Source organism: Pipistrellus hanaki (assembly GCF_964339955.1).
Source record: "Pipistrellus hanaki genome assembly, chromosome: 17".
Taxonomy (NCBI): Eukaryota; Metazoa; Chordata; class Mammalia; order Chiroptera; family Vespertilionidae; genus Pipistrellus; species Pipistrellus hanaki.
The window spans coordinates 9,037,049-9,181,227 of record NC_140519.1 but is presented as its reverse complement, the minus strand read 5'-3'; the positions used below and the strand labels follow the sequence as shown (position 1 = coordinate 9,181,227).

The 144,179-nt window shown below is 41.4% G+C and overlaps 1 long non-coding RNA gene across 1 annotated transcript; it reads right to left on the bottom strand.

Annotated features, from left to right (window-relative positions):
- Positions 1-52,421: 52,421 nt before the first annotated feature.
- On the bottom strand, positions 52,422-113,671 carry LOC311612115. The gene is made up of 4 exons (XR_014793229.1): positions 113,534-113,671; positions 107,243-107,430; positions 63,326-63,409; positions 52,422-52,461 (listed from the first exon to the last, which is right to left on the bottom strand). It is a non-coding gene; the product is annotated as an uncharacterized lncRNA (long non-coding RNA).
- Between the last annotated feature and the right edge of the window lie 30,508 nt (positions 113,672-144,179).

The following is a 144,179-nucleotide window of genomic DNA, read 5'->3' as shown; positions in this document are numbered from 1 at the left end:
TTCAGGCTTTGTGGAAGGACCAGCGAGGTGGCCAAGGTGTGGCTTTGGTTCTATGCCCAGATGCTCAGAGCTTTATCTGAATCCCATCCCCTTTACTGGCTCTGTGTTCTTGGCCGAGGGACTGGCTAATTTCAATAAGCCCCCGTCTCCTCAGCTGTAAAATAGGCAAAACAGTCATATCTACTCATTGGGAAGTTCTGAGAATGAAATAAGTTAATCCACAGAACTTTCTCAGCACAGTGCCTGGCAGTCAATAATAGTGCCATGAATCTTATCTTGTTGAACTGAGCGTTGAATGGTGACTAAACAAAACCTACCTCACTGTGGTGGTCATAAGGATTAAATGAGACCATTTGAGTCTGAGGTCCAGCAGAATGCCTGGATCTTACCCCTAAGGTAAGGGCAATGCCTTATATTTCTTGTACCTTCCATCGTCCCTAGCACAATGTCTGGCCGAAGGTTAGTTTGAACATGAAGACGTCCGATGGGTAGTTGACAAAAGGTTAAGAGGCAAAGGAAGGGAGGCTGGGGGTGGGAGAGGGGCATTCTAAGTAGGGCAATAGCCTGAGTGAAAGAAAGCAGTAGGAAAGAGCCCAAATCCTCCAGGAATTGAAGAATGCCTTTCAGTAGTTGGTGAGAATGCGGACTGGTGCAGCCATTGTGAAAACCAGTATGGAAGTTTCTCAAAAAATAATTAAAAATTGAACTGCCTTATGACCCAGCAATTCTACTTCTGGGTACGTATACAAAACCAAATCACTAATTCAAAAGAATATATGCACTCCTATGTTCCTTGCAGTGTTATTTATGATAGCCAAGATATGAAAACACCCCACGTGCCCATCAATAGAGAAATGGATAAAAACGTGGTGTACATATATACAATGGAGTATCACTCTGCCAGAAAAAGGAACAAAATCTTACAAGTTGTGACAGCATGGATGGACCTAGAGGGTATTATTACTTGGTGAAACAAGTCAGAGAAACACAAATACCATGTGAGTTCACTTATATATGAAATCTAAAGCACAATACAAACGAACAAACAAACAGAAATAGACTCACAGACACAGAGAACAGACCGATGACTGCCAAAGGGGAGGAAGGCTGGGGGCGGGGGAGAGCTGGGTGAAAAAGGTGAAGGGAATGAAAAGTACAGATTGGTAATTACAAATTAGTTATGAGGATGTAAAATACAGCACAATGTATAGTCAATAATATTATAACTATGTATGGTGCCAGTTGGGTACTGGACAAATCAAGGGGATACTTTATAAAGTATATGATTATCTAATCATTGTGCTGTACACCCGAAACTAATGCAAAGTAATATTAAATGTAAATTGTAATTTGAAAAAAAACAAACAAACAAAAAAAAAGAGACTACTTTTCACACTTGATAATTTGGTCCTCCTTGTCTCCCCCTGGCGGTCATCAGGAGCATGCACCGCTCACTTGGCCGCTTAAAGAACCATCGCATCCCTCACCTGTAGATCCCGGAGAAGCTGGGCTTTGGCTGCGGAAGGATTCATGACCAGTCTTCACCGCAGTGACATTTCCTGAGGAATAACAAACAGTGGCATAAGAACCAGCCCCGAAACAAAAGAGCTGTTAAACTCTTCTGTCTTTATCCGTCCAAGTTCTTTGGAATTCTTTGCCCTTTTACCTCCTTCTTCGGGACCACAGTTTTAAGCATTCTCCTCTTTCCTGTGTCATTTGGGGCCATAACCATGTTACAATGACAACAGCACTTTGGATGCTTCCTATGTGACAGGCGGTGCTTTAAACTCTATACACATTTACTTCACTCGAGCCCCCAGCAACCCCATAGGGCTGTACTTTTTCAACCCCACGTTTTCAGACGAGGAAAGAGAGGTGCAGTGAGGTATGTGACCAGCCCAAAGCAACACAACAAATATTCAGCAAGACCAGGTTTCGAACCCAGGCACTCTGGCTCTGAGACCACGCTCTCTCCCGTTGTGCCATCGGCCTCTCGTGTCACGTGAACTTCTGGTGACAAACCCTGGCCCACTGGCTAAATGACTGGACCTTTGAGACATAAAGGCCTTGACTCCCCAACTTGGACTCTTCCCCCTGCTCCTTCTCTCTCTCCCCACCCCCCCAGTTAAAGTGGTTCCTCACACTTAACCAACCATAAAATCATGCAGAGAAATGGTTTTGAAAGCACATCGTCGGGCTCCACCCTCAGAGATTCTGATTTAGTTCATTCGTCTGGGGCTGGGCTCAGGAATCTGCATTGTTCACACGGGGATCTGAGCACAAAGAGCTCAGGGTTGGAACCGCATCTTCTAGGAACTGGTTCTTGGATCTTTAACAAATCACCTTTAGCTCCCCCGAGCCTCTGGTTCCTCGTTGGCAGAACGGTTATGATAATCCTGACCTCATGGTAGTTGTTGTCAAGATTAAAGAGCTGATTGATGCTCGGTAGGCACCTGATGCAGCGCCTGGCACAGCACAGGCATTCCCTTGAATGCCCTTGCCCTCAAGTGCAAGGTCAAGGTCTCATTTTCTTAGTATCTCCCATGGTCCCTAGCCCAGGGTGCTGTCAGCTGAGAGACTGGCAGTGTCTTCAGTCATGTGTGCGTGGCCGACATGGGACTTTCTGGGTCAGGAGTGGACACCTCCTTCTCAGAGACCAGAGTGACTCTGACTTGGTATGAGCCTTGGCACAATGAGGTCCAACCTCGATTCTTCATCTGAGCAGGTGGATGACCTGCCTTCCACAAGGGCTGCTGGGAGAATCCTCAAATAAGGCTATGAGTGAGGTAGTGAGGGTCCATTTTTCTTATTACCTGGACCTTTAACTACATGAGGGCCCCGCTGAGCTCCAGCCAGGCCTGCGTGAAGCATGTGAGCAGGTCTGAGAAGATGGGAGTTGTGTCCTGGATCCCTGGAAGGCAGACCCTGGGGCCGCAGGGCAGGGAATGACTCTAAGAGATTCCAAAGCTGTGTCTAGATAGTCTGTAGAAGGGGTGCTTCCTTTCTGATGTAGGACAGAGACTCCATGGACATTCACTTGATCTATGGGGTTGCTATATCTTTGGGATGGAGATCCTCCCTGCTTTGAGGGGGATAGGCAAGGAGGTAGGCGGCCTGGGATTGTGCTGTCTCCAAAAACGGAGTCAGGAACGCTCGCTTCTCTTTTGCTTGACCCACATCGCCCTCTTTGAGCACTCTGATATTTTCTCATTTCCGTCAGGAAAGCCTGTCTGTCTCATTACTCACCAGCAGTGACCGCAGAGGGGGCAGCTACTCTTGTGGAGAACCATGGGGACCCATCATTCTCTGAGCCACCCTTGGGTGCTGCCACCTTGGGGTGGCGGCTCTTTCCAGGTGCATTCCTGCGCTGGGTTCCCACCAGCGTCTTCTTGCCCCTGATGCATTCTCCACTCTTCTCTTCCTGGAAGCGGTCCATCTCTCCATTAGGACAAACTCAAATGCCTCTGCTAAGAAACCTGAGTCTCCCTTTGCTTTTTTTTTTTTTTTTTTTTAAATCACAATGCACATATCTCTCCTCTCTCACGTCCCCTTGGCCTCTCAGACATCTGTTTTAGCATAGACCCCACGGTGTTGTCATTATCTGTCCCCACCAGGCTGGGAGCTGCATCTTTGCTCCCTGGTAGCTTGAACATCTGGCCCGTGGCAGGTGCTTAGGGAATACACTTTGCACGAATTGCTCATGATGTGGTTGGATCCTACACCACACATTGGTCTGACCAAGTGTTAGCTATAAAATTCATAATAAATATTTTACAATAATTAGTGATGCCATGAGGATGGATATATTTAGCATAATAATGCATTATGTGATTAAATGGCATTTAAAATATTACTTTGAAATATAGTATTATGTTTATTTCTAGTAATTTTATTAGTAGTACGGTATGCCAAGCTGAAACAGTAGGAATCTCATTTTTAACCAGCAGATGGCGCTCGAGTTGTGTTTAAGCTAAAAAAAAAAAAAATACATATTCATATTTTCTATTTTTAACCAGAAAGAAAAAAAAAAATGTTTAAAAAGACCATTGCTGGTGCCACGGGGAGATAATTAGGGTATGTAAAACAGCTGATGCAGTAATTAATAAGAACAGTGACTTGAAAGTCTTGAAAAGCTTCCCTGCAAAACTGCGGGAGAGTAATTGACCTCTGGAACATGAGGAACAGAACCCGGGGCGCACACACAGTATTCACAGGCTGTGAGTTACCGCCTGCGTTTAGGACCAGACCGGCAATCCTGCAGCTGCGCTCCTGAGCCTCAAGGGAAGGCTGGAGGCGGGCTCTGCAGGTCTGTCTTCATCACACGATGGCCATGATGGACAGCTCAGCACTAGCCCAGTCTGGGAACCCAGGCCTGTTTCCCACCATCATCTGGAGAGACTTGGACATTCTGGGCTCCTGTCTCCATTGGCTGGGGTGGCCGTGGCGTGCCCTCCCTGGTCTGGGTGTCATTGCCTTCCATGGGAAGGAGGAGGTAGAGTGGAGACTGACCCCGTACAGAGTCTACAGGGGTTTGTTTTCCAGCGCAGGGGGAGGAGGTAAGCGCGAGCGCAGCAGCAGTTTCTGCCATTCGGTTGGAGAATCTGCCCAAGTCTCCTGGGAAGGAGGTGGTGGCTGTGCACATCTGCATTCTGCTTCTCCCTGAACTCTGGGCCCACCTGTACCCCCCACATAACCACCTAAGGTTCCTCCTCTAATGGAGCAGCAGCCCTTAATCCTGGGAGCCTGGGTGGTGGAATGACAGGAGCTCAGTGCTTCGTAGAAATGGAAGTATATTCTAGGTGCTGAGTCCATTACACATGTCAGATGGGGCCAGTAAAGGGATATGGGGAGGTGCTGTTCGGATTTCCTCTCTACCATAGCCCTCCCCTGATCCATTTTCTGTATCTACTGAGCTCACAGAGTGCAGGCCCTCTCTGCTAACCCTCCTCCTGCTCAGATCTCTGCGTGGAGAGCTGCCATGGGGAGCATACCTGACCGTGCACACTGAGGCCATGCTCCCTGAGGCCTTCCCAGGCAGTGATGGGCCTGGCGGGGGCGCCTGCTCCCCATGAGGGTCCTCTAATGAGCAGCTCTGGCTTGGGACTCCCTGTCATCCTGGAGGGTGCTTTCCTGGAACCGGAATTGAGCTGCCCTGTGAAGCTCTTCCTCCCTAATCCTTCCCGTGCCCTCTCCTTTCACAGGGGAGATGCTCCTCACTGAGTGAAAGCCATTCCAGCCTCCTCCAATCCTCCCCTTCCCTCTCTCCCTGGAGATGAATCTCTCCTACATCTGATCCCATCTTGGCATCTGCTTCCTGCAAGACTGAGCTGGCAGACCAGGCTGCCACAGGATTGGTCGATTTTTGACCCTTTCTCTGTTCTGCAGAGCATGGGGGAGAATTAGGTGCTCCTCATGACTGGCAGGTGGAAGAGGAGACACAGACCCAGCTGTGGGCTGAGTGGATGAGTTGGGACTTCCCTCTGTCCCTGCTATGTGCTGACGGCTGTTCTAGTCTCAGCCCTCACATTCAATCAAGGAAAGGGACATCCTGTTCTGGTGTCCTGCTGGGGAGGTGACCTCTGGACACCTTGATCCAAGATATTCTGGCTAATTTCTCCTTATGGGTCATTTTTTATGGACACTGCTTACCGAGGACTGTGAATAAAAGTGCTTTCTGCCCACTTATTCCCGGGAAGTCTGGCCCTGTGGTGGTCTGGTTCTCCCAATGGTTCACAGTTAGGCAGAGGGAAGCCAGGAGAGGGTTGCACCTTGGGCAACAGGAACAGCTGTGGTTGGCTGCTCCGTGGGCATTGCCTGCAGGCAGGGGACTGGGGCATGAAAATTGACAAGAATCATCCAAGGAGCAGGCAGTTCAAGGGGAACAATTTGTCTTTGTTCTTTATCTTTTGCTATGAGATCTTCCTGGTAGCTCTTTAAGGCTAAGCACTGAGGCTGTTTCCTTGGTTACAAAGGATCACTTACTAGGGCAAAGGGTGGGGGGATGCATGTGCCACCTGTAGGTATTCAACTGGCAAATTGCAAGTATAAGTACATTAATGTCTTAGGGTTGTCTTTACAAAGTATCACAAACTGAGTGGCTTAAAATAGCAGAAATGTATTCTCTCACAGTCCAGGAGCCTGGAAGTCCAAAATCCAGGTGTGGGCGGCACCATGCTCCCTGTGCAGGCTCTAGAGCAGGGGTGGGGAGTGTCTGGCCCTCAGGCCATATAAGGCCAGAGAAATCACTTGGTCTGGCCCTGCTAACGCAACTGCAGGTGAGACTCAAAATTCAATAAAACTAGGCGCTTTTTCATATCAACATAAATTTATATTAAGTGAATGATATTGTAAATATCCAAATGGCCCTTGGCAGAAAAAGGTTCCCCACCCCTGGTCTAGAGGGGGCTCCTTCCCCGCTTCTTCCAGTTCCGGGTGCTTTCCCAGTAGTCCTGGGCCTTCCTTGGCTTGTCAGTGGATCAGTTAGTCTTTGCACAGTCTTCTCTGTGTCTCTGTGTTCAAGTTTCCCTCTTCTTATAAATCCACCAATCATTGGGTTAGGGCTCACCGAATCCCCAATGACCTCATCGAACTTGATTCTGTCCACCTAGTGTGGGAAAAACTGGACTGAGATGCAAAGAGCTGCAACAGAGATGCAAACAGGTTCACAGATCAATAGATACCTGCAAGTTGTGTGGGTATTGGGGAAAATACAATGAGTTAGGGTTCTGGTTCATCTGGGATGGGGGTCGGTGAGAACTCTGGAAAGGTGCCTTGGGAATGGAGATCAGAAACTTAGGTGGGACTCAGCCAAATGAAGAGGGGATGAGGAATGTTCCAGGCAGGACAAACTGCCATGCTTGGAAGGAACTTGTTGGGTTTGAGGGAACGAGGGGAAGTTGGTATAGCTGTCAGGGCATGAAGAGAATCAGGAAATCAGGTGAAGAGGTGATTTTAGAAGTATGGCTGAGAGATGATGCGGGCTTGGGTTTTGACAACAGAGATCAAAAGAAGGGGTAGGTTTGAGATGAATTTAGAAGATGAAGGTGCCATCCTGGCTCCTTGCACACCTATGCTTTTCCTGGTCAAAAGGAAATATATAGCAGATAATTCCTCTCTCCTTTCTTCTGGCCTCAGATTCAGTAGCTTCATGAAACCTTGAAGTTATAAGTGGGAGAAAAAAAAATCAAGAGAACAGCCTTGGTGCTGGCCTTGACATCATCGAGTTATTGCGTGAATGCCAGCAGCCATTTACCTCCAGATTCCTTGGTATGTGAGCAAGATAAAGTCCTGGTTGTTTAATTCGGGAATACAAATGGGCTTTCTCATAAATGGAGAGAATGCATCCTGAAACTGCTTCAGGAAGGTCGTGACACCATCCCATCAGGACCTACAGAAAGGATAGGGCTGGAGATTAGGATTTGGAAGGAACCGGTGTTTAGATGGAAGTGGAAGTCATAGGTGGGGACGACTGTAGAGTGACAAGTGAGGAGAACCCAGGAATGGCTGACCTGTCAAGAGTCAGAAGACTGGGGACCAATAAGCAAAGGGGGCCAGGTGTACAGTCTATCTCAGATAACATGATAGATGCCATGAAGCTCTACTTTGGGACTTCAAACCGTTTGCTCATTCAACACTTGTTTATTGAGTGGCAACTCCTTGCTAGACACAGATCCTACTTAAGGTCATGAGCTAGTGGCCATTTACAAAAAAGTCCTCTTGAGAATGGAGTTCTCTGGTTTCTGGGGGTCCCCACTTAGCATTCCATAGGTCCAAGAGAGGACCTATCCCATTTCTAAATGAACCACTGGGCAGGGGTCTTTGTGAACCCCTGTGCTCGGACTAGTGTGGGAAAAATCAGATGCAGCCTCACCTTAAACAGTCCAGTCGTTTAACTCTGTGATCTGTAGGAGTCTTGGGAAATATCACGAAGCATAAACAAGTTCTATACTTGTCTCTGGAAACATCACGCGTTTTCTCCGCAGATTAGGGGCACGCCAGAGCTCTTTCTTGATGGACCACTCCCACACTCTTCCCCTTCTCCGTGCCGAACGGGTGTTTGATGATGTGCCTGGAGTGGAGGCAGCTGCAACAGAAATCTTCTAGGCTTTAGTTTTTGGTCCACCAGCAGGAATGGCAATGTTACAGCCAGAGAACCCAAATGGTGGCATTGGCACACTGGAATATGAATTCTAAGACATAAGCCCAGAAATGGGGGCTCCCTGTGAAGGGAACACCAGTGATCTATGTGAGCATGTTACTTGGCACAGTGATCGTGGCGGCATTAAGTCCCAACTCCCATGTCTTTATAACTAAAGAAACAAGTTTGCACCCCCACCGGTGTGGCTCAGTGGTTGAGTATTGACCATGAACCAGGAAGTCACAGTTAGGGCACATGCCTGGATTGCAGGTTCGATCCCCCATAGGAGTCATGTTGGAGGCAGCTGATTAATTATTCTCTCATCACTGATGTTTCTATCTCTCTCCTCTCTCCCTTCCTCGCTCTGAAATCAATAAAAACACATTTTTTTTTTTTTTTTTTTTTTTTTTTTTTTTTTTTAAAGAAACAAGTTTACATTCTACAGCTTTCTGTGGAACTTCTTCAATGACAAGCTTGGAGTCTCACATTTAATCTTTAGCCCTGTCACCAGAAATTTGTTTGATCCTGTAAAGTCTCTTATCCTCTCAGGGCCTCAGTATTCCCCTTTGTAAAATGCGACATTTGACCTAGAATATGACTTTTGAAGGTCCTTCTCCTTTGAACTGCTTGGTTGCTTCTATTACTTTTGGTTTCCTTCAGAGGCTTAAAGTTTTTCCTTCTTTTGCCAGAAGGTGATGCTATTGAGTTCCTTATGTTAGTACAAGGACCTCTCATTTGCTTCAAGGTTGGGAGATTCAAGTTGGTCTCCCTTACATGCTCCGAATGTGAACTTTTTGTTGCTTGAGGTCTCTGTAGGTCCTTTGCCCCTTTCCCAGCCCTGCTGACCCGGGACACAATCTGGTTCAGTTTTTGAGTCTCAAAGGGTCTGTACTGTCCCAGTTCCACTGGCCTCAATTCAGGGCCACAGAAGGGAGGCTGCGGGGCCTCTGAACTCTTCCAGGGAGTGGGAATGACAGAGACCTGACAGTTGGCCCCCAAGACTGTGGTGGTGCAGGTTATACCTGAGATTGGACTGGCCAAAGACCAGTGTTTGGTTTGACCAGGATTTGCCAGACCATTCCTTGCCCCTCATCTCAGATCTCCATGTCTCCAAGTCCTTACCTCTCCCTGCCTTCTGAAGCTACCCTTCATTGTTTGAACTCTCAGATCTGGCCCTCCTGATCCAACTGGAAGCATCTGTCTTCTGGCTGTGGCCAAGAGTTCTCACATCACCATGGCTTTTGGTGGGATTGCTGGTTTGGGTGTCATTGAGGGAACCACTGGGCTCTCTTAATTGTTCCTATCCAGGATCAAGATCCAAAAGTCAGTCTAGGTGTCCTGTCCCAATAGGCGGGATGGGCCCTGGATGGTGCAGACTGCCTGTAACCCATCAGCAACAATCAGTGTCACTTTCTCTCACACATATAACATTGATATGGATCTGTCCTGCAAAGACACAGGCATATAAACAACTGTGATCCAATCAGGATGTGCTTCTCACTCAGGGACCAGATCCCAGGTGTATCTGTCTTTCTCAGCACAGGTCCCAGAAACTTATCAGCCTTTGTCTCCTTCAGGAGCTGCCCTCATCCATCAGATCCTCTGCTCTGTGGGAACTTTCTCTCCTAAGTCCCATCTGAGAACCTGCCATGATCAAACTATGTGCTTCCTTCCCCCTACAAGCACAAACCAGGGCTTTCAGATTTCAGGGGTTTGCTGTGGGTCACTAAAAAGAACAAGATCACACACACACACACACACACACACACACACACACACGTTTGAGTGTTTGGCTTCTGGCCATGATGGTTTGCTGAATGTTTATCACTTCATGTCCTATACACTTTAAAAAATACAAGATAGCCGAAACCAGTTTGGCTCAGTGGATAGAGTGTTGGCCTTTGGACTGAAAGGTCCCAGGTTCGATTCCGGTCAAGGGAATGTACCTTGGTTGTGGGCACATCCCCAGTGGGGAGTGTGCAAGAGGCAGCTGATCCATGTTTCTCTCTCATCGATGTTTCTCTTTATCCCTCTCTCTTCCTCTCTGTAAAAAAATCAATAAAATATATTTTTAAAAAAGAAATACAAGATAATTATTAACATATTTATTGAAAGAACCCTCTTATGGTCAGTGATTTCCTAGGTCCTGGCAATATTTTCCTTGGGTTTAGTGTCCATGGACTTAATTTAGTAAATCGCCTTAAGAGACACCCAATATTTCCCCAATTTGGGGGCAATGATTTTCTTTTTATTCTGGAATATCTAAGTCAACCACTCAAGGGCATATTTGGGTCCCATAGTGAAGCAATAGTAAGAAAATATTCTCAGGTGTTAGGTCTCAGGTAATTCTGTAAATCCTTTCTCCTCTTTTCTCTTCATGGCCACGCAGGGAGATGCTATAGCTTGTTACCATGAGAATGGCCAGGGCAAAATGGTGGCCAAGAGGATGAGAAGAGGGGCTCAGAAATGTCTGACTTGCAGTTACTCCGTCTGAGTGGGAAGAGTTGCAGAGTAAGATATGAGTGTGACTATGGAGGGACTGAAAGAGATAATCCAGGTGCCTCTCCCACGTTAGGAAATGGCAATGGAGACACCCTGTCGAGACACCTGTATGTGGCTGCAAGGCAGCCAGTATTTGGATGCCAACCACTCAGAGCTCATAGGTGTCCGAAGGAGCACCTGACACGTAAAAAAGACTTCTTCCCTCTCTGACTAATTCCCTCTTCTCCCCCCGGAGGAGAGAGGGGTGGAGACAGACGAGGTAGGGGAAGAAAGAACTGAACATACCGCCCCAAATCCTTCAGGCCACAATGGGTGAATGCAAATTAAATATAACCCTATGTGTGCAATTGGATTGGACTGACTCTGTAGTGCCTAAAGGAGCTAAAAAGTTATGGGATGCCACTAGGGTGAAAAAGGAGATGTGACACAGCACTAGAGGAAGCGATTAGAGAGAAGAAAGGTTTCCTGTTTGTTCTTCACCATGTTTAGACTGTTCAAACACTGGCCGTGGTAGACTATATTAATGGCCTCAATTCTTTACTCCTCTCTGTCAGTAGCCCTCACTGTGGAGGACACTTTCTTGTCTCCGGGCTTATCTTATTTTTATTACTTGCTTTGGCCAGTGGTGTATTAGCAGATGAGATGCAAACAGAGACTTGGGATGCACTTGTGAGTGGGTTCCCCCATCACCATGAGGAGGGCTTGCTTCAACTGACTGCTCCTCTCAGGAGGGGAATGATCCCAGAAGAGAATGAGGTGCACAGATGAACCACACCAGCCAGACCACCATCAACCAGCTGACCCTCAGCTGACCTGCAGATTTTAAAACTTAATGATTGTTGTAAGTCTTTGGGCTTGGTGGTGGTTGGTTATGAAGTGTAGCCTTAGTTAAATGAATCCATCACGCAAGACACTGATAGCATGGTGCTATTTCCTGCTGAGCCTCTAGGTGGCCTGAGGTTCTTGGCCTACACCCACTATTACTCTCCATAGGAACAACAGACCAGGTGAACTCTTTGCCAGACTCCAGGAGGCAACGGGGAGCCTGGGAAGGCTGCCCTGGGTGTTTGGTGGGTTCCTGGTGCCACTGGAGGTCCCTTCTTCCTCTCCTTTGTACTGTTTGCACTTGTTCCCAGAGAGTTGGTGGCCCAGCTCTCCAGCTCTCACAGGGTGTCTGATTCAGTCTACTTGGTCCCTTTTCTTAGCATTTGGACTCTGGGCTTTTTACACTTCAAAGAGCTTCTCACCCATATTCACTAATTAATTCATTACTCCTGTGAGTAAAACCTGAAGTAGCAAGAGGAGAAAGTCATTAGCAAGGACACCAGAGGCTCATTATTTAGAAGAGGCTGCCCAGAGCCAGGCTCCTTCCACCAGAGCTGTTAACCCTTCCCCCATCGACAGGGAAATTCAACAAACCCTCAGCAGTCGGGAAACACTTATTGTGAGCTCAGCCCCACTAGGTGTCACAGGGGATATAAAAAATTACAAAACATGATTTCCGACCTCAAAGACCTTCTTTCTGTCTAGTGAGAACAAAGGCTCTGGAGCCTTGGAATCCTGGCAATTTATACACCTGAAACCCTGGGCTAAGTAGCCCCTCTGAGCCACAGACTCCTCATCTCTAAAATGGGATACCAAGTGGTATAGGGAAATGCATGGCCTTGGGAGATGGGCGTTGAAACACAGCTTTCCTACTCTCTTGCTGTGTGGTGGGTGAGCCTGTATTTCAGGTCTCCTGGGGACTGAAGGTCCATATTATGTAGACTCCTCAGCACAGGCCCTGAGATTTGGTACATGTTCAACAAATGCCCCTTTACTTATCTCACCTGGAGAGTCTGAAGGCCAGAACGTGAGTTGATTTGTCTTGGTACTCCTTTAAGCGTTCCTGGATATAATACATTCACAATAAAGATTTGTTGACTTGCCGAAACTGGTTTGGCTCAGTGGATAGAGCGTTGACCTGTGGACTGAAGGGTCCCAGGTTTGATTCCTGTCAAGGGCATGTACATTGGTTGTGGGCTCATCCCCGGTGGGGGGTGTGCAGGAGGCAGCTGATCGATGTTTTTCTCTCTCATTGATGTTTCTAGCTTTCTATCCCTCTCCTTTCCTCTCTGTAAAAAAAAAAAATCAATAAAATATATTAAAAAAAAAAAGATTTGTTGACTTGTTGTTAGTTGTCCCATGGTAGGAATATCTATTATTGAATAATGTCTATGTGCTAGGCAGACATCTCTGCATTGAAACTACTTATATTTACTTAATCCTCATGGCAATTCCAAGATATAGATATTACTAGAGGCCTAGTGCACAAAATTTGTACACTGGGGGGTGGGGTTTCCCTCAGTCCAGCCTGCACCCTCTCCAATCTGGGATCCCTCGGGGGATGTCCACTGCCAGTCCCTTTCTCAATCCAGGACTGCTGACTCCCAACAGCTTGCTTACCTGCCTGCCTGATTGCCCCTAACTGCTTCTACCTGCCAGCCTGATCACCCCTAACCTTATCTCTGGGCTTAGGGACTAAAAAGTTATGGAATGCCACTAAGGGATGAAAAAGGAGATGCGACAGCCTCTCCTAACTACTCCCCTGCCAGCCTGATCAATGCCTAATTGCTCTCTGCCGGCCCAGTCATCCCTAACTGCCCTCCCCTGCAGGCCTGGTCCCCCCAACTGCCCTCCTCTGCTGGCCTTGTTGCCCCTAGCTGCCCTCCCCTGCTGGCCTGATTGTCCACAACTGCCCTCCCCTGCCAGCCATCTTGTGACCACATGGGGATAGCCATCTTGTGCAAGGGTGTGATGGTCAATTTGCATATTACCTCTTTATTATGTAGGATTATTTTTGCTTTATACCCCACAGCAAGGAAACAAGAAAAAAGAGGTGCAGCTATGGTGGGATCAGACTTGATCCCTGGGTTTCCTATGCCATCCTGACCAAGAGGACCTTTAGTAAAGAGAGTGGACTCCATTTGCGTTCTTCCTGAGTCAGCCAGCCTGTCTTTCCTGTACCTTATGTCTGTGTTCCCTTGCTAAGCCCCCAAGCCAAACTCTGCCCTGGTTTTATTCCAGCTCTCTCGTCCAGTGTCTGTCTTTCTCTTTTTTTTTCCTGCAGTGGGTGTGGGGTTAAAGAAAGTATATTGCTAAACCTGGGCCTCTTAGTGATCTTTCCACAAAACATTTAATCGCTGGTAATGACCGGACCCCAGTGGTGCTTATCTAGTCAGCTTCAAGTTGGCATTTCAATTAGCTGTACTGATTGCTGGGTTGGGGCATTTCATGTATTTGTGAGAAACCTTCGCCTGGCAGCAGTCAACAAAGGGACTTATTACCACAGTGCTTCTTGGTGTTAATACCTATCTTTCTCAAACTACTCCAAGAAGTTGAAAAAGTAGGAATGCTTTCAAACTCATTCTATGAGGTCAACATTACCCCAATACCAAAACCAAAGACACTATGAAAAAAATTACAAGCCAACAACCCTGATGAATATAGATGCAAAACTTCTCAAAGAAATATTAGCAAACCAAATTTAGTACTAAATTAACAGGATCATACACCATGATCAGGAGGATTTATTTCAGGGATGCAAGGATGATTTTATATATGCAAATCAAACAACTTAGCCATTCACAAGTTGGATGACGCTCAACTTGTGAATGGCTAAGTGAGAACCACAGTCCAGCTCTGCTAACCTCCAGATGTTCTAGTTCACAGAGCTACACTTGAATTTGGATGACTTATTGTGTTTTTTTCCTAAAAAAACAAACAAACAAACAAACAAAAAAACCCAACACAAAACAAAACAAAGGAAGGGAGAGGAGTAGAGAGATAGGAACATCAAGAGAAACATTGATCAGTGCCTCCTGTACACCCCCTACTGGAGATTGAGCCCACAACCTGGGCATGTGCTCTGACCGGGAATCAAACCAGTGACCTCTTGCTTCATGAGTGCATGCTCAACCATTGAGACACACCAGCTGGGCTAAATGACTCATTGTTGAAAACATGGCCACTCAAGCTTCTCCATGCCTTTTTTTGATAAAGCTTGACTGGCCAGACATTATAACATTTACCAATGCTGAAGAGGAGAATGTAAAAGATCACTCACTTATTCTATTCCAGATTCCACATACATTTTGGACTATACAATAAAAGGCTAATATGAAAATAGACCAAAAGGCAGAACAATCAAACAACTGAACAATCAGTCGCTATGATGTACACTGACCAACAGGGGGTGTGCGTGGAATAAGGCAGGCATCGGCAGCAGGTGGCAGAGCCTGGGAAATGGCAGGTGTCGGCTGCGGCAGGATGGTGGAGCAGATGAGCGTGGACCTCAGACCAAGGTGGGGCACCAGTTGCTGTCACTGGGGCAAGCATCTGGTAGTTACTGAAAATTCTTTGCTCCTGTGCACCATGGCCCCACCAGCACTCACACCTGCTGCTGCACTGGCCCTGCTGGCACCCATTGCCAGTGATAGGCCCTGGCACTGATTGCTTGGTGCTGTCAGCTGGTGTGAGTGGTGGCTGCTGGCCTCAATCACTCCTCAGGGCTTCTCCACCTCCCCGTGCTCCTGAGGGGTGATAGGGGCCAGCAGCAGCTGCCTGCACCCTGTCGGTGCCTGCGCCAATCCTGATTGCTCAGTACTATCAGTGGGTGCAAGCGGTGGCTACCAGCCCTGATTACCTCTGAGGGCTTCTCCATCTCCTCCTGCTCCTGAGGGGCCAACAGGGCAGCAGCTGCCACTCATACCCACTAACAGCGCCAGCTCTCCTTACACCAGCTGCTGGCCCTGGCCCCAATCACTCCGTGTGGGTGTGAGCAGGACCAGTGCCATCAGCACACGGGAGTGGCAGTGGCGGTGGGAGCAGGGCTGTTGGCAGACAGGGAACCAGGGCCGTGGTGGGAGGGGCCAAGTGGGGGTGTGGAGGATGGGCTGAGACCCGCCCCTGTGTCCACTGCAGCCTCCCAGCCCACAGTTCCTTTCAAGGTGCACAAATTCATGCACTAGGCCCCTAGTGTGTGTGTGTGTGTGTGTGTATCTATATCTATCTATCTATCTATCTATCTATCTATCTATATATCTATATATCTGTCTATCTGTCTATATGTCTATATGTCTATATGTCTATATCTATATATCTCTATCTATATATCTCTATCTATATATCTCTATCTATATCTACATATATCTCTATCTATATCTATATATGTAAAATTTATATATAAATGATAGATACATATACATATATTGTTTAAAATATTTCTAAATCATTATGTAAGGTAATATCTTCATTTTATAGTGAGCAGCAATAGAGACTTATACTGGTCAAGTAACTTACTCATCTTGGACAAGGTAGCAAAGATCTTGGAGAGATTAAGGCACCAACCATGTCAGCATCATGAAAAATGTAGGGGTTAAGCTTGAATAAACTGAGCTGCTCTGTCCCTTCCCACTCATACCATACTATCTATTTTATTGTGTCTCTCGGCATGCCTCTGACAACGTCAGCTTCTCTCTCCATCCAACCTAATAACATTTGGGTAAAGCTTTCTCAGATATTTATCAGGCCCCTCAGGGCCATGAGGCAATCACAGAGGGTGGGGAGGGGGGTGTCTCTTTGCAGAGAGTGAGCCAGACTGGCCACTCGGGGGAGCCTGATGCATTACTTTTAGGGCACATTTTTCCCAGTGCTGATCTTCAGACGGACAAAAGCTGTGTGTGTGCTTCCTGCTGATGCTCAGTATGTCAGCCCCTGTGTGCTGAGTGATGGGTAGTCACTTCTTCCTGGCACCTGACAAGGCTCAACCATAGACATCATGAACTCTCACTACAGGTTCACTAAAAGGATGTTTTTATAAGGAAAAGGCATGGTTTCCAGGAGAAGGAGTTTGAGCCTTAAAGAATGAAAGTTTAATATTTTGCCACATCAACTGCTAAACAACACCTATACTTTCTTCAGGTCTCCAAAGCCTTTACAAAAAGGAGATATATGTAATACTATATGTAATACTCTAAAAATAAAGAATTTTTTAAAAAAGAAAACAATGCCATTTATGATTCACTGAAACTGACTTTTGGATGCCTCTGTGAGAAAATCAGAATGTTCTAGTACTTCTGTGTTCAATTTCATACATTCTTGACACCCAGTAGGTGTTCAAGAAATGTTGGTACTATATTTTGTTCTATGAAATTTGTACTGTGAAATTGTGTGTTACAGGTGTTGACAGGGAAGAAGACATTATATTGTAAACTAGAGACCCGATGCATGAAATTTGTGCAAGAGTAAGGTCTTCCTTCCCCCGGCTGCCACCACCAGCTTCCCTCTGGCACCCAGGACTGGGGTTTCCCTCTGGCCCTCAGCAGGCACCAGGGACCTGGGCTTCCCTTGCAGCTCTGACTTCCTCTGGAAGGTTGTCTGGAAGGACGTCTGGTTTAATTAGCATATCATGCTTTTATTATTATAGACTAGAGGCCAGGTGCACGGAATTCGTGCAAGGGGAGGGGTCCCTCAGCCTGGCCTGCACACTCTCGCAATTTGGACATCCCTCTTGCAATCCGGGACTGCTGGCTCCTAACCCCTCTGCCTGCCTGCCTGATCGCCCCTAACCACTTGCTTACCTACCTGATCATCCCCAACTACCTCTACCTCAGCCCCTGCTGCAGTGGCTTTATCCAGAAAGATGTCCAGAATGACATCCAGAAGAATTACTTTCTTGAATTTCTTAGCACATTTAACACCATGTCAGTCACTGGTGACTAAAATGGAAAGGAAGACAAAATAGGCTTGGCGCTTAACATGTTAAGCAGTTTTATGTCTTTTCCCATATCCCTAATTTTTAAAAAAATTGGTTTTAGAGAGAAAGGAAGGGAGAGAGAGAAACATTGATGTGAAAGAGATGCATTGATCAGTTGCCTCCTGTACCACGGATCGAACCCACAGCCTGAGTATATGCCCTGACCCTGGGAACCCAATCTTCGACCTTCTGGTGCGTGCATCAATGCTCCAACTAACTGAGCCACACTGGCCGGGACTCTAATTTTTTTTTTTTTTTTTTAAATGTAAGTCACTTTGGTCTCTTTTCCTTTGAGAAGAGAGTTTGCTTCTTTAGAGGACAGGAGGAGTGGGAAAACTCAAAGGACAAATATAAGATTTTTCTTCGTGGGACAAAGGGGACTTAAAGGCTATTAAGACTTAACATGAACGCTTTTATTCTCTATTTCATATGCTAATTACTAGAAATTGCTTCAGGAATGGGCACGAAATGCATTCTGGTCAAGGAGACCTGAAGATATCTGTTAGATACTTATGTCTGGAGGGGAAGCTTAGAGCCCCGGTGAGCATCTTATGACCACAAGGGACCCAGCTGCCTCGGATGGTGGAGAGGATGATGGGAGCGCCTGGGTACTTTTTTTGACGGCACCACCGACTTCATCACCTATCTCTGGATTTCTTGTTGTTATTATAACTTTCCTCATGGTTTAAGCCACTGTGGCGCTGGAGCTGGGATTTCAATTTCTTGAAGAATTCTAAGAATTGTTTGTGTGGTGGTGAATATTAAACAATTAGCCCATATATAACACTTCACAATCTGTGTGGCATTTAATAAAGAATCAATAAATGCTAGCTCTAATAAAACTGTGACTAAATCCATTATATCTGTTCCCAGGAGTAGCCGAAGGTGTAATTCATGTTTTACTCGGTTCTCCAGAAGTTCTTACAAAACAGAAAAATAAGGGATAAGGAGGCCAGCAATTATGTAGAGAAAAATTGACAGGCTTTTCTATATTTATGATAATTTCCTTAGGCTAGATTCCTAGAAGTGACATAACTGGGCACACGCATTTTAAATTCTCGTCACATATATTACAAAATTGCTGTCCCCAAGGCTGAACCTTTTTATGGGACAACCAGCAATCTCATTAAATGTCTCTTTCACTCATCTTGGTCAGTGTTTGGAATAATTATTTAAAACAGGTTTGTTTGTTTTTTTCTGTTAGGCAAAATGTGGACTCATCATTCAGATTTCATTTCTTTGGACTAGTGGTAACTTTTAAAATACTTAACTAGGGGTCAAACATCTCCTGGGGCTGGTGGAGGTTTAGGAGCAGTCACCAGTAACTTACAGTGATCTGCTGGTTTGAAGTAATTAAAGGGCTTGGAAGAATTTGCCTTTGTAGCATCCTGGGTCGTCTGAAATTTCCTGGCTATGTCTCTCCTGAACTTCTGGAGTCCTCTTTTTGAATGGGAACAGAAGAAGGGTAGCCAATGCTACAGAGAGCATTTTATTACCAGGGCCACCCCTAAGGTGTGTAGGGGCCCTTGGAAGATATTTTTAGAATCCTCCTGTTTATATCAACAATTTGAATCAGCCCAAATCAATGTCAGCACCTTTTGGATGGACAAATCTGGCATGATTCCCACAACAGAAATACCACACTGGCCACTGGGAGCAGTTCTCCTGTCAGGCCACTCTCCTAGAACCAGCGAATGCCTACTAGGCTCCTGGATAATGTACTGGGCAAGAGTGTTGGGGATCCATAGGGCATTTGGTCAACCCTACACATAGTAGAAGTGGGAATAGAGAGTTGGAGAACATCTCAAAAGAGAGAAATGGAACCCCTGGTTTATTCCCAGTCCAGGCCTGATGCATCCTACCTGGACTAACATTGCTTGCCCAAGACCCAAAAGTGTCTTTAGAAAATCAGGAGAACACTGATAATCTTGTAGGCCAGGCATGTAAAACTTGCGGCCCACGGACCGCATGCCTCATTTATTTGGCCTGTGTTAGCCTTTGAGTTTGACATGCTTGATGTAGGCCCCCTTGCCTGGGTCTAAGGGGCACTTACTGTTATCACTACACAAATAGCTAATTACAGTTGTGTTTTCTCACGTACAAGTTTTGCATTGAGCTAGATGTAACATGATTGCTTGGATGCTAACAGACTGGCTTGCTTAGGCAGTGTGATGTAAGCCGGGCTCAAAACAGCTTGGTCCAGTGCAGTAGCACCAGAGAAAGGCCCCTCTGGGCTGTCTGTCCTCCCTTTCCTCCAGGAGTTCCTCCTTCCACTTGCCTTTTAAATCTCTGACTTTCAGAGGATCTCACATCTGGTCTTTCCCATCAGGCATCTGCCTTGAGTCTGTATCTAATGACCCCCTTGCCAGCCCCTTTCTTCAACGACATTTCATATTACGGATGTCTTCTTACATTCAGTGAGACCTTTTCAAACAACATGGAATTATGGTTGTAGGCTGTTTCTTGGAGGTGAGCTGACTCTGAAAATAGTTCAGAACTGTAGGGTCACAGTCAGCCACAAAGGACCGCTCTCCCTATACACACTTCAGTTTTGGAATGGTTGCCCCAAGAGCTTAAAGAAATGCTTGTTTCCCACCCCATTATTTTCCAAGGGAAATGTCAAATGAACATACCACTTTCATAGAAGCATCTCTAAATTAAGACACTGTGCAACTGGCTATTGTGGGTCTTCTCTATGACTCCCAATCTTATTACAAGATATTCATTCACTCATTCACCTGCTGGGATATACAATAGCAGATAAATGGCAAAATGGAAATGTTTGAAGTCTGCAGTTATTTCTAAGTGGCTACATTTCCCCTGACAGTTTTAAAATAGTGTACAGGTAGACTATCTGATTGCCCTCCTTCACACCCCCATGGGACATGCTGGGGAAATACAGACAGACCGTGAACTTTGATGCCATATTATATATGGCATACTGTTTTCGTGTGAAATGTGCAAATATGTTGAAGTAACTGGACTATTAGTTCACCATCAGGGAGAGGAGTTTGCATTAAACAGTAAGAACTTCTCATCCTCTTGTGGAAGAGACCTCATTTTATTTGCTTTGTGTTGCTTAAGACACCAAGGAAGAGGACTGAAAGGTTGGTGTTCAGCCATTCAGCCGCAGAGTCCACAGTCTGAGTATTTTGCATGTCGATGGGACCCCTTTGGCATCATGTCGGAACATGAGTGTAATTCTGGAGAGGGGGGAGATCCTCTGCACCACTTTTCTCACCACAGAAGCATCGATTGTGTGAACCAATGAGCTGGTTTGAACACCTCTATTATAGTTCTGCTTTCAATTGCCAAACAGTTATACTTTCTCCAACTTTGACACTTCCATTGGATGTGATTCTATGAAAAGAAAATTATGCCACCTATGATTTAATTGCAAGCCTGTTTATTGCAACAGGCAGATACTGGAGACCCACTCGTCTGAACCTCTGAGTGCTGAGAGGGTTAATTTTGGAAAATAAATTAGCATTCCCCATCCCCCTTCCCCCCCGCTTTGGGTGAAGCGTAATAATAACGTTGCCAGGGTAGTGTAGCGTTATTAGACTTTTCACAAGATTCAAGAAAATCTTGTAAAATTTGTTGTCCGATGGGTTGCAAACACCAGCATAGCCCTGAGACAAAGCAGCCACTTCCCCTTCTATAAATGTCTTTAGCCTCTTATGCCATGAAAAACAAAGTGACTCCTAAGCAGAGGAGGTGTTTTAGAGAGGAGGAAGAAAGGCAATGTAGTAGGAAGTCATGGAAACCAAGGAGGGGAGAGGATGTTAGGAAGATGATATCAAAATTTACAAATGCAGCAGATTATCAAGGCAATTTATAAACGGGAGGAATAGCCAGCCGTCCATCAACACTTGGTAGGTTTCCCTCTTGAATATCTGGGTCCTCTCTTTAAATTCCTATTGGCAGTTATCAAGGTCTAGGTCTCCATTAAATCTTTCTAAATTACTGCAATCAGCTCCTAACTGGTTCCCCAGGCTCCCCCTCCTTCCTGGAACTTTGACCTAGAATCATATAGGGGTCAAAGTTCCCTCCTGATCTCTGCCATCCATCTCCCCATTCACTGTCCTTTTCATAGAAGATGGGCTTCTCCCATTCTTTTTATTGGACTGGGACCTCCCTTATATAAAGTGTAATATCAATGACATCAGGTCAACTACTGATTTCTTAAAGGAGCGAGACAAAGGAATTTAGAAAAATCTCTTTCTGGAAAAAACCCTTCATTTCAATACTATTGTCTGTTTTCAAAAGAGCTACAGTAATTCTTTCCTGTCCTCATTTTCTTACCTCTACCCCAGGCGTGGCAGATGGACCATTTGGATTGATGACACAGATTGTGTACACAGAAATGCAAAAGAGAAGATCCCGTTAATTGCTTTAAAATATTTTACCGATGATTATCCTTATTTTATGGAAGAGAATTCTGAGGCTCTGAGAAATTAAGTGACTTCCCCAAGCAATGGAGTCAGTGACAAGCAACACTGAAATCCAGGAACATGCCAATTTCAGGGGGACCCTAGTAGGGAGAGCGTTTGGAGAAAGGGGCAAGAAGATGGGTGAGACAGAGTGCAGGTGAGGAAAAGGCAGGGAACTCCCATCATCTATAACCTGTTCCCCATGGTTGATGAGCTGGGCAACAATTTCTATTTGCTGGCACGATTTCTATGCAAATATTCACTCGCTCTCCCTTTCCTGCCCCATAAATTCTGCAGTGAAATTCATGATGTATGCACATTTTCGGTGCTGCGTGAACTTTTTTCCTTCTTGGTGGGGAGAATAAGTCTCATAAAAGGGGTGGAGAGTCCCATCTGAGTGGTCCCCCTTGACCGAGTGTAGGCAGTACAGGAGGTAGAGAAAGTCATGATTCTGGAGTGAGACCTCGGGAGTAATTTTTAGAAATGTGGGGAGGATTTAAACATTGAGAGCCAATGGAAGTGAGGGTTTTGAACTCATCTTATCCAGCTCTCCTCAGAGCAGGCGAGCCCCCATTGATCTCTGTGTTTTATCTGTCCTACCCCTGGCACCACATATCCTCAAAGTACCTTATTCCCTTCCATCCTAGAACCTCACATGGTTCCTGTTTCCTAGCAACAGTAAATCAATGGTTTGTTTGACCGAGATTCTTAAGGAAACTGGCCCTGTAGGATCACAGGGGCAGAAGTCTCATTGAAGTGGATTCAGGAGAAAGTTTGACATGGAAGAGTAGGAATAAGAGGCATCAGCCACACATCCCCAAACTGGGGAGGGGTAGCTAAAGTAAGCTGCATGGTCGAATACATGTATTTTTTATTATTTCAAGACAAACAATACAGGCCTTAAGAATATTCGTAGGGATAGGAGGAGATGAGTCTCCTTTAAGAATAATTTGATTTTTTCCTCATCAATTACACATCCTATCTAATAAAGAGAGAATATGCTAATTGACCCTCACGCCATCGAAAAGATGGCAGTACCCACAGCCACTAAGGAGGGGATATGCTAACTGACTGCCACACCCTAAAAGATGGCAGTGCCCACAGCCACAAGATGGTGCCCAGTCCCCTCAGCCCCACTGGGGCGGCAGGCACATGGCAAGGCCAGGCCCACCTCTAGTTCCCCAGCTGCCCAGGGCTGGCCCTAGGCAAAGGCAAGCCTCAGATGTCAGCTGCCCAGCCGCCCAGGGCTGCCCGAGGTTTAGGTAACCAGAGCCAGCTGAGGCTTGTGCTGCCGGCAGTGGCAGAAGCAGAGGTGAGATGGAGCATCGCCTTTCCCTGATTGTTGGGTTGCCTCCCACCCCTGAGGGCTCCCTGACTATGAGAAGGGGTAGGCCAGGCTGAGGGACATCACCTCCAGTGAATGAATTTTCATGAACTGAGCCTCTAGTTTACTCTATAAAACAATTCATGTCAAATAATCACCTAAACATCATTAACTCATTATCTTGTCTGCAGCTAGTTGTCATTCAGTCAGTTTCCTTCTTCAAGTCTTTCAGGACTTTCCAGAACCTTCTGTTTACAGTTCACAGCTGACAAAGTGTCTGCCTTCTTTGATTTGGCTTATTTACCTCTCTTACCTTAACCTCTATCCACCCTCCAGAAAGGCACCATGCAGCTCTATGGAGCCACCTGCAGTTCCTGGAAGGCACCACATACCTTTGCATAAATTATCAGCCTTCCATTATTCTCTCAGCCTTTCTCTGCTTGAGAAAGTTCTCCTTTTAGGTCATGTGACACCTCCTCCAAAAACATCTTTTTCACCCCCAGTCATCTTGGTATTTTCAGAGCAATCCTTGCTTTCCTCTTTGCTAATAGAGCGATTTTGTGTTGAGCAGCTTTCTGGATGCTGAGATGGTCATGGCAGGGACCATTGTGTTTTGTCTCTGTGTGATGGTTCCTTAGTCTGCCACCAAATAGGACTACAATAATTTTCTATCAGCTGGATGAAATAAGGGCAAAGAACACTTAGCCATTTGTAGCACAAATCAAATCAAGATTCAACTGCCTATTTCTATCTTATGGTTTTAAAAGACAACATCCTCCCCTGCTCTCCCCTCCCCCCCCCCCACCGCCCCATGTATACAGTATTGGAGTAGGTTAGTCAGTCTCTGAGCAAGAGCTGCTTCTAGTTTCAATGAAAATATTTGGGGCAGCTATAAACATCCTTGCAGATCACAATTCCTTTAGAATTAATTTCTCAGTATAAATTTTCCAAATTGATATTCTTGTAAACATTTTTTTATGATTCCTGTCACCATTTGCGAAGTTGCCTTCTGCAAAGATGATGTCACTTCATAGGGCCACCATCAAGCATGTTTCCTCTGTTAGGCGATTTGTTCTTCATTACATAGCAAGTCCATGGGTTTCAGACCCAATTCTAATGTCTATGCCTTTAACTACTCTCCTGCACCTTAAAGCTGACTTCGGGGAGAGGAGATGAGTTTTCTGATTTGGTAAAAGAGAAGGGGGTATGATCTTCTGAGAAGTGCCATGGTGAGGACAGTGCCCCACAGATAACAGGTGACCCCAACAATGGTGGGCTGCCTTCTGGGATGAATATGCCAACTTGGTTTGCACATTTCTGTGGCATTTTTCAACAATAGTCTGGGCTTTGGGAACAAGAGTGAAGAAAGGGTGAAGGGGGATGTTCTGGGTTTGTGTGTTCTTGGGTTGCATTCAGAACCGAAGCAGGGGCTTCTGTGGTCTGGATTCAAGAGGATCCAGAGCCTTGGGGATGACCTGTATCTGAATGGCCAGGTTCACACAGCGGATTTCAGAGGCTGAGGTTCTGCACGCAGTCTCCTTGCTGTTTCCCGGCCAACTGGCTCCGATGACCTCAGGCATCAGCACTTCTCCAAAGCCCTGCCCCTCAGGGGCTGCTCTCTGGCCTTTCCCCGGGCTTTTGATCAGAGGGTGTGGGCACTGAAGGCACAGCTAGGAAGCCCTGTCTGTGGGCTGCCAGGAACTTCCTGGGATGGCTTCAAAGGTCGGAAAGCAATTTGCAGCTTTTGTGTGAAGGCCACGGGGTTTGGGGAGGGAGGGTTCCAGCTGGTGGGGGAGCTAATTAGGCCCAGAGACTGTTTGGCCACCTCACAAGCCACTTGAAAGCCCTCGGAGATCCCTGGGTGAGGAGGGCCAGGACCACTTTGTGCTCAGCAGGCAGCTGAGCTCTTGGCAGGGTCTGGAAATGAGGGCTGGGGAGACCAGTACTTAACAACCCTCAGGGGACTGCTGGGCCAAGGCCAGGAGCGGCTGCCCCACATTCACACCCTGCAGCAGGCTGCACAGGAGGCCGCAGTCCTAGGATGCCGTACATTGTTTCCAGGGTATCTCTCTAGGCAGAGCTAATAACGTCAGGTCTCATATGCTGTTGTATCCTTATTAATAAAAGATCTCCACTCTTATCAATGAATTGACTGTTTCCATAGTGATTAATGCACTTTGCAAGAGTGACATTAGAATATTCTAAAAGCAGAAACCCTAAAGAAATGCCAGAAAAGAAAGAGAGATGTTTCGATTATTTATAAACCACAACCACTGCCAGTCTTTTGGGAGGAGAGGAGCAAAAATATGCACGATCAGACCACATTGGGGGTGACGGGGATATGCCTTGAGCTATAGGGAATGGCTTCATTTTTAAGGTTGAGCAGACCTCACTTTAAACTTGCTATCTGCTCCCACTGTTTCAGCTCCTCATCTAAGTGAGGATAATTTCGGGTTCGCATAAGATTGCGAATAATAAATAGATAACCCAGGTAAGGCACATGGCACATGTTCAGTGAGCATGCGCTGTTATCATTATCACACAAACATCCCGCAGGGCTAGTCATCGAAGTTCAAAGTCAGCCTCCAGCCATCTAAGTCTTCAGTCCTTCCCTTCAGCCCCAGAGACAGCACACAGAGCTGGCACCATGCGCCTGTCTTGCCACCTGCAGGCCACACAGTCATTTCTACCGCCTTCTTCCTCCGTGTCCGCTGGCCTTTAGCAAGAATGACTGGATAAAGCATACAGACTTGCTGAAGAAGTTAGGCTAAACACTGCAGCGGCATGACAGCAGGGGCTGTTCCCTGTGGCCAGGCCGGTGGTCGAGTCCTTTCCTGTGTTGTCTGTGTTTTGATCTGCCCTCCACACCTGTCCTCTTTGTGTGTTCATGGTGCGGCCTCCTCGGGGCCCCTCCAGGTGTTCTCCCAAAGGGCTCTGAAGTCCTGGCTGCAGATCCTCACGAGCAGGCGGGATTCCTCTTCTCCAGGAGAGCCTCTCTGCCCCGTGTTCCTCGGGCGGCAACATTTCTAGCCTGAATTTGCTCGTAGTGAGCAGCGAGGCACAGCTGCTGGGGGGCCTTGCCTCCTGAGACATTACGTGTCGGAGTCATGGGCAAATGGAGTGTCAGATGATACGGACGGAGAGGATTTTTGAGGGTTCAGGCACTGTGCTCCCTGCTTTCTGGGTGTTAGCATTTATAATGAACACATTGGGAAAAGCAGGCGATGGTGGAGTCAGGCACCCTTAGATTTGAGTTGTGCTTCTAGTTTCTAGCTGTGTGACCTTGCACCGATTACTTACGGGCCTCAGTGAGCTCATCTGCGAAGTGGCAATCATGCTCACTGCCTTAGGGGGTTAATGGGAAGATAACTGAGCTATCATATGTAAAGTGTAATGCAGATAAAATAAATGTGCATTCTTTTTCCGTCTTTAAAATTCTGTTGAATACATTCTGCAGGTGTTTGACCCTCCAAAAACTTCTCATCTGTGGACTTCTTGCCTCACCTTTTCTCCCTTTACACCCTAAAAGCACTCCCACTTTTTCTCTTTCCCACTCTGCTGTGGGTTCATTTCTTTCAAGCTGCTTCAATATTTGCTAAGTCCTCATGCCTTCTGTGGTTTTGCTCCTCAAAAGTTTGCCTCTGTACTGTCTGTTTCCTTCAGGAAAGCCTCTTTGGGTGAAAAAGCATTGAATTCCTGCAAAATGTTCCCAGGAAGACTCAAGCCCACCCCCTCACCACCACTAATTTTATAATTCTAGTATTTAGGTCTAGCAATCCATTTTTTTTAAAAGTCAATTTTTGCTTATGCATAGATTTTCAAAGTTCTGTTATTTCTTATGGATATCCAATCATTTCGTGCACCATTTGTTAAAAAAGACTATTCTTTACCATTGAATTGCCTTGGGAATGTTGTTAAAAGTTATTTGGCCGAAACCGAAAACCGGTTTGGCTCAGTGGAGATAGCGTTGGTCTGTGAACTGAAAGGTCCCGGGTTCAATTCTGATCAAGGGCACGTACATTGGTTGCAGGCACATCCCCAGTGGGGGTTGTGCAGGAGGCAGCTGGTTGATGTTTCATCATCAATGTTTCTAGCTCTCTATCCCTTTCCCTTTCTCTCTGTAAAAAATCAATAAAATATATATATTTTTAAAAATTATTTGACCTTGAATAAAGGGTTAATTTCTGAATTCTGTTTCTTAGTCTCTAAGTCTATCCTTATGTCATTGTCACACTGTCTTGATTATTGTAGCTTTATAGTAAGTTTTGAAATGGGGTAGTGTGGTAGAATGATAATGTTAATAGGAGTAATGTCTCATTTTACCCGAGGAATGTGATAAAGAATAGATAAGCCAGAAATTAATGTAATTGGCAAGCCTCCCGTGTACTCTGGCTGGTAAACCATAAATCTCTCCAGGGGCTGGTTTACAAAGGGTATTCAGTGCAGACTGCTCTCCATGGCCACAGGATGGCCTGGGCAGATGTCTGAACTCATCATGTTTTCAAAAAGCTGTGTGCTGTGTGTTGGAACAAGCATTTCAAAGAGAAGCAATAAACCTCAAGCTGCTTTTCAATATCTCAAAAGAATCACGTGGGGCCTTTGGTCCACATAAAATTAACACCTCTTTTGTCTTTCTCAGCCAGACGGGGGAGGCTGCCATCCAGCTTTGCTCTGTAGATCTGCCCACAAAGCAGGGAGAAGAGCCTCCTTGGAAGTGGAAAAAGCCAGCCTGTAACGGGACTCAGATTTTCAGAACTGTGCCTCAGATAAAACGTGTGTTCTCCATATTACTGCCCCTCACACTTATGGCTTCATAAAATAATCCAGGAGACATTCTCAAACATCAATGAAATAGGAATTTCCTGCGCATGGACAGCAAGCTCTCAAGGGGCAAAGATCACCGAGATGTGATGGAACATTCACCAGTGGACTCAGTGCCTGGACACAATTCTGGGTTCTTCCTGTCAATCCATGCCTGTGCCTTCATTTCCTCCCCAAAGAGTATAGGCCTCTAGCCATTGTTATTATGTAACAACACAGCATATCTGTTTTTAAATAATTACCTTTTCATATTTTTTTCAGAGCTCAATAAAGTGGAATAAAATAAGTCATAAAGAAATTAAATGAGCCTGACCAGTGTTGCTCAGTGGTTGAGCATCAACCTAGGAACCAGGAGGTCACTGTTCGATTCTCGGTCAGGGCACATGCCCTGGTTGCAGGATTGATTCCTGGTGTGGGGTGTGCAGAAGGCAGCCAATCAGTGATTCTCTCTCATCATTGATGTTTCTCTTTCTCACTTCATTTCTGAAATGAATTTAAAAAAAGAAAAAAGAAATCCAATGAAGTAACTTCCTTTGGTCAAATGCCCTTCTCCCCCACAAAACACTGAGTTGAAAGGAAGTAAACCCAGGCTCCAGAACTGCAAAATGCCAGGGATGCCATCCCACCCAGACCCCTCCAGAAATATTCTAAAGCACGGGCAACCTCGTCCACCCAAGCTGCAGTTTTGAAACAGAAGAGAGAAAACAGGCCAGATCACTCCAGACCTCGGCCGCCAAGGCCAGCAGCTGCCTCTGCTGGGCATCTCCTCGCTGGGGCGAGGGCTCCAGCTGGAGCTGACGGGCTGCCATCTGCACCACTGCAGGTGGTTGTATAATTAGCCACACACATTTGTAGCGCCTTAAAGAGAAGTCTAGTAACAGATCCATCTTTGCCGTGCATCTGCTAGATGCTACAATGGACTGCAAGAAGGTCTGTCCGGAAAATAGATGGATCGAAATGCCTTTGTCTTTTAAATCCTCTGGAGTTGCTTATTTAGGCAAAGTCACTGCTGAAGCCCACGTGGTTGGGAGGACGGGTAATAAGCGAGCTCGAAGGGTATCTGCATCCTCTGCTAGCCACTGAGCTTGGGTCTCTTCTGCAGCCTTCAGCAGCCGGCACCAGCCTCCCATGCCCTCTGAAGGGGCCACTCTTTACCTAACAGGGTTGAGGAACCTTTATTTTTCCTTCCTTTTTTTTTTTTTTTTTTTTTTTTTTTGCCAATAACCATTTGGATATTTATGACATCATTCTCAGGCCATACAAAATTATCAATTTAAAAACTAGCCTTCTATATTTGGTCAAACATTTAATTAACTCGCCCCTAATGCCTTGGCAGGGCCAGACCCAATGACTTCCTGGGTCCCATACGGCCCGCGGGCTGCACGTTCTCCACCCTGCTGTACTAGGACCTCTTGCACTTCTGCCTTGAGTTGAGGAATTTGGTCTGACTTAACTTCTCATCCTTCAAGATCACATCGATATACTACATTTGCATCTTTCACAGTGACCAACAATGGAAATACTTTCAATCACATGCTGCTCAAATAAGACGTTTATATTACTTTTAAACTACAAATGCATCTGTCCCAAACACATCTGTGAGGATAGGGTCGCAGGTTAGCAGACAATGAGGTTCCATGAAGGCCCTCTCATTTTTCTGTACTATGTGTTGATTTCTCCTGTGTGGACCAGAAGGGGAACTTGGAAGCCAGTACCTTGATGATCAGGTGACTTACATGTTAGGATGGATAGGGTGATAGTTTGATCCTCCACCTGCTGCACATGATCTTACTTTTTATTTTGTTCAGAGCCAGTTGAAGAAGGGAGGCGGTGGGTGCTCATTGAAAATGCCCAATGTAATTGATTTGATTTCTCTGATACCAGTGACTTCTCCTGTTTCAGTTTAGGTCATTTTTTAAAGCTTTGGCTAATCTGGAAAATTGCCATTCAAAATGATTCTTAATCTTCATTTGACAGTCATGTTCTTCTTGCAATAAAGGGCTTTTCCAACCAAAACACTGGCTGGATTCCATCCGCCATGAAAGTGTGATGTTGTCCACCAGCTGCTGCCCCAGTGATTGGCACCCGGATGGATGTATATGGGATTTCAAATTAGAATTTCATGAAAAGTTTTAAAAGGCCCAGAGTAACATACTCCTGTTCTCAGGTTGTTGAGATGTCTTCCTAATGGCTCTTAGGACTGAGAACTGTACCCCTTACTTAGACAAAAGGCAGACCTGACATGTCATTCAGAGACGAGGCAGATTCAGAAAGCAGGCCTGTGTGTGTGTGTGTGTGTGTGTTTGTGTGTGTGTGTTAGCACCCAAAGCAGGCTTGTGAGCCACTATCCCAGGGAAGGTTTTGTGACTCACCTGGCAAGATGAGATAATGGGTTTCTACATTTAGCATCTGGGCTCTCTAAGCACCAGATTTTTTTTCATTCTTTCTTTTCTTTTTTCTTTCTTTTTTTTTTTTTTTTTTTTTTTTTTTTTTTTACTACTATAAAGATGGGGTGGCAGGAGGAGAGCCACTTTCTGATAATAAGGAGAAAGACTTCTTTAAAATCTCTATGAGCCAGAGTAATGAGTGAAAAGGAAGAGAAATGAGCCTTGGCTAGATTTTACACTTCACCAAGCCAGGAGAAGAAATGTTCTGAGTGTCTTTTGCCCAAAGTAAGTACTTGAAACCCAGCTCAAGATGTGAGTAAAGCTAGCTCGGCTTATCCCCAATTTAAAATAGAAAAGGGAAAAATGAATCAGTAAAAATGTAAACCCTGGGGAACGAAGGGACATTTCAAGAAGCTTTTCATATTTTGCTCCTGTGTTCTGGTTCCAATCCTCTGTTCTCCCATTGGTTCATGGCGGCCAGATTAATCCCCCTGACATGCCATTTAGTGTGGGATCCTTTCCCTGCTCAGCAATCCCCAGGAGTGGCTTACTGTCCCCAGAAGGAGACAGAAGTCAATAGTCTGGCTTTCAGAGGCCATCTTGCGCTGGTGTCTACCCTCCTGTGACACTCTCCCTCCACAGCGACAGCCCAAGGATATTCTCAGTTTCTCCTGAGCATCTGTGCATATTCTCACTTCTTGGTTTTTGCTGGTGTATGTGGTGCTCCAACCCTCGTGTGTGTGTGTGTGTGTGTGTGTGTGTGTGTGTGGTGTGGTGTGTGTGTGTGTGTGTGTGTGTGTATTACTAAAGAGACTCCTTCAAAGTACCAGCACCACTTCCATGCTATTGTTACATGCGGGATGTGTCTATCCTGGGTCTGCTTGTCAGAATCATAGTCTTTCTTGAAGGCTGTCTTCAGAGTCCCCAGCAGCCCAATATAGATGAGTAGATATAAAAGGAGAAAGACATTCTAGGGAGGGGAAATGAGGCAAAAACTGGGAATGTTTGAAATGCAGCAGTCAAACTTTAGGCCTGCACATTGTCTAAATGAGCTAGCATTGCCCGAGGCGGCTACACAGGGAAGTTCTAAGGCCCTTTATTGGAAAGGTGCCAGCTTTGAGGTTGGAGAGGATTGAGTGTCAGTCCTCTCTTACTCAGTGGGGCTGGATTGGCTTGGGTAAGTCACTTATTCCTTGGACATCTAGTTCACTCACTTGGAAACAGTGGGCTATGTATGCCTTTATCGTAGGGATCCGATGTTTGACAGCTTCCATGTGTGTGGCATGTAGTGGGTACTTAGTCCATGTTGGTTCCCTTCCCTTCTGGCTGTCTGGGTAGCAGAGACAGAATGAGCAGCCTGCCATTGTGACTGAGTGGCAGGCACCACCAGGTTGCTAAGGACTGAATGTTGGTGCCCCTCCAAAATTCATATATTGAAGCCTTTAGCCCCAATGTGATGGCATTTGGAAATGGAGATTTAGATGAGGTCATAAGGGTGGAGTCCCCATGATGGAATCAGTGTCTCTACGTAGTGTCTTCCTTCACCATGTGAGGACACAGTGAGGTGGTGGCCATCTGCAAACGAGGATGTGGGCTCTCACCAGGAACCAAGGGGGACTGCACCTTGACCTTGGACTTGCAGATCCCAGAACTGAGAAATAAGTCTTGTTGTCTTAGCCACTCAGTCTATGGCATTTTGTTAAAGCAGCCTACACTGACTAAGACGTGTGCCTTGTCACATCCCCCATTTCTACCTCCCACCCCTACGTTCCTGTGTGTGAGAACTTTCTCTCCGAGGCATGCCTTTCCTGCCCATGTGATGGATTGAAAAATGTTGTGGAATTACACTCTTAGGGATCAATGACAAATGGGGGCTGTGTATAAACACCCTCATTGCTGCGTGTGATAATTCAGTAGAAAGTATTTTACACTGACTGTCAAAGTGAGCCCATGAGATTGAACTCCAGATGCCCATCATGGGAGCTGGCTAATAACACATCTTTAATTGGCTGCCTTTCCTTCCTGGTTTCCACTCCTCTGCTACTATTTCCCCCTCCCTCCCACCTTCCAAATAAACTACTTGCACTATGTCCCAGATCTCAGAGACGGTTTCTGGAAGAACCCAAACGAAAACAGATGCCTAGTCTACATTCCTCGTTACAACTCCTCCCCATAGGGCTGGTCTAGCTCTTCCCCAATTATTTTCTAGATCGGGGTGGCAGAGGCGGTATGTCATCTCAGTCCTCATGAGCTGTGCTGTCATCATGTAACGTAAGAAATGTGACAGGGGCAATAACACACTACATCTCAATCACTCTAGTGTGTAAACTAATACAACAGTCTGGCACCTTCCATGTCTCTGATATTAAATGATGAATGAATTATTAATGACCAGTCCCATGTTCCCTTGAATCAAATATTCATATAGCAATCTCTCTCCTGTGGTGGCCAGATTCCTTTTGAATGATTTCATCCTGCAGAAACCCCACCACGTCTTTCACCTCACCCAAGATGAATTGGGTACATTCTGGAAAGACAACTCGAGGAGATGGAATGCTTAAACCTGGTCTGTTGTGTTTCATCAGAGTTGACACAAACAGGCTTTCCCTGGGACAAGTGTGAGACATCAAAGAGAGATTTCAGTTGTCTGAGGCTTTCATACAGTGGGCTAAAGAACTTGTTTTTGCTGACCCAATTCACAGCAGCCTTGGCATGGGAAACACAGAACACAGGCTCGGCAGAGTTGGAATGGTTTTCCATCGGCACCAATCACATTTCGTATTTAGTTTCCAGGATTTTGGCTTTAAGATCTCACCCTCCTCTGGGTATCAGCAGCACTCTCAATCTGTAGTGCTCTGTGATACGTATATGCATCTTGTACTCATACACTCGTCGGGGTATGTCTTGTCTTTTCTACTGGGTCATAGTCTCCTTGAAGTCATGGCACTCAGGTTGTTGACTTGAGATATTCTCTACATGAGGACCTTTTATCTGTACTCATCCTTGCATCGCAGATCTTAGTGAAGAACCAGGAGCATCGTAGGTGCTCCTTCAACGCTTTTTAAATGACAACCTTTGGCACTAAATGCATTAAAGGACCTCCCATCTCAGTGAGGTGTGGGGGCTGAGGAGTGCTTAGTTCATATCCTTACCATCTCTCTTTCGCATCAAAAAATACTCTCTTGAAAGATTTCAAAAGGAAAGGAAAAGTGCTAAAAGTTCTGAGAAAACCCTTTGGCAGATGATAAAAGGATGTTTTAGCTTTTTAATTTTATTAATACTACTGCTACTCAGTGCCATACACAGTCATTCAGCAAATATTTGAATGTGCAATACGAGCTAAAATATTGTTTAAACTATGAATATTTTGCAGTTATTTGTAACTGGAGCCTAGCCTAGCCCAAAACGATTGACCCATTTGCTGATAGAAAACTCCCATTATAGACACCTTACTCATTTTTTTGTCTTTTGTGCTTCATGCCTCCCTTAATGGAAAATATATGGACTATCTTTCTGGGGTCTGTTTCCTAAACTCATCATGAAATACAAAACAAAGGCCAAACTCTTAAGCTAACATTGAAGGTTTCCTCCAGGCCCACGCCCCCCCCCCCCCTCCTTTTTTCTTGTGTCTCTTGTTTATGTTGAAAGACTAAAACTCCAGTCAGGTTGGGCTATTCCCTGTTTGCTGTCCACATCCTGCATTTTCTTTCTTCTGTGCCTAACACAGCGATTCAGGGCAGGCACTTAAGACTCAGACAAACTTGGATCAAATTCTAGCTTCAGCTCCCGTGTGACCTCGGGCAAGTACTTTACTTTTTCAGAGTCGGTTTCTTGTTCTGTGAACAGGAGATACAGTATCTTCCTTGCAGTATTAGGGGGAAGATTAATGGGAAAATGTTCGAAAAGTGTTTAGTACAACACTTGACTTATTGTAGGTCCTCAAAACATGGAAGCTTAGCTGTGCTTTTATGCACTGCTAGCTGGAAGCTATATCAGTGACCCTAACTCAGTCCTCTAAGGACAGTTTACAGGTGCTGTCACAGTTCCTGTGTGTCTCTATTTCCAGCCCATCAGTCCTTCCTCATCTGTAGCAACTGCATATCATTTCTTATTTCCTAAAACCCCTACACAATTATTGTTAGGTCACAAATTATGACCCGACATTCACCTTAATGCTTTAAATGTACTTTTTTTTTTAGCATGTATGAGACTTTAAGCTTCTTGAGCGTAGAATCCATGTCTGGTTTTGTTTTTGTTTTTTAAGTTTTGTATACCTCAAAACATCCAATACTATATCTGAAAAACCACTGTGTAGGAACCTACCATTGAGGTGACCATTATAAAGATTTTTTTGAATGAGTAATGCATGGAAATGTACCACATTTACCCTACTTCACACCACAGCCACATCTCCATTCTGTAGGTCCTGGGTTTCTGCTGAATATTTCATTTATGAAAAGAGAGACAAGGAGGAAGAGGCAACCTTTTGGATCATCTACTGAGCGAGGCACATTACAAAGGTTGTCTAATTTTCATTTTAGCCCTTTGAGGGAGGTATTTGCTAAACCACACATCTAGGTCATTGATAGCGCTGCGTGTGTGTGAGTTCTGGAAGCCACACTCTTTTCATTACATGGTATTTGTTTTTGAGTCAGGCTTTGTAACAATGTTCACAACTTCTTCTCAAAACCAACTCATTTTCGGCTGTGCTTCTATTAAATGTGTAGTTATTAGACTGTGGTTTCTTCTTTCAGACCCTGGCAGAGCTTTGAAGCTCAAGACAAGACACTTAGAGCAAATACTCATAGCAGATCAATACCCAATGAGAATGTAGCAGTCCTGAAATGACTTTGAGAATCAACCAGAAATTCAGCCTTTATTTATACGAACTTCACTCTGGAACCCATGAAGAAGCCCAACAGGGAGAGTTAGTCTAAGGAAAATGATTTATTCTGGCCTCCATGGCCTCCAAGCAGAAAATAAAGAACTCAGCTACATCCGAGAAAACCTGAGACAATGTCTTTGTATGAGTATGGAGATGAGAAAGGGCTCCTCCACAGGTATCACCTCCTGGATCAATACATCTCTTGGCAGCTAATGGCTACAAATGGAATTTGCTGAACAAATGGGGTGAGAAAAGGCTGTGGGAGGCTGTGACAGCTGGAACTTTGGGAGAGGGCATTGCTAGCTTATTATCCTTGGCCAGGAAGTGCTGTTCATTCTTTTTAATACCTGGCCTGTCTCGGCCAAAAGTAGCTCTACCCAGAATGCTAACTGGAGAGGAATGCATTATTTTCCTTGGATCAGATTCAACCTGAACCTCATAGACAAGGCCCTCTGATTCTCAGGTCAGGATTTACAAACTGCCTTTGCCATTTCCGTTTGGTCTCTCACCTCTGCTTCATATTATGAATGGGCTCATGTCAATGCACGTTTGACTTCAGTTCTTGTACAACCTTGGCAAACTTTCCTAATGTTTGACATTTCTGATCCATAAATGTGTAAATTCCCAGCCAGAATTAATTTCTTATCAATTTATGGGCACTTTTATGTAGTTTTTTTTTTTTTTTTTTTTTTAATTCAAACCTCTTGGGCTAGTTGCTTATATAATTATCCCCCTCATAGATATAATTATCTCTGGTTCCTTGACTAATCCTTATCATATACCATAAGGTTACACTAGATAGGTAGGTAGACAGATACACACTTGTATTTGTGATGTACATATATCAATAAATATTTGTTGAATTATATTAAGTTTAGGGAAAAGTTCACTTGTCTAGTCTAATCATAATAACTAATTCTTATACAGCACTTCCTATGCCAGAAAGTCTTCTAAGAAATTTTCATATGTTAATTCTTTTAATCCTCACACCAATTCTCTAAGGTTAATACTATTATTTTCTTTTCTTTTCAAAATTTATCTTCATTATCCAAAGTATTACATATGTCCCACCAACCCCCTTTGACTCACTCTCCATACCCCAACCCCTTCCTTCCTCACACTATTGTCTGTGTCCATGGGTTATGCATATCCTATATAATAAAAGCCTAATATGCCAAGTGTCCCACCATTCATTAGACCGTTCAACCAGTCGCTATGATGTGCACTGACCATCAGGGGTCAGATACTCTGACCAGTAAGTTAGCTTGCTGCTGGGGTCTGGCCAATCAGGACTGGGTTAGATGGGCCAAATGTGCCCTGGACAAATCTGTGTATCTGGTTGGTTTTGGCCCAATCCCTGCAGGCCAGGCAGAGGGATCTCATTTGTGCACAAACCTGTGCACTGGGCCTCTAGTATGCATATAAATTCTTTGTTTAATCTCTTCCCGTCCCTCTAAGATTCATCAGTTTAGACCATGCTTTCATGTCTCTTAATTTTTTGGTGCAATGGTAAATGGGATTATTTGTTTAGTTTCTCTTTCTGAGAATTCATTATTGGTGTATAAAAAAGCCATCGAGTTTTGGGTGTTGATTTTGTATTCTGCTACATTGCCAAATTCATTTATTAAATCTAGTAGTTTTTGGTGGAGTCTTTAGAGTGTGTAGTTTTTTTTTTTTTTTTTCATGTTATCTGCGAATAATGAGAGTTTTATTTCTTTCTTTCCTATTTGGGTGCCTTTACTTCTTCTTGTCTAATTGCTGTGGCTAGGACTTCCAGTAATATCTATAACAATAAAAGCATAATATGAAAATAGACCAGACCACCAATCAGCAGAGTGACCATCTGGACAACCTTCCAGAAGACCATGCTATGACACACTCTGGTATCAGACTAGCCAAGGCAGGTGTGATGCAATTGGTTGGAGGGCCCTGCCATCGCCCATGATTGCCTTACAGAGGCAGGCCCAGGCCACCCTCTGTGGGGTGATTGATGGAGGGGCTCCACGATCCATTACTCCACAGAGGGGGGCCCAGGCCAGCCAAGTGATCACATCCCACACCTGTCACCTGTAGAGGGAGGTGACTGGTCGAGGGGGAGGGGGTTGCAGCATTGCACAGATGGCAAGCAATGGCAGTGGTGGAGGCAGGGCCAGCTGCCAGCAGCGGGGGAAAAGAAAGCCCAGATAGGCCCTGATCGCTGGCCAGGCCTAGGGACCCTACCCGAGGGGTCCTGGATTGCGAGAGGGTGCAGGCCAGGCTGAGGGACAATCCCCTCTCCTCCATGCATGAATTTCATGCACCAGGCCTCTAGTCCTATATAATAAAAGGCTAATATGCAAATTGTCCCTTGGACTGGGTATTTGACCAGGAGTTCAACCAGGATTTTGACCAGGGGGTGGGGCCAGCCTGCCAACTGCCTGAGGCCCTCCGTTCTGCTGGCCCAGCTGAATCGGCCCCAATAGGGGCAGGCCAGCCAGACACTACCTGTGCATGAATCCATGCACCAGGTTTCTAGTGTTGAATAAGAATGGTGAGAGTGGCTATCTGTATCTTGTTCTTGTTCTTAGGGGAAATGATTTTATTTTCTGCCCATTGAGTATAATGTTGGTTGTAGGTTTGTATGGTTTTTATTATGTTGAGATATGATTCTTCTATTTCCACTTTGCTGAGAGTGTCTATCAAAAATGAGTGTTGGATTTTTGTCGAATGCTTTTTCTGAGCCTATTGATGTGATCATGTGATTTTTGTCTTTCAATTTTTCTAATGTGATGTATCACATTTATTGATTTGCAAATATTGTACCAGCCTTGCATCCCTGCAATAAATCCCACTTGATCATGGAGTATGGTCTTTTTAATATATTGCTGGATCTGATTTGCTAATATTTTGTTGAGGATTTTAGCAACTGTGTTTATTGGGGATATTGGTCTATAACTCTCTTTTTTTGTAGTGTCTTTTATCTGGTTTTAGAATTAGGATAATGCTGATCTCATAAAAAGAGCTTGGAAGTGTTCCTTCTTGGTTTTGAATAGTTTGAGGAGAATAGATGTTAATTCTTCTTTGAATGTTTGGTAAAACTCCCTTGTGAAGCTGTCTAGACCAGGGCTTTTGTTTACTGGAAGTTTTTTGTTTTTGTTTTTTTTTTTTTTTTATTAATTCTTCAATTTCATCCATTGTTATCAGCTAATACTAGTACTTTCATCTCCATTCTCTAAAATTCTAAATAAAGGACCAAAGGCACAAGAAAGTTAAGTAAATTGTCCAGGGTCATACTAATCCAACTCAGAAAGTCTGTCTCTAGAATCCATGCTCTTTATTCTATGATGCTTTTCACTTATACTAATGGAAGAATAACAAGTTAATTACACATGGGCAAAATGTTTCTTTAGAATTTTGTGATACTACTGCCTATAGGAACTCACATCTACACCAACATACAAATTTTATTTGTTCATTCATTCACTTTTTATTCAGTGAATATTTGTTGAGTGTTTACCAATGTGTTTGTATATGCTAACTCCTTGGGGTAGGTGAGGTGTGCATGTGCACACACATACACACACATGCACCTCTGGGCAAGCTCATGTGTTAGGGGAAACAATTTCTTTTCCTTTTCCCTGAATCATAAATTTATTTTTTATTTAGAGAAATTCAAAATCTTATTTTGGGCCTATTCCTGATTCTGTCACCCTCTGGTATTTTAGGAAAAGGAGAAGTTGAGGCGAGAGGGGAGGAGAAACCATGAATGAGGGGTCTCAGAAAATACACTTATACTGCTGCATCAAGGGTAACAATCAGTTTCCATGCCAACTTCCATTCTAGTTTAATCAATTCCTACCCAAGCCCTGGACTTGACTGCCATATGTGCCTCAACACCCATCCCCAGCCATTGCCGATTGGACCAGAGAAAGACACATAACTGAAGGTAAATCATTGTACCATGAGTGAAGAGGCACAGCAGTGCTAGTATGTTAAAAGCTCACCTGGGAGTCATGTGGAGCTGAGCCTTGGGTGTGGACCTGGGTCGTGACCAGAGAAGATAGCTGATGCCTGCGAGAAGCAGAGTTCAGGGAGACCACCTGTGGACTGAGAGACAGAAAGAGTACCTGAAATTCTCAGCTTCTCAGCTCCAGCCCTGGGAGAGCTATCTGAGTTTAAGTGCTCGGCTTTCTGTGAGTTTCCATAATGTTAGATCTTCCCAAGGAAACCCCAGGTGCTTTTGAAATAGCTTCAGCATATTTCTTTTCTCTAACACATAATGACCCTTGGCTTTGACAGGCAGTGAGTGATTCCTCTTTCCTTCAATGAGGAAACTTTTGGAAAATAGGCTCTCAAGCCCAAGAGTATGACAGTGTTTCCGTACTGCCATTTAAATTAATGAGGAAATAATGTGCTTAGCTTAGGCCTCAACTTCTCTACTGTAAAGACACAGATAAGCCAATGATCTTTGCTTCCTCTTCACTCCTGAGCTCTGCATAGTAGTATTTGATGAATGTCTCTGAAGAATGGAAATAGTGTTGTGAAGAATGACTGTGGTTTCAGGTAAGGGCCAGCCCAGGCCAGGCCAATTTTGCTCTCTGGCTGTTGGAATGCTGCTGTGCTTTGGATGCATCTCAGTTCTGCTCAGAACAAGGTATGGAGTAGTCCTCAGAATCAATGAAACAACCAGGTAAATCAATATAAACAACTAAAATAGAGGATATAAAAATATCAGATGATGGATTATGGGAAAATTTCTACCTCTTTAAGTACCTGCAGATGCATAGGAAATAGAAAAGTTATGGGGTTGCCTATATGCCAGGTTGCCCTCAATTTTCTTATGCCTAAAGTGGGGATATGAATAATAGATTAGATAATCTATAAGGGCCCTTCCAGCTCTCTGGATGACTTTGAGTGGAATCAGAATCATCCTAGCAAAGTCAGCGATTTAACTATTTAAAAAGATGTGATGCAACTGACCTTCTAGCATATATTTATATATTATTTGCTCAAGGGGGCCAGTAAGTGATAGTGCACATGTTTTTGCTAGGGGTTGAGTAATGGAGAGTTCAGTTTGTGTTCTTAAAAAGTACACCCTTTGCTCTGTGATTCCTTGGATGAGTGGTCCAGCAAAATGGAATTTCCACTGTAAGTGCAGCCAAAGGTGGGGACCCCATAAGAGAGATTAAAATGGAAGCCTGTGGGGTCTGGGGTGTAAAGCAGAGTTTAAATTAATGAGGAAAAATGTCTAATGTGCTTAGCCTAGTGCTTCTCATGTTGAAGGTGCTTGGTATAGGCAAGATCTTTTCCTTTTGCTTCCCCTGCTCTTTCATCTTTAGTTTCACTAGACTCTGCTTCATAAGATCCATCTAACCACATGTGGGTTTTTAACCTGCCTTCCTAGGAAACCAGTTAAGCTCATTCGTAGTGGAATTAAACTCATTCATAGTGCCAAGAAAAGACAGAGGAAGAGGACAAAGAGAATTTCTGAATGAAATAACTCAACTACTCTCAGAAGCAAGATTCGTTATGGATAAATGCTAGCTGATTGGCCACAAAAATGCATTGGACATACAGATACTTCCAGGATGAGAAAGAACACAGGCTAGAAGAAATGGAAGTGAAAGCCAGTCCAAGCCGGGATGAAGTGATGATATTATTCAGTTAATTAAGGGGTGTTTTTACAGTAGATCCAACCTCATGTTGTGTGTTTAGAAGTCCAGTAAATATTAAAGCAATGAGATGTTCTAGGACATCTCAGTTCTGCTCAGAACAAATACATAAATGTAACTTTTGCTTTTCAGAAAATAATCTGTTTTTTGGTGGGGGAGGGGTAGAAAGGATAGAGAGATGCTTAGCTTTGGAGCCAACAGGAGAAAATTGGGATACTGAGGAATGAAGAGAGAAAGTCTGCATGGTCTAACGGTTAGACCAGTGGTCAGCAAACTGCGGCTCGCAAACCACATGCAGCTCTTTGGCCCCTTGAGTGTGACTCTTCCACAAAATACCCCGGTCTGGGAGAGTCTATTTTGAACAAGTGGCATTCGAAGAAGTTTAAGTTTAAAAAATTTGGCTCTTAAAAGAAATTTCAATCGTTGTACTGTCGATATTTGGCTCTGTTAACTAATGAGTTTGCCGACCACTGGCCTAACCTGTGTTCCCTCTCGGCAGCAATTAGCTTGATATCTGCAGCCATTTTTTTTGGGGGGGAAAGGGGCAACAAAATTAAATAGGTAACTAGCCTCTCAGGGCATTGAGAACTCTATTTGTGAAGACTTCATGGTCATGAACTTGATTTTGATGTTTACAAATAGCTGGCATCCTGTACTAGAGGTGAAGCATGGATGAGAACTCACAAAAACACACATCAAACCAAAGGCACATAGGTATTCTATGCATAGATTTGTACTTTCTTCAAAGTTCCACCCTGAATTCTATTTAGTGCTTAAGACAACCTTGCAAGGGAGGAATTAGTTTCATCATTTTTAGAAGAAGAAACTGAAGCTCAGAATGTCAATAATTTTTCCAAGTGATCTCCAAAGTAGGAACTTAATGTTTTCACAGCCAAATTCACTCCCCACCCAACACCTGTCTCTATTGATTAGATCTCCAAGGGCTCTAAGTCATACACTTCCTGTGAAAGTCATTATATTAAGAAAATTTGGTCTGTCCTGCACCCAGCTGCTATTCTCATTTTCTGTTACCAGGTGAATAAACCATTATTCAATGTTCTAGTTCAGTAGTTTTTTAACTTTATAGACAAAAGGATCACTGGATATCTTTTACAAATGCAAAAGATATCCCACCTCCAGAATATTTTGAGACAATGGGTCTTGGGAGGGCCAAGGAAATCTCCATTTTAAAAAATAAAAAATGAAAATTTCTCTAAAGTGTGACTATCTTTGAGGAGTGACTGTACCTATAGTGTTCACTTCTATATCACCAGTGCCTAGCACAGATGACATAGTACCTAGCAGACACCCAATGTATATGCACTCAATGGTGGAATAAATATGGAATCCTGAGTCAGTGTCATTCCAAGTGTGTCAGAGAACTCTCATCTCCAGGAGGATTCTGCACAGTGACTTGTCAACCCTCCACATGTATGGCCAGACTTACCCATGTGCCAGGCATCCAGGACTGTTAACTAAACAGCCTCATTTCTTTCTTTCCCCTAAAAGTAATTACTGGTTGCTAAATATTCAAACATGCATTCAAAAAGCAGCTCATTACAATATGTTAAGAAAGAAATTACTATTTCTAATTGCTTCTAGTAGTTAATTACTTCTAATTATTAGTCTGAATGATAAATTACTGCTTCTGATTATGTTGTGAGCACAGTTGGAGCATTCAAAAATGCAATTTCCACTGTTGTTTACATCAGAACGTGTTTACTGAATTAGAGTACTATAATTACCCCCACATAGCTGGTAGCAAAAAATAATAACGTTTGATAAATTCAATCAAAATATGTCATTTGTTTGTCAGCTTATTGCAGAGATCAAGCATTAAAATGAATGCTTGACTTTTTCAGTTTCTTCAGGGGGCAAAGATATGTTAAAATTGGGATTTTTGTTTCGTTTGGCTGAATAAGAATGACATTAGCGTTTCTTTTGTTATTTAAAACAACAAGAAAAATAATCAGGCCTTAATAGTGTTAAAAATTGGTTACTCAACCAGCATACTGGTCATGGGAAAAAAAAAAAAATGATTTTTTTTTCCACTTAAAGGGAAAAAACCCCCAGAACAATTTCATTGCATTAGAACATATCTAAAGTACACAAATATTAAGTGTGCAACTTTAAGACTTCCAAGCCCCTGGATTGAATCTGTCACTTCACTTACTAGTTTATCTGGTCAATGACAGAAGTAGATATGTTATGGCAAGCTGTAGGCTGACATTTTAAAATCTCCTACTGTTTGCCACAACCACATATCACCAGTACTTTTCCCCCAGGGTGATTTGTCACCAGCCCCTGGGGGCTGGACAGACTCTTCAGAGGTTTCCAAGATCTTTATCTCTGGGGTTGCCTTTGTGTATTCTCCTCTCCTTGAGTGTGGATAGGACTTGTGACTTGCTTCTAACCAACCACATGGGACTGAGAAGGGATATTCATGACTACATGAATGTGATTAATTACATAAGACTTAAGGTCCATCACGCTGGAGCCTCTGGTCCTTTGCTGGTGTTGAAGAAGCAAGCACCATGGTGGGAAACCCAGGTGGAAAGAAGCTATGGGCAGCCTCTAAGAGCTGAGGGTGGTCCCCAGACAACAATCAGCAAGTAACTGATGTTCTCAGTCCTACAACTGCAAGGAACGAAATTGGGCCAACAGCCTACATACCCTTGGAAATAGATCCTTCCCAGTCAAGCCTCAGATGAGAGGTGGCTGCTTTCATGCTATAACAGCACAGTGGAGTGCTTGTAACGGAGAACATAATGACTCACAAAACCTAAATTATTTACTCTCTAGCCCTTTACAGAAAAAGTTTGCCAACCTCTAACCTAAACAGAACTAGTACATCTGAATTTAAGTTGTTTATCCTTAAAATGTTTCCACAAGATGCATACATATACATACAGAAGCAATTGATCATTTTATTTCTTAGTTCAACTAACCAATCTCAAGGACAATAGAAGATATAAGACACAGGGATAAAAATTCACTGAGTTCAAAGTACGTTTGAGTGGAGAAAAGTTGCAGCATTGCTTTTTTTGGGAGTGAGATTTATTTGTGCTGGTGCTTCTTTTGAAAACCTGGGTCCTGCCTTAATGTTTGAGCCTGTGTTCCTATGAAAATCCCTACTTTCTACAGTGTTGTTGACATTATCAAGCATACCTCTTGGGAATATTAGTGTTAGAGATACAATGTGTTTGTGCTAGGTTGTTAGGTATCGAAAATGCTATGAAATCTTAAAAAGTAAAGAGCTGAATTAATATATTGGTCTCAGAATGCATGTGCACATCTCTCTCTCTCTCTCTCTCTCTCTCTCTCTCTCTCTCTCTCTGTGTGTGTGTGTGTGTGTGTGTGTGTGTATGTGTGTGTGTCTGTGTGTCTGTGTGTCTGTGTGTCTGTGCGGCAGGGTACAGAAAAAACAACAACTGGGGAACAGTTGTGTTAAGGCAAAACCCAGCTGGCTCAGCTATATTATGATTTGGAGACATCTAATATATCCAAACTTTGGGAAACACTATATGACAATTAATTGGAACATGAACAAAAAGGAAAAAAATCATAGTGAGTGTCATATTCAAAAAAGAATTACTGTCATCATCATAGATGACTTCAGTTTTGGTGACCCCTTCAACAAATCTGGCCTTAAAATGTTTCCACAAGATGCATACATATACATACAGAAGAAATTGGTCATTTGATTTCATAGTTCAACTAACCAAACTCAAAGGCAATAGAAGATATAAGTCACAGGGATAAAAATTCACTGAGTTCAAAGTACGTTTGAGTGGAGAAAAGTTGCAGCATTACTTTTTGGGAGTGAGATTTATTTGTGCTGGTGCTTCTTTTGAAAACCTGGGCCCTGTCTTAATGTTTTTAGGCACAAGCACAGACACACCCTTGTGCATGTCATTCCTTGGAACTGTTTGACACGTGCTTCACAAATAGTAATCAGTCTATTTGATGTGCAAATGTGAGAGTTGCTTCTTTGGGGCCAGTGGCTCCCTGACTTGGGAAGTATTCAAGCAGAGAATGGGCACTTCCTCATCAAAGATGCTACAGAGGTCACTTGACCGTTGCCTGGCATATGGTGGGTGCTAAAAAATACTAACCCAATGATAAAATAAGGAAAGTTAGATTAGATAGCTTTGAAAGTCTGTTCAAGCCAATAGCTAATCCTTTTATAGCATTTAAAGACCATGGCACTGTTCAGCAACTTCAGGTCCTTTTCTGGGCACATTGGAGGCATTTCTCAGCCACCCTTGCACCCTGAGAGACCTTTCTTGTTCCATCTTTTCTCCTATGGTTACCAAAAGTCCAATGTTAAAGATCTTGGTGTCACATATGGAAGGAGCCTAAATCCCTGAGTTACTTCTTAGAAGAGAGCAGTCCAGTAGGGTTGCCCACTTGCTTTCCACTTTGATGGTAGTAGAAAATAAAACTTTTATTTTATTCTTTAAAATCTTTATTGTTCAGATTATTACAGATGCTCCTCTTTTCTCCCCCCAATAGCTCCCCTCACCCTGGTTCTCACCCTATTCCAGGCCTTCCCCCATCCCCACTGACCTCGTCCATAGGTGTAAGTACTTTGTCCAATCTCTTCCTGCACTCCCCACAACCCCTTCCCCCCAGAATTGTCAGTCTGCTCCCTTTCCATGCCACTGATTCTATTACATTCACCAGTCTATTCTATTCATCAGGTTTTTTATTCATTTGATTTTTAGGTTCACTTGTTGATAGATATGTATTTGTTGTCATTTTGTTGTTCATAATTTTTTATCTTTACTTTTTTTCTTCTTCTTCCTCTTCTTAGAGAACACACTTCAGCATTTCATATAATACTGGTTTGGAGGTTATGAACTCCTTTAGCTTTTTTTTAAAATTTTATTTCTTAAGTTCGTTATATGGCCTTCAATTCTAAATGATAGCTTTGCTGGATAGAGTAATCTTGGTTGTAGGTTCTTGCTATTCATCACTTTGAATATTTCTTGCTATTCCCTTCTTGCCTGCATAGTTTCTGTTAAGAAATCAGCTGACAGTCATATGGGTACTCCTTGTATTATAGGTAACTAACTGTTTTTCTCTTGCTGCTTTTAAGATTCTCTCTTTGTCTTTTGCCCTTGGCATTTTAATTATGATGCATCTTGGTGTGGTCCTCTTTGAATTCCTTTTGTTTGGAGTTCTCTGTGCTTCCTGGACTTGTAGGTCTATTTCTTTAATCAGGTAAGGGAAGTTTTCTGTCATTATTTCTTCAAATAGGTTTTCAATATCTTGCTCTCTCTTCTTCTGGCATCTCCATAATTCTGATGTTGGTATGCTTGAAGTTGTCCCAGAGGTTCTTTACACTATCTTCATATTTTTGGATTCTTTTTTATTTTTGCTTTTCTGGTTGGGTGTTTATTGCTTCTTTGTATTTCAAATATTTGACTTGATTCTTGGGATCCTCTAGTCTGCTGTTGGGTCTCTGTATATTATTCTTTATTTCAGTCAGTGTATGCTTAATTTATGATTGGTCCTTTTTCATATCCTTGAGGGTCTCACTAAATTTCTCAAAGGTTTCTAGAAGATTCTTGAGTAACCTTATAACCGTGGTTTGAACTCTATATCCAGTATTTTGCTTTCATCCATTTCTTTCATTTGTGACTTGTTTCTTTATCTCCACATTTTGGCTGCTTCCTTGTGTTTGCTTTTATGTACTGGGTATCTGCTAAGTCTCCTTGAATTGACAGAGTAGTCTTGTGTGATAGGGCTCAGTGGCTCAGCATCCCCAATCACCTGAGGTGGACACTTTTGGTACAACCCTTTGTGGGCTGTATGCACAGTCTTATTGTAGTTAACCTTTGATTGCTGTTGGTATCACTGGGAGGTATTGATCTCCAGACCAACTGGCTATGATGACAAGCTGTGTCTACACTGGAAGATCTGTTGCACAGGAGACACCCTTATGGGGCAGGACTTGCTTCAGTGGGACTTTGGTGCTCACTGAGTCTGTCCCTTGAGTGTGTCTCTTATGGATGTGAAGAGTTATAAGCCAGTATGGGTAAACTGGCTCTTGGATCTCCAAGGAGATCCTGTCTGGGGCTGCTCAGCAGAAGCTACAGAGACATCTGCAGATTCCTCCTCTTTGTATGGGGTTTGGAAGTGCCCAGATGAGGACCAGCTGTGAAGCAAGGCTGGCTGCTGCTGTGGGGCCTTGGGCCTTCTTTTGGAAGCCCTGGGGCTCTCTGACCCAGCTGCACTTTGACAGGTTTTAGGTGGAGAAAGGACAGGCCATTCATATGCAAAGCTTATGCACACAGCTTGGGTGGGATTGTAAATCTCTGGGAATCACTCAGGGCAGAGCAAATAGCAATGACTGCCAGTCAGCCCTGCTCTGGAGAGGTCCCCAGGTCTCCTCGTCCTGTGCCCCCATGCAGGAACAATGACCCCTTTGAGCACCTCTGAGAGAAAGCCACCCTCTCTTTCCAGCCAGATTCCAGACAGTCCAGTTTCTCCCCATATGTGTCTGGGTCCCCCAGAATCTTGCCCGAAATTGGAGTTCAGAGCAAGTGGGAGCTTGTATCTCCCTCCCGATTAAAAGAGCAGCACATTCAGGTGTCAGCACTTTCCATGCCTTTGCACCTCTTACCAGTCTCACTGTACTTTCTTCACCCCTCTAGTTATGGAACTTCCACTCAACCAGATTTCCTGTGTTCTGGGTGGTCATTGTTCTGCCTTTTAGTTGTAATTTTGATGTGGTTGTGAGAAACAGCAAGTATAGGTGTTTACCTATGCTTCCATCTTGGTTATCTCCTTATTTTGTTAATGACACTAGATCAGGGGTTGTTGGTTGCAGTAATTAGTGATTGTTTTTTTTTTCTCTCATGTTGATGCATTTCATGAGTAAATTAGATAAAAGTGACTACACTCAGCAAAAGGAACACAGTAAATTGAAAACTTACTTCTTATAGAGTAGTAAAAATGAATGAACTAGAGACACATGCACAGACACAGAAACATAATGTTAGGGAAAAACATATTTACACAATGTAAATCACATGAACACATACCATATGATACTATTTACATAAAGCTCAAATACAAGCAAAACTAAGTAATGTATTGTTTGGTAATGCAAGCATATGATGAAGCTGAAAAACAAAGCAAAATGCAGACAGTGTTAAGCTAGGATAGGGTAGATGGAGGAATGCTAGTAGGGAGGGCAATATAGGAATATAAAATTCTTGGAAATGTTCTATTGCTTCAACCAGGTTGAAAGTACATTGGTATTTATTTAGTTATTCTTTATAATCTAAATATTTATGTGCATTATCGTGTATATGTGAAAAATATGATGGAGTCATATGCTATGCACTTCTGACTTTCAATTCAATCATACATGCATCTTGAATATTCAATTATACATAATTATATAGCACAATAGTCAATTGGGGTAAGCATAAATCTACTTGGTCATGTGCTGCATATTATACACATTGCAAATTTATAGACACTTATACTACAGAAGACTGTATATACAAAACTTTGAATCTGGATGATTTAATACGTTTTCAAAGATAATTTTGACCAAATGCATGTGTTTTCTTAATTGCTCACATTGGAACCCAAATCTTCGATAAGATGCCACTCTGTTGAATAATATTGCTTATACTAGGGGAGTGTTTCCCCAAATGGGCTCCCCGGATACCTACAGATTCATACATTAGTTTTGAATATGAAGTCTTAAGAGTAATTCATTGTTCATTTGCTTGCAGTAAGGGCACCTGGGCCAACAGGTTATTGTATCTGTGTTAGCCTGGAATTAAACTCCTCAAGCTAAGTTACAGTGCTTACATATTTCATGCTGATTAGAAGTACTGGTTAGCAATTTATCTGTCTTTGATTAATTAAACATGGGAAAAACCAATTTGTTACTAGTCTCAGCTTGGAAGACGAAATTTATCAAAGCGCAGGGCCCATGGGAAGAAATTAATAAAATGAATTCCTACTGGTGAAAAGGTTTAGAATCAGTGTCCTATATTAATTCAAGTTTGTTTTGTGTTCATTCATTTATCAACTCATTCACTTATTTCGTCAATATTTTCTGAGTGTCAATTAACTCTGTTTCAGACTGTACTAAGAATAGGGGATAAAATGGTGAGCTAACTAATACAATATTCTTGCTTTTATGGATGGGATGCATGTACCTCCCCTGCAAATTCCTAAGTTGAAGCCCTAACCCCCAGTGTGGCTTGGGATTCAAAGCAAGCAATTAAGGTTAAATGATCTGATAGGATTAGTGTCTTTATAGGAAAAAGCACCACTGCTCACTCTCTCTTCCCATGAAGACACAGCAAAAAGGAGTCTGTCTGTAAGCCGGGAAGACAGCTCTCCCCAGAAACAAAACTGGCTGGAATCTTCATCTCAGACTTCTAGCCTCCAGGAATTTAGAAAATAAACTTCTGTTGTTGAAGTCACCCCGTACATGTTATTTTGTTATGGCAGCCTGTGACACTAATATAACTGCTCTTATAGAAATAATGGCATCATGGTGGATGTCAGCATAAGTAGTTTTGCTGACAGAGGGAAGGATGCTAACATGCATGTTGGGAGGCATGTAACACATGATCCAAAATGCTATTCATGGGTGTGACAGATCTGGGTCTAATTCCCTTCTTTTTAAAAATATATATATTTTATTGATTTTTTTTTTTTTTTACAGAGAGTAAGGGAGAGGGAGAGAGAGTTAGAAACATCGACGAGAGAGAAACATTAATTGGCTGCCTCCTGCACATCCCCCACTTGTCCAGAATGGAACCTGGGACCCTTGAGTCCACAGGCTGATGCTCTATCTATTGGGCAAAACTGGTTAGGGCTCTAATTCCCTTCTTGGTCATTTAATAACTTCAAAACTCTGGGCGAGAGACTTAATTTCTTGAGCCTCAGTTTTCCCTTTTGTAAACTGAGATAGCATATCTCTCATGGAGGGTCACTGTGAGCAGTAGGTGAGCTTGCAAAACACTTGACACAGCCCCGTCAGGTAGGAAAAACCTCTATGGATTATCGACCTCATGTATCAGTTCACCCGTCTCATTCAATCCTCACAACAAACCCATTCGGTGGGGATTTGCTATTTCTTCAGATTGAAACTTGGACCCAGGTGTGCCCACCACCTGAGCCCGAGTTGTCTCCATTGCCTCAAGGTTCCTCCATGCATCTACATTGAGAAAGCCCAAGGTGTGTGTGTGTGTGTGGCGGGGGAAGGGGGGGGGCAATTCTCTTTTAGCCGAAAGATACAGTCCTTTCCTTCCTGATCAGTGATTTCCAACCATGCATGGGTGGGGGTGATGAAGTTGCCCCTGGGGAAATGTAGCATACCCCTTGGGAGATGGGGATCACCAACTGTGAAAAAGCACATCGTTGCTTTCATTTGATTTTATGAAAAAATCCAAAATAACCACATAATATGTTTGCATAATTTAATTTGAAGTATTGGATTAGAAAGGAAAAGAGAGGTTTCTGAAGGAGAGCTTGGCTTAAAAAATAAATTGAGGCTCTGTTCTCCTGGGTCTTTCTCAAGGGCAGTTCCCTGACTTGGGCCTCTTTCTAGCCAGTGGGTCAGCCCAGGGGCTCATAGGAGGTTTCTCAGAAACTGAAGTGGGGCTTTATGGCTACAGAACAGCTGACAGGATCTGCATGTTAATAACATGTCTGCTGGGCTTGCGTGCGGCCTTCGGTAGGAGCAATGCTTATGATATTCCAGTCAGTCTGCTCCCAAGTGAGCAACAGCAAGGTACATGCCTACTAATTACCATACCCAAGTTTGCTGAATTCTGAGTGAAAATCTTCAGGGCAAAATCACTGGTCCCCACTGTTTACAATAAGTTATATGGTCATTTTTTGACTTATAGCAAAGAGACCATGATGTTCCTGGTAACATGTGATTGTTCCCTGAGGGGGTAGGCAGGAAGCAAGTGGGTGTGCAGGGCACAGGGCCTGGGCTTTGGGTAGAAAGGAAATGGCAGGAGCAAGACCACTTGCACCCTGGAGACCAGGAGCAGAGCCCCTCCCCCCGCTCAATCTGTTATGCAGAAGGTCTCAGAGGTTAATGAGGGCAGTGCAGGCACCGCTTGCCAGGGCGCAGTGATGCCTTTGAAAACTACAGACCCAGGACAGGAAATTTAATCTCATAAGACTTGAAAATGTCCATGTGTCCATTTTCTGGATGAGGAAACTGAGACCCAGAGGGGACAAACGATGTGCTCAAAGTCCCAGCAGGAACTTGAAACCGGTCTCTAGATTTGTACCTAGCCCTTCTTTGTCATCAATTCTTTAGTTTCTGGGGAAATCTGTGTCAGATTTCCAGAAAACTACCTATGTCATAACTATTGTTCTAGAATTCTGCATCTGTTGGCAGTCAGGCAGGAGAATTGGACTATACCAGGTAGTCAATTGCAGGATCTGGTCAAAGAGGTCTGTGGGGAGTGGGAAACAGGAAGGTGAGACAACTTGGAGATTCATAATTGTAGGAAATCGCCTTCAGTCCAAGGCTCAGACTAAGAGAGGACAGAGGGTAGCCAGGACCCAAGAACCAGTGCTCCATTGGCAGTAGCTGGAATTTTGGAGGAAGGACCAGTTAGCAGGCACTGGTGTCCAGGGCAGAGGGTTGCCTGGAAGATGATGGACTACAGAGGCATGGCAGCCATACTGGAGTTACCTCTATAAGTGGGGAGGAACAGAAATATTCTGATCTCCCCCTTTTTCTAACTTCCTGATTTCTGGTCAATGCTTTCCACCAGACAGAACTACTGAGATGCTAGTGGGCAGAGAAGCCCCAAAAGGTGGTTCCAAGAAAGGGAAAGAGTGGAGCTGAGAATATAGGCAGATGAGCTTCAATAACCTACTTGCCCTCGTCGTGGGGTGCTTTAAGGGGTTGACTTCCAGGTGATCGGGTGAGAGGGACATCTGTGAATAGTAGAGGGACAGTCCCAGATTCATTGGCTCATAGAGTCACGGGGTTGGATGTGGATAACAGTAACTGGCGTGTGTGCCACAGAGGAGAGTGGCCCATTAGAATGAGCACAGCTTTGGTATCACACAGACCTGGATTCAAGTTCATGGTCTTTCACTTACCAGGGGACAACTATGGGAAAATAAGTCAACCACTGTGTTTTCTGCTTTACTTATCTTTAAAATGCAGATTTAAACCTTTCTTACAGAGCTTTTGAGATACGTCAACGGCAAAAATGTACATTGAGCTGTCTTGCTTTTTTGGCAGGTATCCAATAGCCCTCAGGCTTCAGCAGGACCCAAGTCCTACCCCCCTCAGAGAAGGTGAGTGTCCTTTATGTAAATTCCGGGACATATTTGTGATTATTTTATGGGATAAGTTTAGAGAAGAGCACTTCCTCCATCAGTTTATATGCTTATCAGCGATGTTTGAAAACTAGCTGTTTTCATACACTTGAATTATCATTTAAAAAGTACCTTTTTGCTGACTGCTTTTTTGTGGGGTCATGTTCATGGCCACTGCCTTGGACGAGCTGAAATGAGCACAGAGAAAAAAACAGATGGTTAGCATGACCACTGGTAATAACTGAATGTAAGGATAGAATTGTGCCTGGAGTGGAATATAGGCCACTCATTTATTCATTCTTTTACTATTTTGAAGACTCTCCTTTGTCTCAATATCACCTTCTCAAGGGGATACTACTAAGAGCTATTATTTCTGTCATGTTTATTATGTGCCAGGCACTGTCTTCAGTGGTTAAAACTCATAAACTCTCACAATAATAGTTTCTATTATTTCCTTAATTTTACAGCAAAGGAGGTGAGAGTTATTTCATAGAGGTGAAATAACTTCCCAAGGACACAGAGCCAGCAAATGGCCAAGCTGAGATTCAGACTCTGACAAGTATGGCTGGAGAACCGATGCCTTTGCCCTATGCTACATTCCTCTCCAGTACTATAGGGATATATCATATCTGAATTTTCACTCATTCTATACCAGACAGTGGTAGACAATACATTTTGTTGAACAAAGACGACTGAAATACATTTCCGGTTCCTAATGCCATGGCCGGCAAACTGCGGCTTACGAGGCACATGCGGCTCTTTGGCCGCTTGAGTGTGGCTCTTCCACAAAATACCACAGCCTGGGCGAATCTATTTTGAAGAAGTGGCATTAGAAGAAGTTTAAGTTTAAAAAAGTTGGCTCTCAAAAGAAATTTCAGTCATTGTGCTGTTGATACTTGGCTCGGTTGACTAATGAGTTTACCGACCTAGGGTAGTCACATGGAAAAACAGTACTCACCTGGATATAACAATTCTAACAAGAGTTAATTAAAATTAATTTTCTCAGTTCATGGTCAAAGCTATGGAAGAACAATGGCAGGAAATGAAGATCAATTATAGCATGCTATCCTGTCATACAAATATGATGCATCTTTATACAAACTCTGTCAATGTGATTTATATAACACCTACTCCTACTTTACAGTCCAGGAACCTAAGGTCTTATAACTAGGAAGTAAGGGGGGGGGGGACTTGAAGATTGCTGTCTTTTATTTACAAGTGATATAGTCAAATTATACATATATCTAATATATAATGTGTAATATGTAATAAACATATTTATATACAAACACATATATACGTATCTGGTCAATTTTAATGACATACACACATATATCCATTGCTTCAGGAACTTATAAAATTGCTTTTCTAAAAATGATAACATTCCATTTGCTAGAAGAAGAACTATGATCCTAAGAGATTTGAAGGACAGAACAGAGGAAATGAATCATTTGAATATGCACACTATCTGGAAATGGCCTGGGCATCCTGCATGCTAGCACATTAAGTGGGCCTGCAAAATCTCTCGACTTATTTCATAAATGAAATAAAGAATGTAAATACATGCAAATAAAGTCACGAACTGAGACTAAATGGGGAAATCTGAAAGCAGAGCATGAGATCATGTTTTATTCCTCACACCCAGGCCCAAAACAGCATGGCAACCAAGAGACAGGCTTGAAGAGGCTCATGGTTTCCAGAGCAAAGTATCCGCCCCTCAGTGCAGGATGTGAGAGTGAGGAGAGGTAAGCAAAATTAGCACTGGACAAGCTCCTTCATCTCCCAGACCACTGTGATAGAGGGCTTTCTTCTCTGACAATCACAAGTAGGTGTTACTTCACCATAGACTAGAATCAGGTGGATTATAATTTCAAAGGAATAAAAATCAACCAAATTTTCTTTTTACTTAACAGCAATTAAACTGTGTCTTCCCAGAGTGCAATAAGTGGCTGTATGATTATTCTGTGAATTTGTACTTTATAGATCAATTGTTTAAAAACTTTATTTTAAAAAAAGTAGAATAACTGCCCTGTTACATGGGAAATGACTTTCTTGGTAAAATCTTAAACAGAATACAGGAAATAGATAAAAGAGGAGCAGTTCTGGTTATATCAGGACTGGAGACCCTGGGACATTGTTTTCCTTTCTGCTCTCACTCCGGGGTGGCTTCTGTGGTGTTCCCTCTGGGACATACCCTAGGGCAGTGGTCGGCAAACTCTTTAGTCAACAGAACCAAATATCAACAGGACAACAATTGAAATTCCTTTTGAGAGCCAAAATTTTTTAAACTTAAACTATATAGATAGGTACATTGTTATTAACTTAATTAGGGTACGTGGTATTTTGTGGAAGAGCCACCCTCAAGGGGCCAAAGAGCCACATGTGGCTCGGGAGCTGCAGTTTGCCGACCACTGCCCTAGGGCTCTATGCAACTCAACCCGAGGTCTATCTCTGAAGAGCAGTAAGCCGGGGTACTTAATCCTCAGATACTTTTATCTCATAGCATGTAGCATCTGGTTAATTCTCCAACCCTTTTCACTTTGTGTGGACAGAACTTATCAGCTGATTTTGGAGACTAGTAAGGTATTTACTTTGTGGTCTGTGGGTCACCCACATTTTCTCCACTTTTAATTGACTGGGTTGAGAAAGAGAAGAATGGACAAATTATGCATACATTTGCGCGCCCCCAATTTCCCCATGGTGTTCTCTTCATCTGGAATGTCCTTCATTGTCTCTCAGTGAACTGGAGGACGTTCTTCAGGGCTCAACCTGATAGTTCTTTCTATGTAAGTTTTTTCACTCCTCCTGGAGAAATAACTGATTATAACAGTCCTCTTTACCCGTGGTTTTGCTTTCCGTATCGTTAAGCAAGATCCAAAAGTATTAAATGAAAATTGCAGAAATAAACAATTTATAAGTTTTACATTGAACACTGCTCTGAGTAACATGATGAAATCTTTTATTTTTATTTTTTATTGATTTTTTTACAGAGAGGAAGGGAGAGGGATAGAGGAGTTAGAAACATCAGTGAAAGAGAAACATCCATCAGCTGTCTCTTGCACACCCCCTACTGGAGATGTGCCCCCAACCAAGGTACATGGTCTTGACTGGAATCGAACCTGAGTCCACAGGCCGACGCTCTATCCACTGAGCCAAACCGGGTTCAGCTCATGATGAAATCTTGTGAGTCCTACTCCATCCTGCCTGGGCTGAGAATCATCCTTTTACCACACTGTAGACACTCCCTGCTGGTTAGTCACTTAGTAGCTGTCGTTATCAGATCAGCTGTCACAGTGTCACCGTGCTTGGGTTCAAGTCACCCTTGTTTTACTTAATGATGGACCCAACGTGCAAGAACAGTGATGCTGGCAATTCAGGTGTGCCCAAGAGAAGCCATAAAGTGCTTCCTTTAAGATGAAAAGATGAAAGATCTTGACTTATAAAGAAAGAAGAACAGTATGCTGAGGTGGCTAAGATCTAGAGTAAGAACAAATTTTCTATACATGAAATTGTGAAGAAGGAAAAAGAAATTCATGCCAGTTTTGATCCTCCTTCCAAAACATCATCAGAAGGTCAGGGCAGGTGTCCGCCACTTTCTGAAAGTTATGCCACTGGCTTTCACAAAAGACCCACATTAGTATTGGGTTTTGCTAACCCAAAGAAATCTGAAGAAAGAGGATTTTGGCTTTTATGACAAAAGCCATTACCATACTAATGTAGGTCTCAGGTTAGGTCAGCCTGGCTTACTCCTGTTGTTGTGGGATAATTCTGAGTAGGCCCCTTTCACCCTCAAAAGTAGTCAGTTTGGATGATATTATACATTCTATGGTCACTCTATGTAGAATATGTTCTTCTGCCAAGTACCTATGTAAATCTTTTGACTATCTATCATGTTGCCTGATTTTTTCTCCTATACAGGGTAGGTTTATAGTTGTGAGTATGTGAAACACAGGGTTTATTCTTGTATTATTATGTATTAACTAGAGGCCCGGTGTACGAAATTCATGCACTGGGGAGTCCTTCAGCCCAGCCTGCCCCCTCTCACAGTCCAGGAGCTCTCAGGTGATGTCCTACTGACAGCTCTCAGGGGAGCGGGCTTAAGCTGCAGTCTGGCCTCCCTCTGCGGGAGGTGACTGGGCTGATCATCAGGGGAAGGTGCCACCCCCATCACCCTGCTACTGCTGCCACTACCAGCTGCCAAAGTGTTTTCATTAACACGGACTCCAGTGCCTTCACACGAAAAAAATGACAACTTTCTTTAGGCATTTTCAAGATGTGTCTTTCATAGGATGACATTTCTTTTCTTTTCTTTTCTTTTTTTAATCTTCACCTGAGGATATTTTCCCATTGATTTTTAGAGAGCATGGAAGAGAGAGGGAAAGACAGATAGAAACATTAATGTAAGAGGCACACTTTGATTGGTTGATTGGTTGCCTCCTGCATGAGCTCTGACCTGGGACCCAGCCAGGAAGGAGCCTGCAACCTAGGTACATGCCCTTGATCATAATCAAACCTGGACCCTGTGGTCAGCAGGCCAAGGCTCTATCCTCTGAGCCAAACCGGCTAGGGAACAATATGACATTTCTTGGCAGTGGATCTTTATTTATTTATTTTTTTCCAGGAATGAGGTGGAAAAACCCTAGATCACCTTCTTGGATTCTGATTACTCAAGTTACCAAAAACACTGCCAGTGGCATACAGGGAGCTTAGCTAATGAGCAGTCAGAAAAGGTGTTTTCTAGGCAGCTCCCATGCAGAGGTGAGGTGGGACTGCTGGCATGCTGTGTCTGCTGGGGTGGGCCCCACTGTGTATTGTCAGCATCCTGGCCTAATTTGCATATTACCTCTTTAAATAGAGAGATTATTGTATTATTTTCCATATGAACAACTATAAGTCTACTTTTGTCCCAGCCTGTGTGTGTGTGTGTGTGTGTGTGTGTGTGTGTGTGTGTGTGTGTATTCCATATGTAAGTCCTTTTGGGCTACATGTATTGTAAATGCATTCTATTCTGTGGCTTAACAGAGAATTTCTTCATTTTTTTAATTTTCATGACTCACACTTAACTCTCTCATTTATTTTCTAGGGCAAATAATGAAAATAATCTGAATGGCTTAATCTTTTCACACAGAATATGGCCCTGCCTCAGATGCTGAAACTCCACTCAGTCCCTCATGCTCCAGGAATGGGGGGAAAGTCAGAGTCTGATGTTATAAAATATGGCGGCCCACTGCTGTCCCTGAGGAGGGGTTTTCACAGAGCAACTTCCACAGGATGTTCGGACCCCCTGACCTTTCCTCCCTCGTGACAACAGCTAGGCGTCAGTTGTATCTCAGCTCCAGGTCCAGATAAGCAACCAAACCAGCCATTGCAGACATTAGGACCGGCTTCACGGACCCCTTGCCGGCTGGTCAATCAGTGGAGACCAGGCCCTGAAAGGACACACCTGAAAAACTGCTGAATATTCTATTAAGACCTTTCCCGAGAACCTCTCCTAAATCTCCGCCCTTAAAACCCTTGGGATGGAGGACCCAGTCTCTCTCTCTAGGGAGCTCACCCATTCCTTTCCCTTTTCCTTCCCCTTCCCCCACCCCAGGCACATTACCATTAGCTTCCCCACCCCCAAGCTCCAAGGGCCCTTCCTTTACCGCCATAACTTGTTTCCTAAGCCCATTTCTTCTAAGAATTACTGCTTCTACTTCTGTAATTTACCCAACACATGTTCTCTTACAGTTTGCATCTTGATCTGAATTATTTCCTAGCCAGAACCCAAGTACTGAAATTGCTGAACCCAGGTTTGTTCTGCCCCCTGCCCCCCTCCCAGTCAGACACCTGGTGCTATTCCTGCCACCTATAACACGTGCATATCTCATTCTTCTTCTATCCTTTTTCCTCTTTCTCCTTGTTTTCCTCCCTTCCTTTCTCCTCTCCTTTATTCTCTTTGTCCTCTTTCCTTCCTTTCATGTGTGACATAAAGGAAACACACTATATTTGCCTTGGACCTACAGTCTCGCTGTAGACACACAATTTAGCACACAATCTTAATATACCATACAAAAGAGTCTGTCACTTAGGGCAAAAGATGGGGGCAGGGGCAATCAAAGGCTTATTGAAGTTCAAAGATAAGGAAGAGTGAAGACATTCTTCATATAGATGAGGAATGAATTCTCTCAAGCACAACCACAGAAGAGATCATGCTAATCAAATCTTGAACGTCTCAGCTTGATGGAAGGCACTTAGTTATGCTTGAAATAAGTGCTTTGAAATTTCAGTTGTTCATCCATTAGAAACAGACATCTGTGATTTCCGGAGTAAAAACAAGTAGCATGTTATTACCCATCAAGTCTTTTCTTCTGTCTCTTTGTTCTGCACTGGGAAAACCCAGCCAGTAAAGGACATGTCACCTTAACCGATTTTAATTAGTACTCCACAAAGAGGCCCAATAAAAGATGGCTCTGAGAGCACGTACTCAGGTGAAATCTTGGGGGCACTATTGATTTGGGGACATTTCTAGGGTATCTACCGCAAATAAAGATGGATTACAACAGCTATGATGAAAACATAGTTATTCCTTTCACTTTATTATATATGCCTTCAGCACTCCTAAATCATTTGGGTCACGGATGATTGTTATCTTATCTACGAACAAAGGAAGGACAAATGGCTGATTTTGTTTTTCATCATAGTATTGGAGGAAAGTTATAAATAAGAGTTCTTTTCATGCATGCTTCTTCATCTGGAAAACTCTTATTGATTTTGCAAGATTCAGGGAAAGATTGATTTTTTTCCCTTAATGCTTTTGTACATTTATCCAGGAAAAAAAAGTATTCTTATATCTGCCTCAACCATTTCACAGATATCACTGAGTTCCTAGTCGATGTCAGGTATGATGCCGAGTGCTGGGTATACAACAGAGAAAATAAATATAGTCATGATCCCTATCCAAAGGCATGGCACTTATTCAGTTACAATCACTACTATAGTGTTTAACATTTTTCTGTTTATAGAAATATTTCCTACTCTGGTGTGGCAACATTTGAAGATGTTGAATCATGTCAATATATCCCTTATCCCATGTGATGCTGTCACCCAGTACACATTTAGTGAATCATATTGAATTGGTTCTGGGCAGTCTGACAGCCAGTCATTTTTGTGTTACCCAGTAGAACACTCCTCTTGCTTTTCCTCTCTATTCTATCCTTTAAGCCATTCTATTTTAGGTTTTGATGTAGGAAGGCAAATGAGCAAAATGCATGCACTCAGATGTCATCTTAGATGGATTGACAGTCATTGTCTAGAGTTGCATGGGGGAATGATTCCAAGGTCTCAGTACAATGCAGTGGAGAGAGAAGGGGATGAAGGAATATGGGTAGACAATAGGTTCAGAGCTAGCACAGATGAGAATAAGCACATTTAACCACTTCATTATTGATAATTGGCAATATTCAAGTATAAAGTCTTACTGTATTACTTATCATTCATCATTGACACTCAATAACTGTGGTAGAATTAGGCATGTGACACACAGGTAGAATCCCTCCTGTGTGTCAGCATATCATATCCCAGTAACTTTAAAGTTCTCAAATTGCCTCACCTCCCTCAAGAGATAAAGTGAATCTAATGCCTAGCCCCACTCATATTCTATTCAGGCAGATTAGTTAAGATGTTGGGATTGAAATTGCCCTTACCCAGCCTACGAGATTCAGAGTGCAAGTCAGAGCATCTGAATTCAGCTTGAGTTTGGCCCTCTGCCCCCTGTATAACTTTGAACAAATCAATTATTGTCCTGCATCTTCGTTCTGTCATCTATAGATAAAGTGGTTGGACAAAATGATACTGAAGGTTCTTTTCAAATGTAATATTCTCTATTTAATGAAATCAGCCGGGATTGTTCTACTGAAGACCTGCCTTTGGGGTTGCTATCACTTTGTGGTGGCTCTTCTGACATGACGCTGGGCAGGATGAAGAAACCACAGATCTCTTCATCAATAGGGAAGGGTGACATCCTTGAGGGCATACCTCTGTGCTCAGCAGGTATGTGTGAAATCAACAAAGCAAAACATCTAGTGGGAGGAGGATCCTGGAGGAATTCATGAGCACAGTTTCTGGCAAGCATCATTTATGTCATTAACATCAGCCTGGGGCCTCATGACAGCAACTGAACACATTGTCCTCAAGGTCACATAAAACCTGCTGCCCAGGACATGGGCTTGCAGTGATAGGTTGCAGTTATTGCTATTTCAACAACAGACAGAAAAAGAGTCCTTGCTTCTAAGGAAAACCTTAATACATGTGCTTGATTGTCCTGGCATCTTTCATGTTCTTCCCGACCAGGCATTCACGGCACGAACACAATGAGAGTGCTTGGAGAGAGGAGCAGGGAGGAAAGGGAGCAGATTAAAATGCAGCTCTTCCTCTTCTCTTACTTTCTTCCCAGTTCCATTCCTGTCCTATCTTTGGCACAGCCCGGGCAAGAATGAGTTCAGAATTTTAAGAATCTGGACAGAGATCTTCATTTTCAGCCTGACAGGTACGAAAAGTGAGACTGTACATATGATTAATTCCTAATCACCTCCTAGTGCGACGTCCGGTTCCATTTCTTTCTCCTTGCACATAGAATGGCGCTTGTAAGTGGAATTCTGATGCTTCCCCAATATCTGTGGGCTGGCTGAGGCTGAGGGATGTTAGTTTTAAATTAGATTCCCAGCTCTATCCATCAGAAAGTCAGATATAATTAGTATGCTGGAAGGGCATGGAATTAGGATTTTTACAAAGATCCCCCAGTTAATTCTGATAACCACTTAGGTTTAGGATCCACTGATGTATTAAACAAGGTCAATATTCCTGAGTAATGGCATTCAAGGCCCTTGGTATATTCCCTCCAACTCACTTTCCCCCTTTCCGGCTGATGTTGAGCCATGCCTTTCATGCCATTTCTACCCTCGCACCCACCAGATCACTTGTGGTTTCCCCAAATGACCTGCTCTGTGCATCGCCGTGCTTTTGCCTAGGCTGCACCCCATGCCTACAGAGCTTTTGGGTAGGTGTCTGTCTGGTGAATTTAACACTCTTTATGGGCCCGTTTAACCTGAGCCTCCCTCCCCCCCTTCGTTTCCTGGTAACCATCCATCCGACTGCAGAATTAATTGATCTCTCTTTTTGTTCCCATAATATCCTGAATATTTTGTCACTATTATAGCTCCAGTGACATATTTTCTACTCTTAAAACTTGGCACAAACAACTGAATAGCGGGATAGAGTGTTTTAAATAGAATAGAATATTTAAAATTATTTTTATGGTTAATTTTTAAACCAAGATAAAAATAGCACACATTAAGTCAAATGATATAGAAGTAAGCTTACAATAAAAAATAAAACCTCCCATTCCCTGTCCCTGGGCTAGTCCCAATTTCCTGATGCAATAGTTTAAGGAATCATTTTTTTGGACCAACTAATGCAAAATTTAGCAGAATGGGGGGTGGGCAATGGGGACAAGACAGAAAGCTCCATTTCCTATTTCTATTCCCCAGACACCCATTTCCCTTCCCCTTTCCAGAGATAAATTCTGTTGCTAGTTTCTTGTGCATGCCTCCAGGGATAGTCTCTGAGTTTTCAAATGCATATTCAAACACACATAGATGGATTCATACTGTCTTACTGTATATACATTATATATTGCTTTTATTACTTAACAATATATCTCGAAGATTTAGTCCATATTTGTACATAGAGTACCTTCTCATTTGTTTGTTGGCTGTATATTATTTCACTGCTATTAGCTGCACCACAATTTATTTAACAAATTCTCTGTGGATGGAAATTTAGGTTGCTGCCTAACTTTTGCTGCTACAAATAATTCTGCAGTATATGTATGTCATTTTTTTCAAGTGCAAGCATACCTGCAGGATACATTTCAGAGCGGACTTGCTGAGTGTACACTTTTATATTAAATAAACATGTCCAAGCAGCTCTTCACAAAGCATGTATGAACTTACACTCCCACCACACATGTGCTTGTCAGACAATTGTGTTAAGATGTTGTTTTTTAAAACATTTTGTAGATTAGTCTCCTCTACATGTGGGGAGGGTCCGTAGCATTTATCCAGGAAAGCAGAGTTCGCCCTGGTTCTATGACACTAGGTGGTTTGAACAGTGGAAGCTTCTAAGCTTACACTGAAGCCAGGCAAACAGGAAACTTCCTACAGAGAGGCTCCCAACTCAAGAGCCCTCTCCAAACTGCTTCCTGTCACTTGTTCCTTAGGGGTGACAAAGGCATTCAGGATGCTCCCTTCATCCGTCCATGCACCACTATTCCCATTATTATTAAAAAAAAAAAAAAGCAGTTATTTTCGTCACAGGATATGCCAACTACATTTGTAGTTGTGTTCAACTGTCTCTGCCTGAAATTCAAAACCACAGGCATTCTTTCCAGACATTTTTCTGAATCCTGAGCTCCAGTTTAATAGGCAATGCATTTGGGAAGACAATTGTGATAACCATGAGTCTTGCCGCGTCCCTTCTTGATTTTATTTTAGGAACATCCCAATTCTGTTTGAAAACAGCCTGCGTCGTGTGCTCTTACCCCAGGGTTGTAGGCTTTTGTTTCTTATCCTTTTACAGTAGGGGTGTGGGTTGTCCCCACGAAATCTTACACTTAGGTTTTCATGGGGCAAAACATTCAACAGACCTCACTGACTTCTCTTTGAGATTCTATTATGCCATGTTAGAGCTGTTTGTGTACCAGTGAAGAATGCGAAGGGTTATCTAGTGAGCTGTGTTTTTTTTTTTTTTTCTTTTTTCTTTTTTCTTTTTCCTCCACCAAGAAGCAGAAATTACAAAAGGGAAGAGAAACAAGTGTTGGAAGAGTATATTCTTTACTTCAATACATTAAAATGACATATGGGCCTCAAAATTTGTCTCCAGATTTATATTTGTACCTTTTCATCCTTGGCCTTGGGCTCTGTAGAAAGACTTATGATGCCCAAGAAGAGCAATTTCCTCTGATTCATTTAGGGTTATGGTGAAATTTATTGGGGAAGTTTATATTTTACTTACCAGAGAGCAATTTGATTTCCTGGGTCTGGCACCACTCTCAAGGGAACATGAAATCTCCCAGAAGCCAAAATGGAAATCAGTAGCCTGTGAAATGCATGGAAAATTAAAATACAACCACACCCTCAACCCTTTTAGCACAGTAATTATTTCTCCATGTTCCTTTTCAAACCTTGCTCACATTCTGACCTACTTTAAGAAAGCAGATATAAGCTAACCCACCTTTTACGGCGATCTTTATTTGCTTTATATTCTACACAAACATTTTCTATGATGAATTGTTTTTTCATACTTTAATTTTTTTAGTGGCTGCATAGAAATCCACTGAGTTACAGTACCATATTTAAAAAAAATCATCTCTCTATGACCAGATTTAAAGGTTTTATTTACCCTCAAAATTAATGCCACAATGCACTTACTTTTTCTTTTCTTTTTTTTTTTTTTTGGTTAAAATGTTTCTTTAAGATAAACTGTTCAGAGTGGGATTTCCTAACCAAGGAACATGGGTATTTTCTACAATCTTGATATGCCTTGTCAAATTGCTTAAAGAAGAATTTTTCCACTATTTAGGCTTTCCAAGAATAGATTGGGCCCTTTGTTTCCATATTCTTAGTAGTCAGCATTACTCAGAGTGTCCAAGCATAGGAACATCGATCAGCTTTATTGGTACCACCTTAGCCCAGGTTAATCTCTTGCCTGGATTATGCCAATACGTAGCTTCCTAGCTGGTACCTCATTGCTTTCACTCTTACATTTCCTAAAACCCTTTCTTTATACATCTGTCTAAGCACTGTAGAATAATCTCTGGGAAGGTCAGAAAACAATGACCGGAGACCATATAGAAAGAAAGTATCCTAATGGTCCTCCCGGACTGTCCCCCTTGAGACCCTATTGCTACCACTGGTAGTCATAGAAACCACAGCTTTTATGGTTTCGATGCTGGACCTGAGACAATATCAGGATGTCCTCCACTGATGGCTCAGAACCTTTCATGTCACTTGTGGTGAATTTGGTGTGATGCTTTCTTCCCTCCCTCCCCTTAAAACCACATTGTCATCCAGACGCACGTGTCTGGTGTAGCCTAGCTTAATTTGAACTTTGCTATTGGGCAGGAAGTGTAAGTGTATGGCCTCTTCTTCTACATAGAGGAATTAAAAATGTGGGAATTCCACCGTAGCTGGTTTGGCTCAGTGGATAGAGCATTGGCCTGCAGACTGAAGGGTTGCAGGTTTGATCCCAATCAAGGACATGTACCTCGGTTGCAGGCTTAATTGATGTGTTTCTCCCACATTTATGTTTCTCGCTCTCTCTGTCTCTCCCCATTCCTTCCACTCTTTCTAAAAATCAATGGAAAAAATGTCCTCAGGTGAGAATTAACAAACAAAAAAAGGTAAGAATTCCTTCACACACCAAGTCAAAGAGCCTGAAAAATGTTAATTATTGGGTCAAGCTTTTCATCATGGAAAATAGATTGTTGCAATGGCATAAGGTTTGGTTAAAGTGGGAGGAAATGGAAGATGTTAATGTGGGAAAAATGCCATGTAAACTGCACTGAGTTACATTTTAGGAGCCACATGTCTACTCTTATCTGCTCTCATGTGGTCCATAAAATTCCCTGAGACCACTCTGGCTTCTCTGTTTTAATATTTGAAAGCAGAGACCCTGGCTCCTAATGGGGAGGTGACGAAGATGCTCATAGCAACACATTGACCCTCTCAAATGATTAGGGATGGAGCAGATGTTGTAGAAGTTATAGAGCTGTGGTAGTGAACATGCTGAGAGATCCTCTGTAGGAGAAGTGAAAAGCCAAGGATCTGATGGGTGCAAAATCAGTTCTTGTATGCTCTTGCAAGAATGACACTAATTTCAGTGCTTAAAACTGTCCAACTGAAATAAAATTAGTTGAAATTAATTGGAATATTTTGATGAAATGTCTTAGTGTTGAATTTGACTCACGTGATTTTGAATGGATGGAGTTTAGAATGAAATCGAATCTCAAAGGGATGTGTTAATAGGTGCAGAACCACATGAGGCTGATTGAAATAGATTTTCAGAAACACATTGGCAGCTTTCCTGCCACTTTCATTGATAGCCTCGTAAACAGCACACATTGTCCAACACTTAATAAAATGGGAAAATGCCTAAGTTCCATGTTAACGACTGTCAACTTGCTGATTCACAGCATGATGCTCCTCGGTGTCAGGACTCTTGTTTTCTACAGGAGGACAGAAGTGACAAAGGTACATTTGTAAGCTAGAGATATGCTCATGATTCAGAAGAAGAAGGAAAACTTAATCACATTAACAGTCATAGGGGCATCAATCAAATCTTGTGTTGAGCATGGCTTAAAATCCACCGATTTCAGCCACAAATATTTGCTGAGTCTTTACTAGAGGCAGGTACTATGCTAATGACTGGGCACATAATGGTGAAGAGAATTTGGCAAGTCCTTTAGCCCCAGCCCAGTGACCAAAGTAATTCATATTTCCCTGCTGCAGCCCCTTGAATCAACCATTTCTCTAAGCCTTGGAGGATGACATTTGGAAATTAAGAGCTTCTCATTGGTTATTAGGATGCCAGTGCTTAGAATCCTATCAATTTGCATATATGTATTTTAAAACCATGAGTTTATACTGATATATCCAATTCCAGTGGAACGCCACAGGATTCATGAGAGTTTTCCCTTTTTTCTTGTTTATAACTCCTTTCTCCAGCAGTAACCAACCTGGCTCTTTTTGTCTATGATATATTAACTTATTTGCTCAATTCCAGAGCACACATAAGTAGTTTCAAAATTGCCAAATATGCCGTTCTGAAAAATGAACCTAGTAACTAGAGCACAATATTTGTGTATAGTTCCTTTTGTGTTTAATCTTAGAATACAAAGTCAATACTTATTTTTTAAATAATATTTAAGTCAATTCGTATTCCTATTGAAAATCTGCTAACTAGAGTATAATATTTTTGTACAGTTCTTTTTTTTTTTAGCCTTAAAATACATAGCTGGTGGTTGCCAGAGAAGAAGGGGATTGAAGAACTGGATGAAAGAGGTGAAGGGACTAAGAAGTACAAATTGGTAGTTTCAAAACAGTCACAGGGATACAAAGTACAGCACAGGGATTACAATAAAAATATTGTAATAACTATGTATGGTGCCAGGTGGATACTGGAAATATCAGGGGGAACACTTTGTAAACTGTATGATTTCTCTAACTACTATGCTCTATACCTGAAACCAATACAAAATAAAAAAAAATACACTGTAGTTGAAACAGAAAAATAAGCACATATAGGGTGGGCCAAGATATACACACACACATACACACAAGGTAGGGCAAGATATATACGTATATCTTGTATTTATGTGTGTGTGTATGGGTGGACTTATATATAATTTAAAATATTTTTAAATAATATGCACACAATAGCAGTCCATTAAGAAATGCTGTCTCTCTATCTGTCTTCCCTAGGTTGGAGAACAATAAAGTGGATGTTTGCCACTGACTTGCTTGCTAATCCTAAAATAAGCCAGGCTATTCCATGAAGAAGTAAACATTGAAGGTGAGTATGAATATTCAGAAAGTTGGATGCAGAAAATTAGCAAATGTCATGGTGCTTTTTGATAATCTGTGGTGGAAAAGCTTCTGTTGATCACAAAGCAGCTGAGAATTACATGTATAAATTTGCTAAGATTACAACTGATGAAATCCTTAATCCTTAACAAATTTGCAAATGCCAACTAAACAGCTTTATATTGGTGCTGTATCTAGAAAAACCTTAATTATGGCTGATAAGAGAACGCTAGGGGGTTTGACACTGAGTCCAGGGTAACTTTTTATTTATATTTTATTTTTTAAATCATTTTTAATTTTTCAATAGTTGACATACAATATTATATTAGTTTCAGGTACACACTCCAGTGATTAGATATCATATAACTCACTAAGTGATGAGATGGCTGTTTTTAGATGGATCGGTTCTACAGGAAAGATTAAATAGGCAGTGATTGGAAGAGCCAACCACCAGGAAGTGTAACTGATGTACCATATGTAATGGACCTGTCATTACTGTGCAACAGAAAGTGTAGGTGAGCAGACAGATACCTCCTGACTTATTTAATACATACTTTGCACCATGTCTGGAGTTCATGGCCAGCAACCTGGACTAGACAAAATTGTAGAGTTTTACTGTTCATGTACAGTGCTCCATACATCCCTGTCCTGAACTTCTGGGGGAAAAGAATGTTTTTGGCATTTAAGTTTCCCTTCAATATCACATCTGTAATCCAGCTTTGTTGGTTAAGTAATTTTACACTCCATGGAGGGCAAGCATACATACCACCCCCTTTTTGTTTTGCCCTTTGATTACATGCTTGTTGAGGATCACAGATGCCTAGGAATCCCCAATATGCTAAAAGAGTTGAGTCTTAAGGATGTTATTTCTGTAGTAGTTAATACTTAGAACAATGTTGATACAAAATGCAAATGCTATCAATCTTGGCAATGTAAACATAAACTACAGAATTTATGAGTGGACTTTGGGGTGGGGGAGGAAAAGTAAAAGGAAGGCAAGGTTGCTAATGTATTTATCAACCTTGAGCTAGTATCAATATTTGATGAATAAAAAAATAAAGGATCAAACATAGTATTTAAATGTAAAAGTCAGTCAACAATTGGAAAAAATATAATAGTGACATAAATGTATCTGGGGGAAAGGGAATTGGGGTGATGTGATTGATACTTAACTATCTGTGGATGGTTAACTTAGAATTAAATGTGCAATATTGAAAGAATCAAAGGCGCTGAAGAGCAATAATAAAATGCAGGAGTCCCCACCCATTCTTGCCTCCCTCCCAGGCTCCTCCCTAGAAAAATCTGCTCTCAACCCTGAGCAACTATAAGCACATTTGGTTCTTTTGATGGTAATCTAGAATTCTAATTAAAATGAGTTTAAAAAATTTTAAAATTGGAACAAAAAGAGTTATTAAACTATTTTACATATGAAGCATATTATTTTACAATGTACTTTTACACCCTTTATTTCATTGGTCCTCTTGGAGATTATGTGAGTTTGGCAGCCTTTACATTATCAGGTTATTTCAAAGATTGGGAAACCAAATATAAAGAAGGTGACTAATCTGCTCAATGCCATATGGAGTTGGAAGTGCAGATGCCATAGTCATAACTTAAATCACATGTCTTTTAGGCTTGTCCTGTATATCAATGGATCCCAAACAGTGGCCCAGAAAGACATTTTTATTGGCCCAGAGCTTCTCTTTAGATACATCCCTGACAATCTTCCCTTGACCTTGAGATCCCGGAGTTGAGCTCTCAAGACAAGTAGCTAAGGAAAGAACCTAGTCCCCTTCTTAAAGCTCTTGTGGCCTATATCTATTTTAACTTCCAGGGTCTTGAAAATATGTGAGATGATGAGATAAAGTTTGACCTTCACTTTTCCAAGTATCACTCTGTCATTTGGGAGACAGTATTTTAGAGATGACTTTTGTAAAATATGAATGTCCCTGTGACATTCAGATGTACATTTCTAGGCTCTTATATCCTCTGGTATTTGTACTGTGATGATTGTTCTCAAAAGGACATGTCAGTTTCTGTAGATTTGTTGAGATGGTATTTCGGCTTTCTTTCATGTTTTTGGAATTGAACTCTGATTGACAATTTTTTCTTTGAAGTTAAGCACACATTCAGAATGCACTGTTTCCTGTCCACCTAAATCCCACACCAAATCCTTTTTACATTCCTTATTGTCCATTTCAATGAAATCAAATTGGCTTTCTCCAATGAAGTCTTAGGTTAGAATTTTGATGGAGAAGTTTTGTCTGCACTTTTTCTCAAGAACTTCCTCTCTTCATTGATAGTGGGCTGTTTACATATTAAAACAATATATTATCCCCAAATAGATGACACATAGACTTTATTTCTTTTAAGTGTTACAAGGTATAGATATTTAATGAAAATTTCATGTATTTGTAGCATTTTCAGAATGATAATTTATATAAAGTAGCAAAGGAAAGAAAAAGGCTATGTGGTTAAATGGGTGTGGTTTACATATCACTCTGTTGGTTATTATTTTGGTAATGTCAAGCAAATTATTTACATAATCCAGATCTCAGCTCCTGGAAATGTAAAATAGAAATAATGTTTTCTATTTTAGAGTTTTGTTGTGAGACTTGAAAAAGAGAAAAGAATGACTTAGTATAGAGTCCAGCATACAAGTTGCACTCAGTAAATGGTAGCTATTATTTTTATAAGACTTTTTCACTTCAAGACCCCCAGTGGATGTCTGAAACTGTGGACAGTAGTGAACCCTATAAATATATCATTTTTTCTTTATAATACATACATATAATAAGGTTTAATTTATAAATTAGGCACACTAAAATAATAAAATAGAATAATAATATATATACTATAATAAAAGTTATATAAATATGGACTCTCTCAAGATAAGTTACTATACTGTACTCAGTTTTTCACCAAAAGGAAGCACTTTATAGCTTCTCTTCCTCATATCCAAATTTCCGGTATCAGAACTCTTGTGCTTTGGGGCTATTATTAAGTAAAATAAAGGTGACTTGAACACAAGCACTGTGACACTGCGACAGTTAATTTGATAACTGAGACACTACTGGCTGTCTAAAGGGTAGGAAATGTATACAGTATAGCATGGATGAATCACGTTCCAGGCAGGATGGAGTGGGATGTTGCGAGATTTCATCATTACTCAGAAAAGTGTGCAATTTGAAACTTATGAATTATTCATTTCTGGGGTTTTCCACTTTATATTTCAGACCACAGTTGACCACAGGTGGAAAGTGAAACTAGGAATAATGAGTGGGACTACTGGATTTAGAAATATTCATGATAGAAAAGAGATAATAAAAATATATAATGATTAGGAAATTAATAAGTTATTTAATGTTCAATCTCATATGAGAATATACTCAACTATAATAGTAGACTGGATCTCGGATCTCGACCCTACCCTGAGGTACAACATACAAGTTTTATAGAGGTAGGGATCCTATGGGGTTGAGAGTTAATGCCATGTCATCCTAGCTGAGATTTTACTAAAGTGGAATGTAGAGTGGGCAATTGTAGGTTTTTTCAACTTTTATTCTTCCTCGGGTCTATGTAACTGAGTCTATTGGGGCTGGTAGGGTATTAGGAGGATCAGTAACAATTATCTTGCTGCTGTGATCCAACCTAGGAGTCATCCTTTACCTAAGTCATGCTCTATTTGCACTACTTGCTAAATTGTGGGTCTTGGCTTTCACTCCAATTACACTGTTAGGATTGAATCCTTTTCCTCATACCTTCTATGCATGGCAGGAGTTTTGATGTCTTGCCTACATAAATTTTTTCAGGCCCTCTCTTCAGAAACCTTATTTCTCTACTGCTGGTTTCAGTCATGTTCTGAAATAGACATACTATCTAGGGGTAATAATCATCTACCTGACCTGGGATATTCCCTGTGGAATATTATCATTATTAAGTTTATGATTCTAAGTCAACCTCAGCTGTTACCAAGAACGAGAATTCAAGATTTGTAAGGATCACTCATTTTGCAATAGAAATCACACGTCCCTAATTTTTCTGCTCAATCCATAATGGGAACTTAAGGGGCTCTTGGAGTCAGCGTCCAGATGGAGCCCCTAACTCTGGTGAGTTTCCATCCCTGAAGAGCATAATATGAGTTCTGAATGAACTATTTCTTTTTTTTTCTTTTCTTTTTCTTTTTTTTATTTTTGCTTCATTGAGGATGCACCTTAGCCAGAGATTCCAACAGTGCAGTTGGGAGAGCCAGCAAAAGAGCATTAAGTTATCTAATAATGCAGCTCCTACGTTCATCTGCAAAATCTATTCCCTGTAGTGCCCAGAGTTTCCTCAGGATCATGGGAGGGAGACAGTTCCTCCACCTGGAAATTCTGCCCCAACTTTCTCTTTTAGGGACATCTTATCAGTTTCCTTCTCTTCCTTCCCAGTAGGTTCTGACACTCCTGACTCCCCAGTCTTGCATTCAACTCTTCCCTGATCACTTTCATGACATGGCCAATTCAGATTCCTCTAGAATGGCTGATTGTGAAAGCCTCTGAAATACTCTCTGGCTTGCTATGTCCTCCCCTCTCATCCACCCTGAAAAACCACTGGTCTCAAACAGCACCACTGATCAGAAATGTTGTCTGTTGCAGTAGAAAGGGGTATGATTTGGAATTTGACAGGCCTCCATTAAACACTCGGCTCTGCCAGCTCCTACCTAGTGCTCTGCTATTTCATCTCTCTCAACCTTACCTACCCCACTTATAATATAAGGATAATATAATGCCTACCTTGATAGGTTGTTGTGAGGATTAAGTGGGGCTCATACCTTTGAACCTAAGAAGTCTTTAGCTACAGTAAGCACACAACAAATGTTGTGTGTTCTTTCTACTATCATTCATGCCAGACTGACGCCTTAGCTGTGTTTCTAAAAAAAAAAAAAAAAAAAAAAAAAGCCCTTGAGTCAAGGGTTAGAGTGAAAGTAGTTCATTTGGGAATGAATCCCAGAAAACATTGTTAAAGATGCAGAATGAGATAAGGAAGAGAGTTAAATGCAATAAAAGGTATGTGAATGTGCAGGATGTGATAAATTCTGTAGAACCCATTTCAGACCTGTCCCATTGAGGGTCAAGGAAGCTGGAGTATTTGTCCATCCACTTGAACCTTTCGTTTGTTAAGCATGGCTCCTGGGAGTTGACTCCTCTGCACTAGCCTGTGCCCTGAGCTGGCCACGCATGCCCCCTGCTGGAGAATACCCTCAGGAGATGTGGTGTAGGTGATCTATTTGTGGCCACCTTCTGGGGAAGATCTAGGGGTTTGTTCAGGGAATTGACCATCTGCTTTATGGTACCTGACATTGAGTAGGTCTTTGTTGAACTGAATAGAAACAGGACATCAATACTAGGTTAGAGTGAGGTCCCTAAATAATGAAGAAAAATGCTGGCTCACTTGCAGAGTGATTGGTAGGCTGGCAGTGTCAGACATACACACACAGGAGCTTCATCAGAATAACATGATGTTTATAGGCACAGGGAAACTCTCTCTCAGTCTGCACTTGGGGTGGAAGCCTCTGAAATGCACTCTAGTCTGTGATATCCTGCCCTGTAATCCAGATTTGACCTCATTAGAATGTGTACCTACCAGAAACTCCCTTTACTCTTCCACCTCTGGTTAATCAATTCTTATCTCATTTATAGCGTTACAATGCTCAAGAGCTCCAAAGCTAGCCATGGGCCCAAGGCAGTTCATGTTTCTCATGCTTCTCGGCATCCTCCCTCCTGATCTGTCAAAACAGAGACCATCCCTGCCCTGCATCGAGTGCACAACTGTCTGCCAGCACCTGGCTTATTGGTATGTAATTTCATTTCTCTCACTGCAACTTTTATCCTGCAATATCCACTATAATCTCTGCCTCTCTTTGCTATGGATGTCCTATTATTTTCCCTTTTCTGTTTTAGAAAGATTCCTTCTCATATTTGCCTAATTTCCCTTGATTCTTTTTTTTATATAAATATATTTTTTATTGATTTTTTATAGAGAGGAAGGAAGAGAGATAGAGAGTTAGAAACATCGATGGGAGAGAATCATTGATCAGCTGCCTCCTGCACACTCCCTACTGGGGATGTGCCCGAAACCAAGGTACATGCCCTTGACCAGAATTGAACCCAGGACCTTTCAGTCTGCAGGCTGATGCTCTATCCACTGAGCCAAACCGGTTTCAGCTCCCTTGATTCTTTTACTTTCCAACTTGTTTGCCTTCTATACCAAAGCAAAGGTTCTGGTTTGTCCCTCCTTAACACATTCAATCGATTAATTGCAATAATTCCACTCCCCCCACCATGCTGACTTTCGCACAAACAGCCGGACATTCCCTGTATTGCAGCAAGCATACATTGAGAGTGCACTGTATGCCCAGCTCTGGTGATGTGGGACCTACAGGAAGTATAAGATATAAGCAAGACCCTGCAGAATTAAGAGTCTGGTTGATAAAGTACCCAGTTATGAGGCAGGTAAAAAAACAACAACAACGAACAATGATATAAATCATACATATGTCACAGACTATGCTGCAAGTTCTAGGGTAGCTTGGAAGCAGCAAACCACTTGGACTAAAGGAGGAAGGGAGGCTCTGTGAAAAAAACTATTCACTTGTATTAAGGCTCCCCAAGAGCACACTCACGTTTGATGATTCCCTAAAAGGACTCATAAAACTAAATAAACTATTATACTTATATACTGCTGCTACAGTGAATCAAATGAGCAAAGGAAATAGGCACATAGCGTGAAGTTCAGGAGAGATCAGGTGTAAGATTCTAGTTGTCCTCTCTCAGTGGAGTCATATAGAAATCACTTAAGTCTCCTAGCAATGATGTGTAACATGGATAGAATATTGTCACCAAAAGTATCCAGGGTTCAAAATAGGTTATCATAACCTGACTCTCTTGGTCAGAATCTCATGTTATGATGCCTCTGCATATCTCTATCAAAGAGCTTTCCCTGCTCCTGTAATACTCCGTTAAAAGTTCTATACCACCAACTAGACTGTGAACACTCCATGGACGAAACTGGGTCCTATTGGTTTGAATGTCCACTGTGGTCAGAACTTGGTAGGTGGTCCATAATGCTTGATGAACACACTGCTAAATTAGTGAATGAATGAATGAACAGGAAGGCTTTTCAACAAGCATAGCCTGGAGTCAAACTTATGATTACATTTTTTGGTGCAAAGTCCATCTCTTGAGGAGGCCACATAATTATTCCTGTTGGCTTTCTCAATGAGGCTATTACTGTGACTTCTCATTGGGCAGTCACCTTTTGACCAGGTTCTAATAGCATTGTTCAGTAATTCAGTCCACAAAGTCAAAGTCAGACTAGAGTTGTGACCCTCCCTTAGTCATCCAGCCTTTTGTTCAAGTTCAGTTCTTGGTGGCTTTTGATATTTTCTAATGTATAATAAACATAAAAAATAAATCCCCTTTTTGAGCATGAAGATCTTGTTGCTGCCACAGAAGCTCCTTAAAAGGATGCATTTCATGCTCTAAAGAGAATTCAAAAAGAGGGAAGCCCAAATGTCCTCATTATGACAACTCTGTGGGAGTAAGTTTGTAGTTTCCCAAAGGGACCACTTAAAGTTGACTTTGAGTAAGAACTTTGATAAATTCTAATGTGTTGATTTCAGAATGGCTTGATTTTCTGACAGTAATTCTATTTACAGAAATCTTGGAAAAGTTTCAACAGGCCCCTCCATTTTAATAGATAAACCCTAAGTTGTATTTAGGACTGGAGGCCAAATTTTATTTATTGTATTTTTTTTTTGTAATTTATTTATTGTAATATTTCCTTCTTGAAATGGGAGTGCTGAAGCCCTCATACTTGGTATGAAAGTCTATTTGGTATTTTTGCTGTAGTTTAGCCATATTGAAGCTCCTTGATATAGAATCAGAGATCTTCAAAATCATAAATTCCCCCAAAGTGAGTACTGCACTGGCTCACATTAAAGATTCTTTTCACTAATCACTATTTTTAAAAAATCTCATGCCAGTCTGGATTCAATGCATCTATGGAGAATTCTGAAAATGATAATTTTCCATTAATAGCACTTTTTTTTTTTACCTTCCCCCAGTGCTCCAGGAAAGCAAGCCACAGACAGATCTTTCTTGTAATGCTGCTTGTCATTTCCACCATGAAGGACACAAACAACACAAAGAGCAACACGTAATAAAGGCCCCACGAAGATGAATAGTAAGAAGAGTTTCCCCCATTCTTCACTGACCCTCGACACATCAGTTGTAAAGAACCATCCACTAGAGATGATGAAAGATAAATACATATTGTAAAAACTGTTCCTTGTGAGAAATCTAGCTTTAAAGAAAACAACATTGATTTATTTGATTTCCAATCCAATAAGCTGCATTTTAATCATCTTTCACAGCAGATACTTCAAAGGAGAAGAAAGACATATAAAGGAGAAAGTCTTAAAGATAACTTGGGATGTCTCAAAATCTCATTGTGCATATGAACTCCTGGGCTGTGTATGTATTAATTTGGATTTTCTTATTTATATAATGAGTTGACAAGCTGAGAGGTCCTAGGGGCCACCTGAATCTAGGTCTGTTAATTATATAACATAATTATGGCAAGAAACATCTGTGCTTCCCCTCTGACCCACACCAACAGAAAGATGCATTTACACAGTAGGTAGAAAATGTTATTACTACTTTAAAAAATGCATAACATTTAGACACTTCCTATTTAAGTTAATTAAGAATGATATTTAAAGGGTTTAGGCTTTTCAAATTTTCAAATGTTCAATTCAATGAGTCAACAGTTGCATGTGAACTGTGTGCTCTATATGGTTCTAAACACAGAGGATAAAATTTGAACATTGCATGGGTATCTGATTTTATACATATCCCAGTACAGTGGGTGAGGTAAGTATATTATAATGTACTAAATGTGATACATAAGGTATAGAAGATTCTATATGCATATGGAGGAAAGATAAATGTCTGCTTTATTCTTCAAATTATATCCTTCTTCTCTCCTGTATTGCCTACCTCTCTATCTATAGTGGTTTCTCCATCTTATAACAGAAACACAAAACCAAGAAGCACTATCACCTAGAAGTCAGCAGGCATCATGCAACCATGGGCTACAAGCATGAGAACGAAATCCAAGTACACTTAGCAGAGAGGAGCAATTGGACAAGAGGAGTCTAGGGTCTTGATGACATCTGGGAACAGCTGCACCAGCCCTAGGTGACCTTTTCTGGACTCTTGGTTACATGAGGGAAATTAATCCCTATTTGAATAAGCCAGTGTTAGTACAGGTTAGTTTGTTTAGTCGATTTTAACTAATACTGATACTAAGCGGTGGAGTTGAAATTCAAATCTATGTCTCATACCCCCTTTTCATTATATTCTGGTTTGTGATTCAAGTTTATTCAATATGGACAGAAAAAAGACTAAGTCACACAGAAAAGAGGCTGTATAAATTCTAGAGCTAGGTGATGAGCTATGCCTTGTCTGCTCCAGTTTTCCCATGGACAGATGGAGTGAATGGTGGTGGAATGATCAGAGAAGGCTTCATGGATGAGGTAGGCTATAATTCTCACCTAATTGGTAGAATTTGGATGCTCAGAAAGAGAAAGAGGCCACTTAGGGGAAAAAAGGAGACTTTAGGATTATTGGTGAAGGGAAATCATGCGAACATTTGTTCTCTCATCCTTCCCCCTTTATCTTTACAGTGTGTTCATTTGTAAATGTGAATTTGAAAATCATTCCTTATTCTTTGGCAAAGAGTTTATAAGCCATTCATTATAAATGGTAACAGTCATCAAGTAGGGACAAATGGAAAAGAGAAGTCATGTGTCATTTGGCAACAAAAGTCCTGCTAATGTAAGATAGATAGTGGTATCAACTTGAGCTGGGTAAGTCACAAGTAGGTTACTTTTGATTTCTCAAATGCACTCAGAACTCCCCCTTATCCTCATAACAAGATGCCATACCATTGTCAGGAACACCCATAGCAGAGCTGATTATCTTGTGTTTTAGAGGGCATCATTTCCTAGTAGAGAGATGGCTCATTAGCATGAGAAAGACTCCAGAAAACAAAATAGCATGACTTTAAGAAGATCATACTAGCCAAGACAGGTTTGGCTCAATGGATAGAGCGTTGGCTTGGAGACTGAAGGGTCCCGGGTTCGATTCCGGTCAAGGGCATGTACCTTGGTTGCGGGCATATCCCCAGTAGGGGGTGTGCAAGAGGCAGCTGATCGATGACTCTCTCTCATCGATGTTTCTAACTCTCTATCTCTCTCCCTTCCTCTCTGTAAAAAATCAATAAAATATATTAAAAAAAAAAGAAGATCATACTAGTTGTACCAGTTAATAATGCAGATTTTTTTCAATACCTGGAGTTACACATATGTTGATATATATGTAATTTGATATGTATGCTATTTTGGTGTATGGACAACAAGCTTCAAAACTTCATATGTCAAATTTTCTGAAGATGTTAACATGATACATATTTTTACACTTAAAATGTCAAATTTTGTGCCAAAAAAAGAGCATTTGCAGGAAGTTTTAATTCATTATTTTGAAGAAAAGTGCTACTGAAAGTTATCATCTACTTTGAGAAGCTTACATGCTCTATCTCAAGATACTTATGAACGCTGGTTTAAACACTTTAAAAGTGATGATTTCGATGTGCAAGACAAAGAACATCCAGGTCAACCAAAAAAGTTTGAAGACCAACAATTACAAGTATTATTGGATGAAGATGCATGTCAAACTCAAAAACAATTTGCAGAAATATTAAACATTGCTTAGCAAACAATTTCTGATCATTTATAAGCAATGGAAAGATTTTAAAGGAAGGAAAATGGGTGTCAAATCAACACCGAAGACAAATGGAAAACTGTAAAGTCATCAGTAAAATGTTGCTTCAACGGCACAAAAGAAAGTCTTTTTTGCAATAAATTGTGACTGGCAATGAAAAGTGGACTTATTTTGAAAATCCCAAATGCACAAAATCATGGGTTGATCCAGGTCAACCATCAACATTGACTGTAATGCCAAATCGCTTCAGAAAGAAGATAATACCTTTCTTCATGGGATCAGGAAGATGTGGCGTATTATGAATTTCTAAAACCAGGTAAAACTGTTAATACTGATCATTACCAACAATGAATAATCAATTTGAACCATGCTTTGATCATGAAAAGACCAGAATGGGCCAGAAGACACAGCAAAGTAATCTTGCTTCATGGTGACACACCATCACACACTTCAAAACCAGTTAAAGACACGTTAAAAGATCTTGCCTGGGAAGTATTACCCCACCTGCCATATTCAACAGACTTTGCTGCTTCAGATTACCACTTGTTCTGATCGATGGCACATGCACTTTCTGAGCAGCATTTTAAAACGTACGAAGAAGTGGAAAATTGGGTCTCCGAATGGTTTGCCTCAAAAGTTCTATTGGGACAGTATCCACAAATGACCTGAAAGATGAGGGAAATGTGTAGCTAGTGATCGACATTACTTTGAATAAAGCACTTCTGATGTGTCTCTTGAAATTATCACGTTTTCTTTGATTACAAAATTCGCCATTATTAACCGGTATACCTAGTATGGTTCATATTAATATGATTCCTTTAATGGACAGGCTAACAGTTGTTGGAACCCTAGATATTATTTGATCTCATTTGTACACATAAGCAGTGGCAGTTTTGAAAGATATAACTGCCCAATCAAAACAACACCAAAAATTCAATGAAGTGAATCATTATTATGTACAAAGTCTTGGACATTCTCTTTCTCCTACTCTTTCCAGCACTCCACAGCTATAGAGCCTTACTACTCAGTCTTTGTTATTATATAAATGTCTTCTATTACTGAAATTTGTTACTACTAATTAAATGGACTCCACTGTCACTCACCCCTACGTGGCTCAATCCACTCCTCACGGCTGTCAGTAACTTGTGAGATAAGATGTAGAATGTCCTGGCAAACCTACCAAATTCTTTCACATTCCTTGATTGGTTCTTGAGTCAGCACAGCATCTCAGAGTGAGGATTAAAATCAGATTCAATCATAACAAGTACTGAAATGGTATCAATTATCATACTCAGTGTCATAAGACAAGGGACCCTTGGCCCCTGACTCTTGGCATAGTCATGTTAGAAAACGCAGAAATCAATCTACCTAAACACAGAAAGGCACAGAAGTGCAAATGGTTGTAGGGAAGCTAAGTGAGGAATTTTGTCTTCTACCTTCTCTTCTCCCAACCCCCTGCACACCCCACACTTATAGCCATCAGCCTTGTGAGATTGCCTTGCAATGTTTCCACACCACCAAGTAATTCTTCAATACCAGCTGGAGGTTCCACAATAGAATTCAATGTGACACTACCTACCTGGAGATAGCATCAGATTCCATAAGGTAAGGGTTCAATCTGATAAGACTGCCTTCCCTTCCCTAACTTCAGACACCACTCACAAGCCCAGGTTGTTACCTGTGCTTCTGACGATCAAATTGGAGGTTCTTAAGACCCTCTCCTTGAGTTTGATTAATTTGCTAGAGCAGCTCACAGAACCCAGAGAAACATGTTACTAGATCACAGGTTTATGGTAAAAAGATATAATTCAGGAGCAGTCAGATGAAAGAGAGACACAGGGCAAGGTATATGGGAAAGTGTATGGAGCCTCCATGCCCTTTCTAGGTGCCACTCTCACAGAACTTCCACATATTCACAGACGGGGACACTCAGAACCCCCACATTTTGTTTTTTAATGGAGGCTTCATCACAGAGGCATTTGTGATTAAATCATAGACCACAGGTAATAGATTCAACCACCAGCTCTTCTCTGCTCTGGGAGGTCAGGGGTGGGACTGAAAGTTCCAACCTTCCAGTCACATGGTTGGCTCTACTGAAAATCAGCCTCCATCCTTATGTGATTTCCCAAAGTTACCTCATTAACTAACATAACAAAAGACACCTTGGTGGTTCTCAACAGAGGACATTCCACCTGGAGTTCTCTGCCACAAAAGGGGAGTTTACTGAGGGCCTTGAACCAGGATATATTTCACAAAAATATCCCAAAGAAACACACAGGGCAGATAAGAATAAATGATAGGTTTGGAGGGAGAGGAAAAGGTGACAATTAATTGTCTGCAAGCCTCATGAAAAACTGGACATTTGATGATGAAAAGATAGGTCACAAAAGGCCATGCATTTCATGAAATGTGACCTTTGTGAAGAGTTTCAATCAGGAAAGAACATGCGTTACCTTTGCATTTTTTGAAAGTGATTTCTAGTGTAGAAGGAAAAGGTCTCTCCAATAGTTCACCGTAGACTTTTTTGGGATGTAATCCTTCAAGCAGCTTAGTATCCTTCCCTTCCAGCCTCTCCCTCTTTTCTAAAGCCTACACTTTATTGAGTGTACACTAGTTAAAAAGTCACTGTCATTCCACCAATTGGCCAAGGAAAATGAAAATCGTTCTGTCTTAAATCTTAGTCACTGTTTTGATGGCTCTGTTGTACAGAGAGCTGACATCTCTATTGAGTTATCTGCTTTGACAACTCACTCACTAGTTTTTGAGATGTTTTTAATTATCTCAAGGATGCCATTTGAATGCATGAACAGTCATAAGCTATTCAAAACCCAGAATGCTCATGTTGTTTATGTTAATCTCAACAATGGAAGAGACCTGGGTACTCACTTCCACTTTGCTGTTTAATGTCTTAATTTTCTTAGTTCCCCTTGTGGCCATCTTTCTTTGGGTTAACTTGAGTAACTTGAGAACCTGCAAATCAGTCCTCTTGGATACCAGCCTCTTCTCCCTGATTATCAACCAGTGTGTCAAATAGCCATGCCTCCCTTTGCAACGTCAGTGAGAATACATTTATTTCCAGCTCTTAATCTATGAAAAGCCTGGGTAGAACTTTTTCTCTTGCTCAGATTCCCAAGTACAGAGTTTCCTGAGAAGCTCTTGGGGAAGGACTTGATCAGAACCATCTGGATTAGGAAACTATATACTGTATCAGAAGGATAGATTTTTTTTATATGGTGACTGAGGCACGAATAAACTGGAAGTTCCCTATGAGTTCCGGCTGGAATTGTTTGGGAGCATTCATTAGGAATGGGACTCAGAGATGTCAGTAAACAATAATGTGAATAAATAAATTGGTACATACCACCTATTATGTAACAAATGTTTATAGGGATACTATTAGCTCATTCGATAACCTATGAAGATAATAATCTTAACTCTATATTTTAAAAGAGAAAACAAAGGCACATAGAGCTTGTATAGTAACTAAAATATCAGGAATTTGAACCTAGAACTTTAGTAGCAAACTCTGCTTGATGTTGTGAGCATGAAAGGAATGTTGACTGAAGGTTGTAAAGAGAAAAGAATTTTCTGGAATACATAGGTTAATTATTGAAAGCCTACCTGATGGCAGTCTCAGGCATTTGCAGTAGGAGACAGCCCATGTCTCATCAATGTAAAACAGAGTGTGATTTTTAGACTCAGGTGTTGATATTTTACATGATTGAACAGTGCCACTAAGGAAATTCTCAAGACATACTTATTATTTTTATGGGTTGACATTGATTAGAATATCTTAGCCTCCATTTACTCTGCTCATTGCTTTAAGGAATCTGAATTGGAACTTGTCAGCTGGGATTACCAATGTTACCTTCAGTGCAGTAATGCACATTTCTGTACGATTCTTGAAGTCATCTGATTCCATTGTGTTCTGAGAATGACCAGTCAACTACTAGTCTTTGCTGTGCTGGTTCAATGTAAGGTTTTCCATTTGCATTTTTATTATGTTCTCAGATCTTCCCTCCCTGGACTTATCTACCATTATTTGAGACATCTAGGAAGTAGTTGGCAAAGGATTAATTTTTGCTGAGTACCTACTAGGTGCTAGGCACACATTAAACTCCATAGATTATTTCATTTAATCACACAAAATCTTATAAAGTAGTTGTTCTGACTTTTCAGGTAAAGAAACAGATACTTAAAGTTGTTAAGGAACTCATCAATAGTCTTAAGGGATGGAAGAGAGATTTGATCCCAGGTTTAGATGACCGTAAGTCTATTATATTACACTTGTTGGTATTTTGCTGGTTTAGTCTAACATTAACTTCTAGAAGGGTTTTACTAGGTCAAATATGATTATATTCCTTTCTTTCCTTCCACCTCTCTCTGTCTCTCATTCCGTTTTCCCTCTTCCTTCCTCTCTCCTTTTTCTCATTTTTCTTTTTAACTGAAAAGATGAAAGATTTTTGACAGAAGCTTTTTGGACCACTTCACTTCTTTATTATATTTTCAGGCACCCTTTCAAATGAATATGTATTAAAATAGCAATTTTCAGCAACATCAGCTGGTGTCATCTGTCTGCTATAACTTTCCCAAGGCAAATAAAACTTGATGAATTTTTGTTTCAGTGATTTGACCTGAGGGTTAAGGTGCCACAGCAAAATATTTTGCTCAGGCTTCAAAGTAGTCTTTGTCTCAGGCACAGAGTTGGGTGCTTGACTTGGAAACATACTGCCTGTTGTTGAATTGGTGACTGCAATGGCTATAGGGGACTCATTGAAGTCATTTATAGAAAAAGAGGTAGAGACTCAGAAGGCTAAGCCAGTTTCTTTGTTTCTAAATTGAGGCATTAATCACAACTCCTCATAAGTGGTGTATTAAAAATTAATATTTATAAAGCATTTTGAATCATGCTCACACATGATAAGCATCATAGAGTATTTGAAAAACAAATGTGATTCATCTAAGGTCAGAAACATAGAAAGGCATTATGGTTTTCTGAGTAAGGAAACCTGGGTTCCAATTCACATGTATGACTGGAAAAATCATCTAACCTCTTGGCAATGAAGTTTGCTCAATCTTGGAAACAGGTGTGATGTTTTTGACTTCATAGCATTATTTTGAGGGCTGAACAAAAAAGCCCTGGCAAAGCGTATGGCCCATGATAGGAGCCCCTGCATGTGGAACTAACATCAGACCCAACGCCAGAGGCAGTGACACTACTCTCCTGACAAACTCAATGCCTTTTGTAAATCTTGAAACGTTTACATGATTGCAAAAACAGAGAATGCATATCTAATCTATAACATAATTGTTTCCTGTAGGGTTTGAGGGTGGAATGTTTAGTGTAGCATAAGCCAACTCAAAAGAACCTGTATAACTTGAAAAAGAAACACATTCTAATTTTCTTCCTATTGGCATTATCATCAGTTAGCATGCTGTCATTGTCTGAGCTTCATTTGTATTCTCTGAATATCCTAAGGGTGGGTAGGTTGAAGTACCTATTTTTATTTGAAAGAAGATATTATAAGCATAGTATTTCATTATCTCCTCCTGTTCTGATTCTTTGCTTTTCCCTGCAAGGCCTGGAAGTCAGAAGACCTCAGCTCTGATTCTAACTCAGCCATAACTAGGTGAATGACCTTGGGCTAAGCCCTTTGACATTCTGTAGCCTCTATTTCCCAGAGTTACCATTAAAAAAAAAAAAACCACAACCCTCTGTTAATTATTTATTAACTTTTAATCTTAGAGCAGTTCTAGATTTACAAAAATATTATGAAAATAGCAAGAGAGTACACATACTCCTCTCCCAGTTTCCTAAATTGCTAACATGATTATAGCACATTTGTTATAATTAATGCATGAATATAGATATATTGTCAGTAACTAAAGTTCCTACTTGATTCAGATTTCCTTCATTTTATCCAATGTCTTTTTTTCTGCTCCCAGATCCCATCATGGATGCCACATTACACTCAATCTATATTCTTAGGCTCCTCTTGGCTGTGACAGTTCTTCAGATGTTCCTGGATTTTGATGACCTTGACAGTTTTGAGGACAACAGGTCAGGGATTTTGTAGCTCCCCTCAATTGGGATTTGTCTGATGCTTTTCTCTTGATTAGATTGGGGTTATGGGTTTCTTGGAGGAAGACCACAGAGGAAGCAAAATGTCATCTTTGTCACATCATATGAAGAGTGTCTTCTATAAACATGACTTGTCACTACTGAAGCTAACCTCATTTATTTGGCTTAGGTATTGCTTGCCAAGTTTCTCCAAGTAACTCTAAAAGTTACTCTTTTTATCTGCTTTCCAACCTGTACCTTTTGGAAGGAAGTCACTATATGCAACCCACACTTAAAGAGTAAAGAATTATGCCTCCCCTCCTTGAAAGTAGAGCTTTGTCTTTTACTGCTCACCAATATCCCAGGCAACTCCATTGCCTATTTCATATGCCATTTTGTTCTGAACTTTCCCCTTTCTCTAGGTATTCTTTAATTTACCTTTTTTTAATGTAGCATTTCCTAATCTCCTTTTCAATCTTCCCATCTTTGACTCTGAAAGGTTTATACCCTTACTCAGCACTCGAAATGGCGTCACTTTATAGATTATCTATAAATAAGACTCCTATGTTTGCTGGTTTAATGTCTCATGTTATTACAGATAGGATGTGAAACATTTTCTTTGAATACCACTGAACTTAATAAGATAAAACACAATTAAAGATAAACCCAAGTGGATGAAGACAGTGCAACAAAGAGGAAATTAGGGTAGAGAGATAAAAAGAAGCCAGAGGTGAGGTTATTACAGAAGACAATGACATTTTCTCTACTTTTTCTTATTTTTTAGAACTTCTGGTACATTGGTATAATATTTTATAGTTTTCAAAGTACCTTGTCACACCTTATTTTGTTGTTTAAAGAGAATAACTGTACCACAACATCAATGTTTTAATTTTTCCCCCTAGGGTAGACATCCTAGATTCAAAGAGTGCTCATGGTAGTAAATTACAGAAAAGAGAAATGATCCTCAATATATGAAAGTTCAGGGTCATTCTACATATACTGCATGTCATAACAGGGCTCTTTAGGCCATGTGAGAAAGGAGCCATGTTTTGTAATTGTTTTGTTTTATCATATTCTGCTAAACATATGCACATTGATTTGAATACCATCTCATTTTACACTGGAGTCTATAAACAGCATGGCAAGGTGAGTTAATGAGAATTTAATGGAGCAGAATAGGAAGACTCAAATTTTTGTTTTGTTTTTGTTGCTTTGAGGAAGTAGTTGTTCGTCCTTGGGGAGAGAAGACTAACTCATGCATTTTTAAACTGATTTTATTTCCATAAAAGGCAAAAATGCTATTTGATAATTCTTGGACCTTAAATGTTTTATGCATCCTAGTTAACCATTACATTCCCATGGTAAAGAGAAAATGCAGAGAAAGATAAGTGGACAGTGGTCCAAGGGTTGAATATAAGGGCTACTTTACTTGGTAGATATGGAGGAGATTAAGGGAGCTCCCATGAGATTAAGAAGTATTGGACCTCTAGGTCCCTTGAGTTAGGTAGAACTACTCCCAGGAGTACACAGGAAGTGTCATGATCTTAAAAGAATAGGAGTTTGGGACAACAGCCTGGGAGCCACAGTGTCTGTGTGAAGGGCTGGTGACTCTGTGGTTTGTGCAAATGGGAAGAACCAATGCTATGTAATAGATTGAGTGAGTAATATTGATGACTTTGAGTGGCCTGAAGTAAAGGTCCCTTCCTAATTTTTTAGTAATCCTGAGAGCTTCTAGCATGAGCTGAGGTTATACAAATGACTGATTAGCACAGATAAGGGAGAGTTTAAAAGGACAAAATTTGATTTGCAAATACAGAGAAATAGGATCTTTCTTGTACCTTAGGTGTCAAGGAGCAATCCATACTCATTATGCCAGCTAAGTGACAAATACACCGAGTTCCCCCGCTGTTAAGAAATATGTCTTTTTTCCCCCACAGAGTAGGCAGCATGGAATCGTTTTTCATACCTAGATGTCCCTTATAATAGCCTCAAAAACTTGTTAAAACAACAGAATTGTGAGCTCCATTTCAGCTGTACTGAATCAGAATATTGGTGCTAGAATGGGATATGGTTATTTGTGCTTTTTCTTTCCTGAGAACCCTGTCCTGCTCAATGGACTGCTAGTTGAGAATTCCTAATCAGATGATAAAACATTGGACTCTGGATTCAGACAAGTCAGGGTATTAACTGTAGCTCAGCCACTAATTTTGGACAGGTTACCTAAATTCTATGAGCTAGAATCTTACTTATACAATGGGAATAAAAATATCAACCTTTTACGTATGTGGGGAGATTGAGTGGGATATTTGATTTAAAGTTATCACTTTAGTGCTTAGTATGTCGTAGGCATTCTGTAAATATTAATACATCTCTTCTTCCTTTAATTTTACTACTTGATTTCAGGATATCATTCCATGTAAGTGTTCTTGGAATTTTGAGTCCATCTCTTTGGTGTCTAATAAAAACGTTCTCCTTCATCAGCAACCTGACCACAGACAGCTTCATGTGAAATTGTTCTAGATACTGATTGACAGGTAAGAACATTGAGAATGACATGATGCAATGACTATGTCCTAATCTTTCTTCCACTAGGAGCCATCTTGGAGCAAACACAACAGAAGGTGATTAAAAGATGGCTTTTCTGAGCTTGAATTTTTCTGACAACTTCATATGAAGTTGTGTTTTTTTGTGTTTTCCAGAAATGATACTGTAGATAGATTGAGCAATTAATCAAGTTTAGTCAGGAAGGAAATATCTATTTTGATTGTGTTAACACTTGGTTCATTGAATCCAGATGGGTTGGTTTAGTGTTCAAATATGTAGTATATGGGTTGGTGGTTTTCTAAAATGGAAAAAATTTGGTGTTAAAGTTAGAAGACCTGGGCTTGAGTCCTCCTTTCCATCTTTTAACTATATGAATTTGGATAATTAACATTACTGCCTTTAGCCTCACTTTCTCTTCTTATAAAATACAAATGTCAACCCTGCCTAAACTGTATTTCAAAGATTTTATGAAGATTAAAGGAGATAATATCTCACTTTATGAATGATAAATTCTTATCTAAGTATAAATACAGTGTTTATTTTTCATGTTTAGATGATTTTGAAATGAGGATGTATAAGAAAAAGAAACATTTCCCCATTTATTGACTGCCCATTCAAGCAATCATTTACATTTAGGAAATATTAATCAAAAAACTATAGTAGAGCCGGGTCTAGTTTGGCTCAATGGATAGAGTGTCGGCTTGGGGACTGAAGGATCCCGGGTTCGATTCCGGTCAAGGGCATATACCTTGGTTGTGGGCATATTCCCAGTAGGGGGTGTGCAAGAGGCAGCTGATCGATGACTCTCTCTCATCGATGTTTCTAACTCTCTATCTCTCTCCCTTCCTCTCTGTATAAAATCAATAAAAAATATATTTTAAAAAAAAACTATAGTAGAGCGTAGGCTCCACTAAACCCTTGCATTTGTATTATTTCATTTAATTTTTACGTAATCCCTGAAAGATATCTTCACTGAGAAATTTGAGATCCTCAAAAATGAATAACTAGACCAAGGTCACATAGCTGGTGGCAAAGTTGAGATGCTAGTCTGGGCCTGTCTAACCATAAATAAGACCAGGAAGTACACAAACCTGAAGATAAGTGATTTTTAAAAGGTGTTAAAACCTTGAGGTGCTTCAGTTGTCTCAGCAAGATCCAGCTTTGAATAATTAAAACTTTGTCCTTCTCATCACCTCTGCAGATTTCCATCTAATAAAATTAGATATTTCTTAACCCTTGCCCTAAAGTGGTGAAGTCATGCAGACCTAGTTTAAACCTGTGTTTGACAAGATGGTAATTTAGATTCTTCTGTCAGTTACAACCCACCCATCAGTCACCAAGTAGAACAAGATGTGGAGTGATTTGGTGAAGAAGGTGACAAAGACATCTGTGGGACAGGGGCAACTGCTAATGATTCCATCAGTTTCTTTCATTCTCAGAATGGCAAGGGAAGAAGCAGGATACACCACAGGAAAATCGTGGCTTCATAACTACTTGTTATCCTAAGATCCTTAGGAACCTTAGGATCATAAAATCATACTCTCTATTTAAAATTCAAACTTGGGTCCCAACCATGCAACCATTACCTGCATAATTACAGAGCCCAGGCCACTCTTTCTACACTTTATTTTCTTTAGTCCTCTTCTTAGGAATGAGGTGGAATCAGGTTTTCACGTGGACTCATGTCAACTAGGTCTTGAGTCACAAGGTCTTTATAGAATCTGCTCTGAATTTCCCCTCTCACTATTTCTATTGGGCTATTCTATTTATCACAGACTCTTCTTCTAAGCTCTTGATTTCAGCATTCTCTGGGCTCTTGACCATAACAACTGTTAAAGCTTCAATATGTGAGAGCCACATGGTGCCTGCCTTTAAGGTTCTGCCTCTTTTTTTATAATCTATTAATGGGTTTCTGGATAAATCTGTACATCCAAGACCTCATTTGTTTTGGTATTTAAGAGAGGCATACAGAGGTTCTTGGAATTATCAAGTCATGGAGGAAAAGAAAGTGAAGCAATGAATTCCATCATTTATTTTTATTCAATAGTTTGCATTTGCACCTGGGGAGAAGGGTTCCGTGGCATTATCACAAGAGTCCCAATGTTTTGTCATCCTTTGGTTGACATGCAGCCTTTGGTTTTGAAGCAGCTTTGGAGGCTTGTTTGATTGGGTTTAAGAAACATTCTCCACACTGCAACAGGAACATTATTTCCCATTCTAACTCTTAGGTCCCAATATGGAATTTTGTTTCTGATGTGTCAAACCTGCTTTTCTTCTTCCTCTTGACATTTTATATATAAATAACACTAAGGAGTCTAGACCTTGAAAATATACCAACACTTGCTGTTTTATTTAGGAGATTACCTTTGGGGCCATGGGGAAGATAGAGTGAATAGCTTTTAGACTGCCAATAATTGGGGCAGAAAGTAAGGTGGATCTTGGGATTAAATAAAACTATTGAACAAGAGAAAAATTCTATTCTTTTGCTTATGCATTAAGTTTGACAGGCTATGAATAATTTAGAAGATGAACTGAAGAACAAAGGAATGAAATTTCAGTGAATTAACATTTGCATGGAGGGATAAGGCCCTGCCAGAGGTGATTTTTCTTAACTCCCTAAAAACCAGTGGTGTGTTGGAGGGCACAGGGACAATCCTAAGAAACTGGAACTGTAGTATCAGGATGTGTTCATCACTGAAGAATCAAAAATAGAAATGACTCCCCACATATACAGCCTTGTAAGCCAGTTTGAGATCAGAAATCTGGCAGCACAAGAGACAGAGGACTTGCCAACTTAATGCTGTTTAATATTAATTAAACTTAATATAACTCAGTTATCTGCTTTTCATATATTCCCAGACAGAATACCGGAGAAGAAATAAATCTATATTCAGATTATATGCATACTTAAATTACATAATCATGAATGTATTCAAAATTATATATTCATATTATGTAATATATATATATATATATATATATATATATATATATATTACCATATAGTCTAGATTTCTGATTATTTCCAGAGCAACTAAATAGGAGTAATGGATATATCAGATCAATACTCTCCAAGAAATTGGGTACCTGGGGAAATTCACATGAGAATGCATTGATATGAGCATCATTAATATAAATACACATTCACAGTGCACTGTGAAGAAGGCTAAAATACTGTTATGTGCCATGCACAATAAACTTTTGGGAGTGGGGACAATGAAAGCAACCTAGAATTTTGTGAGAAGACATCATGGAGCAGGTGACTACCAAACTGTGCTTGAAAGTGTGTCTAAGAGTAACCAACATCTTTGGGAAATACATGTGTGAGGTGTGCTATCTTGGCTAGGCATCCAGTAACACATAAAGGACAAAAAGGATTGCAGTCTTGCTGAATATGAGCTGCACTAGAGCTCTGACGATTTTCCCTTTAAGATAATGATTATATATATATAACATTGTCCTCTCCTCATATGTTAAAAGTATGTAATATTTATAATATTTACAAAAGGGCAAGAAAGTCCAATTTCTACCGAGCAACCTCATTGCTATTACAGTTAGTCTTTTGCATATGTAGATGTTAAGCATAACTGAAATGCATACAGTTAGCATTTCCAGCATTAGGGCTAAGGTAGCCAACATGGCCATTGTACATATGGGCAAACCTATGCTACAAGTCAAGGCTAACGGCACAGAGAACGTGTTCCAGGGTCCTAGTCATGCTCTGAAACTTACCCCACATAGCTCAGGCTTCCTTAGATATAAAATAAGTGGTAAATCTATATCTCACAAGCCAGGAGTCAATACATTTAGGGGGAACTTTTGAAAATACATGGATTCTGAAGAGCTAGCCCACGATTTCTGCACAGAGGAAGACCTAAGGATGTGCATGTATGAAAACTCCCCAGAGACATTGCTGATTCCAATAAAGATAGAATAACAGGGACTACATAAACTCCCACAGAAACAAGTTAAAAACCAGACAAAACACATGAAACAATGGCTTTTAAGACACTGGACATCAGACAACAAAGAACAATGACCCCTGCGTGATAGGAAACACAGGAGAGCCCTATCCTAGATTACTGTCTTGAGAGCGTTTCCAGGTTGTGTTGCTGGTGCTCTCCCTGCATTGGGGAAATGGACTTGGGAGTCTGAGAAGGCCAAAGTGGTGAGAGTTTTCAGAGTAAAGCACTGGACACAGAGAGCAGCAGACAGAGAGAACCCTGAACACTGCAGAGGGTCCCCTCTCTAGTCTTCAGCTGAGTGCTGATGAATGCAGATATGTGAGAAAGCTGTACAAGGGCAGAGACAAATGCAACACTACCTCCTGGTGAACACTCTCAGCAAACTAGGGAAAAAAGAACTTAGCCTGATAAAGAGCATTTATGAAAACACACCTTACAACTAACATTATATTGAATGGTGAGAGCTAGAATTATTTTTGCTTAAGACCAGAACCAAGACATGGATATCTGCTCTCATCACTTCTATGCAACATCGAACTGTGGTTCTAGCTAGTGCAATTAGGCAAGAAAAAGAAAAGTGTTTGCTTCCAGATTGGAAGGATGAAGTAAAGCTGGCTTTATTATCAATGCAGGAAAGTTACCTGCATAGCTTGTGAATTATGATGGAATTCATTAAAAATCTACCGGAACTAATAGATAAGTTGCAGGACACAAGAGCAATAACTATATGGGGGGGGGGGGGGGTAAAACATGCGAAGAACAGTAAGTTCAAAGTATGGCACTTATATTAGAACTTTTGTAATGTTAGAAATATACATGGTTTTAACACCCCCCTCAAAAATGTGGGTTTTTATTTATTTGTTTTTAGAATTTAGAAGAGTAAAAGCATTCCCTTTGAAGAGGAATAATGTAAGCCATGCAATTTATTATTATTCATTATTGCCATGGTTACCTGGAAGCTCAGAATCAATTGAAAAGTATAGTGCTAACAATTCTAAAATGCCTTCAATTTTATATCTGAGTTATCTTCCCTTTGATGCTAATTTACTGTTTCAATAAACTTTCTTATAAACTGCCTATTTTTTAAAAAATGAAATAAAATAAACTGCCTATTTTTGAGAAGAGGAAAGAAGGAAAAGAAATAAACAAATAAATATATAATTTGTGTACCTATATGTATCTGTTATTTATATCTAGAACATTCTAGCTACACATTTATTCACATTAATTCAATAAACATGTATGAACTATTGAGGCAGATTCTCTGTAACACCCAAACTGGCTTCATTATTATGTAATTACTGGCATCTGTGGGTGGGTGTGTTTATCTTATATGTCTGTGTCTACCCCAATTCCACTGAACCTCATTCTTTAGGGACTTTGAGTTAAAGGAAAATCTATCCATTGGGGGCTAAAGAGGAAGAGGCGTTTGCTAATTAAATTCCTCATAGGCACTTTCCTGGTGTGGCTATACTAAACCCAGAGTAAAAGAGTCTTGGCAACTGCTTTGGCGACTGTTACCAGCTTGCATTTAGGCTTGTGAATAACGATGTTTGAGAAGTAAATCACCAGCTGAGGTCTGACATTTTATTCTCAATCTTACAGTGAAACTGGGAACTAATTGATAATATAGTACAGTTTCATTTATGTTTGAATAATATATTATTCATGCTTTCAAAATGTAATATAGATACATGATATCACTTTCCCAATGAAAGTTTATGGCCAACCTTGGTGATGGTTATAGTTTTTGGCAAAGATTTTTAATGTTCTTCAAATGCTTTCTTGGGATTCATGAAAAAGCTTCAAGCATAAACATGTTTAGCTTGGGGGAATTGGTGGGGCAGAGCCTGACATGGACATGAAGATGACATGTACATGCAAAAACTATTCAGGTGATTCATCTGAGAAACACTGATGATAGTCTTATTTTTAAAATTATTTTTAATTAAAAAATCCTTTTAGGGTTCACATGCAATGAAGAAATTGGCTTGAGTGCATATTTAAGTGAGTTTACATAAATTTTGTGGTTAGCTGATGTGTACTGGTGTCCTTTCTTGGCATTAAAATAACAGGTACCAATAAAAACCATTTTTTTTCTAGATAATAAAGCAACCCTCACTTAAAAAGGCTTCACACTGGATGCTTTATAGAAACCAAGAGCATTAAACAATTGTGTAGAATTGAAAGGGGCCTAAGATCATGTGGTCCAATCTCTTTAGTTCCAGGAGGGGATCCTGAGATCTAGCAAAACTATAGATGTCCAGAGCCTATTATAACTATGAATAAGCCATGAGTTCCCGACGCCACCAAATCCATAGAGAGGGTCTTGCCACGTGGCCTTCCCTGAACTTATTTCTGACTGAAATAATCTTCCCTAATATTTTCTCCTCATCATAGAGACAGCATGGTGTGATTTGAAAATTTGTGCTTCTGAGTCACATAGACTTGGGTTCAAATTCTGGCTACTTAGATTTCATTTATTGATTGATGAGAGAGAGAGAGAGAGAGAGAGAGAGATCAATTTGTTGTCCCATTTACTTATGTATTCACTGGTTACTTCTTGTATGTGCCCTGACCTGGGATCGAACCTACAACCTTGGCATATTGGGATGATACTCTACTCAACTGAACTCCTGACCAGGGCAGATTGCTTAGTTGTTGTTTTTAAATTTAACCTCCACAGTCTTGATTCTCATATAATTCTATGGTCAGGCAGCAGCAACCCTATCTATAAAATATATGGAGATGTTCTATCACCTGGAAATTATAAAGATGTCCAAGGAAATCTGTGAGAGGCTGAGGCCACTCTGCCATGAGAACTTCATATAGTGCACAACTCATGGTAAGAGTGATCAGCTCTATAGAACAAAGTGTGTTTCAATGTCAATGTCACTCTCCTCTTGTGAACTCTTTTCATGTGGGCTTGCTAAGAAAGAGACTCTTGTGTCAGGCTCCTCGTGTCTGGATCTTGTTCTCTGTGACCCATCCTGTTCTCTCCCCATATAAGTTAGTCTGCAACAAATATCTGCTTCTTGGTTCTTAATCTTTCCATGTCAAAGCTAGGAAAGGCTACATAATACTACAACTCTCTAGTACACTATGCTCAGCTCTTACTTTAAGCCCACCCCCTCTGAAGCTCATGATATGGTCCTGTAAGAGTCACTCACTAGAGCTGCTCAATTGAAATTTCTACAGTGATGAAAGTGTCGGCACTGACCACTAGCCTCATGGGGCTACTGAGAAATAGGACTAACATGATGAATGAGCTGAGTTTTTTATTTTGCTTAACTTGAGTGAATTTAAATAGCCACCTGTGAACAGAAGCTATCATATTGGACAGCACAGGTCTAGAGGTTGGATATAGATATAGATATAGATATAGATATAGATATAGATATAGATATATAGATATACAATAGATATAGATATAGGCTAGATATTGGGAGCCTGCCCCTCTCTCTTTTCTTCTCACTTTCCTCCTTCTACTTCAAGTTTTTCTCTCTGTAGATGATAAGGTAACTCAGGTCAGATAATGCTTCTTCCAAGGCATATTTGTTTTTTAATGGAATCCTTTTGGGTTGATTCTTAAATTGGAAAAAAGAATGTCAGGTCCATAGAATTCTGGTAGGGAAATCCTTTGAGGTTAAGGGGGTCTGTGGTTATGCTGTGCCCCTCAAACCATACCTTATGGGTAAGTTTCCACCCTGTCCGTTTAGAACACAAAGCATAACCGAGCATCTCCTGTGTTACTGACATTGACATTTCCTGATAAGTGGAGCCTTATCTTATCCTCTTTAATAACCTGGTACAGATTTTAAGGCCAATAGCTTTTAAAGTGCTTCAAGTCATTAAGTGCTTTAAGCCCTCATATCTACATTCTGTTCTTAAAATTGTAATGATTTAATTTTTAAAGGCTTTGATCATCTATCGCTAGTCTCCTCATCCCCATGGTATTGTGAATATAGACACTACCCATGTCATCATTGTGTGCTCACTCATTGAACAAACACCTTGTTCCCTTCAATTTGCTGGTGTGGGAGAAAAAAAAGAAAGAAGAAACAGGGTAAGTGCAGGCATTTGTAGAAGACCCAGGATTTTACGGGTAGCCCTTAGGAAGGTGTCCTAGCATCCACAGAAATTTCCTGGTCCTAGTGTCCATTGTGTCTGGCCTGGGATGCCATTGTCTCGGCCTCTGCAGTTGCATCCCTCAGCAGTGATTCCTGAGTTCATGGCCTGTGGTGCTCAAAGCCCAGCCTTGCTCCTTCAAGATTTGACTTTCCAGACACCAGCTTGCTCATGACCCAGCCAGGTGGGAGTCAAGGGGCTGAGACTCCTTGGTAGCTGAGCACAGGATTGCTTACTAAAGCTGCTGCTCAAAAATTACTTCCAAAAACTGCACCCAAATGTGTACTTAATCACCCTGATGACTGTGGAAACCCATTCATCACTTCCCAACTCCTCTCAGCTGCCGGAAATATCCTTTTCATATCCATGATAATGTAAATGGTTTGTTTCTTGCACCCTTATAAAATCATGGGAACCTAGAATGGTTTAGTACCAACATAGTTTGTATCTGCTGATTAGCAATATGATCAATTAGCTCAAACACCATAAGAAAATCATAGTGTAGATAAGGAACATGATGCTCTATTCATTCATTTAATATTTTGGTGCTTCCTGTCACAGGACTTCTGTCTGGGTACACCCCCCCACACACCCACACATTTAACAGCAATAAGAATTATTAGACTTTGTCAATACCAATCTTACTTGTAGGTAAGGAAACTGAAGGTTAGAGAGTTCAAGAAAATTCTGCAAGACCTTGGAGCTCAGAATAGTAGAGCTGACACACAAATCCAGTTCTGTGTGGTCCCTGGGATAGCTCTTTCCACTTCTCATACATTCCATCCTCCTGAAAAGTCAAGCTGGTGTGAACTGTTTAATGTCTGAGCTCCAGGTACCATTACCAGGGAGTCTTATCTGTTCATTAGAGCAGGTTTGACAAGACTTGAAAATATAGATATTTGTTTGAATTACTTTGTGTCTTTGAAGAAAATGTATGTATTTAGCAGTGTTACAAAGCACAATGTTTCATGAAGTAAAAGTTTCTGCCATCCAATTAGTCCTCATTATGAAGTTTTAAAATATGTGCGACCCTAGACGGTTTGGCTCAGATAGAGCTTGTGGACTTAAAGGTTCTAGGTTCAATTCTGGTCAAGGGCACATGCCTGGGCTGTGGGGTTAGTCCCCCCAGTGTGGTGCGTGCAGGAGGCAGCCAATCAATGATTCTCTCTAATCACTGATGTTTCTCTCTCTTTCCCTCTTCCTCTTACTTCCTCTCTGAAATCAATAAAAAATATATTTTTTTGAAATAAAATTATGTGGGTATGTGTATACATGCATGTATGTATTCCCCTCCCCACCACGTATACACACATATAAGTCCAGTCTTAAAATGTTACTTTTGTTTACCTTTTGAGGGTAAAAAGTGATCTCATTTTTGAAGACTTTGATTTAAATAGTCAGTTCCCAGTTTGAGTTCACCTAGCAGTTTGCCATGCAACTTTGACAAAGATCATTTATTCCTGGGGCCTCTGTCTCTCAACCTGTGACAGGGGAATCTATTACTGTTCACTTGCTTTTTTATCGTGGAAGCATTGATTTATAAATGGGTTGACCTAACCAGTACTTAGATCTTGGAAATGAAGCCTGGTTTCTCACTGAGAATACCATCTTTTCTTGACCTCTGCCACTTGCTATTGAATAGTGATAAGTAACCTGCTCATATAACCTCTATTCTTGCCAGGTGTTGATATTTGAAGAAATCTTTTCATCATGGTGAATCCAGAACCCTCTATGCCTTATTTCATTCCCAGAAGTATCAGCTATGCACCTTAGGCTTTGCATATAATTTGCAAAAGAATAAAACCTACTGCAGTCTGAGATAAGCCTGCTTTAAGGAAGCTGTTCTAACCATTGCTGCAGAGTGACCACAAGGTGGCAGTCTCTTAGAACATCAGGGCTAAGTAGAAGTCCTGAGCCATTGCCTTGGTGGTTGATCTTGTCCTCATTGCCCAGCCATATCAAGGTCAAGTGTTTGCCAAGGTGACAGCTATCAAGAGGTCCATCAGTCATCCAACTAGGTGTATTTTCTAAAAAGTGGGAACAGGCTGATCCTCCTGCCCAAAGTAGTCACTGATGACACCAAACACCTTGGTCATCCAGGAGGACCACAGGTGGGACAAAAAAGTATAATTACACAGGGGTCACCACCTATCTCCCCTTCTGTATGACACAGAATTAAACCACTGTTCCTTTGTGTGTAAAATTAAACAGAGGTTTCTAGCTGATATGGACACCAAAGGAAGGGATCATCACTCCTTCCACCTGGGAGAGGTGTAGAAAATGAAACAAAGACCTTGTCTATACAAAAAGAAATTGACGGCCAGTCTAAAATGGAATTTCCATGGCCTAGAGCAAAAAATATCCTTACATGATATTATTCCACAAGGTCACTATAATTTTTCCCACATCTGGGTTATCCCCATTACCTATAATAGTATAATAGTACTTCGCATCATGGGGTATCAATAATAAATCATTCACTTTATTTTATATATATATATATATATATATATATATATATATATATATATATATATATATATATATATATTGCTGGTGCTTAAAGACAAAGGTAACACAGCTCTAGATATTTTAGAATTACAACAGAACATTGTACAATTTTCCCAAACAAACATACAAACCTTTGAATGTCTGGCAGCAATTTAAAAACGACATGAAAGGACTTCATCCCTTCCACTCAGCAGAGGGCCCCCTGGGAAGGCACCTGAGCATTCTATAGTGGCCCATCTTGCCCTTTTGGCCAAAAATGAACCTCTTCTTGTGGTCCAGGTGCCCACAATTGTTGCCTGACCTTTCAGTTTATGCCAAGGCTGAAGCACCATGGTGGCTGGTACCATGGATTTCTTGCCCACCCAGTCGGGGGAGCTGGGCCCTCTCTGGAAAAGAAACATGGGTTCCCAAAAATATGAGATCAATGCCTGGGCCCCGCCAGCAGGTGAGGGGTTCCCGAGGCAGGTGCTGGGTATGGAGCCCATGGGGGAATAGGCTACCAAGGAGACAGAACTAAACCTCACATCACCCTGCTTGGCCCCGGAGGATGGCTGGTTAGCCAGAGACGGGTAAGATTCCTCAGGGAAGGAACAACCTAAGACAGGCACAGTTGCAGAGGGGCCCTCAGGAGAGAACTTGGGGGTCAACAGAGGTGGGGCACAGACCCTTACCACCCCCTCGCCCCCTGCAATGTGGCAGGCGCCTAAACCTTCTCCCATTCTGAGGGAGGTCTCCTGCCCCCTTGGCTGCTTCGCTTCCCATGCACAGCTCAAAGTGGGACCCAGGTAACAGACAGAGACTTGGCTGACAGCAGCTGCCCTCTCACTGCAACAAGACTTATTTGAGAGGTCTCATACCCATGGTGTGGGCAAGTGGGTTTTTAATATCCAAGTCCAGCCTAGCAGCAGGAATGCTCAGGCCCTTCTCAAGAAGGGAAGTAATCAACTCCACTAATACACACATGGTACATGAGATTGATGCTAGAGTGTTGAGTATGACAGATGAATGGTAGCCAATTTCTCAGAGGAAAGTAATGTGGCCAATGGAAATAAATGAATATTCTAAAAAAAAAAACCACCCTGATTATATTGTTCAAATAGCTGTTCCTAATGGGTTAACAAAAATTCTTGTTGGCAGAGCGGCCACGGTAAAATTGCACAACTTGTTATGAATCTAAAGTAGTCATAGTGTAGCGCAAATAACTTAAAATGTAAAAGCTATCAAGACCACAGTATAAAATTTCCAAAAGTTTCCTATTATTTAAAGTAAAAAAGGGGGTGACAATGGAAGAATATCATGTAAGGAAATATATCCTGAGAATAATTTACATCTAAAAAATTTGTGCTTTAGAAAATTAACCTTCATTCGAAACGCTAATAGCAAGATACCCATGAAAATATACACATGGTGACAAAACAAGCCAGGGGAAAATCATTTGGGGGAAAAAAATGGAAAAGAATCCCAAATAAAATTTAAAGAAAATATCCCTTTATTAACTTTTGGTCGAGAATATGTTTGTATATTTTCAGAAAACAACTCTGAGACCATCTGGAATTCTGTAACAGAGAGCAATAGACAGAAGCGCTCCAGCCATGAAGACAGAAGAGACACAATTCAGAGATGGAAGATGATGACGACGCCTCAGCATACCAGCAGGCAGCAGCTGAGGGTTGCTGAAGGATGCCCAGGACCAAACCAGAGATGGGCGGACCTGCATTACCGCCATTTGTCCACCAACCAGATCTGAAATATCATTGCTGGCAGGTACATATAAGGAACTATCTGGCATTGAAATTGGGACGCAAAAGAACTGTTGGCCCAGAAAGAACTCACTACAGACTGATTCACTTGACTCTCAGCATAACCATTATGGCTTGTTGCAGTTTAGGTTCTTACAAGGGTATTTCTTGGATCACATGATCTCACACATCTAGAGGAAATAATGAACAACACAAACAGACCCAGAGAAAGAGAACCAGCGATCAGACTCTCAAACCTCAGAGGGAAGTAAAGGGGGATGGGGGTAAGGGGAAGAGATCAACCAAAGGATTTGTGTGCATACATATGGGGCTAGCCAGTGGCCATGGACAGTGGGGGGGGGGGGTATATCTAGGGAGGGGTTTGGGTTGGGAATGGGGGAATAAAGACAATTATGTGAGAGCATAATCAATAAAAAAAAGAGTAAAAAAAATAAAAAATAAAAATAAATAAATAAAATAAAAAGTGGGAACAACATTACTCTTTTATTTTAGAGTGTTACAGCTTTCAGTACACTATTCAGCTCAAGAATCTAAAACATGAAGTAAAACACAGTAGTTTAAAACAGGTGTGTGTGTGGGGGGGGCGGCGCGGGGGAGAAACTCTTCTTATATTTTTCTACTGTTTAAAGTCATTGGTTCTCAACCTTGATTGTACATTAGAATATACTGGGCAACTTTCAAACCAATCTCTCGGGTAGGATCCCAAAGATTGATTTTTAAAGCACCACAGCTGCTTCTAAAGTGCACTCTGAGAAACCATCTCTTCAGGTCCTCTCAACTTATTCATTCATTCCCTCACCATTTATTGCATGCTTCCTCCTGTCAGCATGGGGCAAGGTGATGGTGATGACGTAAAATAAGGTTCTACAACTGCCCCAAAGACCACCTGAGTGAGTAATTCCATTCAGCAATCATTTATTAAAATCCTACGACATGACAGGCACAATGCTGGATATGGATGGGGCTGAGATGGCAGCAATTCCTCCTGTCCTGCACTTGCATTCTAGCAGGCAGTATGTACAAATAATTATGTGAGGCAGAATTGGGTTTCATCAATGTCTTGCCTTTCTATAACATTTCACAGCAGCACAAAGCATTTTCAACAACTGATATAACTTGAAGCTCACCCAATAGTTATCGTTATCTGAAGTTCAGACAGGAGACTGACATGCTTTGCCAATGACAAACAGAATTAAGTTCCCACAGCCAAGTGTATGTACTCTGTGTCCAGTGCTCACTACTTCATTCCATCTTGTGTTGTGGGATCAAGGAAGAGTGGTTGATTTTCACCATAGAAGTAAAGTTATTTGTTCAAGGGCCTATTTTTGCATTTGCCTTGGGAATATTAGTTCCTGGAGAGAAAGTGAGTAGAGGATCACTTCTTTCCACACATTTCCTGGCATCCTTCCTCCATCCAGTAAGGGGGCTCTTTTGATGCTGTCTCCATGCTTATATCTTTTATTTTATCTATTTAAACATTTTTAATTTACCCTATATAATAAAGAGGGAATATGCAAATTGACAATCACTCCGCTACAAAGATGGTGGCACCCACAATAGAGACAGGGGGAGGGAGGTAGTTTTCATAACACTAGATGGCTGTGCCCACAGTGGAGGCCAAGTTCCTGTAATGAGCCTTAACAAGCAATCAGCAAGGACCTGAGGCTGTGCTCCCCTCCCCCTTGCCCCAGTGGGGTTGACAGGGGACCTCAGGCCATGCACCCCACCACAGAACTGGGCCAAGGGACCTGAGGCCTCACCCCCCATCCTGGTACCAGGCTGGGGAACCTGAGACCACACACCCCACTCCGAGGAGCTTGATAGGGGACCTCAGGCTGCTCCTTCTGCCCTGACGCCAGGCTCCGGGACCTCAGGCCTAGTCCCCACACCCTGGCACTGAGCCAGGGGACCTGAAGCCACACTCCCTGCCCTGGTGCTGGGCTGGGGGACCACAGGCTGCACTCCCCACCTGGAGGGGCTTGATGGGGACCTCAAGGTGCATCCCTACCACAGTGCTTGGTCATGAGACCTCAGGCTGCTCACCTTGCCCCAGCACTGGGTCATGGGACCTCAGGCTGCTCCCCTTGTTCCAGTGCTGGGTCATGGGACCTCTGGCTGTTCCCCTTTCCCAGGGCTGGGTCATGGGACCTCAGGCTGCTCCCCTTGCCCCAGTGCTGGGTCAAGGGACCTCAGGCTGCATTTCCCACCCGGTGGGGCTTGATGGGGACCTCCAGATGCAACCCCAACCCCAGTGCTTGGTCATGATATCTCAGGCTGTTCCCCTTGCCCCAGTGCTGGGTCATGGGACCTCTTGCTGTTCCCTTTGCCCAGTACTGGGTCATGGGGCCTCAGGCTGCTCCCCTCGCTCCAGTGCTGGGTCATGGGACCTCTGGCTGTTCCCCTTGCCCCAGCGCTGGGTCATGGGATGTCTGGCTGATCCCATTTCTCAGGGCTGGGTCATGAGAACTCAAGCTGTTCCCCATGCACCAGCACTGGGTCATGGGCCCTCAGGCTGCACTCCCCACCCGGTGGGGCTTGATGGGGACCTCCAGGTGCAACCCCAACCCCAGTGCTTGGTCATGATATCTCAGGCTGTTCCCCTTGCCCCAGTGCTTGGTCATGGGACCTCTGGCTGTTCTCCTAGCACCAGTGCTGGGTCAGGGGACCTCTGGCAGTTCCCCTTGCCCCATCATTGGGTCATGGGATCTCAGGCTGCTCCCCTCACCCCAGTCCTGGGTCATTGGACCTCTGGCTGTTCCCCTTGCCCCAGCGCTGGGTCATGGGACCTCTGGCTGCTCCCCTTGCCCCAGTGCTGGGTCATGGGACCTCTGGCTGTTCCCCTTGCCCCAGTGCTGGGTCATGGGACTTCTGGCTGTTCCCCTTGCCCCATCATTGGGTCATGGGATCTCAGGCTGCTCCCCTCACCCCAGTGCTGGGTCATGGGACCTCAGGCTGTTCCCCTCGTTCCAGTGCTGGGTCATGGGACCTCTGGCTGCTCCCTTTGCCCCAGCACTGGGTCATGGGGCCTCAGGCTGCTCCCCTCGCTCCAGTGCTGGGTCATGGGACCTCTGACTGCTCCCCTTGCCCCAGTGCTGGGTCATGGGCCCTCAGGCTGCACTCCCCACCTGGTGGGGCTTGATGGGGACCTCCAGGTGCAACCTCAACCCCAGTGCCTGGTCATGATATCTCAGGCGGGTCCCCTTGCCCCAGTGCTGGGTCATGGGACGTCAGGCTTCACTCCCCACCCGGCGGGGCTTGATAGGTACCTCAAGGTACATCCCCACCCCAGTGCCTGGTCATGAGACCTCAGGCTGTTCCCCTTGCCCCAGTGCTGGTCATGGGACCTCAGGCTGTACCCATGCCCCAGTGCTGGGTCATGGGACCTCAGGCTGCACCCCTTGCCCCAGTGCTGGGTCATGGGACTCAAGCTGCTCCCCTACCCCAGTTCTGGGTCATGGCACCTTAGACTATTCCCCTTGCCCCAGTACTGGCTCATGGGACCTTGGCTGTGCCCCTTGCTCCAGTATTGGGTCATGAGACCTTAGGCTTGCCCCATGCTCCAGTGCTGGGTCATGGGATATCAGGCTGCTCCCCTCACCCCAGCGCTGGGTCATGGGACCTCAGGCTGCTCCCCTTGCCCCAGTGCTGGGTCATGGGACCTCAGGCTGCACTCCCCACCCGGTGGGGCTTGATGGGGACCTCAAGGTGCATCCCCACCCCAGTGCTTGGTGATGAGATCTCAGGCTGTTCCCCCTGCCAGAGTTCTGGGTCATGGGACCTCAGGCTGTTCCCTTTGCCCCAGTGCTGGTTCATGGGTCCTTAGGCTTTGCCCCTTGCACCAGTGCTGGGTCATGTGACCTCATGCTGCTCCCTTGTCCCAGTGCTGGGTTGTGGTATCTCAGGCTGCTCACCTCACCCCGTTCTGGGTCATGGCATCTCTAGCTGTTCCCCTTGCCCCAGCACTGTGTCCTGGGACCTCAGGCTGCTCCACTCACCACAGTGCTGGGTCATGGGACCCCAGGCTGTGCCCCTTGCCCCAGTGCTGGCTCATAGGACCTCAGGCTGCACTCCCTACCTGGTGGGGCTTGATGGGGAACTCAAGGTGCATCCCCACCCCAGTGCTTGGTCATGAGATCTCAGGCTGCTCCCCTTGCCCCAGTGCTGTGTTGCGACCTCAGGCTGCGCCCTTCGCCCCAGTGCTGAGTCATGGGACCTCAGGCCATGCCTCTCACTTCCTATCCAGCAGGGCTTGACAGGAGACCTGAGGCTGTACCCCCTCTTTTTCCAGTGGGTCTTGATGGGGGACCTCAGGCTATGCCCCCCACCTGACAGGGCTTGATGGGGGACCTCAAGGTGCAGAACCTCAGACCATGCCCCCTTCTCCAGAGCCAGGCCAGGGGGCCTGAGTCTGTGCTCCCCACTTGGTGTGGCTTGACATGGTGGTACAGGCTAGATATGGATAAAGCCCAATGGGAGGGGAGGCAGGTCTGGGTCTTGAGCGATTTTGAGGTGCACATGGATGGGCAGGGACTTAACTCTGGGTCCCATGGTGCGCCACAGACTCTGACAGGAGAAAGATTTTCATATGCATTTTTCTAATTTTCTTTCATCTCTGACACTTCTATTATAGAGAAAGGGCAAAAAGCAATATTAAAATATTTCCTCTAATTAATCCCCTTTGAATGTGCATGAATATCGTGCACCAGGCCACTAGTTGAGATGTAATTTACTATAACACTGTATAAGCTTGAGATGTACAAATAATGAATCAATATTTGAATATGTTTGAGAGGATTACCACATTTAGTTAATTGAACATCTCTGAAAAAACGGGGTGGGGATTCTGAAGCAACAATTAACATCCTTTACCTCACAGTTACCATTTTCTCCTTGTGGTAGCATCTTTTAAGGTCTACTCTTTGGGCAACTTTAAAATATACAAAATCATACTCTTAGCTATAGTCATCACATTGTACATTACCTGCCCATAACTTATTTATCCTATTCCATCTTTACCTAGTTCCCCCTGCTCCTGCCTGTGGCAACCACAAATCTTATCTGTTTCTATGAGTTTGACTTTTTTCAGATTCCACTAGGTGAGATCATATATCTTTTTTTTTCTCTCCAACTCATTTCATTTAGTGAAATCTCCTCCAGGGCCATTCATGTTGCTTATATCCTTTTTTATATGATATCCTCCTACATTCGCCAAATTTCTGATCTCTAAAATTATTTTGGATGTCTACTGTCATGAAGAGAAAATTGAAAATATCGAATTGCATCAGCAGATCTGCTTATCAATCACAGAAAGGTTTAATTTGGAGGCTGGAAATTAGTCCAAATGTATATGAAGAAGAAGGCAGACAAGTTTCATTTTCAGAGAGCTCCATTCTGGCAGCCAATGAAGTGTTCAGTCCAATGCCATATGGATTGGGACTGGCACATAAGATAGCTGATGATGAACGTGTTTTAGGAATTAACCTTATGGCTGATTTGGAGAATTGACTCTTAAGGGAGTGAGATGTGGATGAATATCCTCCCTGCGTGCAGACTCAGAATTATATTAGAATCCTTCAGGGTCAATAAATATCAGTAGATGTACCTGGGCCACTGTTTTATTTTCTCATAATAGCAGAATATCTACTAAGTGATTGATTTCCAGAGGACCCATAGCCTTTCCATTGCACAGAAGATGTTACTGCGGAAAGTCCCACTGTGAGGCTGTGGAATTGTCTGTCATTTCCTTAAAGACCATTGGAGGATCGTCCAGATTTAGGTGCCCATAGCCTAAGAGAAACACTAAAAAATTGGAGTACACTCAGGAGAAGACATTCATATTTTGAGAGATATGAAGCTAATTTTGAAGAGGAAGAGTTGAGGACCTGTCAAATTTGGAGCTAAAGAAGCAATGAGTTAGAAAGGAGTTATCTTCAAATTTGAAAACATCTATCTGTAGAAGGAAACTTCATTCTATGTAACTCCAGAGAGAAGGACAATGATTAGAATTGGAAGTGACAAGGGGGCAAATGTTAATTTACCTTGATGTGGAAGAATGTTAGAATTATTCAGTAGTGAAAGCAATTGCTTCACAGACCCCCCTTTTTTCAGAAATATTCAAGAATACTATGTTAAAAATGGGGAAATAGGGATTCCTCAGTTGGGTAATAAGTGCAAAGAACTAAGAATTTAAGATCAAAGAGAGGGTTTCAGGGGCTGCTACACCATTTTACTACCTGTGGGACCTGGGAGGCCATTTAACCTCTCCATACCTTAGTTTCTTCATCTTAAAATGGAAATGATGATTACACCCACTTCATAGAATTGCTATAAAGATTAAAGGCCTATATGGATAAAGCACTGAATTGCATGCCTCACACATGCTACTCTTGTTCCTCCTTTTCCTTTCTCATCATCTTATTCTTCCTCCTCTTCCTGTTCCTGTGCATTCTCCCCTTTCTTATTGTTATCACAAAATTTATAATGTGGATTATAAATTATTGCCTACAAGAAAAAAGTCATGCCTTTGTAATATTTACACCTAACCCAAATCAATCATACCCCAGAGATAATTCTAGACCCTATTGGGTTGAGGCCAAAGTGGTAGACCAGTTCTAATATGGTAAGTGTAGCTTCATGGAAAGAGGGATAGCTCCCTCCAGTCTTCGGTTTTGTCTGTTCAAAGTAAAAAGTTTCTTGTTGAGAAGAAGGGAAAAAGCTAATAGGAGCAGCAAGTACAGAGGCATGGCTGGAGCTCGGGAGGAAGCCAGGAATTCACCACACCAACCTTACCCATCACAAAGGGAAGTCACTCACCAAGAAAAATCCTTCTCCCCTTGCCAGGGCTCCCCCTGGGTGCCTTTAAGGTGGGAGCATCACCTTGCACTTTAAAGGTGCAGCAGGAAGAGAATCTGCCATTCTGTCCCTTGGCCTCTGTTTCTCATTCTCTCCAAAGGACTTGCCCTTGAGGACTTGCAAGGCCTGTGCCCACATCCCAGGTGCCACGGGGAAGATTAATTAGCTAATACCAAAGGGCCTCTGATGATGACTGCTAAGTGTTTGCACCATGTTGCCATTTCCCCCTCCCCCCAAGAAAATATCCATAGAGTTACTAATTAGGCATTGTTGAAACACCTCACGCCCCATTATTTTACAGTTGTCTGGCAATTAACTGGCATCAGTACCATTTCAAATGGCATTTATTGCCCATTTCTCTGGTTTAATTTTTGGAAATTTTATGGGAAGCCTGGGCATTGTTTCTTATTCACTGTAACTTGAATAATTAACAATGTAAATGCAGCTTCGGGTGATGATATTGTCAACTGAGAGTTCTTTAGAGGGTTTAATTAAGAACACTACAGCACTGTACTCCATCTGAAAGTTTATTATGGTGCCTAAACACTGGAAGCTTATCTTCTCTGTGAGTCTGTGGCTCCTGCATGAGAGAGAGAGAGAGAGAGAGAGAGAGAGAGAGAGAGAGAGAGAGAGAGTGTGTGTGCATGTTTACATATGTGCATGTGCCAGTGTATGGTTCCGTGATCAGCTGAGCTATGAGGACAAGAGCAAAGTCCTCCTTTGACTTAATTTTCTCTTAGACACAAACTGGAGAAGCTGATTAATAAACTTTTCTCCATTTTCTTAATATCACCTAGAGATTTGAATTGGCTCAAATCAAGCATCACTTTGTAAATGTCCACCATGTTATCAGGTACTGGAATAGACATGTTTCATACTTTCTTTAAGCTTTACAGCAAATCAGTGAGGTGTCTCATGATGACAAAATAAATAAAGGCTCCGAAAAATATGGTAAAGGGGTCAGGGTCACAAGCTAGTGATAAGGACGGGATTCAAACCCAGCTTTCTGTCACTGACATGGGACCTGAATATGACATTATTTTAACGGTGAACCAGTGCAAAGGATGGTGTGATACAATGGCCTTGGGAGACACTGGGATTATTTCTCCCTCTGCCTCTTCCCTTCTGCACCATCTTGGACAAGTTTCAGCGCCTCCTAAGCTTCATATTGTGATGTAAAGATGGGAGTAGAGAACACATATGAAAAAGTAATTGGAACGTTGCATGGCATATAGAAAATGCACCACACATAGTGATTGGATGGATGGATGCATTAAAACGTATGAGTAATGAATGAATGGCAGAGACTTTTGCTCATTTGTAATATTACCTCCTCACATTCTGTTTTTTCCAGTTTGATTGAGAATTAGTTGATGTAATCAGCAAATGGCATGATGGTTTGATTTATACATATTATGTGTTATTATCTCAATAAGTTCAGCTAATATCTATCACCTCATATTGATATACTAAAAAGAAGGAAAAAAAGAAAAAATATCTCCTCGTGATGAGAACTTTTAAGATTTCCTCTCTTAGCAACTTCCCCTTCAATCACCCAGCAGTGATAACTACAGTCACTGTGCTGCACAGTTCATCCCTAGAACTTATTTTCTCCCCAACTGCTTAGAAAAGAAAAGAGAAATTGAATCTCAAGATTTGAGAAAGCTCCAACCATCTCCTCTTTCTTAATATTTCTCTTACCTGCCTGCAGCTCCCCAGGCTCTGTGTGTCTCCAACAGGCCCACATGAGGCCTCTCACGAACTGTGAGAACAGAAGCTGGAGGGATGCTTGGTCTGCGAGCAGAATGAAGTGGGCTTGAGTCACGGGTCCATTGCTTGCTGGCAACGAGTAGGCTACATAACTAGCCTGGGCACTGGTTATTCATCATCTGCAAAATGGATTGGGGGAATAAGAAGCATGTCACACTGTGAGGATCAAATGGGAGAAATATATAACTCAGAATGAATGGCTGGATTCAGATTAAATGGCCACTTATTGGGCACCTACCAAAGGCTAGATATAGTGTAGGAAATATTATGTTACCTTAATAATCGATTAACTCAGCAACTGTCTTTTGTGCAGATAGAAATGGAGGCTTACAGAAATGATTTCACTTGCTGGGGTTATCTAGCTATCAGGCCTATGCAGAGTCCAGACATCCAGCTGCCCAAAGATTAGAGAAGCATGGACCTCAGTGGCCTCCCAGTGCCCTTTGCACAATGACATGAAGAATCAGGTGCTGCATGGTCTGCCACTGCCTGCTGCTCCAGCCTCAATGCACCCCACCCTGCTCTCCTGCCTTAGTGCCCAGCACACCTGCCAGCCTCAGTGTCTGCTCTGCTCCCTCTTGCCTTTGAAAGTACTGCTTCTTCTGCCTACAACTCTCCCCTCATCACTCTTTTGTCACCTCACTAAAGCTTTTTCATCTTGGACTCTCAGCATAAGCCTCTGGTCTCTGAGAAAGAAGATACTAAGAAGGGTCCTGGCGGTTAACTGGGCTCCAATTTTTAAAAACAGAGCCTGGCAGCCATTTCTATACAGGGGCCTCTGATGCAAACCTTGCTTCAGGGAGAAGCCTGCCCTGAACCGCCTGCCTGAACTGTGTTCCTGCCATCTGAGCAGCCCTGAAATCCTATTTCCTGAAATCCTATTTCAACCAATAGGAATGAAGCTCTCCCCATCTAATGGGAGCTGCACAGCTATATTCCCATCAACATCTTCACTAACCATTCAGAGCAACTCCATTCTGACCAATCAGGACAGTGCCTTTTGAACCAATCAAATGGCAAGGATTTGGAGTCCTTATTTGCATGAAGCCAGACCACTTAGATTCCAGAGGCTTCTCTCTATATAAGTCAGCTCGCCAGTGGCTCCATAAACAAAGTTTCCATTTCCACCAGAGATTGAAGACTATTTCCATGGCTGAGCTGAGGACATGGAAGACACCTCAGCAGAGCAGGAAGACTAGAGCAGGCCAGAATAGACAGGCACAGAATAGACAACACAGAACAGAGCAAAGCAGACTGGAGCAGAGAAGGACTGTGTAGATGTGAGGGGCCAGGTCCCAGGGCTGCCATACAGCCATATTGTATCACAATTGAGCTGTTTTGCATTCAATCAAGTTTTGCATTTCAATCACTGACACACATTAGTACGGTGATTTGGTGCCAACACCCATATAACCATCCACCATGGTTGACACCTCTATTTCTCAAGGCATGCAACTCTGATGCTCACCTCAGCTTCCTATGTATCTCTGATAGAGGCCTGTCCTTTCCTTCAGAGCCCCTCACTCACTTGCAGCTATGCTTTTTCTAATAGATCAGTTGATTAATATTTTCCTTTCCTTTTTTTTATTTTATTGTAAGCTCCATAAGCACAGGCATAGTATAGCATAGCTGGCAGGGACTTTAGATTGTTGGATCTAAAGTCTGACTCCCCACTTATTAGCCCTGTGAGTTTAAATGAGTTACTTAACCTGCCTTTGACTTAGTTTTGTCATCTGTAATACGGGGGTAATAACAGAGTTGCAGAGCTGTTGTGAGAACTAAGTCATTTAATATTTATTTTATAAAGTTTTAGAGCAGATCCTGATACATAAGTACTTGCTATTATTTGATTTGTTTAGGAAGTAGATCATGTTATGCCTTTTCAGGTGCCAGCCCCTATAATCACTTCCTTCCTAAATCTCCTACTATTCATCTCATAGTTTTAGCTTCTTCCACCTCCTATTTACCCAAGTTGCTAAAATCTGACTCTTTCCGGAGCCTACTTGGATTATGGCAATATTGTTTTCTTTCTCAGTGCTTTCTATTGAAAAGGAAATTTCCTTTCAATTTCTATTTCAAAATTCAAATTTTAATTTCATTCTAATTTCTGTTGAAATGTCTCTCTCCCCTGGTGGGAAGTGGATATATAGTTTCAATTATATTTTAGTTCTGCCCCAAGAAAATATGGTTCAACAGATTCAGCCAGCTCCAAGAAACATGCAGGGGAGGCAAGAAAGCTTAGAAAGGTGGCATTTGTCAGCGTGAGTAAACCCAGCTCAGCTCCATTCTGCTAAGTGGAGCTGTAAGTCTCAGTATTAGTGTTCCTGCCCATTAACTCTCCCCTTTCTCATCTCTCAATGAATCTCTTGGCTTGTAGGTTGACATTACAAGCCCAGTTTCCTAACCCCAGCACTGCTGGCATTGTGGGCTGGTAATTCCTTGCTGCAGGGAGAAGTGTTATGCACTATAGGATGTTTAGTAGTATCTTTGACCTCCACCCACTAGATGTCAGAGCACATCCCCACCTTCATCCCAGCTCAACTGTAACAAGGAAAAATGTCTCAAATACATTATCAAATAACCGGGGGGGGGGGGGGGGGAACAAAGTTGCCCTCAGTTGAGAACCACCATTTCAGCCCAATATTACATTTTATATAATAGAACAGTGGTCGGCAAACTCATTAGTCAACAGAGCCAAATATCAATAGTACAATGATTGAAATTTCTTTTGAGAGCCAAATTTTTTAAACTTAAACTTCTTCTAATGCCACTTCAAAATAGACTCGCCCAGGCCATGGTATTTTGTGGAAGAACCACACTCAAGGGGCCAAAGAGCTGCATGTGGTTTGTGAGCCGCAGTTTGCCGACCATGGTACTAGACAGAACAAACACTTTTATTATTCCTTTTCCTCCTCTCAAATATGTCCTTTATTCTCATACATTTACTCTTCTAGTTAAATTATAGATTCATTTTCAAGTATATTTAAAATATATTTAATTTCTATATTAATTTTGGGGGAAATGGCATTCAAAATATTAATTATCCAATACAGTAATGTTTCCACTTATATAATGGTGGTGTTTTTTTTTTTCATTCTAAGTTACCATATAGTCCTGCAATTGGTTATAAGTTTATTATTAAAAGTATTTTCAACCCAGCCTGTGTGGCTCAGTGGTTGAGTATTAACCTATGAACCAAGTCATTATGGTTCAATTCCTGGTTGGGCGTATGCCCAAATTACAGACTCATTCTCTAGTAGGGAGCATGCAGGAGGCAGCTGAGCAATGATTCTCTCTCATCATTGATGTTTCTATCTCTCCCTCTCTGCAATCAATAAAAAAATATATTAAAAAATATTTCCAACGTGTCCTCTTGTTGAGTCCATATTATTACTGATGGGATAAATAGAGGAGACTCCCAAGTTGGGTGGAAGAAGGTAGAACCCAGACTGATTACTTAGACTCCAGGGCCTTTTCTTTCACCCTCTGCCTCACTTGAAGGCCTAAAATTGGACAAGAAGACAAGGAAGATATGACAACATGAGTCATTTCCTATGTTTAATAGCAGAAGTGAAAGCAAAGTTTCATCTTTCATGAGAGGGGAGATTTTTCCCATGGTTCAGGGTGTCTGACTTCCATCAATCCAGAAATCCCATACATTTTCTTCAACTGATTTCCAGCTCTATCTTGCAACTCAAAAGATTTGTGCAGTTGGAATCAATTTGAAGATTGCCCCTTTACTAGTGATGCTGGAGTGAAACTCTGAGGCACTATTCTCTCCTTCATTCTAACAGGGATCTGTAACTTCATTTAAAGGAGCAGCAGTGTGTAATAGCAGGTGAATTATGCAGCCATAACTGAAATTCATTATGACACAAGCCTTTTCACTTTTTGTCATCCCTCCCTCCCTCCCTCCCTCCCTCCCTCCCTCCCTCCCTCCTTCCCTCCCTCCCCCTACAGTTTAGGAATGAAGGAATAACTTAGTACATAAGCATCACTGTGTTCTCCAATCTTTTTGCATGATCACCTATGCATAATCACAAAGAAAAAAAAAAGTCTCTTTTTCTTCTGCCTCAGGATGTGTCTAGAAGGAACCTAATTTACTAAAGTAGGATGTGGAAGACTAGGAGGTGTCAGAAAGGGCAGTGGCACCTTGCCCAGTGAGTCAGGGCCAGCTTGGTGGACAGGTCAGCAGGAGAAGAGGAAAGGAGTCCAGACCAGGAAGATCACCATATTGTGCCTTAGAGCAAGTAGCCGTCTATAGGGAAGGTCTAGACTAGTCGCTTGGATTACATAGGATAGTAACTCAACACAAGTTAACAAGGGTGTTCCAAGAGAGAATGATTGAAAATCCAGTGAGCTAGCAGCATCACAGAAAACTGTTCCTAAATAACCAGGCTCCAGTTCTGAGCAGGTTCAAGAGCAGAGAGAGAAAGGAGTTAGGAAGGACTAAGAAAAACATGGCAGAGCACTACTAAGAGTTCTGTTGGGACCATGTGACTGAAATAAAAAGCTGGCTCCAGGAACATGTCAGAGACCCAATTACCTGGGGTGGAGAATAGACCCCATAAGATCAGTAGCAATTCTTTAAACTATATTTATATTGATTTCAGAAAGAAAGGGAGAGGGAGAGAGAGACAGAAACAAAGATGAGAGAATTATTGATCGGCTGCCTCCTGCACCCCCCAACACTGAGGATCAAGCCTACAACCCAGGCATGTGTCCTTGACCAGAATCAAACTTGGAACCCTTCAGTCTGCAGGCCAATGCTCTATCACTGAGCCAAACCAGCTAGGGCAGTAGCAAATATTTTTTGATTCCATATCTTTATGTGTTAGATGGACCTGCTTTTGTCACACCACAGGTGAGAGTTTATCCATTAAATGAGCAAATGCTTTTTGAGGACTTAAAATAAGCAATACTTTATTTAAAAAGACTATTGCAATAGGAAGAATGCTCTGATCTCAGAAAAGTGCACCATTATGCAGAGGAAAATATGTTTTCTTTTATAGCAGGAAGTTTGTGGAGAGTGGGGCAAGCAGGTGGGGCAAACAGGAGGCATCACAAGGGTGTTTTAATGAGAAATATTTTTCTTTGTGGTTAGTCAGTTCAATTCCTGGCATTAGCTGTTAGGAGGGGTGTAGCATTTTGCACCTTAGTGGTTTAGGGCTTACTGAAACTCAAGGCCAACCTAAATTCTAGGGGCTTCTGGGAAGAAGGGAGCCTGGCTAAAGTTGGACAAGCTGAAACTCAATGGCTGTGTCATGGGCAATGGTCAGCACTCAGTCATAAGGGGTGGGGGTGTTTTTGTATAAAGTTAAGTGAGTAGTCAAGATGGGCTCACTGAGAAGGCGACATATTAGCAGAGATGAAGGAGGTTAGGAAGCAAAGACTTGAGAACCACGAAGGCACAAAACATGCTGATCCTGGGAGAAAACCATTCCTGGCAGAGGGTCAAGTGAGCACAAGGCATTAGCTGCTGTGTTTGAAAAGTAGAATGACAGGTTGTATTTTTCAAGGATTGCTCCGATAATACCTCCCACCCCACAGGCTCCTTTGCAGTGCAGCCTTGCCACACTCCCAGTGGGTTTATTTATCCATGTCCTTAAATCCTCCCAGGCTCTGTGACTGCTTGACAAAATTGAATGTGACTTGAGTGTCACTGTGCCAGTTCCAGTGTGGTCCTCACCTGGTCCAGAAACATCTACTTCCCGCCTCCTGGAACACCTGCTCTTGTGATGTTGCCTCTCCTGCCTGCCATGTCAGGAGAAACCCAAGGCCCCTGGAGAGGCCATGTGGTGGTGTTCTTGTCCACAGCCCTCACTAAGGCCCAGCATCAGCTGCCAGGCACAAGACTGAGCCATCTTGGGCACCTAGTCCATTCAGATCCAGCTGACACTGGACTGCAACCATGCAAGAAACCTTCAGCAAGAATGCCAAGCTGATGTCAATCCACCTACAGAGCCACAGAGATAACAAATTGTTGTTTTATGGTACTTAGTTTTGGGGTGGATTATTAAGGAGCAGTAAACAGCTGAAAAAAGTAGCAAGGAGGGTATTAAAAATGTAGAGGGGGTGAGCAAGAGGGAAACCAGGGGGAGATAAAGTCAGAGAGAAACAGGGGAGGTCTAGTTGGATATCATAACAACGCTGGGCTTTCCTCAGAGTGAAATGGAGGGCTGTTGCAGGGTTTGGAGAGAGAAGTGACAGGCTCTGACTTACATTCTCCAAGGCTCTCTCTGGCTGCTGTGTGGAGAATATATTGCAGGTGCTGTTGTAACAATCAAGGTGAGCAATGAGCAATGATGGTGGTTCAAATCAAGTTGGTAGAGGGGTGGGAGGTGAGAGGTTGATGGCATCTGTGTGGGTACAACAAAGAGTGTTACCTGATGAAATGAGAACAACATAGTGAAGGATGCCGGATACCTGGAGAATGCTGTTTCGATTCTTAACTGAGACAAACAACCCTGCAGCAGGAGCAAGTTCAAGAAGGAAGACTGAGTGAACACCCCAGTGAGAACAGTAAATAGGCAACAGTGAAGGTATCAGAGTTGGAGGTGCACATATGGAAATTATTAGCACACGAGCTTTTTTTTTTTTTTTGCCATGAATTAATGAAATTACTCAAGGGAATAAGTGTCAGAGAAAACATAAAAGAAGGACACTAGGGACTGCCCCTGAGGCATTGCAAGGGGAAGAGACTGGGAGAAGACAAAGGCAGTAAAATAGACCGAGAAGGAAAGCTCAGTGAACTGGGAGGACGATCTAGAGAATGAGAGACCTAGAAGTCTAGTGAAGGAAGTGTTTCTGGTAGGAAGGAATTACCAGCTGGTCAAACAAGAAAAACTAATATTGTATGTCCACTGTGATTGAAAAAATAAAAAGAATTATTAAAAAAGGAAGAGAACTAAGAATTGACCTCTGTATTCAGCAATGCGCTCTCGGCCAAATCATCTCATTCTTTCTTTCTCTCTGTTTCTCCCCATATACCACTTGATATTTATTGAGCATTTACTACATGTCAAGTACTTCCAAGTCAAGTGTTTCTTATGCCTTGGGGATACTAAGGTAAATGAAATGTTCCCTTAAGGAGTTGGTTACCATTCAATTGATTAAACAATATTTACTGCATAATTACTGTGTGACACATTGTGCTAAATATCATGAGGTGTATGTTGTCTGATCTAATTAGAAGAGTTACACACAACCCTGACCAGTTTCGCTCAGTGGATAGAGCATTGGCCTGCAGACTGAAGGGTCTCAGGTTCAATTCTGGTCAAGGGCATGTACCTTGGTTGCAGGCATATCCTCAGTAGGAGGTGTGCAGGAAGCAGCTGATCAATGTTTCTCTCTCGTCAATGTTTCTAATTCTCTATCCTTCTCCATTCCTCTCTGTAAAAAATCAATAATATATATATAAAGAATCAATAATATCTATCTATATCTATATCTATATCTATATCTATATCTATATCTATATCTATATCTATATCTCTATCTCTATCTCTATATCTATATCTATCTATCTATCTATCTATCTATCTACATATATATATATATATATATATATATATATATATATATATATATATACGTGTGTGTGTGTTTTAAAGAAAGTTACACACAAATACATGGACTTTAAGTTGCAGTGAAAGTGAAACCTGGAGAAATGTCATCATGAAGTGTGAATCTTCAGCAAATGGCTGGCAAATGTTCTAAGAATAAATGTTCTATGATGAAGGGATAGGTTACCTAAGTTGGAAAAACCTGGAAAAGCTTCATGAAAGGCACACAGTTAGAAAAACGCATGGTGGGGTGTATGTGGCATGGGCACAGGGAGTCAGTGATTGGGCAACTTCGGAGGAATCAGAAAACGGATCTGAAAGTAAGTGCAACAACATGGATGAGGATGTTATTCTAAGTGAAGTAAATCAGATGCAGACAAACTGTATGATTTCACTTACATGAGCAACCTAAAATAACTGAAACTCATAGAAGCAGAAAACACAACCCCTGGTGGATACAGGGGCTGGGAGGGCAAGGGGCAGGGGGAATTCCTGCTCACAGGACATAAAGTTTCAGTCCTGTAGAAGAAGAAGTTTTAGCAGTCTCCTGGACTGCACCATGCCTACAGTTAACAGTTTTGCGCTGTACGCCTAAGCATTTGTTAAGAGTCTCCTGGTAAATGTTCTCACTAAGATAAAAAATAAGCTGTTGATAATTATGAATTAACAAGGAAGTGGAGATTGGTCATAATGGATGAAACGATTATGCATGACTTTGGATTTTCACCTATTTCTGTGCTCTGAGAGGGATAGGGTCTGGTGGATGAAGTTGGACCATTAGATGGCTCATAAGTTTCTATTTTAAGATAATCAACGGGGTGATAGAAGTTAGGATGGGGTGTGATTAGGGGATGGCAGAAGTCAGAAATGATATTCCTGGAATGAATTGCTACTGAGAATAGTGCATGTATTTCTAGAGCCTTTTCAACCTCATGGAGACTTTTCCTCTTCATTGATGTGTGTTCTTGTACTGATTCAAATCTGTATCAGTATCTTGTACTCTCTGTCCCTTTCTCTTCCACTCTGTAAAAAATCAATAAAATATATATTTTTAAAAAGTAAGTGACTTAAAAATAAGAGCACCTAAACATGACATATTTACTGGATAATTTTTTCAGATTATCTAAAAAAAGATACTGATTCAAATCAATGCAGACACAATATAATAATAGATATATAGATCAAGTAAACTGCTAGATTTCCCATTTGATTTCAACTTTTATTAATTGTTATATTTTTAAGTATTTGATAAACTGATTAAATTGTACATTAAATTGTACTGATTAGATTGTACATTTAGGGTGAGTGTGTGTGTGTGTGTGTGTGTGTGTGTGTGTGTAATGAACATCTAACTCTTAATTTATTAATTCATAAATACTGTTTCTGCTCTCAGGAACAGAATCCATTCACTTCACATTCTAGATACCAGTGGTACTTAATTTAGATGCAATGCTTTTTTTTTTATATCATATAACAAAAAGCTTAATTTGTTTTAAGATTTAGTTTTCCTCTTATTTTCTGGTTATACCATCACATCATCCACAAGCATTGGTATTTCAGTGTTTTTCATTCTGACTCTTACACTTCTTTTTTTAAATAGAAAAAATCTGAGCATGGCGCAAAAAAAATATAGTTCATTATAGTTCATTCTTATCTTGACACCCCTTTTTTTTAGATAATCTGAAAAAATTATCCAGTAAATATGTCATGTTTAGGTGCTCTTATTTTTAAGTCACTTACTTTTTAAAAATATATATTTTATTGATTTTTTACAGAGTGGAAGAGAGAGGGACAGAGAGTTAGAAACATTGATGGGAGAGAAACATTGATCAGCTGCCTCTTGCACACCCCTACTGGGGATGTGCCCGCAACCAAGGTACATGCCCTTGACCGGAATCGAACCCGGGACCTTTCAGTCCCCAAGCCGACGCTCTATCCATTGAGCCAAACCGGTTTTGGCTAAGTCACTTAATTTTTATATTTCAAAATTTTAGTCTTATAACTTTAAAATCTCTTTTTTCACATTCTTTTATATTCAAAAACATTTATTGAGCACTTATATGTGAGTGACCAAAACCTGAACATAAACCACTCATTATCCCTATGAAGGTCTCTATTTGTGGAGACAGATACTGATTCAAATCAATGCAGACACAATATAATAATAGATATATTGATCAAGTAAACTGCTAGATTTCCCATTTGATTTCAACTTTTATTAATTGTTACATTTTTAAGTATTTGATAAACTGATTAAATTAAAACACATAAATTTATAATTATTTCTATAGTACTATTAGTATTGCTATTGTATTATCAGATATTAATTTAATTTTATATTTCTATTGTTTTATTCATGACTTTATGTTGGCATCTTCCTTTTCCCTTTTAAATATTTATTTAATACATATCAGAGAGTTAGCTTATTGTGTTAGTATTTCCTTAGTAATAGTAATAGCATAAACTACTACATATTTGTGGGTTAATTACTCTTTCCATACCATTTCCATTGATTTGAAAACATGTTTTCATTTTGTTATATTAAACATAGCTTTGTAGACTATAATTTGTTACATTTTGTTTTGAAATTTAGAAAAATATTTTTTTTTCAGTAGAAACCACCAGGATGTTCACATTTGGGATTTTCTCTTTTATCTTATGAATTTACTTTTGCTGTTCCCAGAGTTCTCTCTTCACACGTCTATATGTGCAATAGATGCTTTAAAACATTCTCTTTTCTTTTAAAACTCATTTAAACTCATCTAACTTTCATTATATTTTAAAATATTGACATGGGTTTTCAGAACTCCTTTTACTTTCCTTTTTTTTTTTTTCCTTTCGGTTTTTGAATGAGCAGATTACTTCTACTTCAGAGAAACAAGAGTCTGGGCAGCCTTCTGGCCTCCACCTCTGTTAGTAGATGCCAATTCAAACAGAACTGTCCATGAGGGTGCGTAAGCCCTTCCCAGATTCCTGTACACATGCTGAGCTACGGATCTTTGGAGTGTGGTGCTCAGTCAATGGCCAAACTCCCTTCAAGTTGCTCTGCCCAACAGCTGGAGGACACATCATTGAAGTCAGCGTTAGTGTGCACATTCCAGTTCTCAGGTGACATGTACACAGAGGAGTTCCAGAGAGAGGATTGCCTGGCAGCAAGGTGGACTGATTCTAACAAAAATCTCTTGTAGAAAGAGACGGAGGTAATACAAGACAAGGTTTGATTTGCTACGAGTCAGGGGGTCCGTGGGAAGGCGACAGGCCCTGACACCTGGCCATTAGCAGAGATTTTGTACATTACGGTCCCAGGGGCCCTGAGGCTACTCATGAGACCAGTGGGCCATGAAACAGGAATCCGGTGTGAGGGACCAGGCGGATGTTTTCTAAGATCGATGAGCTTTTTTTTTTCAACTTTCTGAGAAGTGGGTTCTAAAGTTCGCTCTTGTCTCTTCTCAGAAAACTCGTGATTCTTGGAAGTAAACAAATCTGAGAAAGTGTCTTTGTATACATTTTGTGGTTTGTAGCTAAGGGTGAGGTAAGCTTGAGGCTCTCAGCACTCTTGCACACTTCCAGGATCCACATGTCCCATCAAAAGTCTGCTCTGCCCTCCACAGACAACAATCCAGAGCCATAGAAGTCCCACCACACAAGGGGGACCGATGCAAACCACAGGTGCCACGTTAACCCCCCAGAGCTGAAATGGGTCCCCTCATTTTCTCTGCTCCTTAGCCTGGAAGTTAGAGGGAGAGGTGATCATGTGGTGTCTGTTGAAATATGGTAGCAATCATACTTGGGTAAAAACTACTGTTTGAATTTTAACCCTACTATTCTGACTTCGACCTTCACTTACTTGCTTTGTTCATCGCGCAATGGGCTTAGGGACGATGAGTTCAAGTTCTGGGCAAGGTTACAGGCAGAACTTTCTTTTTCATTAAAGAGCCAGCCCTATGTACACTTAGTGGTTATCTCGATGCTGGCCTCGAAAACAATGCTGTTCTGTCCAATTAAAAAAAATGCACCTGGCATGGTATTGAGACTGTGGGTATATCTGGTCTCTGGCCTGCAAGGTCAGACAGCTAAGTTTATCTTCATCATTCTTCAATCGGGCTAAAGCAAACTAGAAAGCAACATTTTATCTAGGAAGAACAACAGAAAATTCCAAACAACAGTTTGTTGTAGAATGGGGTTTTCCTTGTCAGAACCTTTAAAAATAACTACCTGCCCCTAAAGTGGCACAGTCGTGTAGGGTCCACCTGCGTGTGGTACTCTTGCGGCTGCCCTGGCCAGTTCAATAAATCCTTGTTTGCTTTTTTAAAAATAAATTATCAGCTTCCGGTGGTCTTATTTTGAACCCAGGGTTCGACCCCACAACATCTGTGAGTGATTGAATGAAACCGAGCACCACGTTTTGAAGAACAGTGTGGAGAGCCAATAACAATAGGAATAATAGTGACCTTAGGACAGTGGGTAAAAAATGCCCAAATGACTGGCCTCACACTGACTATGTAAATCCTTAGGTGTGTACAGGGCTTACAGTTCCAGCTTGTACCTGCTAAACGGAAGGGTCCTCTTTTCCCTTTCTCTCGTTTCTAGTTTCTCTTATTAGAATAGTGCGAGTGGACAATTCCTCTTCCTGGAAAGATAAAAGTGAGAGCTGACTTAAAGAATCCAGAGAATCCGCCTTGGCCAAATATAATTCTATTACTTGCTGTCCAGACTACTTCTGGAAAAGGGACAGTTTTATTCTTTAAATTTCTAATCCATCATAGTCTGCTGATTTCTTTTATAAAACATAATAAAATGAATTACTAGAAAAATTACAAAAAGGCAGAAAGAGATATTCTAAACTTTTAAAAAAACTATTAGATAGAACAGACATGCAATTTCCTTGTCAGACTCTTATAAAAGTTTCTCAAGACTTGTTCTCAATTTCCATACTCATCTTGTCATAGGTGGATAATAAAAAATTAGCAGGCCTGCTTTGGTTTGTGGATGGATTTGAAGTAGTACTTTTCCAAATTTAAACATTCTGAGGGAATATTGTGACTAATCTTTTTAAACATACACTTATTAAAAATTTTTGATATATTGGCAAATCTATCTATCTATCATCTATCTATCTGTTATCTACCTTTATCTTGTATATTATTTTACCCTAATTCACACTGTATGCTTGTATTGTATTGTATTGTATTGTATTGTATTGTATTGTACTCCATTCTATTCTATTCTACTCCATTCCATGGATCACAAAACAATTGCTGAAAAACAATGGCTCTGGCAGTTCACTTTATATTTCTTGATTGCAAATTTTTAAGTAAATGATAAAAGTCACATTAAAAAGTGAATGTGTTTATATCTTAGGCTTGCTCTCCTTTATTTCTTGATATAAATCTCTAGGGGTCGTGTTTTGATTGTCAGAAATTTCTTCATTCTTTGGTTATACCTCAAGATTTTCATAATGAAATGCCTAATTGACTACTTTCTTCAGATATTTTACTGCTTCCTTTTCAAAAAATAATAGTGTTTATTTAAAATATATTTCACTTAGTTTTATTCTTGAATCTTTAGTTATTTCTATTTTTTTTAAATGTAAGGGACTCAGCTACAGTCTTTTAAAATCCTATGTATTATATCTGTTTCCTGTGTCCTGTGAGGCTAAAATGAGCACATTTGGAGCCCCATGCTCAGCATAACTGTTTTGTTTATCTTAGATGTGTGCTGCTTTTCACCTAAACCCTTGACTTCTGCAGGTCTCAGAGGCAACATGTGAAGTCTTTCACATTCTGGTATCTTTAATATTACTTACTTCCTCTGGGACCTGTGTAGGATCATGTCCTTGAATATGCAGGAAAGGGGAAAACATCGTTTCTTTCACCTGTTTTAGGTTTTGGCTAGGGCTCAGTAACAACGACAGATCAACGAGAGAAAACAAACAGAAGTCTGTTGGCATGGATCTCTCATAAATACATGGGAGGAACTCAGGGATGAGTAGCTTAAAGGTTGGTTAGAACTTGCTAAGCAAGGAAACAATAAATGTTTAGAGAAGTGACAAGACCAAGGAGACAACTTTAGGTCTTCAGGGAGAGTGACATATGTGAAGGCAAATATAAAGGAAACTGTGTTTGGGGACTTTAGCTGGTGTATTAAATTAAGAATATGCAGATTGGCCCTGGCCTGGTAGCTCAGTTGGTTAGAGCATCATCCTGATATGCCAAGGTTGCAGGTTTGATCCCCAGTCAGGGCACACACAAGAAGCCACCAATGAATGTATCAATATAAATAGGTGGAACAACAAATGGATGTTCTCTCTCTCTCTTTTTTTTCCTTGTCCTCCCTCTCTCTCCTTTCTTCTCTCTCTCTAAAATCAATACATAGTAATTTTTAAAAATTGTGTATGTATACAATATATATCGTGTGTGTGTGTGTGTGTGTGTGTGTGTGTGTGTGTGTATAATAAAAGAATATGAAGATTATGGTCTGCTGAATGAGGGGGCACAAGCCCCCTATACCAGTCAGCAGGTGACTCCCTATGCATCCAAGCTCTCACTTTGGGGAAGTGAAACCCTGACCCTGGAGGGTATTTTGATTGAAGGTGCGGTCCCAATATACCCAACCACAGGAAGTAGAGTCACAAGATTTATTACTTACAGACCCCAGAAATAGAGTTGGGGGATTGGATAGCTCAATGAGTAGTCCTCTGTCCCAGGCCAGAAGCTAGCAGGAGATACAGAGCAGGGTAGCAAGCATTCACTATGTACTGACAAGGTGGTTGGGGTGGAGGTCACTAACTTTGGCAGCTCAACTCTATGGTTATTTTAAAAGGGGCTCTGGAAGAAGCAAAGTAAGAACTTAGAATCCTAAACTCAGGTCCCTGTCTGAGTGTCCAGACTCAATGTGAGCACCTGTCCTACTGTAAAATGCCTAGGCAGCAACTCAGAAAAGTTGTTTTTTCCTCACCGCAGCTAATACCGTGCTTCCCCGAAAATAAGACATCCTCCGAAAATAAGATCTAGCGCATGGAAAGATAAGACATCACCTGAAAATAAGACCTAGCACAACTTTGGGAGAAAAAATTAATATAAGACACTGTCTTATTTTCGGGGAAACAGGGTAGTAGATGACGGCTGGTTGGTAGTTTGTCATGTAGATTTCCCTGGTGCCACCTGAAGGCTGATAAAGGCCTGACGCTGTCTGTGGTGATGAACTTTTATCCTTCTTAGAGAGGGGAGATGGGACACTCTCGTCAATTTATGTCCTGCTTTTAGGCAAATAGGGGACGTCAGAGGCATTTTTTTTTGTCAGTTCCTTTTTAATTGCTTCATTTGAAAGTATTTTTTTTTTTCCAAAGTGGCATTTTGGGGGAGGCTAATCTTCACATTTAAGATTGTAAAACTTAAAAATTAAAGGAAAACTTTTCTCTTGCAATGTTGCTCATAATGACAGTGATACATTAATATTAATGCATATGAGATTTAATATCTAAAAATTTTAGAGTGCAACAAAATTATTTTACTTCACAAAAATAAATATAGGTCACAGAAAACAAGCAATAATTAAGTAATCAAGAAAAAGAGGAGATGCCCAACCAGCGTGGCCCAGTGGTTGAGCATCAACCTATGAACCAGGAGGTCATGGCTCGATTCCCTGTCAGGACACATGCTCAGGGTGTGGGCTTGATGACTGGTGGAGGACATGCCTGAGACAGCTGATCAATGATTCTCTCTCATCATTGATGTTTCTATTTCTTTCTCCCTCTCTCATTTTCTCTGAAATAAATAAAACATATTTTTTAAAAAAGAGAAAAAAGAAAATTAAAAATATATAAATCTATTCTGAAACTAAACCTAGAGTTAAGAAGAAAATTAAATTATTTTCTTGTACAGTACAGAAGTTTAAAGTATAGATTCTGGAGCCAGACTACCTAGTTTCACATCCACCTGACATCATGAATATAATCATGATTGGGGCCGGTAACCTCCTTACCTGTGAAATAACTGAGGCTAAAAGTGAAACCTCCCTTATGGTATTGTGAAGATTAAGTGAGTTAACACATTTAAAGCACATAGAACAGTGGCCTGGGAACTATGGAAATGAAGATGAAGGTGACATACTTTCTACTCTTTGAAAGCTATATTAGTGACTACTCTTAGGAACAAAATATAAAACAGTGAAAGTTCAATGCTCTCTCAGAGCCATCAAGCACTGTTGCTCTGAGTCGTTCAGATTTCACATATTGTTCTAAATTCTTCCCAGAGTAGGTTCCTTCTTGAACCCTACTTGCTACAGTAACTGTTGAGCCATGGGCTGGACCTCCTTGGTTACTGGGTCTTAGACAGAGATGCCATGAGAGGTTGTGGGTGTATAAGAATGAGTCTTTAGTGCAGAAGCCAGTGGCCATATAGCCATCAGACAAAACAGTTCTTTACAGTGGTGTTCCATAAAGGTAGCCACACCCTGGCTGGTGAACAATATACATCTTTATAAAGAATTAGTAATAGTCTCTGTACCCATGGTTAGTATCTAAGCCACTGCGTGCTGCTCCTAACCTCACTGCCCAACATCATAACAGTATATGAGCTCTCTGGCTCAGCAGCTTCTCCTGTCTGCCCTGCCCAGCTCACAGGTTGGTCTCTGTAGTCTCACATAGTGACTACCTCGGAGTAGTCTCTGGCTGGTTAACATGGTAGTTATATCTGAGCTCTCTATGAGCTCTCAGTCCTTACATCATAGCAGTATCAGCTCTCAGCTGTATCATAATTACTGGGTGAATCTTTCTTCTAATTAATTTCCTTTCAATGTGCATGAATCTGTGCATCAGGCCACCAGTTATGTGTAACAGGATAGTGTAAAAATTAAGTTATGAAATTTTTATTAAAACACTAGAGGCCCAGTGCACAAAATTCATGCACAGGGAGGGGGCGTGTCCCTCAGCCCAGCCTGCACCCTCTCCAATTTGGGACCCCACTGGGATCAGGCCTAAATGGGCAGTCAGACATCCCTCTCACAATCCAGGACTGCTGCTCCCAACTGTTCGCTTGCCTTGCCTGCCTTCCAGATTGCCCCTAAGTGCTTCTGCCTGCCAGCCTGATCACCCCCTAACCACTCCCCTGCCAGCCTGATTGATGCCTAACTGATCCCCTGCCAGACTATTTGCCCTTAACTGTCCTCCCTTGCAGGTCTAGTCCCCTCCAACTGCTCTTCCCTGCAAGCCTGGGTCCCTTCCCAACTGCCCTTCCCTGCAGGCCTGGTCGCCCCCAACTTCCCTCCCTTGCAGACCTGGTCCCTCCTAATTGCCCTCCCCTGCTGGCCTGATCACCCACAACTTCCCTCCCTTGTAGGCCTGGTCCTTTCCAACTGCCCTCCTCTGCTGGCCATATTGTGTCCACATGGGGACAGGATCTTTGACCACATGGGGGCAGCCATCTTGTGTGTTGAAGTTATGGTCAATCTGCATATTATTCTTTTATTAGATAGGATAGAAGCCTGGTGCATGGGTGGGGGCCAGCTGGTTTGCCCTGAAGGGTGTCCCAGATCAGGGTGTGGGATCCCTTGGGGTGTGGTGCGGCCTGGGTGAGGGGCCTGTGGTGGTTTGCAGGCCAGCCACACCCCCTAGTGACCCAAGAGGAGGCCCTAGTATCTGATATTTATTTATCTTCTACAATTGAAACTTTGTAGCTTTAAGTGGAGGCCTGGGCCCTCAAGGGCAGAGGGAAAGCTTGGCTTCCTCCATTTCCAGGGAAACCTAAGCCTCTCTCCTGCTCACAGAGGCCTCAGCCATCTTGGTTGGATTTATTTACATATTTGCTCCTGATTGGCTGGTGGGCGTGGCTTATGGGTGTAGCAGAAGTAGGTCAACTTCCATATTACTCTTTTATTACATAGGATTTCTTACATACTGTTACATTGGCTGAACCACAAAAATATTTGTTGTAGACTGCATGCGGCCTGAGGGCCAGAAGTTTGACATGCTTGGTCTAGACACTAGCTTAGATGAGATCATCATTTTTGTTGTCACTTCCGCTTTAAACTCTTTCCTAAACGATCTTTGTTCTCATGTGACAGTAACTTCCCCCTTGCCTGAATCTCCTAATAAGGCAAAATACAGACACTTCAGCTTCCTGTTCTTTATTGCATGCCTGACTATCTGCAATTGAAATTTCATAAGCTTAAGCTAGCTCAAAAAACCACTTCCTTCCTAGATGACTAATGCTGTTTCCAGCTTAATCACATAGTACACCACAATTTGCGTCATCTTTCATCACTTTTTCCTATAAAAGCCGAGACCAATCTGAAGAACTTTAGATTGTGGGTGAGCTCCCTACAGCAACAGTCTCAATAATATTAGTCTCCCAACTTAACTTGTCTGTTTTTTGTCTTTGACAGTTTGGTGCCTTGACTCAGGATCATAACTTGCCTTCAGATTCTTGTCTACTCCTGCCAAGAAATAAGGCCACTTGGAGCCTTTTGTGCTCCAGTCCGGACAGCAACCTAGGGATGTAAAGGTGAATTCTGACCCTGGTCCTATGTTCCAGTCTCTTGTCTGTTGGTAGCATGGTAAGGATTTGATTTTGACTTTCTGGGAATACTTAGTTGATTTTTGGTACTGGATTTGCTGTGTTTTTTATTTGATAGTATGATCATTTGTCAACCTCTATAAAGAAATAAGTGATTCACAAGTATTGTATCTCTATTGGGCAAAACATGTCAGAAAATCAAGTTTGTTACTTTTTTCTCTTTTTTATCCCCCCCCCCCCCCCCCATTTTGAACTCAAATCAATTAAGAATGTGTAACCACTGGGAAGACAAGAACTATTTATATGAAAAGTGAATTTTGTATTTCTGGATTTATGCCTAAAACTTTAGCATTGAAGCCATAAGTTCTCTATGTCTGGATGTATATGTATGAGTCTTGGGTATGTACTATTTTCCTAGTTTTAGAAGTTAGATTAGATTATAATTTTAATTGAATTTATCGGGATTATGTTGCTTAATAGAATTATATAGCCTTAGTGGTACAATTCTATAATACATCATCTGTTACTACTGTATTGTGTGGTCACAGCCACAGGTCATGTCTCTTTCCATCACCATTTATTACCCATTTTACTCTCTCCTACCTCTCCTCACCCCCATTTCTCTCTGGTAATGATCATTATCTATCTATGGATTTTGTGTTTTGTGTTTTTTCTTAATCCCTACACCTTTGTCACCCAGTACCCCTCCAGCTCCCTTCTGACAGCTGTCAGTCTGTTCTCTGTATTTATGAGTCTGTTTCTATTTTGCATGTCAGTTTATTTTATTCATTAGATTACACATATAAATGAAATCATATGGTATTTGTCTTTCTTTGACTAGTTATTTCATTTAGCATCATACTCTCAGGTCCATTCATGCTGTTTCAAAGTGTAAGAGTTCCTTCTTTTTATGGCTGTATAGTATTCCATTGTGTAAATGTATAAAAAATTTTTATAGAGCACTATTCTGGTTAATTAAGTAATGCTTTATATAAATGGGATATTCCTAAAATTCTCAGATATTAACAAAATTAAATTTCTAGTACTTTTAATGTGTCAAAACTATTCTTATAGGCACTAACTTAAAAATTCTAAAAATTAAAGTTTACATAATAGAGGTCAACTTTGGCAAATGAGATTAATTTAATATTATCCTATATAATAAAAGGCTAATATGCAAATAGACCAAAAGTGGAACAACCAGTTGCTATGGCACACACTGACCACCAGGGGGCAGAGGATCAACACAGGAGCTGCCCCCTGGTAGTTAGTATACTCCTACAGGGGGAGCGCCACTCAGCCACAAGCCAGGCTCAGAGCTGGTGAGTGCAACAGTGGTGGCAAAGCCTATCCCATCTCTACAGCAGCACTACAGATATCTGACTGAAGTGGGCCTAAGCCATCAGTCAGATATCCCCTGAGTGCTCCCAGACTGTGAGAGGGCACAGGCTGGGCTAAGGGACCCCCTGAGTGCATGAATTTCATGCACCAGGCCTTTAGTTGGTTTAATTGGAAAAGCAGCTATATCTTCTGAGTTATGATCATTGGGTATAATACAAACATATGTAGAGTATCCCCCAAAATGTACACACCCTTTGAATAACTATTAATTCCAATGTTTCTTTATTTTCAGGTCTAACCTATTGGAATTAATAATTATTACTTATTAATTGATAATTATAAATAAATATCAATCAATAGTGTCAACAATTAATTAATACTTATTAATAAGCACCGATCAATAACAAATCAATTAATAATTATTAAAACTGTGTAACTATATTTTGGAACACCCTGTATTTTGATTCTTCCTCAACTTATAAAGATTTGCTGACTTAATAAACTATCTTTTCAGGTATTATATTTTAAAATATCCTTTATATTTTAAGCTATCCTTTCAGGTATTATATTTTAAGATTATAAAAAAAAGTAAATTTGTATTTTGTCAAGTTAATTCATTATTCTGACAAATTTTACTTAAAATGTAATTATATTCTATAGTATATCAGCTTGAAGAGAGTTTCAAAAATCCTTTGATAACTTAAAACTTCGGACTGATGGCTAAATTGAGTTAATTAATTCATCAGATACCCAGAACATATCTAAATAAGATAAAATGCTGAAGCATTAATTATAAAATATAATTTTTTTTTCATACTTTTTGCTCTGACTTTTATGTACTATAGAGAGGTTATATATTTGGGTCAGTTAAGGCACATATTTTGGCCACATTAAGAAGTTATTTATAGCTATAGGAAGCTATGATAAATATATTTATAAGCTCTACTAGTCTACTAGAAAATACTGATGTATGAAGATAGTTTAAAATTATCAATAGAGATTTCCCCCTTGACTAAGGTGACCAGACATCCCGCTTTTGGCGGGACCGTCCCGATTTTTAACAATTTGTCCCGCATCCTGCGGCGTTTTAAAAAAATTCCGATTTTTGGAAAATCTAGAGCACCTAATCATTTTTAACAATTTGTCCCGCGTCCCGCAGCGTTTTAAAAAAGTCCCGATTTTCCAAAAATTGGGACTTTTTTAAAATGCCGCGGGACACGGGACAAATTGTTAAAGATCGGGACTGTCCCGCCAAAAGCAGGACGTCTGGTCACCTTACCGTTGACCAAACTTTAGTCAGGCTCTTATGAGTCTTCTTGTAGACTAGACCTCTACCTTGGGCTACTAAATCCAGTTTTAGCAAAGAATCTTAAGAAGCGTTCCCTCCCCAACCCCCCAATATCTGATCAAAGCCCTCATCCCATCCCCTGCCTTGAATGTCTAAGACCATGGCCTGTAAAAATTCTGTTAAGCCAGTTTAGAAAGAATTCCCCTGCCCTTGTTATCTAGTCAAGTTCCTCTTGATAATTTTCTATCTACTGCCTCCTCACTCTGTCCCTTGGCTCTGCATGCCCTGCCATCTTTGCCGAACTGGAAATTGAGCTCAGTTCTGGACTGAAGTCTCCTTTCCTTAGTGCAGGAGGTCTAATAAGATCTGTTTTGTTATTTCAACAAGTACCCAGTGCATAACTTTTTTCTTGCACTGCCTAGTGGTTTTCTCTGTGCAATTGAAGTGACTGTAGTTATAAAATTATTACAAACATATGTGAATAGGAGCAGTAGTAGCAGAGAAAGAAAACTTCCCATGCCAACTGGGCAGAATGTCTTTTGTTAAAGATGATGAGAGTAATTTTATTCTGAATTAAAATGACTAGGTGTTCTAGATGAGAGAACAGTGTATTTAAAAAAAAAAAAAAAAAAAAAAAAAAAAAAAAGCCTGGATGGAGAAAGTTGTAGCTGATTCATGGAAAGGAAGTTTGATTTCTTATATTCAAACCTGTGTTAAGTTTGATGAGTTTATGTATAAGATTGTAAATAAGAGCTTTAGTTTAAAAACTAAAATTAGATTTTCTTTCTTAAAAATGACAATTTTTTTCTTAAATTATTTTTCTTTACATTTTCAGTAATCTACCTAGAATACAGCTATTAGGGGTCTTCTCAGAGTACTTTCCTAGATTTTGTGTTGACTTTATCACATCCTTGATAATTTATGAGACAAGGTTTTTTACTTAAAGAGCTGAAGTTCTTCATAATCATGGTATGGTCTATGTCTACTTTTAAAATTTTGTAGTATTATTTGGGGTAAATAGATGAATAGAGTTTCTAAGTAATCCATGATCCGACAGAGTCTACTATTCAAACTTCTGGACAACTTTTTATGCTTCACCTCCCAAAAATCAAATCCTAAATGATATCTTTTGGGTTGACAAGGAAAACAATGTAAATCTATACTTGAGTAAAGAAAGACAATATTAAGCAAAAGTTTTGCAACAAGGAGATACTCAAAGCCTAAGCCGGAGAAATTTCAGGCAAGATGTGTGCAAGCCAAGCTTTTATAGGCAGAGGCCTGCAGTAGATTGATAGGTGCCCATGGAAAGTAGAAGAGAGATGCAATGCTGAAGCTGGTGTGTGGGAGGAGCTCTTAGACTTAACTGCATCACATAATGTACTAGAGAAAAGTTGAGGCAGCAAAGTTGATATGTGATTAAGTTCATGGGGTTAGGATTCTGCATCTGATATGGAGAAAACAAGCTTAAGTGCAGGAAGTTTGCATGGAGTTGAGGGCCTAGTGGTCCTCAGCAAAGCAACCTACTGATGTGTAATCAGCTTTGCTAGTCCCTCTTCTTGTTCAAGGCAGGCTCAGAGAAACTGTCCTTGAACAAAACAGGGATAAGAAATATTTCAAACACAGGATGGCTGAGTGTATGGTCCTCAGAGTCAGCATTTTCTCAGTGATGTCCCTAGAGAATTGGTGGAAACATTTGTTTTGGGTGTTCTCAAAGGCCAGTCATTTCAGTGTCCGTTAGGTCAGGCATCTTAAGGGTGGGAGCCCTAAAATGAAAAAGAGAAATGTTAACACAAAGGGAAGGAATAAAGAGCCAGAAGTTGAACCAATGAATTTCAAGAGCTCAGTGAATGAAACCATTTAATTATGAAGCACAGCTTTGTAAATCATATTAGGACTTTGTCCAGCATCTAAATTACTACTCTGATGCAGGTAAACATGGCCTGAGCATTTCTCCAGAATTCCTTAGTGACTCAGACAGCAGCTTTTCAGGGGAGAAATCGGCCCATACATGGTCTACTGCAGTGATGAGTTCCAGGTTTATAACAAGTAGTCAGGCTTTAGCCTGTAGTGTTTTCTTAAATCCTGGAGGAAAAGGCCTGCCACAAAGCAATCTAGACTCCCAGTAAAGATATGGGCAGTCAGAGTTTAGATCTCAGTGACTTAAAGTCAAGAGAAAGTGAGAAAAGGTAGATTAATTTGGAAGGTTGTAGCCAGATATTGAAGGAAATAGAAAGATTTGCTAAGTTCACAATGTGTACCATATAAACAGATCCAAATCCAATTTTTGAATAGGTATCAAAACTAGTTTATCCACAGTGGATAGGAAGCCAGTCAAGTATCTACCAGACAAGACAGAGTTTGTATATCAATCCATTATCTGAAATTTACAGAAAGGTGCAACATAGCTCAAAGACAATGATGAGGATCAGAATCTGATCATCCAGAAGAGTCAGTTATAGTTTTCCATTGAAGCAAAATTTCTCTCCACAGTCTCTCTTCCCCTCTGGTCAAACACAATCTCAAAGAAAAGTTATTATTCTTGATCACAAAATAAGGCTGGCTCATTACATATGGCCTAGTTATTTGCATAGATGCACCAAGAATGGCAATTTACCACATAGGTTTTAGATTCGCTTTGCTGGAAGTTTTCATAAAGAATCTCAGATTGGACTTTTCAAAGCCTCTTGAGGGTAGGAAGCCAAGCCAAGAATTCACCCCCACTTTTCACCTGCAGCACCCAGTGATTGGATGGGAATTCCTCTCTTCCCGAGGTCCCCAAAGTAGCTAAGATTATCCTGAGCCTGCCAGGAAGTGACCTTCCTCACTCACCTGGAAGGCTGGGAACTCTATGAAGCCAGGGACCAGGCCAGTCTTCCCAAGAGAGACTTGGTAAGCATTGGCCCCCACCAAGTCAACCTTAGTTCCTAGAAGCATCTGGTCATAGCTGATTAAATGAGCATCATTCTCAAATATGACATTATAGGCAAAGCCTTGGTTGCATAATCAATGTTTCCAATTATGGGCCACTTGTTAACAAGGTGGACGGACTCTTACTGAATCTATGCAGATAACTGTATTGCCATGAACTTAAGAGTACTCAATAGGAGTTTCAGAATTGTGAAAAGGTGAATCAGGGTAGAACAGATAAATGTTTCATTTCTGTTTGTTTACAAGAGCACAGTCTACTAAATTGTTATGAGTGATAGATAGTTTAATAGAAAGTGGTTCCTTATACCCAGAGAATAGAACATTAGAGTATCAGCACTATTCCAAACAAAGTCCATATCCATCCATCAGCAGTTCATTCAGTGCTATGCCATCAAACCTGTCTCACTCTAACTTGAATTAGCAGTCTCATAAATCCATCTTCTTCTCAACTAAGGTTCTGGAAATCGTGACCGAGTCCACGAATAACCAAAGTTATTTAAGCAATGCCATCAGGAGCCTGTGTGTAAGAGTAGCTGGCATAGTTCTTTCCCATGGGTCTCTGAGACTGTTCTTTTTGGCTGAAGACAAGGAACTCGGGCAGGTAGCTAATCTGTATGCTTTGGAAAGCATCCGAGTAAAACACAAAACTATCTGTATTTGATAAAAGACTTAAAATGCTCATGCTTAATATTTTCAATAGTTTTCAAAAGGGAAAAGGTGAGGAGAGTTCACTATAAAAAATATAATTGGTAAGAAAATTTGCCTATGTGATACTTAGGTTAGTCCAAAAGTTAAAAAAAAAAAAGCATAAACATGATGGTTTATTTCATTTTCAAAGAATAGTGGATATTACATCCAATTTATGAATATGGAGGAACATATCCTTTAAAAGTCAGATGTAATAATCCTGAAAGATAATATGCCATAAATTTACCAAGCATGTAATTAGAATAAAGCAGTACTATATCTAGGTTATAAAACAAAGTGGTTTAATAAAGCTGTATAAGTTTAAGAAAAACATATCTGATTAGAATAAAAACTTATTTTTGGAAGATTGTTAACTCACAAGACCTAAATGTATTTTTTAAACCAAGAACATCAAACTACTCTCATTTGCCAAAGATGTACTCATATCATGTGAGCTTGAATTTTTAAAACATTTTGGGACATTTATATAAGAATATCCCACACACATATAGTGTATATTAGAAATTTAATTTTCTTAGCCTCTGAGAATTTCAGAATAGTAAAAAATGTAGCCTCTTATTTATCTGTTAGCCAATAAAAAAGAAGCTTTTAAAAATAATTTTGTAGTTTAATGTGGTAATGCAATTTGTAAATAGGAAAATATTACACATACATTCATATGTACATACTTACATGCACACACATATAGAACACAGACAGGTAACTTACAGCTTTAGTTTTTTAATTTTAAACATTTAGCCATGGTTTAAGCATAAACCCCAAAATACAAAACTCACTGTCTCATGTAAAAGAGCTGACTTGCATTCTTTCCTCATTTTTACATTTGGGTGTTTTTGTGTGTGTGTATTTTGTTTGTTTGTTTGTTTGTTTTTACATTTTTACAATGACTATATCTCTGGCATATGGGGCAAATTGAAATAACTCGGTCAATATGAGGGCTAAAGCATCTTTACCAGAGTTTGTGGAGCAGACCTTCCTATGGAGACTGTGGACTAGTTTTTGGGAGAGGAATAGAGGAGAGACCACGCAGCCATCTGGGGTCCCAAAGTCAATTTGAGTGTAAAAATTACCCAGCCTGTTTCCTATTAGCGTTTTCAGGCTGTTGCTCTTCATGTCTCTGAGCTCCACCAGAGCCCAGCAGTGTTAGAGGGACTTAAGTCTTCAATGACTATAGGGAGGTTGAAGGGTTGGAGTGAGAAAGGAAAAGTCTGGCAAGGGTGGACAGAGTGTGGGGGAGAGGTGTAGAGGTGGTGAAGGCGGAGGCCAAAGGGTTCAAGGGAGATTAAGGGTGGGAAGAAGGAGAAAGGAGAAGTTGGAAGGATGAGTGATGTGAAGAGATGTTTTAGAAGTTGTTGAGGAAGGAGGATGCTCTTTGAGAGAAACAATCATCTCTGAAACATTTTTGTGGGAGAGATATTTTTCTGTTTCTTTCTACCAAACAATAAAAGCAGTTCATTGTTAGGGTGAGATTTGGAATCAGGGGATTCTAGAGCTCTGCTCAGAATGAACCCAAATGGTCTAAAATCCAGGAAAGCGACAGAGGAGAGAAAAAGTTCCTCAAAAGGCCATTGAAATTCTAAATGGTCATTACTAAAATTTTTCCATTTTTTTAAAAGAATTAGTACTACAATGATGGGTGAAATTAGTACCATAATGATGTAGGACATACCCTACAATGAAGAGATCTAAGGGACAACAATTAGACTGGTAATCTCCCATGATAACACCTGTTGGTACTAAGGCCTTTGGACATTAGCCCAGGTATAATTTCCAGGGAGAGAATCAGGGGCTTTAAACACACTCAAAAAAGCTGCAGAATAAGAAGACAGAAAAAGAGAAGAAAAAAGACAAAAATAAAGGGGAAATAAAGTCAAGTCTTTACCATGCTACAACAGACAAACATTTGGAACACTGGGTTAGGAGGTCTCACTTACCATTATTGATCCCGATGTCCCAGCCAGGAAAAGACAGAGTCTAACAAAACAGCATTGAGTGAAAAAAATACCAGGGTCCAAGGGGTAGTCAATACTCCATCAGAGTCACGGCATCAACTGTCAAAGACAAAATACAATCTGGACGTTAGCATGAAAGGCTTCATTAAGAGGATACTGCAGTGGGAGCAGGAGAGTTTTATAATAGAAAGATGCTCAAAGACTAAGCCAGAAATGTCTCAGGGAAGAGATGAGTGGACCAAGCTTTTAAATGCAGAGATAGCTGTAGAACGTAGGTGGGAGGGCGGTGGTGAAGATGGTGGTGGGAGGGGGTTTTTGAAACTTAACAAGCTTCATCAAGTATTCTAGCAAAAAGTCAAGACAGGAAATGGAAATGTTGGTTGTGGTCAGGCACAGGGGCCAAGGCTGCACCTAAGATGAAACAAACAAGTACAGGAAGTTTCCATAGAATTGAAGGCCCCTTAATGTTGTGTCAAGCTCAAATTTTGGTTAGCCTTGTCAGCACCTAAAATTGTCTTTGTGGTTTCCAAGAGATACCCTGGAAAATCACCACGATTTTTTCTTTCCCCTTGTGAAAAGAGAAAAATTTGAAATACTTAGGGCTATTTGATATGTTACCAATGACGAGTTACATTAAAAATACTGTCAGATCTGAAGAAATACTTAAGACTTTCCTTGGTTAAATTTGTGTGGGTAAAATGTTATTAACATTAATATTTAAACACTTGTATTCTATATTCACAGAAAGTTCCAGAGAACTGTCAATGTTTTTGCTGTAAATGATTTGTTTCTATTTATCCAAGTCCTTGTGTTGCTTTGCCTATACGACAAAAGCAGCATAGTGCTATTAGTCATAGTTTCAATTACTATTGAAAACATTAACTTGGTTGTAACTTCTTTAATTTGAATCTGATATATTGCAGGCTAGTAGTTTTCTATTTGTAACTCACAACTCTTGTCTGTGGAGGTTTATTAATCTTCTAGAGGCCTGATGCACAAAGATGTGTGCAAGAATGGGCCTTCCTTCCCTTGGCTGCCGGCACCACCTTTACTCTTTTATTAGTGTAGGTTGATGTTTAAAACCAATTCCAGATGTGCTGAATCTATTTACTTGATAATCTTGATAGTCTTTTCATATTCTACCGATGTGCTAGTTGTAGGTGGCATCCAATGTCTCAGGATTTATATGTTTATATCTGAAAATGTTTTCTCTGTGAAGATGATGCTCTTCCATTTTCATAAACTAGATATAATATCCACCTTTTTTTAAAAAATAGACTTAACGTTGTGTTTATAGATATTTTGTATAACATTGTTTTGGACTGACTTTGTTTTGCATGCCATGGAAACCACCAGATATGCTTATTAATTGCATTATTGTAACAAACCCTCTTTAGATTATTCCCTTTTGAAAAATATCAATAAGTAAATAATAGCCATTTTTAGCCTCTGACATCTATAGATAGTTTTGTTTGTGTGTGTTTTTTTTACTCCTGATGTTTCCAAGAAATCAAATGCAATTAGCTATAGGACAGAAGGTTCCATCTTCAACAAAGAAAGACTGTCTTAGAACCTGCTGAAAAAGGACCATGCTAAGGACTCTTGGGTACAGGCTTCTGATGGCATTGTCTAAGCAACTATAAAATCACACCAGTGGATCAAGTCAGGAACTACAGACCTCTACTGGAAAGCAAATGCATTCATTGGACTATTACTCAAGCTCAAGTGGAAGAAAAAATGATTGCCTAGGACTGAATGGACTGAATAAACTGGATGAATATGAACTTCGTTTGTAATATCGCTGATGAATTAATGTTCTATTTTCTGGATATGAGGAACTGCTTTCTGTGAAGCTGTCTATCACTCAAAACAATTTAGTAGATGATGCTCTTATAAAGAGAAATGATCAGCTACCTGCCTCAATGCTTTGTCTTCAGCCAAAAAGAACAGTCACAGAGACCCATGGGAAAGAACTATGCCAGCTACTCTTACACACAGGCTCCTGATGGCATTGCTTAAATAACTTTGGTTATTCGTGGACTTGGTCACGATTTCCAGAACCTTAGTTGAGAAGAAGATGGATTTATGAGACTGCTAATCCAAGTTAGAGTGAGACAGGTTTGATGGCATAGGACTGAATGAACTGCTGATGGATGGATATGGGCTTTGTTTGGAATAGTGCTGATGCTCTAATGTTCTATTCTCTGGGTATAAGGAACCACTTTCTATTAAGCTATCTATCATTCATAACAATTTAGTAGACTGTGCTCTTGTAAACAGAAATGAAACATTTATCTGTTCTACCCTGATTCACCTTTTCACAATTCTGAACTCCTATTGAGTACTCTTAAGTTCATGGCAATACAGTTATCTGCATAGATTCAGTAAGAGTCCGTCCACCTTGTTAACAAGTGGCCCATAATTGGAAACATTGATTATGCAACCAAGGCTTTGCCTATAATGTCATATTTGAGAATGATGCTCATTTAATCAGCTATGACCAGATGCTTCTAGGAACTAAGGTTGACTTGGTGGGGGCCAATGCTTACCAAGTCTCTCTTGGGAAGACTGGCCTGGTCCCTGGCTTCATAGAGTTCCCAGCCTTCCAGGTGAGTGAGGAAGGTCACTTCCTGGCAGGCTCAGGATAATCTGAGGCTATTTTGGGGACCTCGGGAAGAGAGGAATTCCCATCCAATCACTGGGTGCTGCAGGTGAAAAGTGGGGGTGAATTCTTGGCTTGGCTTCCTACCCTCAAGAGGCTTTGAAAAGTCCAATCTGAGATTCTTTATGAAAACTTCCAGCAAAGCGCATCTAAAACCTATGTGGTAAATTGCCATTCTTGGTGCATCTATGCAAATAACTAGGCCACATGTAATAAGACCAGCCTTGTTTTGTGATCAAGAATAATAATGTTTCTTTGATATTGTGTTTGACCAGAGGGGAAGAGAGACTGTGGAGAAAAATTTTGCTTCAATGGGAAACTATAGCTGACTCTTCTGGATGATCAGATTCTGATCCTCATCATTGTCTTTGAGCTATGTTGCACCTTTCTGTAATTGCTTTTGACTGATTTTGACTTATCTAGTAACCAAGCTTTCTCATTCACTGAGGAAAACTGTTATTGAACTGGATTCACCCACCTTGCACAGATTGTCAATCCTTACCAGATTTTCAGCTCTTCCAGAACCCTCAAATCTAGCTACAAACTCACCTCAGCCTTCAAACTAATATTTCCATTCTTTCTCCCTTCTTCTTGACTTGGAGTCACTGAGAACTAAAATCTGATTGCCAGATTCTTACTGAGACTCTAAGATTGCCTGTAACTGTCCTTGCCCCCTGAGACTGAAGACTCATTGCAAATTCAAGCCTGAGGACTTGTTAAAAGCCTACTACTAGGACTCATCATTTCAGCTGATCATTCCTGGTATAGCTCTTTCATTGAATAAACTGCTGTTTGGAATACTGAGAACGTCTGGTGAAATTCTCAGATCACCCATGCCCTGACTGGAGACATAACCAACTCTTTGGACCACATCACCAAAACAGTCAACATCATAACTTCAAAAACTTCAATGAACGGTGAGAGATTGAATATACAAACAGGCAATGACAAGATTATATATACAAATAAAACTCTGACACACATTCCCTATAGCTAGCAGTCTAAGAGCCCATCCACAACATCAGCCCCAAATCAGGTCCTGGTCAGTAATTGCCAGCTTCCCTAATTTTTCCCCCTACTTTTAACTTAGGATTGACCATAGAAAGCCAAATATGTATTCCTAACAAATTATATTGGATGGCCCACTTCTAGTTAGCCTGCTTTCAGCTTTCATACCAATAGCCTCTAGCTATGGCCAATCTAAAACTTTTCCTTTTCCCCACTAGAGCAGGGTTGGGGGAACTTTTTTTTTCTTCTCTTTTTCTTTCTTTTTGCCAAGAGCCATTTAGATGTTTACAACATCATTCGTGGTCTATAAAAATTATCAAATTAAAAATCAGCCTGCTGTATTTGGTCAAACATTTAATTAACTCAATCCTAGTGCCTTGGCTGAGCCAAATCAAATGATTTTGTGGGCCTTATCCAGTCCATGGGCTGATGTTCCCCACCCCTGCATTGGAGCTTCCTCACTACCCTACACGCATTTGAGTTTCTGCCAAACTCAAGTGATGGTGGTGACTCGCTTCCTATAGCAAGCTCTAAGTAAATAGCATTTGCTTGTTTTCATTGATGTGATCTTCATTTATTTCCATAGTTTTCTTGGAGGTTCCACTAAGATACAGTTTCCATTGACCATGAGCATGGACTCCTGTCTTCATGCAGGTGGAGAAGCCTTTGAGCTTTGATGTTCACCTCTTGTCAAGTCCACAACAATGTGGTAAGTCTGCACCAGGTCTACCCTCCACTCTCTTAGTGTTGAGTTGGTTATTTATTCTCAGATCTGCTCCCAGCTGTTGTTATCAGCCCCCCCCCCCCTTTTTTTAGTAGAATCAAGCAATTCTTTTTATCCCCCTTTGCTGTATTGGTGTTACCATTTTTTTAATGTGCTGTCTGAAAGTGTTATCTGTCATAAGAAGGAGAATCACTGGGTAGAACACAGGCATATGCCTTATCAGCCTGTTATCACAGCTGTCTGCAGACCCATGACTCTGTAGTTATCAGAACTGTCCATTTGGTTAACCTTTGTTGTAGGTCACTAATAAAACTTGATGATATTCTCCTTCCATCTCCAGTTTTAGTCCTTGGAGCTTTATTTTTTATTTTTTCATTCAGAGAGAACATTCTTTCTGGTATTCTACCTGCCTAGGGGTGCAGGTTATTGGGTCTGTGTTTGGAGGCAACCAGTCATCAGTTTGGGGATCTGACATATGAGATGCACAGCATTTTCTTTGTACCAACTATTGCCAGCTCTCAGAGGCTCATGTAAATCCAAATCTCCTTTTCCAGGGAAATTGTTGCTCTTTATATTTACTCTCATTGCAGTCCTAATTCCTTTATCTATCTTTCCCAATGATGTGATTATGATTTAGGCCTTTTTAGTGGGTACCCTAGGGAGCACTGGACTTAACAAATTGTTCATTTGAAAGGTTCCATATAAAAGAAAGGGAATAAGATTTCTCAGTCCAAATGGGCAGCATATTTTGATGGGTATTCAGAGGCCTCCAAACAAAAATATGAATAAAAAATTGCTCCACTAAAAGAATATTTGGCCAAAGCTTCAAACCATTTGACAAACTTAAGTCACAACCAAGTAGACTAATTTTCCTAGTAAATCCTCTTCTTTGTCCTCCAGCTGCTTCCCTACACCTGCCTTTTTTCCCCTCTTACCCTTCAATTCTGATCTCTTTCCTTTCACATCTCTGTCAGCCATCCTCTCTTCTCCTTGTCCAGACCTTTTCCCTTTTCCCAACTCATCAATGCCAATTGTCTCTAAAAATTCATCCTTCCCATGTGCTAGGTATGTAGGAATTGATAGAATTTTAACCTTAGACTCAAGCTGATTAAAAGCTATAAAAATTTCTTGAGACCTAGACAAGACCAACAAATATTCGTAAAATAATTTAGAATTCTTTGGGTGCATATGACCCATAGTTACTCGATCTGTATCAAATTGTACACATGTTGGTTGGTTGGTTGGTTGCAACCTCAGATGCTAAATTCTGTGGATAAAAGCTGATTGGATTTACCCAGAAAGGGACCTCCTGCAACCTTCTTTTCACAATAAATATGAGTAAAAAAATGGCTTTAAAAATAAGGCAACGTATCCTAGACACCACATCTGAAACATTTTTATAAAAATCAATAGGACCATAATTAAATCATGTAAAAAAGATTAAAGATGAAACTATAGGAGGTTTTAAGTATAGACTAGAGAGTATATTCTAAAAACACCAGGGAGTTGAAGAAAATGCTGATGTAACAGCAGCCCCTTTATCTCATTTTGTCAGTGGAACTAAAGCTGATATTGGTCATCTAATTCAAAGAAAGAAATTATAATGGAAAATAACTCCTCTATCTGAACAACACAACAACAAAAAATCTGGCATACATTTTGAAATGGTTTCAGAATAAAAATGAGACAAGATCCAAAATAAAGTCATGGCCCAAAAGATCAAACAGCTGAGTAGACCACTTCCCAAACACCATTATTGATAAGGACTCTTGTAGATATTGCAGAAAGGAAAATGGGGGGTGGGGAAGGGCCTAATTTTATCAAAGAAAATCCAAGACAAAAAAATGTCTTCAATTCTTGTCAGTGAGGTGCTCTGAGGAAGAAAAATGCATCCAATATTCTGCTTTACTCTTAAAAACAATGTTCTTTGGCGAATCCCTTCTTTCATCCAATCCCCCCTCTTTACTCCCCTCTGACAGCTGTCAGTATGCTTCATGTCTCCAGGCCTCTGTTTCTATTTTATTTGTCAATTTATTTTGTTCAACGGATTGTTATTTTAAATCAACATTGGTAAGGAATCCTTAAAAACACAGCTGAGGCTACTTTCAGGTCATGTATCACCTGTCAGCAACTTAATCCTTTAAAACTGTAAAGGTGGGACAAAAAAGGACCCAAGGTCTCAATGACATCTCAGATGGATTTCATCCACTCTCCATGGGATATGAATATGTTTTAGTTATTGTATATCTGTTTTCAGGGCAGCCTAAAGTATTTCCTCGCTAAAAAGCATCAAACCTATGGCCATTAAAAAAGCTGCTTAATTTTGTGGTTTTACCTTGGGGCATCACAACTTTTATATCAAGTGATTAGAAGTACACACTCAACAGAAAACATTACATAAGAATTCTGTAAGACTTTACTCTCTGCTCAGAAACTGTACTGTCCTTATTACCTACTAGCAGCCCAGTGCACGAATTCGTGCACCTTGAAAGGAACCGGGGGCTGTGAGGCTGCCTTGGGCCCAGGGGCAGGTCTCAGCCCAAATTCTGCACCCCCACCTGACACCTTCCACTGCGGCCTCAGTACTCTGTTTGCCAGCAGCCCTGCTCCCACCACTGCTGCTCCCACGTGCTGATGGTGCAGAGACATTGGGGTGGCACCAGCAGTGGGTGTGAGTGAGGCCAGCACCATCAGCAGATGGACTGCTGCCCTGATCACCCCTCAGGAGCAGGGGGAGGTGGAGAAGGCCTCAGGGTGATTAGGAACTGCACTGGGAGCCAGCAGCAGGCACATGTGGCTGCTCTGGCACCAGCTGCGGGTGTAAGCAGCGGCTCTGGTGCTGGCAGCAATTGCAAGTGCCAGGTTGGACCAGGGCATGTGGGAGCAAGGGAGCAAAGAATTTTCAGTAACCACCAGAGGCTTGCCCCAATGACAACAACTGGCATTCTGCCTTGGTCTAGCACCCCCACTCACCTGCTCCACCATACTACCACAGCCTACACCCACCATGCTCCAGCTCTGCCACCTGCTGCCAACACCTGCTACATTCTGCATGTGCCCCCTGGTGGTCAGCGCACATCATAGCGACCGGTTGTTAGGTTGTTCTGCAGTTTGGTCTATTTGCATATTAGCCTTTTATTATATAGGAGGATCTTCTGAAAAAGTTGAAAAGACCAATGGCAATCCTTAAATACAAATTAGCAAAACTTTCAAAAGCCCTGAGCTCCCTTGGCCAAAGGCACTTTCACTAGCTTTTACAGTTTCTATGGCCACTCCCTTGGGGACATATCAGTTATTCCTTTATGAATTAGTAACTAGAGGGCCCACACATTTGGGGACTTTACTCCAATAGTAGACACTTGCCCTACTGCATAGTGACATGGCAAAATATTGCAAGGAACTTTTGTACTTTACCCAGTTCTTTCACCAATGGGTTTAGTGTATCTTTCCAATATATTTTCCTAAACTATCTGTTCATGATATTCAAACAGGATATTTCATTTATTGGAAGAGCCATCATAGGAAAATTGCTGCTCTTGACTTCATTGGAAAAGACCTTATCAGGTACTGTAAATGACAAATGCAATAGTGACATGCCAGACAGAGTCAATGCTTAGATTCATGTTTAACAGCTGAAGAAGTAATTTAGAATTCCACACCATTGGAAGGCTACTCCAACATGGGATTTCAAATTGAGGACACTCAGAGGTCTTGTAGACACAGCTGATATTTGGAACAAGCAGATGACTTTAGACAATGGGCAGCTTCTGCCCAAAATGTTGGAGTAGGACCTCTTTCTCTTCTCATTTTCTATAGACCCTTGGTTGTTACCAACATACAGTAGTAATTTTTTTTCTTTAAATATATTTTATTGATTTTGTACAGTGAGGAAGGGAGAGAGATAGAGAGTTAGAGACATTGATGAGAGAGAGTCATCAATCAGCTGCCTCTTGCACACCCCCTACTGGGGATATGCCTGCAACCAAGGTTCATGCCCTTGACCGGAATCAAACCCGGGTCCCTTCAGTCCCCAAGCCGACGCTCTATCCATTGAGCCAAACCAGTTTCAGCAACAGTAGTGCTTTTTATCTTACTTCGCCCTCCTTAAATAATTGTTAGTCAGAATATATTTATTTTAATGCCATTTTTAAATTATCTCTAATAGTAGCCACTGCCCTCAGTCTAACTGACGGCTGGAGATGCCATACATCACTGGACTCCGTTATAAAACCTTTGGGCAATTCCAATCTCTTCCAATGAAACCACAAGGAAATATAGCTGATTGCATTTCTACTTGCACCTACATGGAAAGATGATATTAAACAAATCAACTGGTAAATTACTTGATCAGAGTCCTTCTCTCCAATTATTGCAATCTACTGATCATACCCTATGTAATTCTAAGTCATATTTTCATAGCCATTTTAGGACAAAAGACCAAACACTTGCCATGTAGAAGAGACTAGTAGAGATCCAAATATGCAACAAAACCATGCAAGGCCTTGGTTCTGACTTCATGTCATGATTACCTCCTGTTCCCCCTAGATCTCTGTGTGTGCCTACTGAGCACTATTTCCTTCATGACCAGAACGCCCAGCTCTGTTTGCTACAGACTCTGCCAGATGTAAGTAGTGGTGGCTGACATCAGGCTCTGAATAAATAGTCCTTGCTCATGCTTATGCAGGTGGACTTGATCTCTTCAATCAGCAGTGCTGCTTAATCAAAAGGTTTTCTTCCACTAACCTTTTGGAATCTATTGGATTTATGCTCCATATTGTGTGAGTCAAACTTTTAGGTTAATATTTCTCTTTTTCATTTCAGGAATCCTATTCAAGATGCCCAGACTTCAAACTTCTAAAACAACTGAGCTGTGCTGTTCCCTTTCAACATGTGATTTAACTTATTTTATGGTAATAACACCAACAAGAGTCCCAGAAAGACTATTAATCACATCCTGCTTCATCTCGTCAGGAGTTTTATACTTGTCTCTTAGTTGTTTAGGAACCTATTGTATTCATTCATATCGAACAAAAGGAAGGGCTGACAATGTTGAACTTTACCTAAGGTCTGTGACACTAGAAAATAAGTGATGCTTAAGAAGTGCTTAGGGCTGAAACCGGTTTGGCTCAGTGGTAGAGCCTCGGTCTGCGGACTGAAAGGTCCCTGGTTCAATTCCGGTCAAGGGCATGTACTTTGGTTGCGGGCACATCCCCGGTAGGGGGTGTGCAAGATGCAGCTGGTCGATGTTTCTCTCTCATGTTTCTCTCTCATTGACGTTTCTATCTCTCTATCTCTCTCCCTTCCTCTCTGTAAAAAAATCAATAAAATATATTTAAAAAAAAAAAAAAGAAGTGCTTAGGGCTGGGAAGAACAGGGGGTGGGGAGTTGACAGGGGTAACAATCATGTATTTTTTTCTTGAGGTGATGAGAATGTTCTAAAATTGATTGTGACGACAGTTTCAAATTTGTGAATATAATAAAAATCATTGTAAGATCTTTGTTAAGACCTCAGAGTATTGAAGGTGGTGCCTAGTAGATCCTCTCATGTGGACCAAAGGGCTTCTAATGGTCCTTTGTATCCATATAGGCAGCCAGAATTAGATGCAGGTCTAACTCAGAAATAATTATGGATGTGACTCTGGGGTACAGAGTGAACTGCTCATCAGATTCCTAGAAAATCCACAAAATCTTAAAGAGAATCACATTGGTGAAAATGCTGGCATCTTGAACTCAAAGGGACAAAGTTCAGAACGGGTTCTTATCTTCTTAGGCTCACGAAACTGGCTACCAAAGAGCTAAACATCTGCAAATGTGGCTCATTTGTTTCCTGTTGTTTTTAACAGCTTGATTGAGATACTCTAACTCATACACCACACAATTAACTCATTTAAATGCACGAGGGCAAATAAAACATTATTAAAACGAATCTCACATGTTCTCAAAATTTTGAATGTGGCTGCTAGAAAACATAAAATTTTGCTCATATTTGCTTTTGTTGACAAAATAAAATCTCTAGTATATCTTTATTTCTTAAACAAAATTACAAAGTCCAAACTTTGACCTGACAGGTGACCAAGTGATAATCAGCCAGAAAAAAAATCTCGTTGCTGGCTGCCTGACTTAAATTGTAGCTGCCATAGACTCTTCTGGATGTGGCTGGTCCCAGCCTAGGGTCTGC